The sequence below is a fragment of the Xenopus tropicalis genome, chromosome 4 (genome assembly GCF_000004195.4).
Source record: "Xenopus tropicalis strain Nigerian chromosome 4, UCB_Xtro_10.0, whole genome shotgun sequence".
Taxonomy (NCBI): domain Eukaryota; kingdom Metazoa; phylum Chordata; class Amphibia; order Anura; family Pipidae; genus Xenopus; species Xenopus tropicalis.
The window spans coordinates 136,784,723-136,928,901 of NC_030680.2; the positions used below are offsets into that span (position 1 = coordinate 136,784,723).

At 42.4% G+C, this 144,179-nt stretch overlaps 3 protein-coding genes across 8 annotated transcripts in view; all 3 read right to left on the reverse strand.

The window, feature by feature from the left end:
• Positions 1-686: 686 nt before the first annotated feature.
• On the reverse strand, positions 687-22,597 carry qrich1 (glutamine-rich 1). 4 transcript variants are annotated; one of them, XM_012960927.3, is made up of 11 exons: positions 21,947-22,597; positions 19,137-19,462; positions 18,055-18,168; positions 12,565-13,548; positions 6,365-6,530; positions 5,857-6,011; positions 5,232-5,346; positions 4,953-5,061; positions 4,085-4,239; positions 3,327-3,426; positions 687-1,725 (listed from the first exon to the last, which is right to left on the reverse strand). In XM_012960927.3, the coding sequence occupies exons 2-11, from the start codon at positions 19,437-19,439 to the stop codon at positions 1,533-1,535; spliced, it is 2,394 nt and encodes a 797-aa protein (XP_012816381.1). In that variant the 5' UTR covers positions 19,440-19,462; positions 21,947-22,597; the 3' UTR covers positions 687-1,532.
• A 7,555-nt stretch (positions 22,598-30,152) lies between these two features.
• qars1 (glutaminyl-tRNA synthetase 1) lies at positions 30,153-91,832 on the reverse strand. Its single transcript, XM_004914097.3, has 24 exons — positions 91,646-91,832; positions 81,806-81,953; positions 81,169-81,278; positions 78,615-78,690; positions 75,073-75,137; positions 73,911-73,964; positions 64,044-64,098; positions 49,453-49,524; positions 46,952-47,037; positions 46,754-46,840; positions 45,973-46,072; positions 45,154-45,232; positions 44,620-44,728; positions 43,944-44,074; positions 40,338-40,430; positions 39,262-39,399; positions 39,084-39,171; positions 36,838-36,981; positions 34,300-34,404; positions 33,949-34,041; positions 32,646-32,773; positions 31,593-31,659; positions 30,682-30,807; positions 30,153-30,377 (listed from the first exon to the last, which is right to left on the reverse strand). The coding sequence occupies exons 1-24, from the start codon at positions 91,757-91,759 to the stop codon at positions 30,327-30,329; spliced, it is 2,319 nt and encodes a 772-aa protein (XP_004914154.1). The 5' UTR covers positions 91,760-91,832; the 3' UTR covers positions 30,153-30,326.
• Positions 91,833-138,358: 46,526 nt separating this feature from the next.
• pim1 (Pim-1 proto-oncogene, serine/threonine kinase) overlaps positions 138,359-144,179 on the reverse strand; it is a 10,402-nt gene continuing 4,581 nt past the window's right edge. For 2 of the 3 annotated variants that reach the window (XM_012960962.3, XM_012960961.3), the window contains exons 2-6: positions 142,945-143,045; positions 142,608-142,658; positions 141,940-142,303; positions 141,650-141,826; positions 138,359-141,252 (exon numbers count right to left, since the gene is read on the reverse strand). In XM_012960962.3, the coding sequence (XP_012816416.1) occupies positions 141,074-141,252; positions 141,650-141,826; positions 141,940-142,303; positions 142,608-142,658; positions 142,945-143,045 (872 nt within the window). In that variant the 3' untranslated portion in view covers positions 138,359-141,073. 3 annotated transcript variants of the gene reach the window in all.

A 144,179-nucleotide genomic window follows, 5' to 3' on the forward strand; every position in this document is an offset into this window, starting at 1 on the left:
ATTTTTAGTTACAATGACTAAAATGAAACCTTGCAGTGGAATCTGTTTGTTTTTACATCTAAGCCCCCTGCCAAAGGTGCAGTCAGTGTGCTTTGTTTGCCTCAGAAATAATAAAGGACAGCCTGTAATGCAGGGGGAATCAACCCCAAAAGAATATTTTCATATACGCCCACACTGAATCTAAGGAACAGAATGTGGGAGTAAAGCCAATACAAACTGCTTTCTCCCCTCAAGCCCCTCAAGACCAAGTCAGCAGCTTATTGGTCCCTGTATGGGCGAGTACTGGCCAAGGCCGGAGCTAAGGGTAGGCACGAGAGGCACGTGACTAGGGCACAATGGTGGTGGGGAGCTAGGCATGTATCTCATCACCCATCCCTAGTCCAGGCCCTTGTGACAGCACTTGGAATAATGGGGGTGGGTGCAGGTTGCCTGGCTAGCTAGGCCCGAGCACTGATCCTGCCATCCATACCAGGAGCCAGATATCAAGATGAGGACATTGATGCAGTCTCTGTAGGGCTACAGACTGATCAGATTAGCTCAGTTTGGTCTGAGGGGGTCTCAAGGTCTACAGGCATCTTAAAGACAGAACAAAGTACAGTAACATTTAATTTGAAAAACATGTAAGCCAGAGACTCACTGGGCAGATGAGGCACTTTCTATTGCTGAAAGCATATGCAAAGGTGTGCTTTATATCTGCGTTTATAAATGTAATGTTCACGGCAAGAGGCTTAGTGAATATTTCTCTCAGTTATCAAAATTTCTTGTTTTTGCCAAATATAGTTCCATTCCACGGAAAGTGAGGCTGGGCATTAGGTTCTAAATAAAAAACACACTGGTCAGTGGCATGTTAAAAAGACGTGCTTGTCATTCTTAATAAAACAAAGAGCATAAGAACAATGGAGAAATATGGAGATATCTGCAGCAGATACACAAGATTATATTACAATAAATTTACATAGGCTCATATGCCTGCAGTTTAAGGCCTTGATAATTTGGGCCAGGAAAAAAAAAAAAAAAAAGAAATATATTCAGGTTAATGTGAAATAATCCGACTTTTTCTGAAATATTTTTATATATGTAGTTATATAAAACCAGGGGTCGCTTGGCCCTGCAACTGAAAATACAGAATAAATGTCCATATATGTGGTAGGCAATGGCGTGAGCAGCTGCACAGTCCATCCCATTCAACCTAAGATGCCTTCTTTCTTTTCCCAAATAAAATAAAATATTTCTAGACCATGCTAAAAGGATATGGGGTGGGGGGGAAAAAGGTTTAAAATAACAATAACCGTTTCGCTTTCCAGCCATTTAGGAACGCAGATTTTTTTTTGTCTTTAAATGCACATTTGGGCGCTTTTACTTACACTTTATTTTAAACAGGAGAAGCCTAAAAGGGCTCCATAACTACACCAATAAAAAATAAAATAAAAATAACAGAAAAAGTAGGCATCTTCTCATAGTGTAAAAGTCTGTACAGGTTTCTTTATTTCCTCTCTTCCTTTTACATGACTTCTGTGCCCAGAAAGAATGATTTAGTGCATGTTGCTGGCACTCGCAACCACAATGGCTTCCTGGATCTCTCGGATGAGCAGAATTCGGGTTAGCATCTGTTCCATTTGCTCTCTGCTGATTGGCTGTGTAGAATACCAGATTGGACTGTTGGGTGCTACGACTGGTTCTGGCGTCAAATAGAATGTGTCATTTCGTCCTTTTACACTCTGTGGGCTGTTGAGTGGAGGGACAACAACAAGCCATTAATAATCTTATGCATTTAAATTGAACAATTATAGGTTACAGAGATAGAGACAAGAGAAACCATAACCCCTTCCCCTACAGAGGGCAGACATTGCTGAGTGGGAACATACTTAGTGGAAGCCGATATGGTCTATGCCTCCATCGTGCATGCTCCTGGTCAGTGACGACTTTCAGAAGAAACATGATGTGATGCAGCCACAGATGACAGGCACTAAACCCTCTGCAGTTACACAGCCGGTATAGGGGGCCCTGGGACTTGCAGGCACCAATATGGTTGGAGAAAGAGCAGAGGGTGCCCTCTGCAGAGGGCTATTGGTTAGGGTGAAGACACACAGAGCTACTAATAGCAGCTACTTGTAACAGCTACGAAAACAGACAATGCTGATCATTTACTGATAATTGTCTCCATGTGTGTTTTAGCAGAGGCAATTCTCAGTATTGTCTATGGCAGGGGATTTTCTGGTGTTTAGTAGCCTTGACAAGTTACATAGGGTTGAAAAAAGACCAGAATCCATCAAGTTCAACCCATCCAAGTAAACCAAGCACACACAACCTATACTTACCAGTCTATACACTCACATACATAAACTATATATACAACCACTAATACTAACTGTAGATATTAGTATCACAATAGCCTTGGATATTCCGATTGTTCAAGAACTCATCCAGACCCCTCTTAAAGGCATTAACAGAATCTGCCATTACCACATCACTAGGAAGGGCATTCCCCAACCTCACTGCCCTCACCGTGAGGAACCACCTACGCTGCTTCAAATGGAAGCTCCTTTCCTCTAATCTAAAGGGGTGACCTCTGGTGCGTTGATTGTTTTTATGGGAAAAAAGAACATCCCCCATTACATGCCTATAATCCCCTCTAATGTACCTGTACAGAGTAATCCTGTCCCCTCGCAAGCGCCTCTTTTCCAGAGAAAACAACCCCAACCTCGACAGTCTAACCTCATAGCTTAAATCTTCCATCCCCTTTACCAGTTTAGTTGCAGTCTCTGCACTCTCTCCAGCTCATTAATAGCTGCTACTAAATAGCTCTGTGTGCCTTCACCCTTAAACGGGGGGTTCATTTTCTTCTAATCGTACACACTCAGCAATTTCTTCGGGAGAGCAATACTTGAGACAGGAGTGGGTTTTTAAAAAATGATTTCAGCGATGAGGTACCCGCAGGGGCCTCTATTAGACAGCATTAAATGGGGTAAAACCTTTTCTTTCTCTTTAAACATTGTTATCAGTAATCACTGCCAAAGGCTGGAGCAGCCACCAAGTGACTGCACAGGTTTCCCTAGGGTGGCCAGCCCTACAGTTTGGGAAGCACTGTATTATGGGATAGTGGTTAAACCCTGCCCCAGTTCTCCCTTTTTCATCCAGTTAGTAGCAAGCACATCATCATAAACCACTGTGGTCTGCTGAAAAGTTAGGCTGGGTGAACTTCAACCAATTCCCACCAACACATGTAAGACCTTCAGTAGATTCATAACCAGATGAAGGGTACCAAAGTGGACGAAGTGCTTTAGAGAATATGGATGAGGATTACTAGATCACAAAGATGTACATACCATTTGAAGAGGTAGAAGTCATACAATTTAATGGGACATCGTAATGGATTTTCTGGGTTCTCTGTTTGCTCTGCATACATGTCGTCTGTTATTGAGAAACCTGAGGGAAATAATTTTTGCATCAAAATCATATATAGTGCTTGACATTGTTTCCATGATATCTGCCCTTTGCTAAAGCCACACTAACCCCAAGTAACATCACAACACGTTTTATTCAGGATGCATGGATTCGGCAATTCTGAGTGCCTACAAAGAGTGCTTGAATCAGGCAGTTAGGGTCAGTGTCCTCACATGACAGCTGTTTAAAACCTAAAGCCTGGCAGCTTCCCAACAAGGGCTAACACCCAAATCCCTCAATCACTTAGGATCCAGTAATTTGAGAATCCCTGTGCTCACAGCAACAGAAGCCACCAACCTCCAAAGTGTCAAATGTAACCATGGGTCATGTCAAAACAGCCCTAAGTGAACTTTCCTGGTCTGTTCTGCTGATGTAAATCAGGAGTTTTTAGTTATATATAGTGTCCTTTAGGTCTACTGCACAAAGGAGGAGGTAATTTTATGGAAATTGATATGGCCATAAAAAAAAAATGCACTGATGGGTAATTATCAGGCCTTTTGGTCACTTGGTTCTTTGTCATTCTACATTAAACCTCTTAAGCTTATATTATTCAGCATCGAGGCATTAGCCATCTGAAACATAACTAGCTGGTCCTTACTAGGCTTGGACCTTGATACTGGAATAAAACTATAGTTGTCACCTTTTTGCTGCCCTGCTTGATGGATCCCAAGTGCTTTCAGGTACCGGATGCTCGTGCTCTTATCCTTTGGATTGGAAGGATTTTTCTTCGTTTGCCTTAGGACTTTGGAGAAGGCCAATTTAATGTGCTGGTCAACAGTTTTTAACAGAAAATATCTGTTGGTAGAAAGTGTTATTTGTTACAACAGGCCATTTATAACATGACTATGAATTATAACTATTTCCTAATCCTTTTTATATAGTGCAGACACATTTCCACAGCACTTTACAGTGACTATACATCATTTGCATCAGTTCCTGCCCCAGCAGAGCTTACAATCTAAGCTCCCTATCACATTCCCACACACTATGGGCAATTTAGTGAGAAGCCAAATAACCTGCCTGTATGTTTCTGGAGTGTGGGAGGAAACTGGAGTACATGGACAAAACCCACACAGACATGGGGAGAACATAAAAACTCCTTGAAGACAGTGCCCTAAGCTGCCCTAGCTCATACATCAGCTCGACTACTTACTATGTGATGTTTGCGCACTAAAGGGCAAGCAGATACTAAGAATACTCTATGCCAAGTAGCTAATAGGAGAGAGTTGGCCTATTTGCTACCTTTGTTCACTGAGCAAGCAAAAAGGTTATGGCACAGTTAAAGGCCAACATTTTTTTATTTTTTACAAGATTTATTGTTCAACAAATGTGCCTTAAACGTATGGATTCTACTTTGCTCTATGCAGAAGTGTTGTGTATATTTATTGATATAAGTACCGTAATGCTGCCCTTTGGAAATTAAAATATCCGCTAAGTTAAAGTGTCTAAAGTTTCCATTGGCAAAATCTGCTGACTAATAAGTGGTTTATTATTTTCAGATTACTTACTTTGTGTTAAAAAACATAAGTGTTGTAAGTAGTGTGGCAGGAGAGTGGGCGCCCAGCTGCTTACACTCCCAAAGCATTTCCTCGGTCACATGGCTGGGGATCACATATCCTAAAAAGAATTGAACAAATAAGGAAAGATATCTCCATCTCCAGGTATTTCCATCTTATCACACATTTAACCCAGAAACGAACCCACAAAATTGTGGCCATAACGGAGGTACGAGTGACGCACCTGAAGGACAGTGAGAAACAATATTTAGTGATGTTCAGTGTTCTTACCAATAGGAGTGACTCTGGGCTGATAATTTTTCAGAACCTCATGAAGCCACTCTGTAAACTTGATGTAGTAGTTGTCAGAAAATATGTCGTCTACTCTTCCATTCTCACACAGGTACTGTATGCGAAGAGAAAAATAAGTTAATGCCTGTGTACAATGAGGCATTCTACATGATAGGTTACAAAAGCACACACAACAGTACAGTCTAGGAAGCAACTGGGGGGGGGGGGGGGGGGTAGAGCATAGCCAATCAGGTTATGATTTAAAGGTGAAGACTTTAGAATATAGAATACAGAAGATCACAGAGGATCTTCAACCCTCCAAACCATTTTTCGTATGTGAGGCGCTACAAGAACCCTCAGCCAGCAATATGGTGGTTGCTATTTATGGACAACTGCTTGCCAGCACTGTGTTTTTTTTTTATATAAAAGTATTACACTGTATTTTTGTTGTTGCCACATTTTGTCCTATATGATATGTTGTATGTTGATGGACATGCAATGTAAAGATTGACTTTTATCAACTGTACATCTGCACATCAGGGGTTACAGCATGGGAAGACAAAAGTCAATTCACACACTTGTTTGTAGGGAATGGCAAACTGCTGCCATGAATACACCATCTTACCTTCTGTATACACAGAAAAATGTAGTAGAGAACGTCAGCATCATAGGGTTCACCTTCCATGTTGCGAGCCTCTTTAGTCATTAGACACAGCCCATAATTTAACTCTGCAACTGCCGAGGAAATGAGATCTTCCTGAAACCTTAGGAGCTGACGTCCTGAATGCATAAAGAAAAGTAATATTAGTGATCACAGCCATTAGCTTTCTGGGAAGCGACCCTGGCAAATAGGCAGCCTTTTATGTAGCAAATTGTTTCATTATACAACATTCATTAAAAGGCAACTATAGCTAAAATGAAATGTTACATAAGTGATGGCAAAAAAAAAAACAAACTTGAAAATTACTCCTTCACTTTCCTCCTCTCGCAATCTGTCTCTACATGCATCTTTGTGTTATTTTTTAAGACAGTTTGCTCTAGGGGAGCATAATATGATGTATTTGGCCCATCAATTGAATTCAGACTGTGATCCCCATGCAGTAAAGAAATGCAGAAAGGTACAGAAGACGTACTTCCTATGGGTGCTAATCTGTTTTGGGAGTCCTTTTCAAGCTCTGCATTCTTTGTCTGTGCCCAGTTCTTCCATACTTGAAGCCCTTCCTCTGGTTTCAAGGTACTGGGAAGCAGAAGTTCAGGAGAAGGTTGCTGTTGTGGTTCTACTTCGTTAACAGCTTGTGCCTGTAAGAACGAGGAAACACATACTTGAAGTTATACAGTAACCATTAGCATGAAAGCATGTGTCACATGACACATTTCCACTGAAATCATTTTAATTTAATGCAGAACTACAGTCACCAGATACTTCTTCCCCATCACGTGTACATAAATGCTCTAAGCTGCATTACATGTTTATATGGCCAGCAACATCATGGCAATAAGTTCTGTGCTTAACCTTCCCTTTTGGGATGTAGCCTTATCTTGCCTTAGTTGGAACATAGATTATCAAACACTTTAAAGGAAGAGGAAATCCTCAGTCACTGTTGGTGTCAATTTATTACACACCCCAAGTAATGTGAAATTCCGGAGCGCTTATCCCAGGCTAGCACACTTCTTGTTTGAAGTCAGGGCTGGGGAATACTGTATTATTCCCAGGCCTCCCAGGTATACCCTGCACCTTAGTCAGACTTTCAGGCTTGGTGCAGAGCTTTTTGTGAATAGTCTGGTACTGGGCACGTGCCAAGTCTGATGGGGCTCAGTAGAAAAATGCAGAAAACTACCCAGAGGCTATTTAAAAGTAGAGAAAAGAAGCAATGAGTGTCCCTGGGGGTGAATAATAAATTCCCTCAGCAACAGAGGCATTCCATGCCAAAAGAACATTAGCATTTTCCAGTGTTTGTAACGAGTGACTTTGTTCTGTTTCGCTTTGCCCAAAAATTTGAGAAATAGCAAAAATTTGCAAAACGCATTGAAGTTAATAGGCATCTTTTTACGGCAACTTTTTCTAAACTGCATGACTTTCCTGTTTGAGGCCATGGGCAGTTTTTAAACAGGGAAACATTTTGCTCAAGTTCAATGCTGAATTCTAAGCACCCTACCAATTTTTAAAAAACCTAAAAAGAACAAGCATTGCGTTAAAGGAGAAAGAAAGGTAAAAACTGTAAATACAGACATAAGCACTCACAGAAACACTGCACTGACTTCTCTGAAAAAATATTTCTTGTGTCTGTAATTCCTGTGCCAGAGACACTCAGCTCTCTGCTCTCTCCTGCTCCCCCTCCCTCAAGAATGCTAAGAATTCCCTCCCCCCCCTTAGGAATGTGGATCTGAGCCAATCAGCATAGTCTTACTAACTGAGCATGTTCACTTAGTTTGCGTGTCTGTGCAGGAGTGAGGCATTATGGGAACTTTCTTTAAACAGCTCAGTGTTTTTTCTTTCTGTGTGGGTTCTGATCATCTGAACAGGAGAAATATGGGGAGACTTAAGGGCACTATTGAGAGAACTGAAGGTATGCCTGCAGCTTGAGATTAACTCTTTATTAGCCTTTCCTTCTCCTTTAAATATAATTTACAAATAAATCATTAGGGTTGAGGAGACCGCCTCATACGTGTGCAAATAAAGAAAAGGAATTCTGAGAAATAATAAATTGGCCTTATTGTTCCATGCACCCACTAAGCTAGACTCATGCTGTGATTTGATGGTAGGGATATGCACTGAATCCCAAGTGCCCAGCCAAAATGAATTAGAACCCATACAGTGATACGGACACTAAAAAAAAAAAAAATATTAACGTACATGAAAAGTTCCCTACAGGTCCCATTGACCATTTTCACCAATAGGGCTGCTTTTGTAAGTAATTGTTAGTGGAAGTCCCTAAATCTGACTTCTAATGCACCAATATGGCCTCCTCCTCATAGGGCAACATGGGGAGACATACAGGCAATGTAAAAACATCAGGCAAAATTATAAATAGCTTGCAAAGGTAACGTTATGATAGATGATATAAAGCCACACAAAAAGCTCTGGGCAACTGACCACAAACATTTTTTTGTTCACATTAGATGGCAATTCTGTTTATTTTTCTCACATCTTAATCATGCTAATTAGCATAAAGATTCAGGTCAGTTGAGGGTTTAGAATTCATGCAACAATTATGGATACAGTGCATTCACCTATGAGGTGGAAACCAATCAGGATATGAATATGCCATTACACAGAATGGTCACATGGAATGTTCTAGAAAGCACAAGTTCTTTTGGCAGAACCTTTGGGGACAAATCATAAATAAGTTCAATGTAAAAGGTGGCTGTACACAGGGTAAAGCTGCTGCCTGAGGTCAGCCAATGATTGGCCTGCATACAGGGCCTCCCTGATGGCCTGGGCGACTGTTGGCACACATAATATAATGAAAACAGGAAGAAAAAGAAAACTGACATGTACAAGAGAGAACAAGCGTAATGTACTTATACCTATTTTTTATGTTACTGGCCCTTTAACTGTTATAATGAAGACATCATAGATATTGGATATTCTCAATTTTGGAATCAGGCCAAACCCTTCATGAAAGATTTGGGTAAATACCTAACCAAATCCAAATTCTAATTTGCAGTGAAAAATTTTCGACTTCCGTGTATACATGGAGGAAAGATTTGGATAGGAATGTGAATTTATCTGAATCCTGCTGAAAAAGGCGGACTCTAATATTCTCAGGCAATTTTCAATTGAACTTTTTTCCTATTTATACTTGTTATCCTTTCACTAAGCTGAATACATGCCCCTATATATACACATGCCGTGTGTTCAGGAGTCAGCAAACCCAGAAGTTACAGGTTCCTTGCCTTACAGATGTGAGCACATAAAGAACTGGCAAAGGCCTGCTAACAGCGTATTAAAGGGGTGGTTCACCTTTAAATGGACTTTTAGTATGATGTAGAGAGAGTTTTAAGAGAATCTGCATTTTATTATTTTACTTTTTTGGTCAGCAGCCCTCCAGTTAGGAATTTCAGCAGCTATCTGGTCATATTTATCTTAGCAACCAGGCAGTGGTTTAAATGAGACTGGAATATTAATAGGAAAGGGGCTGAATAGGAGGATAAGTAATAAAAAGTAACAATAATAATAATAAAATTGTAAGCTCACAAGGCAATAGATTTTGGCTGCTGGGGTCAGCTAGATTGAAGGAAAATAATTTTGAAAACTATAAAAAAAAATGAAGACCAATGGCAAAGTTGCTAGGAATAGGATATTGTATAACATACTAAAAGTACTGTAAAGGTGAACCACCCCTTTAATATGCTGTTAGCAGGCCTGTACCAGTTCTTTGTGTGCTCACATCTGTAAGGTAAGAAACCTGCAACGCCTGGGTTTGCTAATTCCTGAATACACGGCATGTATATATAGGGGTATGTACTCAGCTTAGTGGAAGGATAACAAGTATAAATAGGAAAAAAGTTCAACTGAAAATTGCCTGAGAATATTAGATTCAGCCTTTTTCAGGAAGATTCGGATTCAGATATATATATTATCAAAAGTGGTAGTACTGTGGCTTTTGTATAGCAGCTTCTGCTTTTAACTTTAGTTCCCATAGTGCCATCGTTAGGGAAAGGAATGATATAATCTCTTGGGTGGTACCAAATGTTAAGTGCTTATAGTCACTGGGGGACCCAAGGCTGAGCACCACACAGCATTCTTTTCCCTGTTCTTGGTTGCTGTGTGTGACCCCGGGCTAGGGGTGCATGCAGAAGAAAAGCCAGTTTTTTGCTCTCTGTGTACCGTGTATGTGCACCCAAGCCAGGCCGTGTAGAGGATGTAGGAATAAAATGATAATGATGGCAGCATAGCGCTCCTACAGTCCTACCCAAAGCTGCTACTGTGTTCAGTGAACAGGAGCACTGGCCTGGAGTCTCAGGTAAGCCTAACATTTTGGTACCTTCCCAGGGATGATACATTTCCTTCTCCTTTAAAATGGGGGAATAACTGGACAATGTCTCAGATTCAGAGACAAAACTTGTCAGCATATACCAAATTTGCCGTTGGCCATTACTCAAACGGACACTGGCTGCAGACTCTTGGCAGAGTTGGAAACCTATTAGCCTGTTAATGTGCCCACCCTGATTATCAATAGCTGACCAAGGCCTTTCAGAAACTGATCAGACAGAGTGATTTAAGAAAAATAAACAGTTTAAACACTGAAAACTAAAAAGCATGCGCCAATAGTGAGTAGAGTTTCCCCATACCTACACTGAGGCGCAAATGCCATACCACCCACCTAATGCGAAAAACGATGGGAGTTTAGCAATTGTGTTAGCAGGTGGGCAACCTAGTGATTGTGCTTAGGGCAATTTACACTAGGGGGAGCTATAGTATTCTTTATACTTATAGTCCAAAAACCTTAATTTTACATGTTCTTGGTTTTTCTGGTCCCCTAGAAAACATTAGAAATCGGGGTTTGACTGTATAAACAGCCCATACTTTATTTAATAAAAATGAAAAATTTTGTGTAAATTTCTTTACATCAGAATATATTCCTCATCTTAAAAAAGTAGTTCTCAATTAACTTAACTTTCTGTATGTAGACAATTTGCACTTTATTTTATATATTTTCCTTATTATTATTTAGCAGCTCCCGAGTTTAGAATTTTAGCAGCTATCTGGTTGCTAGAGTCCAATTAAGAACCAGGCCGTGGTTTGAACGAGAGACTGGAAAGGAATAGGAGGGCCTAAATAGAAATATAAACAATAAAAGTGAGAATAAAATTGTAGCCTTAGAGAGCAGCTGATTTTCAGCTCTCGTGATCAGTGACCCCCATTTAAAAAGGTAGGAAGAGGTATAACAGAAAAATTGAAGACCAACTAAAAAGTTGCTAAGAATATGCTGTTACATCTCTGGCTAATATCTGCTTTCCTGAACTGCCGTACCCCTGGCCGTTTGGATAACAATGAATCTGTAGCCATAAGGTACCGGTACTCTTGGTGGGCTGGTGTGCTCATAATATGGAAGTGAGGATCACTGTGCAACCAGGGTTGCCTATTTGGCCATTATCTCAGGAATGAATGAACAGCTCCAGAAATTTCATCAAGTGAAGAAATGACTAAACTGGACTAGTGGGTCATGTATGTGGCAAGTCAAAGGCCTAGTGCGTGCTAGAAATTCAAATTCATTCTGGCAGTAATACAACAGAACACAGCTCTATCCAGATAGTGTGTATGCAGTCTCCATGCTTCTCCACATATACATATGGGATGTAATTGTCAATCTTTTAATTAAAAGGGGGTTTATAGATCAGACTGATATACTACAGTCATCTAACATAAATCTCTAAGCTCCACTCTGGTGTATAGGTGTATGCAGCTATGGAGGTATTACTTAAATGCCTGTAGATAAACTGAGGCTTTTTTATCACAGGGAAAATTGAAATCCACCAGTCTTTCTAACTGTGGATATCTGAAAAATTTAAAAATATATGCCACGAATCCCATGGGTTAATTCACCTTAAGCTGGCCATACACGCACCAATAATATCGTACGAAACCTCGTTTCGTACGGTATTCGGTGCGTGTATGGCAAGTCGACCGATATCGCAGGAAGCTGCTGATATCGGTCGACTCGCCGATCGGGCGGGTTAAAAGATTTTGATCGGGCGCCATAGAAGGCGCCTGAGCAAAATCTACCTTCAGGGCTGAATCGGCAGAACGAGGTAGAAATCCTATTGTTTCTACCTCCTTATCTGCCGTCTCAGCCCTGAACGGTTAGTGGCGGATTGAACGATCTTTCGTGTGACCATCGCAAATCGCCACGTGTGTGGCCACCTTTAGATGTTACTTGGCCAGACAGACATTTTTATTCTAGGTTTTATATACCCCTCCTCATATCTCTGCCAGAACATTTCAGCTGATCAGTAAAACAAATGGAGTAACGTACAACAGTAATATATAAAAGAAGCAAGTTTGTCCAGATCTAGTAACCCATAGCAACAAAGCAGATGCTTACTTTCAAACAGGTACCTGCTGATTGATGCTTTTGATGACAAGAACCAAAGCAAACAATGCACCTTTTATAACATTTTAGTACTGTGCAGTATACACATTATATACCCATAGAATTTTAAGACGTAATATGAAACTCTCATCTGTCAGAACCTTAACCACATATAGGCAGTTTAAGTGGGTACCACACCAATGCAGCCCTATCTGATGTATCCCAAAAGTTGACACAAGTATAATCCCTACTCTTGGCAGGGAGAATGTGCTGTACACATCAGTACACTATGTTACCTGCAGCTGATGTTGTTGCTGCTGTTGATGCTGCTGAACTTGCTCATGTAGCGTTGCTTGCTGTTGAGGGTCCCAAATATGTACAGTCTGTGCTGTATTCTGGTATGCCCCTGCCACAGCCTGGACAGCCACTGGAATGTGGATATTCCCATTCATGAACTGAGCTGGAAACAGAGAATTTGCAAGAGTCTGCACCACTTCCTCGTGTGTATTTTTGACCATTTTGTCCTTCTCCTCTTCTAATTTAACAGCCGCCACAGTGGGGGAACCTGTAACGTGGACAGCATTGTAGGCCTCTGGAGGGATGGCTATGTGGGTTATGTTCTGCTGCGGTAGGTCACTGCGGGCATTAGCAGAGTAGACCGGGATGGTCCACGTCTCTCCTGTTGGGCTTGTAATGGTCCCAGTGGCCCCATAGAGATGGGCACTGTCTACTGTTAGTAAGTCTGGCCTCAGAGACACATAACTCTGTTGCTGCCCTTGTGGAATTGCCAAAACAGCTGCAACAGGCTGTCCTGAGATTGCATATGACAAAGTGATTGGCATATCCACTTTGCGCTTCTTTACTGGCTGAAGGACACTCGAAGAGCTGGATCGGCGCTCCACTTCCCGTGGGGAGCCTTGCTGAGTGGGTGGAGGGGAAAGAGCACTGGCTGTTTGCTGTATCTGGATACCGCTGCCCACAGACTGTCCTGCCACTAGCTGTGCTTGGATCTGCTGATGCTGTATATGATCGTCCTGCATATCAGAGGGCTGAATTTGCTGGCCAGCCTGAACATGCTGGACCTGAATCTGGGCCACTTGCATCTGGGAAGGGGTCTGGCTCTGCAGGGACTGATTCTGTATTGTTTGCGCTGTTTGTGACTGTCCTGAACCCTGGATTTGTACTTGCACTTGAATTGGCTGCTCATTTGATGGATGAACATTAAGTTGTGGCGAGAGCTGTTGACCCGTTACCTGCTGCGGTGACTGCTGTACCTGCACCTGTGTAACGAGAGAGATAACAATTAGCAAAATGTGGGTAACAATTAGCAAAATTGCCAAAAAAAGAAATCAAATACATGTATGAAAACCAAGAAATACTGGATATTATAATCTACCAGCTGGGTTTTACTTTTCCTCAACATCCTACCTACTGCTTTATTTATAGGGTGCTTCTGTGAAAAGTGTTCCTAAAGTCAGTAGCAAGTCAAAGTTGCAAGATGTGGGTTGCTGGGCTTAGAACTGTCCATATTTTTTACAACTCAAAAAACATGGACACAATGTCCCATCACTTAAAGGAGTAGTTCACCTTTAAGTTAACGTTTAGTCTGGCAAATTCTAAGCAACTTTTCAATTGGTCTTCATTTTTTAATTTTTTGTAATTTCCGAATTATTTGTCTTCCTCTTCCGACTCTTTCCAGCTTCTAAATGAGTCACTGGCCCAGGCAGCCAAAAAGGCTATTGCTTTTTGAGGTTACAATTTTATTGTTACTTTTTGTTCTTTATCATTCTACTCAGACCCTCTCCTATTCATATTCCAGTTTCTCATTCAAACCTCTGCCTGGTTGCTAGGGTATTTTGGACCCTAGCAACCACATAGCTGCTAAAATTCCAGTCAGGACAGTTGATGAATATAAAGCTAAATAATTCAAATACCACAAATAATAAAAATGAAGACCACTTGCAAATTGTTTCAGAATAGTGCTCTCTACATCATACTAAAAGTTAATTCAAAAGGCAAACAACCCCTTTAACATAAACATTTATGTTGTGTTGGCACTGTTTTTTACACTAGATCCTTACTTCCATTATAGCAGATCCTGACTGGCATTACAGCCATCTAAAAGTGAAATGATACCCTATTTAAATCGTAATAACAAGTAGGAAACCCACAAGTGGGTGTTAATGTGGCGTATGGATGTAGTTTATCATGTATTTACATGGAATGTTCCTTGCATATTTGGAGCCACTGTTCGGAAAGTCACGATGAGCAGGAAGGGTCACACTGCTTGAGTCATTTTTCCATTAGCACCAGAATCCTAAACACCCCAGTGCTATTCTGTAAAAGAATGTTTCCTAATGCACAATGTATGCGCTGTGTGTCTGCAATTATACACAAACATGAGCTAGACTAATGCTCAAACCACACGAGATGTTTATTCGTAGTCCCTCTAAGCACAGAACAATGTTGGGGTACAATTCTAAAACTCTCTTCAACTGAATGGGAACATTTTAATTGAGAATAAGTGTCAGCCACTCATGCCTCGTACCTACACATGCAAATATGGAGAAGGAATGTTCTCCTACCACCATATTTACAGTCTATTGAATGCACAATACATAATAGCAATATGCAGAAAAAACACAAGCTTATAGTAAATAAATAAAACAGTTAGAGCCAAATTTTTCTCAAGTTGGCAATACACTGTCCAACCTCTGGGTTTGGGCCTACAGGGCAAACACATAATGTGCAATGTCACCATACACAGGAACACCCAAATGATCAAATCTAACAGGCAGCTGCAGTCCATCCACAAATGCACTGTGCAACATGTACCATGAAGGTACATCAGCAGAAATCTCCAGCCTTGACTACCCAACATCTGATAGAATAGTAGGATGGGCTGTACAAACTGCCCCCCTGATGTGTTATACATTGCCAGACAGTATGGTTGAAACTGGCTGAAGTGCCCAACCAAATTTGAGCGTGTATGGCCAGCAATAATATAGATTACCCAGTACAAGAAGTGGGATAAAAATAACAGGTAGATTGCACAAATTCTGTAGAGGCCCCATCAAATAATCAGAAGCTTATTGGTACACCTCTGTTGTAAGAGATGGTCCAAGTCAGAGAATGATGAAGACACAGGAAGGTTTAGTCTACCTAAAAAACAACTATATAAATATATTAGAACATGCCAATATTTATATAATATATAGGCCCATTACTAAAGCTGAAGATGCTGTTAGTTACATTTAGCCCTATTCTATGGGACAATCTATATTCAAGGCTTTTTCAGATTACATGACATCATATCATCGTTATTTTTGGTCATGAACATGAGGTTTACTATATCATTGGCCCACTGCTTTATGAAACCTGTTATATTACATAGTCCATCTTTACCCTTTAAACCAAGGATAACAAACTGACAGCCATCTAAATGTTCTAAACTACTACTCCCAGCATCCTCACAGCTGTAAATCAGCATAAAACAAAAAAGTTTGTGAACCCTTTTCTATATTTTTATAAGAATAAGACTTAAAACATCACTTAATTTTCAAGTCCTAGAAGAAAACCTAGCGAAACAATTATTATATTTGATTGAGTATTTATTGAAAAAAAAAAAAAAAAAAGATCCAATAAGATTTGTGTGTGTGGCAAAAGTAAGTGATTAATGCTCTCAGTATAAGGTGTGACCCGCTTGTACAGCAATAACTGTAACTAAACATTTGCAGTAACTGTTGATCAGTTGATCAGTCCTCCACATCGGTGGAATTTCAGCCCATTCCTCCTTCCAGAACAGAATCAGCTCTTGGATGTTGGTGGGTTTCCTTACATGAACCACTCACTTTGGGTTATTCCACAACATTTTGATTGGATTAAAGTCAGGACTTTGCCTTGGCCATTTCAGAACATTCATTTATTCTTCTTTAACCATTCTTTGGTGTGTTTCGGATTATTATCTTGCTGCATAGCCCACTGTCTCATAAGATTCAGTTCACAGACAGATGTGTTGATATTTTCCTTTACAATTCCCTGGTAAAATTAAGAATTTATTGTTCCATCAATCATGGCAGGCCGTCCAGGCCCAGGTGCAGCAAAATAGGCCCAAACCAGAACACTACCACCGCCATGTTTCACAGATGGATAAGGTTCTTTTGCTGAAATGCAGTGTTTTTATTTCTCCAAATGCAACACTCTTCATTTAAGCCATAAAGTTCTATTTCGACTTTTTCTGTCCACAAAACATTCTCCCAGTATCCTTCTGTTTGTCTACATGACCTTCAGCAAACTGTACAGGGTCAGCAATATTTTTGGGGGAGCGCAGTGCCTTTCTCCTTGCTACCCTGCAATACACACTATTGCTGTTTAGTGTTCTCCTGATGGTGGGACTTATGGACATCAATTTGAGACAGGCCTTCGGCTGCTTAGAAATTACTGGGTTCCTTTGTAACCTCTCGGACTATTAGATGCCTTGCAGTTGGAGTTATCTTTGATGCTCGACCACTCCTGGGTAGGGCAACAACGGTCTTGAATTTCCTCCATTTGTACACAAATTTTGTCTGACTGTTGATTGTTGGAATCCAAACTCTTTAGAGAGAGTCTTGTAACCTTCTCCAGCTTTATGGGCATCAACAACTCTTTTTGACACCTTTTTCAGACACCTCCTTTGTTTGAGCCATGATACATATCCACAAATGTAATGTATGTGTGATCAGGCTCTGCTGGAACCTCGTTCTTTAAATAAAACAGGGTCTCTCCCTTCCACCCGATTGTAATTGCACTGACTTTGATTTCACCTACAAATAATATGATAATGCTTAGGGGATGCACTGAATCCAGGATTCGGTTCAGGATTTGGGCAAGATTCAGCCTTTTTCAGCAGGATTCAGATCAGACCGAATCCACATCCTTAAAATCACCTTTTGTCACACTGCGCAGTTCTCTTAAAGCCCTCTGTGGCGTGCTGGTGTATTTGCAAATGGCAATTAGGATTTGGATTTGGCTCGGTATTTGGCCGAATCTTTCACAAAGGTTTCATGGTTTGGCTGGATTCCGAAATAGCGGATTCGGTGCACCCCTAATAATCCTAAGGATTCACTGACTTTTGCCATATGCAGATATGTTTTAGGATCATTTTTTTTTTCAATAAATACATGAACAAATAATCATTTTTGTTGCATTTGTTTAACTAGTTTTTCTTCATCTACTTTCAGAACTTGTTTGAAAATCAGATGTTTCATATAAAAATATAAGTGTTCACAAATTTTCGAGAACCAATGTATATATTACAGTAGAACCCTGATTTTACATCCAAGGATTTTAAGTTTTCCTGGAAGAGATGCAGTTTTTTTTTGCAGTTCCACACAGATAATTTGCATTTTTTTTCTTTCCCAGAATTTAACATTGTTTTAGCACAAAGCCCAAGCACCGGGGTTCTACTTTATAGTGATTATATACAACAATAACTGCACATTCAGATTCTTTCAAAAACATGTGCCACAAGAACAAGTCAGGGAAGCAAACATACCAGCGCATAACATATTCTTTCTATACACATGCACACACGACTGCAGGTTACTGGTTTATTGCCTGCTGCTACAGCATCAGATATATGGTTAATGAAAACTGACACTGTATGGTCTATAGAATTTCAAGTACAGTCTATTAAATAACTGCTCCAGATATTTTTTTTTTCCTGCATCTGTTTTACATTTGTATTGGCAGTTATTCTAGGTACTTTGTATCTTTAGTGTCTGTAGTCTGGCCCATGGGAAACTAACCAACATGTCTTCTGAAATACCAGAATCCTGGGACCCCTCGGGGGAGAGGTTCATTCGATTCAGCTGTGGGGCAGGGTGGAGAAGATTCCAAGGCCTGGTGAGTGCTTCATGAATCTGAAATTAACAATGGAAACTAAGCCACCAACATCTTTGCAATAAATTAAAATATAAAATTGAAAGCCTTCAGGCAATCTATCAATTCTGATACAGAGTTTAAAGGTGATGGCAAGGATTCCTTATAATGTATAGACATGGGTCAAGGAACGCAATGGGGCTCGTTATGCACATAGCCAGGTATTTTTTCCTAAACATATAATTCAATTAATAAAAAAAGTAAAACTTGATTAAATGTGCTCTGCCAGCAAAATAAAGAACCATACAAACGCTACAAACACGGAAACATGTTAATGAAGCACATGTAAAATGCTACTATTATTTAAAAAGTGTTGTTTTGTGGCTTTCTTTAATTCCAGTGAGAGAAGACAGGCTATTTAGGTTGTTTTTCTTTTTAAGACAACTGAATATAAACCATTAAATCCCATTGGGTGCAGCTGATCTGATAAACATCATATAATCCTAGATAGGTTTTGTTTAATTGTTAGTAGAAGGGAACAAGAGTTTTTTTGTGGGGGGGGGGGGATTCAACATCTGCGCGTGTTTACTAGGTATGGTCTGAATTAAAAGGAAACCAGCGCCTAATTATGAAAAGGATGAACCCATCAACAGAGAATAAAAATCAACATTTTCAGAATTGCAGTTGAGCCACTGTTTGTTTTTTTCCTACGACTTTTAGAAACAAAGGGCTAATTTGCAAAAGTACAGTAACAGCTTTGATAATTTTAGAATACCGTAGATGGACTATGGACAGATTTTGCTTGGTTACTGTACTAGTTTCACCTGTCAGCCAAGCCCAATCTGCAACTGCCCAGTTTTTTTTGCTTCGACTCTGGGTCTTGGATTTTGCAGCTCCCAAACTTCTAAAGATACACAGGCTGTACATTTCTGATGTAGGTGGCTTAATTCGCTTTCTAGGGTTACTTAGGCCAAAAAAGAAAATGTAAATAGTTTTCAATCACCTGCACCTGTTGTGCTTGAACTTGTATCTGCTGTTCCTGCTGCACTTGCTGTTGCTGCACACTTGTAACAGGACAAGCCAGTTCAAGTAAGGATCCTGCCACCTCTGTGCTGTCTGTATAGATGCAATTAGCCCCTTGTTGATAGACCATGGTGGTGGTGGGTGGTGGCTGCTGAAATTCCTGTAAGGCTTCAGGTCCCTTTGAGGCCAGTGACTCCAGGAACTCCTTCATCCTGTGCTGTGGAACTGTACGGGCCTTCATGCGGACATATTCTTCAAACGAAATGGTGTTCTCCAAAGAATTATTCATAGCGTACACAACTGAGTCAAATCCTGGACAATGTATAGAAGAAACAAACGCGGTTAGAATTTCTTTCTCTGGAAATGCAACGCAAAAGATATGAGCCCTATAATGACAATATGTAGCATCTCAATATAGCAAAATGACCTTAACAGCTAAGCAAAAGTATCATAGCAGTAGTTATTATGTTTGTCTTACTGTGTGTGTTCTACCACATAGCACTGCATGTGTTACTTGGCTCTATTTATCCCTATGGTTCTTTAATTAAAAGGGATAAAGGTCAAGGCTGAAAGCAGAAAAAAAAATATTTTTTTTCCCCTGAAACCAGCACTAGATACTTTCACCTTGTTGTTACAAACCTATAGGGTGGGACAATACCCATTAACACAAACAGTGGAAAGCAAACTAATAAAAACAGTAATGGGTTACTGCCCTAATACATATAATACTCCTATTTATCCCACAGAATGTTCGGTCTGTTTGCCTAACATATCGGCTCCCGTCCAAGCTCTCAAGCAGGTGGTAAGGATATCCTTGCCTGAGTACATATGGCTTAATCAGTGGATGACATTCGGCAGACACAATGTTTACAGATTAAAACAACTTATGGACAAAGAGCTGCAAACACTTTATATATTCCTTATTTATTGGATGTATACTTTATCATTAATTGGCCAGTTACCTTAAATACATCATGAAGATGAAAGGCTAATGCAACTACAATTAAGGAAACCATGGGGGTGACCTGGAAGCGGTCTGTGGCCTCCTGATGAACCCAGGGCTCAGGATCCCCCCACCAATCTCTCTATCAGGGGATTCCCTTTCTACAGAACTGCATGCACAGGAAAGCGGAGACATTGCGCAGTCGAGCGGAAACAGACAGATCAACACAGTTCTGCAGCTGTTGCTAGAATACCATTAATAGCTAACCCAATGGCATGTTATTACTAATACCAAGTATTTAAAAAATGCCTAAATATTGTGCAGCTGTTGGGCATCCTAACCATCCTATCGTGGCGCCTCAGCATCCAAGCACAGTTAGCCACAATAGGATGGTTAGGATGCCCAAGTCGAGGACTACGCATACATCATACAGGATGTATTTTTCATGTACAAAATATACACATATCTCGGGCAGAACCATGGAACATTGTCTATGTAACAATAAAGATAATACCAGCGCTGCGCTATATAAAACCTATTTGGTTGCCTAAGCGTGTTTTCCTAAATCTGCTACCGACAGCTGAGCTCGGGATTGCTGGGAGTTGTAGCTCAGCTGGGAGACCACACGCGCCATTGGGCAATTCTTTCTATGGCACCTTACCCTTCTTACTCACAGCCCATTGGCCTAGAATCAGTGGTTCCCAGCTGTTAGGGCCCGTGTTCCCCTGCTGTAAGTTCAGCTATTTCTATGTCTATGGTGGAAGCCTGTGAGTGATGGCATTAATATCATTATAGATTTAGTATATTCTGTGTGCAACCCAGAAACCCATACTTGAACATACTATCTCCTCATCGGCAGATGCCTTCGTGCTTAAAGGGGACCTGTCACCTTAAGAATGAATTCCAAATCCTTTATTTTTATTTTTAATGCTTTATTTTAATAGAATTATTACAATTCGTAATATGCAAAAGATCATGGTTGTGGTTCTCATAAAACTACTGATGTAAGTGCATGCATTAACTAAATTGCGCAAATTGTACTGTAATGGTCACAATACATTATCAACATCTAACAAGATAAATACATTACCAAAGGCTAAGGGTGAAGACACACAGAGCTACTAGTAGCAGCTACTTGTTGTGGCTACAGAAACAGACAATGCTGATCACTTACTGATAATTGTCTCTGTGTGTGTTTTAGCAGAAGCAATTCTCAGTATTGTCTATGGCAGGGGATTTTCTAGCTGCTACAAAGTAGCTCCGTGTGACTTGCCCCTGAGTGAGAGTTGAGGCGAATGTGCGCCTGTGAGCGTTCCCCTGGGCATGGAGCCGCGCACACACAAACTAGAGAGACCCCTCAGTAAGGGTCATTATGTTTATTTCTGTGCCTCAGATGCCAAAATGAATGGCAGTGAGCCGCCACAGTGCTGTCACCCCCTTGTCTCCCTTATGCGCGCCCCCGCCGCTGTATATTCCTTTCTTGCCTGTGGCCCCGCCCTCCCAGTCGCTCCCGCCGCACGGTCACGTGAGCGCGCCCCGGAGCCGCAAACAACGAGGCGCGCACCCCCCTTGCGAATAGCCGTGCCCCTCCCGCTCCCGTGTGCGCGCCGGCAGCTCCCGCGCTTTTCCCTCCACCTCCCCCCATCCCTGTCAAGAGTGCGAGAGCGCGCTTGGGGGGTCCCGCGCGTGCACGAGTCGAGCCTCCACAAACCCGGCCGGGATTAGCGCGCACCCCTATGACACGGGTTGTTTATTGCTAGAAGGGGCTGCTGTTCTCTCTCACGGCCCGTCCTAGCAGTTACCGGGGTGCCGCTGAGTAATCAGGCCCCCATGGTCCCTCCCGGATCACTCACCCCAGCTGCTCCGCCCGCTCCTTGTCAGGAGGGAGCTTCACTCCGGCACCGCTTGGCCCTCTCCTCCTCCTCCGGTGCCGCTGCCACACACTTGGCTCCCCGGGCTCTGCTCAGTCCTCCCGCTCCCTCTTCGGGTGATTATTATTCCTTTTTTTCCGATAGATTATTTTCGCCTCACAGCTCCCTGGGCGCCATCTTACATTCAGTGTCCGTCAGCCAATCGCAATGGCCGGCGAGTCTCTCGCGAGATCTCCTGTACGAAACACCGCGATATTTGGGGCGGCCCTAGGGTTCACTTAAAGGGGACACGCAGCGCTGAGGGGATCTCGGCTCACTAAGGCAGTGATGGCTTGGGGTCTGGGTCTCATTAGGTCTCATTACAGAAGCAGCAGCAATGCAGTCTGTGTGTGGCGCGGAAATTAATAGGGAAAATAGTATTGTATTCCCAAATAAGCTTTACTCATTGCACTTAGCAAATGTCTAATAAAGTCAATCAGTGTTTACCCCAAATCTTTTTATTCTCTTTACTGGGCCCTAATGTAGGGGGGCACTCAACTTCAATCTGGGGACCAGCGATTTCACCTTTTGCCTGCTATTGGGGCTGGCTGCTTTGCTAACCCAGACATGCTGAATATACTTTGGCACATTTCATATGGGCTATATTTATCATGCTGTGTAAAGAGTGAAGCATTACCGGTGGTGTTGCCCAGGGCAACCAATCAGCAATTAGATTTCAACAGTTAGAAAATGAAAGCAAAGCATCTGATTGGCTGCTATAAACCGGTGATGTTTTACTCCACTTTTTACCCAGCATGATAAATATACTGTTGGGCAGTGGACTCCACATCTTTGGCAAAGGGTTAAACCTCGATATAAAAAATATACCCTGTTTCCCCAAAAATAGGACATCCTCTGAAAGTAAGGCACCCCCCCCCCGATTTTTCACCCCCTCGGAAAATAAGGCACCCCCCGAAAATAAGACACCCACCTAGGGCTGGGCGATAAATATCGCCCAAACGATGGAATAAATGTGTACTGTATTCTTCTTCATGGAAAAATAAGACATCCCCTGAAAATAAGACCTAGTGCATATTTTGGAGCTTAAAAAATATAAGACAGTGTCTTATTTTCGGGGAAACACGGTATATATAACATAAAACATGTTTTATTCTTTGCTGCAGCAGCTGTGCATTTGTCATTAAAGGGATATGGTCCCCAGTAGGTACATGGTAGGATAAGGTGGGCACAGCATATACCATACACTGTAGGGTTGGCACTTGGCCAGGAAAGATGATGCTTTATGCTGCTGGTATTAATAGGAATTATAGGAAGGCTGGTATTGTATTTTTACAATAACAAAATGTGGAAACCCTGTCCGCTTGGGAGTGCCAAATCCCTCCGACAGCCTTTGGATGCAGGGAGTTGTAGTTCAGAAGTTACTATTAACTGAATCTCTTTCTCCACTGCCACCATCACCCCACATGGTTTCTATTAATATTGTATTTACAGTGCGACAAAATGTTATTGTAATGACTACAATACGGCAGGTCTCTCGCTACCTCCCTGTTCATTTATTGCAGGTCATCCTTGTACAATTCATGCCATATGTCTCTATAGGTTGAACACAGTAGATTTATTGTTGCAGTGGAGATGTGGAATTGTGTGCACAACAGAGACCCTTTTCGCACACCCTGGCTCTCCAAAGTAATAAACGCCCAGTGCACACTGCTGGAGGGATCGGCACCCTCCCAAAACCAACTTGGAAAAAAAGCAAATGGCACACAGAGCTATGAACTAGGGAACAAGCCCTTCAAAGTTTTATTGCGGAGGTGCACCTCCGCAATAAAACTTTGAAGGGCTTGTTCCCTAGTTCATAGCTCTGTGTGCCATTTGCTTCTTTTCCGATGTGGAATTGTGTGCCAGGAAGGTATTCTCACTGCCCATGATTTGTAAATAACAGGTCAGCACTGGCGTACGTGTGAGACCCATATTATACATGGCAATTCAGCTACAGTAACTGGGGGCTATATGTTTATACATCACGCAGCACAGTATTGGTTTGCTTGTTGTATTTATGGGATGCATTCTTCATTTTACAACAAATGCTGATACAATTCACAATTTTATCTGCCCGTGGTAGTTAGAAGCCTGACCTAGCATTGGGAACACTTAATACATTGCAACTTCTGGAATCCCCGAGTTCAGCTGATGGACAGACAAACAGATGGCGGAAAGTTATTATTTACAGGCAAAAGGCAACAATAGACACATTACGGACCCCAGCAGGGGATATTTCACCTAGTAACCTGCAGAGCTCACAGTCATATTTCATATGGCCCAGAGAGACTTAATAAGTTGATGCAGTTTTAGAGGAGAATCAACACTAAGGTTTGACTCCAAATTGGTAATATGGAACCTATACAGGCCTGGATTGGGATTCAAAATAGAGCCAGGCATTTCAAGTACACAGAGGCCCAAACAGCAGCCCCTCTGCCAGAATCCACAGATTGCCCCTCTGGACCTGCCATGGGGGCAAAAATGCCTCTGTCAATCACTCCTGATTGTAGTTAATGCCATTTTATCTAACTTAAGGGGCAGCAAGGGGGAATCGGTTTATAAAAGCCCTGCAGGACCCTAGTTCCTTTGTGCCGCGCCACAGAATAGGTTGGTGCTTTATAAATAGGTTTAATAATAACAGAACCCACAACATCCCTTCCATTCAGTATAAGGGCAGTGCAGGGAGTTGTTAGCTTGCTCTGGGGCAAGCAGACAGAAGCAGTATTAACCACAATTATCCCCCAACAGTAAAAGGACCTGGCAAGGTGCCCCCCAGCTGCCCCGGATCCCAGGCTCCCTGAAGGGACAGGGCAGCTTTAACATATCCATGTGCTCCTCTGACTACCTCCCACTCTACACAGCAACACTTCTCCTTAAGGTGGCACCGAGGCATTGGCAGCACTCTGCATTCAGGAGGCAGGCTTCCCACCTTAAGCAGGAAGGGGGCTAGGACGATTTGCGAGTGAATGAATGTGTGAGCCACATAAGGAGGTTTGCACCCCCGGACACAGAGGGAAGGAGCCAGCGCTGAGAGGCAACAAGCAGTAACTCTCCCGTTCCACCTTAAACCAAGACTAGAGCGCCCGGTAAGTGGCAGATTAGCAGCGTGTTTGTATACAAGGAGAAATGTGCTCCACCTTAAAGCTACAGTGTCGCCTTTTCCCCGTCATTACTCAGACCTGAAGGCAGCAAGGTGCCTGGGCCGGGAGAAGCTTGCATGGCTGTGGGTGTGGGAAGGGTTAATGGGGAAGGATTTAGCGTGTCCGGGCTGCTCATACCTGTGTCACTGGCAGCAATAGGAGCAGTACTTGTCCCTCTGTCTGCAAAGCTGTTGCTACTATATTGCCTTTATTGAGTACTGAAGATATAGATTGTAATGGGCATTCACTCACTTTAATGGTGCTGCTTAAATGGACCTTTTTATATAAATATATGTGTAATACAGTTGTGTTGTACATCCCCCCCATCTCTGTTCCTTTGCCCCCCCCCCCCCCCTTGTGGGGTGTATGCAGTGGCCTAACTACATGTAAATGGGCCCCACAGCAAATTCAATTTAGGGCCCCAAGGTATTGGTAATTAGGCCTAATCTGCCAAATTATATTGAAATTGTGCCTTAATTAGAACCTTACTGCCTTACTAAAGCTTAGTGTTTATTTATGGCGATGCTTCAAAATGATATGGCCGCTTGCCTAGTTGCCCAACACTAAACTGACATTATGAATGAGACCTGTTCCCAAGAATAAAGATAAATAAACACTTTTAGGGCTGGCCATACATGCTCAGAAATTGTTGGGTACTTTGGCTGAATGTTTCCCTACTGCCCGACCATGTGGGAGTGAAATACAAACTGTGTGGCCCTTCTGACTGTCAGTTATCACTCTGCCATTGAAAAGTTTCTATTTCCTGAAAGAAGCAGTTCCCAGGTCTGGACTGGGATTCAAAATAGGCCCTGTTATTGCCAGTACCTAGAGGCCAAACATCATCATGTAAAGGCAGCCATGCACATATATGGCTGGTCGTATATAATCGGTCTATTTGACCTGCTGGCCTAATGGTCAGATACCTACGATGTGTATGGCCATGTTAAGGCATGAGAATAGGGTTGCCATCTTTTCTCCAGGTCCATATTGGCCAATGATGTAAGGGGTGGGAAGTAAAAGTGTGGATCAGGCCCAGACTGGCAATCTGTGGGTTCTGGCAAAACCAGAGGGGTTGCTGTAAGCAGCGCCGGATTTGAACTTCAAGAGCCCCGAGGCTGCCCCCCCCCCCCGCCCGAGCACACATGCGTGAACTTTCAAACTCACATACAGAGCAAATCCGGGCCTAGCTGTAAGATGCCATAAACCAGGGGCGGGCATACTTTTTGGCTCAGGGGCCACATTGACTAACAGACGGGCCGGACCGGGCCGGGCCAGCGTTACGCCCGGGGCTGCCATCAGAAATTATGGGGCCTCTCAGCTCCCCCCAGCTCCACTTTCCAGCATCCTGCAGCTCCACTACCCAGCATCTTGAAGTTCCCCACCCCAGCATCTTCCAGCTTCTCCTCAAAATCCTCCCACCAGCTCCCCCCAGCATCCGCCATGACCCGCTGCTTCCTCCGTCCCCCCCAGTGCATTCTTTTATATGGTTGCGCCCCGTGTGTGCTGACGTTTGAGCATTCTTTTAAGGGGGCCGGATTGAAAGGGCTAACGGGCCGGATGTGGCCCGCGGGCCGTAGTTTGCCCACCCCTGCCATAGACAGTCGCTATATTGGGCTAGTGGGGGGCTCTGTGTATTTGAAATACCAGAGGGGCTGCTGTAAGGTGCCATAGACAGTCACTATTTATTGGGCTGGGGGGGCTGTTTGGGCCTCTGTGTACTTGAATTACCAGGGCCTATAAGTGATGTAACGGAGACGGGGCTCTGGCATAAGTGGGTGAAATTCCAGAGGCATTGGGGAGATATTAGGGAACGTTCCCATTTTACCTGTCACCCCCCCCCCCCCCCCCCCCATTGCAGTGCTAATATTGTATAACCAAATGTTGATTTATGTTCCAGTATTTGCCTGTTGGTGCTGCACTATGAGACACTTCTTATTGTTGGGCCAATTCACACCCTGTCATTGTATTGTGATGGTTATGAGAGCATGAAACCACAGGGCGACATGTATAGTGGTGCCTGGAAGCTGTGCGTAATGTGCGAGAGAATAGGAGCACACACTGGGCTATTCTACATTGTTGAGGCTTTACATTTCCTTCAATTCATACATATAAACACATTTTTGTTTTCATGCAGAGTTATAGCAAGTTATTCTGCTCGCATGGAGCAACAGATACTGGGAGAGATCAGTGTAGGTGCAGGCTCCCTATAATAAAACAATTCCTGCTTGGGCTGCAGCTGTGTGCCACTAATACAGTACAGTGGTGCCAGTCACTTGCTGCCAGTAAGGTTTATATGCTGTGCTCACAGCGCCACCTATTGACAGTATAGGGACATTATAAGTATAGAATGTATCTTTTGAAGTTACTCTGTCCTGTTTGCATATTTCAGACTAGGGCAGCGTTTTTCAACCACTGTTGCCTGGTGTGCCGTAGGCAGGGCACCAATGTACTAGGGGGGCACTGCTCTTGGCACCAATGTACTAGGGGGGCACTGCTGCTGGGCACCAATGTACTAGGGGGCACTGCTCTTGGCACCAATGTACTAGGGGGGCACTGCTGCTGGGCACAGAGTTAAATTTTTTAACATTTTCTAATGGTGGTGTGCCTCGTGATTTTTTTCATGAAACAAGTGTGCCTTTGCCCAAAAAAGGTTGAAAAACACTGGACTAGGGGGTCCCATATTACTGTGTCAGTAGGGCCATCCCACTAGGGTCCCCCAATTATTAACCCAGTGGTTACCTAGGAAGAGGGTGCAGCCATCAAATAAAACATAAAAAACAGCCCCTGGAGCAAATATGTTCTTTATCATCTGGGGCCCTCTCTGCCAATGACCCATGTTTCATTACATCTGTATCTTTGTGATGCCTTTTATTACATTAAACCCTCCTCCATCCCCCTTAGATCATTAGCAGTTAGTAATGAGCAACATTTTTCCCCAAGCTTCACCACAAAAAGACACCCATAGACTCTAATTAGTTAAAGAAAAGAAAAATGCAAAAAAAAAAAAAATCACCCATTGACTTCTATGCATTTTGCAAATTTATGCATTTACATGGGGCAAAAAAGTGTACTTCAGTAAAGTGCTGCTGTATAGGGAAACTTGTACAGCACATCTATGAAATAAGCATTGCTGCCAAAGGTTAGTTCTGGGTGGAATTTTTAACCATTAATAGTTTTGGAGGTCAATGGCGTTTAGGTCCTTTTGTCCTGTGGCAACTGGTTAATGGCTATTAACAAGTTGCCACCTAGTGTGTATGGGGTCAGCACTCTTTCTAACATCATTGTGCAGAATGCAGCATTTAGGCCATATGGGGGCAACTCATACATTGTATTGCTGGCCCATCTGGGAAAATATAAGCAAAGTGTTATATTTGATACTAAAAGCTATTAAAAGTCATTTCACACATTTCAGTTTCATATCTCGAGGCTGAAAAGGGGAATCACAGGCAGGAAATGGAGCAGTAATTGTAACATCTGTAACAGGGCAGCCAAGTGACTCTGCAGTTAGAGGCTGTAGTTAGAGGCTGCAGTTAGAGGCTGCATACAGCATCACATCAACGTCGCCACCCCAGGCGGATCTGTGTGTACAAGGAAAAGGAATGTGCATCAGGGCAATAAGCTTATCCCATGTGCTGCAAGTGCATCTGGGTACATTTGTCAGTAGTAAATACACATGGGGATCTCTACATGGAGACGGAAGCAACTAAAGAGAAAGATTTACATTTCACTTTAGCTAATGATGTGATGTACAGTCCTACAGGGTTTAACAACCATATCTTAACTTTCAGGTAAACCAACACACTTTTGTTATGTTATCGAATGGCCAATTCTTAGCAACCTTTAATGTGGTTGTTTATTTTTTATTTCTTATAGTTTTTGCCTTTCTTCTGACTCTTTCCAGCTTTGAATGGGGGTCACTGACCCCAGCAGCCAAAAAATGCTTGTTTTGTGAGGCTACAATTGTGTTACTGCTACTTTTTATTACTCATCTTTCTGTTCAGCCCCTTTCCTATTCATATTCTAGTTTCTCATCCAAACCACTGCCTGGTTGCTACGCTGGAAATGCTGTATTGTTATTGCTGAAGTTACTGTGCCAGGTTTTGCAGCCCTATAACAAACCAGGTCTTTAAAGTTGCCCAGGGGAGCTCCGCATCTTGTATCCTTTTAGGTTTCTCTTAATGTAGTGCAATATATTATATATATATATATTATTTTTTTTTACTGTGACCTTGTTGGTGATGCCGCCTCTGTATCACTCATTTAGACCAGCCCATAGTCAATCAGTAGCCGTGCATATACATTCATCTCACCATATCATTTGGGGGTAGAAAAATGACACACTGTAAGCACAGATTTTCATTGAGAGCTTCCTTCTATGAGCCTACTGTTCTAGATATCCTGAATTAGTATTCTTAATGGGACTCAGGCAGGGTAGGACTGGGGTGCCAGGGGCCCCAGAGACTTGAATCCACAGCCTTTAAAATTTCCCGCCTTTGTTTACTCACTTGCTATATTCACCTTCTATACACAGTTTTATCCTCCTCCTCCTCTCCATCTTTCTCTCATACAGAAAGTAGGAACGGCCATGGTATGGAAAGCTTACAGAAACACATGGATAATCAAGCAAGAGGGGCCAATGGGAGTATTCCTGGTACCCTGCATACAGGGGTCTTATCATAAGGAGCAAACCAAAGCCACAACACTCACTTATATCCAGTGGTCTCCGTCACACTATGAAACCACCATTCACATTATTAGACCCAATGGGGTTGCCTATGGAGAGGCCTGGGGGAATGCAAGAACTGCTGCTGTAGGTAAAAGCCAAGGCCTCTGTTGCGCACTGGAGGGGAAACGGTTTTGCAACTTGACCAGACAGAAATGGCTCGTCATGGACAACATTATGTATAGTGCCACCATGTCACAAGTGGGGCCCCTGAGTTCCTGGGGAGCCTGACTGCATGCCATTGTTTCCAATAGTTTTAGCGTCTCCCACTGTAATAAAGTGTATGTCCTGTTAAATATGTTCATTTTTATTATTCTGTAGTTGAAAACATTACTAAAAGTCTGCCAAAGAATGAGCCCCATGGGTTGATTTAAATTAAGGCAAGCGGTTGTTCTGGATTCCTGTTCAGCCTCTGTCGCACGTGAAGGTGTTTTTACGTTCCCAGCTCATTGCCACAACATCACAACTTCCCTGGATCTTCCTTTAGGGTAACAGTCCTGTTGAAGATGATCTGTACAGAGAAAAAAGGGCAGATGAGTAATGGGGCCAAAGGAACATATATACGTGCAAATGCCTGCATGAGAGAGACACCTTACTGGGGCAATGCCAAGAGCACCCAGAGAGGCCAAGGTGCTGCCCAAACACAGTATTAATGCCTCGTGCCCATCGAAGCTGGCACAGCCCACAGACACTGTACAAGGGCAGGATTTCAGCTGTTCAGGCACTACAGAACTGTATTGAAACTGAACAACCTAATAATATTACTTTAATCATTCAGTATTGCCTGTTAGTTTAGGGGTGTCCCACACACTGACCTTTTCCGGAGTAGTGTCTGGATCCAACGAGAAATAACCGAGTCTCTCAAACTGGAACTTGTCCAGGGCTTTGGCATTCTTCACGGACTGATCAACTAAAGCGTTGGGGATTGTCGTTAAGGAGTTCTATAAATAAATATAAATGAGATACCAGCATTAGGGTCAGCTCAGTGGTTGAAGTTGGAAAGAAAAAAAAATGGTGAAGGGATGGTCTGCGCAACATAAGCCAAGAACATAAACTCTGCCATCTGTGGCACAAGGCCCTGTGGTGCCCTGACATGCCCATTATAACTCTAAATAGTCTGACCTCAGTATTTCAGAGAACACTGTGGCCCCTGGCATTTCAAGACAGACACAGTGTGTGGCCTCATCATTTCAAAACAGACAGTGTGGCCCCTGGCATTTCAAGGGAGACCCAGTGTGTGGCCCCGGCATTTCGAGAGACACACACAATGTGGCCCCGGCATTTCCTGAAAGACACACAGTGTGGCCCCGGCATTTTGTGAAAGACACAGGCATCCCACCCCACTTCCATCACCTGGTCAGTTACACCCACAGATTAAACAGCGCTTTGCATAGGGTATAAATCCCAGCCCCAGTAAAGCTTACACTCTGAAGTCTCATTCTCACACATATACACACACTATGGCATGTTTAATGAGGAGTATGTTTTTGGTGTGTGGGAGGAAACAGGCACACAGAACATAGAACATTGTTGAGTGCAAATGAACCAAGGACCCCGACACTGCAGTGTAGCAATACTACCCACCATGCCAAGTTTGCATTATCTACTATGCATGACAAAAGGCTTAGATGAATATGTTAAATAATGAAACCAATGCAGAAACTATGAATTAACCCAAGAAAGTACCGAAAGATACAAGCTTGCCAAATCTGATTTTTAAACGTACCGGGTTCAGATCACTTAAGAATCCACCAGGAACTTCAGATGGGTCTTCTGGGCTTTTGTGGAGGAAGCTGAAACAAAGACAACATATATGCACATTAATAAGGCTGCATTGTCTGTATATAAAATGAGCTCTGTAACATCCCTTAGGAAGGCAATGGCTGTCAAAAACACTTGTCACTTCTAAGGCCTTATTAGGCAGCATATTTCTATCTGTTGAGAGAGACCCGTCACCACCCTGCTGCCTGCCCTGCACTCGAGTGGTGGGATTAGTTAATGGCAGGCAGCAGGGCAGGTGAAAGATTTTTATCCACAGGTTTATTAGCTTTAAACATTCACTAGCCAGAGGTATTGTCAACTGAGAGTAGGTGCCCCCCACGTCATGTTACACACAACCCCACCCCTTAAGCACATGGACTGGCCAGCGGGGGTGCAGGCAGGAAAAGGGGTTTGGGTCCTTGGACCCCCCTCTCCCCAGGATGTGCTTATACATAATTACACCACTGAGAAAGAGCAGACGAAAGTACAGAGACATCCAGCCAACAGTGATATCTGCTTGAGGCAGGAACCAATTAAATATTCACCAATGGCAGCTCTACCCTTCCCACACTGGCAGATGTTTCAGCATCCAAGGCGCCTTGGCTCACCCTCACTGACATTGTTTTTTTTTTTTTTTTTTTTAACTTCAAAGCCTTCCAGCAGTTGCTGAACTACAAGTGGCAGTGCTTGCCAAGAGGAAAACAGCAGCAGCGGGGCAGCAGGCTGGGCATCCCAGGTTAATGCCCTCTGCAGCCATTTAGCGATTATGTGTCCAATTGAATAAATATTTTGCACAGCTTTGTACACAGTGGAGGCAACAAACACAAACACATGGGGCCCTAAAGCTTGCCGGCTCCTTGCTGGCACACAGGTGAGCGGTCTTCAGCCTTCCAAGCTAAATACTACTCAGAACTGCCCCCTGCTGGTTACACATGGGTTGCTTAATGCTAAATCAGCAGTTCTGCGTTCATAATATGAATGGGCTTCTACTACAGTAAAGTAATAGGGGGTGACTTACAGCCTGTCGTACAGACGCACTTCACATGGCAGCGGATCAGACACCCAGTGGATGAACGCTTTTGGCTTTTCGGCGACATCTGTCTTCATACAGGTAACTTCCAGCTCAATAACATTGCCACTTTGGTCCTAAGGGAAAACACAACTAATCATAAGAATATCCAGAACCAAGAATAGAATAACAGATCAGGTCTTTCAGATCAGGCTGAAAGACCTGATCTGATTGGCCATCTTTTTATGTTATTTGTTGTGTGTCTTTCTACAGTTTGGAAGAGCTGCTGACAGAATGAGGGGCTAATATCGGAGAAGGAATATATTTCCCTGCTGGCATTGGAAAGACAATGGTAGACAAGCAGCAGTTCAGGATGGTAAGGATGTGCCATGGCACATGTCTGTATGAGGAGTGAAATCGCAGGGGGACACAAGGTCTCCAAGCTTTGGAAGCCTCACTGATTTCTGCTCTGGCATCCCTTCTTGTCCCAGCGACTACAAGAGAAGTGCTGGCGGGTTTCAGGGATGCAAGTCACTACAATTTATTATGAGCGCTAAAGTGTCCAGGGAAATTTTATTTGCGCCCAGTGAATGGCATCTTACAGCAGCCCCTCTGGCATTTGCCAGAACCCACAGGTTTACAGTCTGGGCCTGGGGGCAAGCAGTAATACAGCTCTCACTCATAAGCTAAGACCGCTCTATGTACACAATAAATATGTGCTTACAGTATAAGTAAATGTTAAATTGATGAGAGTGCAATCGACATACATTTTAATTCCAAGATATTAAGGGGTTAAGTACTGTTAATATAAATTAATTTTGTCACAACAGCACCACCTGCTGGTCAGTTTCTGACCATGATCCAGTCTAGGAGACTTGTCAGGAGAAAGAAAGAGGGCTGATATTTTGGTTAAAAATACATAAGAAACTTATCCAAGGTTGCTAATGTTTTTCCTGACCATCAGACCATCAGACCATCAGACCAGCCCTCATTCTGACAACTTCCTCAACTGGATAATGGTTGGAAACTGGCACTTTTGTGGTAAAATGAATTCATACCGATAGTACATAATTCCCTTAATATCTTAAGAATCTAAAATAGCACATTCAGCAACTTTACATACACTTATTTTAAAGGTTTACTTATCCTTTATACTTAAATATAATTGGCAAGAGTAACATGCAAGTGTCATTTACACAAACGTTCATTAAAACAGCAAGAGTGTGGGGCTATTGGGCACGGTTTTCTATTGTTCAGCAGCATCTATAGTTGATGAATTATTTGCACCTATGTTTTATATGTATATACTCACCTTTACAATATTTTGCACAGAGATAACATATCCAGCGTGCCTGAGGCCTACCGGCTGTTCTGGGGTTAGGCGCTTATATCCCTTCTCCATTACCTGAAGGAACACAATTAAAAGATCAGCTAGGCTAATGCATTTTGTAGTCTCTTAATGCCCCTCTAATTAAATACGCTGCGGGTCCTGTTTATCAGTAATGCAACATAAATAGCCTGTGTCTAATCCACAGGCAAATGCAATTACTCTGATAGCTGCAGCGTCTCATCTCAGCGTGCCCTGGGAAGCCATCGTGCTATCACAGCCCTGTCCCAATGTGCCCCTCGTGCAGTCACAGCCCTGTCCCAGTGTGCCCCTTACCTCTCTGAAATCTGACTTTTCGATGTAGACAGTGGAGGAGAAGGGAACAACATGAAAGCCTTTAGATTCATCCGCTGGGAAATTTGGAACAGAGACATCAATGGCCTGCAGGAGAGAGTAATCAATAACTGCATTATGGAAACAAAGCGGAAGAAAACTGCAGTCATGTATAAACTAAGTGTTCATCTCAAATAAAATAGGACATGACATGAATAAGGCTGGAAATAACTGGCTGGTCTCTTGGGTAAACAACAAGGTTCGTGCAGTAATAGAAGTGGAGGACTGGCAGGGGCTTGAGAGGCAAACATAATCCCTTCCACTGTCTGACCATACAGCATGGTATTTGCTTTCTGTTCTAGCAAGTGGTCTCTCTGATCCATATATATGGCAGTTCCAGAACACTGTCCTGACTCTAAAACCAGCTTGGAGATCTAAGCTACAAACCTGGAGCTGACAAACCCACAGCCCTGTCAACTTTATTACCTGTAAGGCGAGAACCTGTGCAAGAGGTGAAATAGTGCAGGGAGACACACTGCCTACACGTTTGAGCTCTCACAGCTTGGCTCTAGCATCTCTTCTTGTCCCAGCACCTACATACCAGGCTACCGGGGGGTTTCAGAGATGCACGTGCTACAAAATTAACTTATTCAAATGCACTTTCATGTTAGGGAAAAATGAATGTGGGGTTGGGCCAGACACTTTATCTCCCACGGTAAAATTTCCTCTCCTACAGGAGATAAAGCGCTCATTTACTGTCACTGCCAGTATGGTAACATCCATGGTGATGAATTCATGGTTATGCATCAGTCCAAGAGAATACCTATTCTGGCATCGTTTTACAGTATATCTATCTACAAGCTATGGAAAATCCTAATGAGATTTCAATTTATAGCTAACCACATCCCATCATCCACCTATTGTATAATAAACCCCTTTGGGCTACTCAGTGGGAGATTTTGATGGTCAGATTTTGTCTGATCTTGTCACGAACACCACGCAACATCTTGAGATTTGTAGGATCCTACAATATATCTTTGTAAGGAATTTATTATATAATATTATTTCTATTATATATCGCAGGAAATAATGTTTATGGTGACCCGGAAAGATGTGGTTGCAAAGGCAAGACTAATGCTGCATTTACACTTCCAGTAGACCAGGGGTTCTCAAACTATAGGCCTGGGGCAGTGTCAGGGACATTCAGCTTGAAGGCTAATTAACGAAGGAACCAATACATAAATATCTTGTGTTCTAGTCAATTGCCATCCACCCCAACACCTTATGCTGATAATGGCTTCCTCCCCCCTTCAATGCACTGATTTGGAGCCAGGGGGCCAGTGCCACAGTTTAGGTACCTCTGCCTTATGATCTGCAGACAGTCAGTTGCATAAAGCTCAGTTGAGCAAGAGACACTTATATTCCAGCTGCATTTTATCTGCACATGAAGAATCTAGGCAAAGACACCCAGCCACAAGCCTCTCCCTGTTTGTGCAATCTTACTAATCTACTTCTCATACACAATGTGTCTCCAACCAAGAGAAACATCTCTCGGCCTCCCCTCTGTGCTCTGTCTGCTCAGCAGGAAGCGTGGGACCGTTTTGTCCAAATAGGCTCTATTATTTCTAGCCCAGCAAATATGATTAAAGCGCTGGGAAGCTGTAGGCAAAAAATAATTCGTACAGAGACTCCACAAAAATAAATTCCTTATTGATATCTTTGTACACACAGCGATCGCAGCTGAATAAATAGCAAGCTGGCCGTATAATAAATCCTAATATTATCTGTACAGACGTCCCTAAAAATACACATCTGAAGTGCCAGAATGGGGCCCAGATGTTGAAGATGTTAGAATAAGAACAACCTGCTCTTATTTAATGATGGGGTACAGATTTTATACCTTAGAATAGTCAAAACCAGGCTTAATACCTTTAAAGCGGACAGTTACTATAATGTGCAGTGTCCAGACTATATAGCTCTATAACTGGAAAGCTCTACCAATGAGCCTGTAGGGTAAAGCTGCTAGGGGGCTTTTATCTAGCCTAGTGCAAGCAAGTAACCAATCAGCTGGTAATATGAACAAAGTATATGAAATCTTATTGATATCAACTGCTTATACTAACTTTGGCATTAGTTACACAATTCATAATCCTGAATGTCTTGTTAAATACCAAAAACATGGCTAAACGACTGAGCTAAATACCATTAGTTTCTCCCCTAGAACTTCTGCAACTGGTTTCCTGAAGATCAGCGGGTCAATTGAAAGGCATGAGAGGTAAGGATAATGTACCTACTGGACATTACTAGCAAATAAATTGCTTTTGCTCTGCTGGTAGTTAATGTGTTTTCTTTTCCAGAAAACAGTGGGGTCCAATATGATTGGGCCAGGGAAGTAGGTGTCGCAACATAGAATTCTTGTTTTTAGAGGTCTGAGGAATAGGGCCCCAGAACCCCTATGTGTTCTCTTCTTTACTTGTGGTTTAAAAAGTTACCTCCTAAAACCCATCAATTACTAAATCAATGTAATTTAGCAATACTCACTTTCTCCGTAGGGAAATTTGTTATGGTTACTTTCAGGGGTTCCAGTATTGCCATTATCCTTGGGGCGGTCTCATTTAGCACATCCCTGACGCACGCCTCCAGCGAGTGCGGCTCCATTGTAGTCTGTGCTACAGTCACCCCCACCTATGAATAAATATCCACAGAACAGAAATTTAAAATGTACCTGTCTGCCCTTTACAATTCTCTGCACAATATTTACACAGCTATTGTTTGCATTTGTAGTACAGGTATGGGATCCCTTACCCGGAAACCCGTTATCCAGAATGCTCCGAATTACGGAAAGTCCATCTCCCATAGACTCCATTATAAGCAAATCATTCTAATTTTTAAAAATGATTTCCTTTTTCTCTGTAATTATAAAACAGAACCTTGTACTTGATCCCAACTAAGATATAATTACCCCTTATTGGGGGCAGAACAGCCCTATTGGGTTTATTTAATGGTTAAATGATTCCCTTTTCTCTGTAATAATAAAACAGTACCTGTACTTGATCCCAACTAAGATATAATTACCCCTTATTGGGGGCAGAACAGCCCTATTGGGTTTATTTAGACTCTAAAACCAGCTTGGAGATGAGTTAACCTGGAGCTGGCAAACCCAGAGCCCTGTCAACTTTATTACCTGTAACACGAGGATCTGTGCAAGAGGTGAAATAGTGCAGGGAGACACACTGCCTACACATTGGAGCTCTCACAGCTTGGCTCTAGCATCTCTTCTTGTCCCAGCACCCACATACCAGGCTACCGGGGGGTTTCAGAGATGCACGTGCTACAAAATTAACTTATTCACATGCACTTTTATGTTAGAGAAAGATGTAATGTGTTTTGCAATGAAAATGAATGTGGGGTTGGGGCAGGCACTTTATCTCCTGTAGGAGAGGAGATTTTACCGTGGGAGATAAAGCCCATTCACTGTCACTGCCATTATGGTAACATCCATGGTGATGAATTCATGGTTATGCATCAGTCAAGAGAATACCTATTCTTGCATCGGTTTAAGGTACAGGTATAGGATCCATTATCCGGAAACCTGTTATCCAGAAAGCTCTGAATTACGGAAAGCCTGTCTCCCATAGACTCTATTTTAATCAAATAATTCAGATTTCCCTTTTCTCTGTAATAATAAAACAGTACCTGTACTTGATCCCAACTAAGATATAATTACCCCTTATTGGGGGCAGAACAGCCCTATTGGGTTTATTTAATGGTTAAATGATTCCCTTTTCTCTGTAATAATAAAACAGTACCTGTACTTGATCCCAACTAAGATATAATTACCCCTTATTGGGGCAGAACAGCCCTATTGGGTTTATTTAATGGTTAAATGATTCCCTTTTCTCTGTAATAATAAAACAGTACCTGTACTTGATCCCAACTAAGATATAATTACCCCTTATTGGAGGCAAAACATGCCTATTGGGTTTATTCAATATTTATATAATTTTTAGAATATTTAAGTTATGGAGATCCAAATTACAGAAAGATCCCTTATCCGGAAAACCCCAGGTCCCGAGCATTCTGGATAACAGGTCCCTATCTGGTTGCAGTTTCCCTTTAAGTGACCCTGGCAGATTTTTAACCCTTGAGTATCCCCTGGAGAGGGTGGGGGATTTCCCCACTATTATTCATATACATATTATCCTTCCTCCAGTCTCAAAGACCCCATAGGCACCAGGATTAAAGGAACAGTAACACCAAAAAATAAAAGAGCTTTAAAGTAATAAAAATATAATGCACTGTTGCCCTGCACTGGTAAAACTGGTGTGTTTGCTACAGTAACACTACTATAATTTATATAATAAGATGCTGTGTAGCCACGGGGGCAGCCATTCAAGCTGGAAAAAAGGAGAAAAGGCACAGGTTACATAGCAGATAACAGATAAGTTTTGTAGAATACAATAGTGTTTTATCTGTTATCTGCTATGTGCCTGTGCCTTTTCTCCTTTGAATGGCTGCCCCCATGGCTACACAGCAGCTTATTTATATAAATTATAGCAGACTTTCTGAAGTAAACACACAACTTTTACCAGTGCAGGGCAGCAGCACATTATATTTTAGTTACTTTTATACACTTTCATTTTTTGGTGTTACTGTTCCTTTAAAACCCTATATCACTTTACAATTTCAATTTAATGAAAATCTAAATGTGATTCAGACGATTTTTTTTTTTTTTAAAAAACACTTGGGGGGGAAGAAAATGAGAAAATGAGCATTTAGATCCATACCCTCGCACAGAAGTTATTAATGGCTTCTGGTGGAAACCCTCTGCGGCGTAAAGCTGTCAGTGTGAAGAGACGAGGGTCATCCCAGTCCCTAAACACAGAATATTCAAGTTCAATTATTTTGCCAGCTTAATTTTGCCTTAAAAATTGCAGGAATAGAAGGCAAGCGCTGCCCCATTACCTGACAGCTCCAGTTTCCACCAGTTTGATGATCTTCCTCTTTGATACGACAGTGTAGTGCAGGTTCAAGCGGCCATATTCCCACTGCACAGGGCAGTAAACATCCAATGCATTACACAGCCAGAAATAAGATGATCGCCTGGGAAAGAATACATCCTTCACAATCACTACAAGCATCTCACTGTGTGTTGTCAACTGATGAATTCCTGATCTGCAGGTACCACTTGGGGGCGGGACAAGTTTCTGATAGGTTGGAAGACAAATGTAAACAGTGCCCAAGCCTATGAGAACATTTCCCCGCCACCACTGAGTAACATAAACCAGGAAGATGCTCAACTTTAAGCTATGCTGGAGACACACGTTGGTAAGGTGTGGGCAAGGGGGCACATACAGTACAAAACAATAGCAGTGCTAAGGTTTATGTAGGCACAGTGACATGTTCCGGCTAAAATTAAAAGCAAGTCCTATCATTTTAAAATGATAATATTTCCAAAAAAAGTCTTTGAATCCCTTGACCAAGCTGGGAAACATAACAAATCCCCTGGAGGACCACATCTGGCCTATGGGCCTACAGTTGGGCACAAGAGAAGGTCTATGTAATGTGAAGACAAGAAAACTATGGATGGAAACAGTGCAGGAATAGGAGAGGCTGTAACACAAGGATCTGTGCAAGAGGTGAAATAGTGCAGGGAGACACACTGCCTACACGTTGGAACTCTCACAGCTTGGCTCTAGCATCTCTTCTTGTCCCAGCACCTACATACCAGGCTACCGGGGGGTTTCAGGGATGCACATAACTAGAAAGGAAAAACTTCCATGACTGCTTCAGGGAATACAGCCTTTGTAACACTAAGCAATGGCTTCATGGCACCTTTGCAGCTCAGAAACTCTAATTTTCTAGTAATACTTTCCCTTTAAATGAATTCATATTTATCAGGAATGATGCCTGTTAGCTGTGTCAGATGGCTACTGTGCACAAAAGGCAGCACAGACCAGGGAATTGCAAAATGACAGTTTAAACCTGCTGTCTAAAGGAAGGACACCTCAGGGTACTATTTAATGCCCCGCGGAACTTACCTAGCCTGAAACTCCTTAGTGCAGAGAGAGTGAGTTATATGTTCAATAGAATCGCAGAGACAGTGAGTGTAGTCATAGGTTGGATATATACACCTGCAAAGAGAATACATTCTGGGTGAAAAATCAAATCAACAGGCTTTGTAGATTTATTTAAAATATAGCGTGCGGCCCTATAGCTACATAGGAAGGATATTTGTTTGGGCAGACTGGCAGCTGGAAATTAAATTTGTTAGAAAAGGAAAGTCTTGTGAAGTAAACGATCAGGGAAGAGTCATGTGATATTTCTCTGATCCAAGCACACCAACTTTTCCTTTTCTCAATTTGCAGGTAAAATGCTCAGCAGGTGGCGCTGTTGCTTCAAATTGATTACATTAGCAGGGTAAAAAGTGCTGATATCTTAAAAACTAGGAAAAATAATACAGGTATGGGACCTGTTATCTGGAAACCTGTTATCCAAAAAGTTCTGAATTACACAAAGGCCATCTCATATAGACTGCATTTTAAGGAAATATTTCACATTTTTAAAAAATATTTCCTTTTTTTCTGTAATAATTAAACAACACTGTATGCTTGATCCCAACTAAGATATAATTAATTCTTATTGGGTTTATTTCATGTTTAAATTATTTTTTAGTAGACTTAAGGTAAGGAGATCCAAATTACGGGAACATCCCTTATCCGGAAAACCCCAGGTCCTGAACATTCTGGATAACAGGTCCCATACCTGTAATAATGCGTAGAAATGCAATCTATGCAAGTGATTTAGAGATGATTGTTTATATTTTAGGGGAAGAAATCCAGGATCTGTGTGAGAGATGAGAAAGGGCAGCCAGAGACACTGGTTCTGCCCTCTGAAACGCTCACTGTTTTCCTCTGGCACCTCTTCTTGTCTCGGGATCTACAGGAAAGACATCCGAGGGGTTTCAGAGATGCTGAATAGATTGTGACTAGCCCACGGAATATTCTGTCTGCTGAAAAACTAAATTTAACCCCATGAAAAGAGCTAAAATAACCCACTTTGCTATGAGCCAGGAATGGCAGCCATAATATGTGTAGTTGGCACTGCCCAACAAGGAGGCCTTAAAAATCCGGCATTGCCTGTATTTGTGCTTAGAGTGTTAACCTTCTAAGGAAAACTGTATTTAAAAAGCACACAGATCGGGTAGGTGAAAACTATTTGATAAAATACAAAATAATTTGTCACATAAGGCAAGTGCAAGCCCTTGGCACAATTAGAGAAGCACCCAATATCCCCTTACACATTGCTATATACCCTGACCCTTTTTACTCTTGTACATGTGTAGAGACTGGGTTTGCACTTGGTGGTACGGTGGGCCTTGGTTGGGTTTTTGGAACTGAAAAGACTGCAGTACACAAAGCTTGTACAGGAGCTGTATACAGTGAGCTTAGTGTTTTAAAAGAGAAGGAAAGGTTACAATCACTTGGAAGTTCCAAATTTTAGGCACCCCCTAGTGATTGTAATCCTTTACCCGATACCCTGGGCCGGTGCCCCTGTCCGCAAAAAAAACCGCACCGGCTCAGGGTACCTGCGCACAAGATGATCCCGTGGCCGACAAATGCACAGTACAATGAAAAAGCCAAAAATCACCTTTTTTGTTAAAGGTCAGCTTTTTACTTTACTGCGCAAGCCACGTGGAGATGTACCTGGGGTATCAGGTAAGTTATTACAATCACTGGGGGGTGCCTAACATTTTGGCCAAATACCGAACCGAATCCTGGATTCGGTGCATCCCCAGTGGCAAAAGTAAGTGAATCCATAGGATTATCATAACTGATGACAATAGGGTGTAATGTGTTTTATTTAAAGAATGGGGATGCAGCAAACTTCTTATTACTCAGTCACATTGTTTGCGGAGGACTTGATTTTAATTGCATCACAGACATATACTGTTAATAAGCAGTGTAGGACTCATGTACAATGAGAGGCCTTAACATGGCACGTGAGCTTACATAATTTGGCCAAAGTGTGGTACAAACACCTAATTTTGTAAAAAAAAACGATTTTTAAAGGCAAACTGAGCGCTGGCAATCTTTCTCTTTCTTTTTCTCTACAAATAATGGCTTTTTATCATTTATTGCAGCCTGGGATAGAACGAGTGTTGGCTATCTTTTTCTGTGTTTCTGGGGATCCAGCAAGGCCTGATCACACACATACATCACACATTTGTGGATATGTATCATGGCTCAAACAAAGGAGGTGTCTGAGGACTTCAGAAAAAGAGTTGTTGATGCCCATAAAGCTGGAGAAGGTTACAAGACTATCTCTAAAGAGTTTGGACTCCACCAATCAACAGTCAGACAGACTGTGTAAAAATGGAGGAAATTCAAGACCGTTGTTGCCCTACCCAGGAGTGGTCGACCATCAAAGATAACTCCAACTACAAGGTCAAAGACACACAGGGCGAGTCATGATGACTAATTTGCATGCTGCAAACGATGCACGAATAGTTGCAGCGACTCGTATATTAATCTATGGCAGCCAAATCAGCACAATTAATCACCGCTACAGAGTTTTTTTAAAGTTGGACACTAATTGCCCCGTTTGTCTTCGCCCTAATAGTCCAAGAGGATTAAAAGGAACCCAGGGTAACTTCTAAGAAACCGAAGGTCTGTCTCACATTGGCGAATGTTGATGTTCATGAGTCCCACCATCAGGAGAAAACTAAACAGCAATGGTGCGTATTGCAGGGTAGCAAGGAGAAAGGCACTGCGCTACCCCAAAAATATTGCTGAATGTGTAGTTTGCTAAAGATCACGTGGACAAACCAGGATACTGGGAGAATGTTTTGTGGACAGATAAAGCCAACAGAACTTTATGGCTTAAATGAGGAGAAAAAAAAACAGCATAAGAACCTTATCCATCTGTAAAAACATGGCGGTGGGAGCATTCAGGGGTTTGGGCCTATTTTGCTGCATTGTTGATGGAACAATGAATTCTGAACTATACCACGGAATTGTAAAGGAAAATGTCAAGGCATCTGTCTGTGAACTGAATCTCAAGAGACGGTGGGCCATTTGGTAGAATGGTCATTCTACCAAAGAATGGTTAAAGAAGAATAAAGTGAATGTTCTGAAATGACCAAGGCAAAGTCCTGACCATAATCCAATTGAAATGTTGTGAAAAGACCTGAAGCGAGTGGTTCATGTGGGGAAACCCACTAACATCCAAGAGATGATTCTGGTCTCTAAGAAGGAATGGGCTAAAATTCCACCGATGTGGAGGACTGATCAACAGTTACTGCAAATGTTTAGTCACAGTTATTGCTGCACAGGGGATGTCACACCTAATACTGAGAGCATTAGTCACTTACTTTTGCCACACACAGATATGATATAGGATCATTTTCTTTTTCAATAAATACATGATCAAATATAATCATTTTTGTTTAATTTGTTTCACTAGGTTTTCTTCATCTACTTGTAGATGATGTTTTTGGTCACATTCATATAAAAATACAGAAGTTTAAAAGGGTTCACAAACTTTCAAGCAACACTGTATGTACACACACACACACACACACACTAATAAATTTGGTTCTCCTTTAACCCAGTTGCTTCTTGTGGTATCTGTGATAAGGCACATACCATTTGTCCCCAGTGCGGTGATGCGGTGTGTACTTGATCCGATATGCAACCGGATCCATTTTCCCATCTTCCATAACAAGCTTCATCCTCAGTGTTACCTCCCCCTCAGCAAATTTTCCCTTTTTCATACCCTAGAAAACACACACAAAGACAGCTAGGGTTATCTGCACAGGCACACACTCATTGAGGGGACCCTGTCTGAGTAGTCATAGTTCAAGCAATTATCAATTATGCATTTTCCAGTGTTAATCGTCTGACCAGTGATCGCACTTGCAGTGTGTCTATGCTGGGTGGCAGCATCTAGTGAACTGTAAGGGCTGTGGCACACAGGGAGATTAGTCGCCTGCCTTGAGAGGAAACTTCCGCAATTTCGGGGAAATTGCGGCACCGCGTATGCCATCCCACCGGCGATTTACATTTTCGCCGATGGGATGGTATTTCGGGGAGATTAGTCGTGGGCAACTAATCTCCCCATGTGCCACAGTCCTAACTGTCAGGATCAAGAGATGATTCTAGGAGTTAAGGTGAGGGCATACGGTGCATATATCCGCTATCTCTCAGACCTGATTTTTTTTTTTTTTTTTATATATGCACAGTATGCCTTTGCACTTATAGTACAACAACATCCACAGAATTTACAGAAGTTGTCCAATAAAAGAGAAGGAAAAACACTCACTTCAAAAAGCAGAAGAGATTCCTCAATTGGACGATCCCTCCATGGGGAAGGCGGGGGGTTGTGACCTTTAATTTCTTCAACTTTTTGATGGCAAACATATGCATGGCCTCTGTGGGGGGAACAAATATATCCTATTTACAGTCAAAAGTATGGGGTATAAACAACATTCCTACCCTGCGCATTTGTTTTTATAGATAAGTGCCCTATTGCTTGTCTCGGTTATGGTATTATCCACAAATTATAACCTGAGGGACACATTTAGTCAGTTCATCATGATCTACAATAAGTTTACTTCCACTTTACCACTGCAGCAATATGGTAGCTTCCACTCACAAACAGAAAATCCATCAGAGCTAGTGCACACTACCATTAATGGGCGAGTCCCCTTGGGATCAAGCACTGCCCAATGCCTTTGGGCCTACTAATATCCTTCTTTAAAGTAAGGACCTAGTGGGGCTAAAGGTAATGGTCCAATGTGTTATCCCTTTAAATTAGTCAGTTAAAAATTAAGAAATAAAATATTTGCCCGTTTACCTTCTAATGAGTTCCACAGCCCACTCATACAGCTGGTCGAAGTTATCGGAGGCGTGCGTAACAGCGTAGGGCTTGTAACCTGAAAGGGCACAAAAAGGTAAGAAAAGTCTAAAGGTGGCCATACACGTTAAGATCAGCTCGCTTGGCGAGGTCGCCAAGCAAGCGGATCCTCTACTGATATCCCCACCTACGGGTACGCGATACCGGGTGAATTTAGGCTAAGTCGATCGAATCAGAACGCTGGTAATAGGCGCAGTCGTTTCGGGGACCGCATCAACAAACCGATGCAGTCCCTGATCCGACTACATTTTTTAACCTGCCCGATCGATATCTGGCCATTTCAGGCCAGATATCGGTTGGGCAGGCCCGTCGTTTGTGCCCCTACACGAGCCAATAAGCTGCCGAATCGGTCTAAGGGACCGATATCTGCAGCTAAAATCGGCCCGTGTATGGCCACCTTAAGCAATCAATTCAGATTCAATCACATAAGATTTTAATTGCCATGTGCAGGCAATTTCAACCCTCAGTTTTTTGGACCCTAAGCAACCACTAAATGAAGAATTTTTCGACTTTTTGGTTTCAGCATTCTCAGAGGGCCTAAATCTGACCAGGTATCATCTTAGCTGATAAAGGAGTTACTGCCCTGAATTCCCAAAGGGTGCTCACCCCACATCTTGGAAATATCCTAAAAAGAGAGAGGTTTTGGGTTGCCAAGAGGGCAGTACATAAAACATGTAACCATATAAAGGATTAAAGACAAAGAAAAACCCCCCATTAAGCAAGAGGAATACATTTATAAATCAGATATCTGTGACATACCAAGCCACTCTACCATATCCTTAATGGCGGTAAAATACTTCTCTTCCTCCTTTTCCGGGTTGGTGTCATCATAACGAAGAAAGCAGATGCCTCCATTTGCCTGGAAAGTTAAAAGCAATCTATTACACTACAGGGTCAGAGAGTTTCTCTGGCTCTCATAAGCACAGTGCTTCTCAGCATTCTCAAAATGAAAGGGACAGGACCATCTTTTAGCCACTTCTACCTTATAGGCTAAATGATGTAAGGAGGAAGGGGTAAAACAAGTTAAAATTTATTTATTTTTTTAGTTTAGGCTGAGTTCTCCATTAGGCTAATGTCCCACAGAGTGATTTATTCGCCTGCAATAGATCTCTTCTACTGCGTTTGACTAATTGCTCCGAAATGCCTTTCCACCGGCAACTATTTCGGAATTTGCACTCAGTTTGTGGCAAACATTTTCTAAATGGGGATGGCATTAATAACTCCTAAAATAAATGAGGACATTAACACCAGAGTTACTTGGTGCAAGCAGTTACTAACACAACTTGCTAAGGCAGTGTTTATGCAAGGAACGTGTATGGGCACAAGTGCCTTTGTAATGGTGTCAATGAGTGCTTAATTTTGCAAAGTTTTTTGCTTAAAGAAAACTGTTTTCATGTTGTGAGAGCAGAACAAAGGACACTGCATATCTGACCAGTGTGGCACTAACTGACAGGGTGGGTATATGCACAACAGCTGCCTCGTGGCACAATAACACACAAATGGACGCTGAACAATATGCTTAGTGCAGATTAGTGTTTACCTTGGCATATCCAAAGTTGAAGTTGATGGCCTTGGCATGACCAATGTGCAAAATGCCATTTGGCTCTGGAGGGAAGCGAGTTCTGACCTGTAAACAGAGAGGGAATGATCGTGTTACAGACCTGCCGGAGTTATGGCATCTTAAAGCAGCTCACATTTGCCAGAATATCCAGGTTGCAGTTCTGAGCCTGATTCCTACCTGTCCTCCTGTGATCTCCAGATGTTTCTTTAGCAGCTCCATTGTTTTCGGTGTTACCACGTACCCCTCAGTCTTGTAATTCTCACCTGGGCCCCAAACAGAAGGTCAGTTAGTACAGATATGCAAGGAGTCATTTGCACATTGTCCATTAAGCCAATGACTACTCTGGATCTCTGGGGTGCAACATGGCATGGCTGTTTGTAAACAAGCTACGGTATCTACCAGAGGGGGATTCCTGCTGCACCCTCATTCTCTCTCTCTTTCATATCATTTCATTTCCATTTAAAGGGAAAGTTCATCTTTAGTTAACATTACAGGGAACAGTGTGTAAGCAAACATCACTGATGATGTTGCCTGTAGTAACCAATCAGATAATGGCTTTTGTTTTCTAACATGTAGGTGACCATTCAAATGTAATTGCTGATTGGTTGCTATGGGCAACATCATTAGTAATATCGGCTTCCACACTATAATAAATATGCCCCTTTGTACGTCTTAAGGGGTGGTTCACCTTTGATTGACCGGTTAGTATGATGTACACAATGATATTTTGAGACAATTTGCAATTAGCATTTTTATTATTTGTTGTTTTTTTCAGTTAATTTACTTTTGGTTCAGGAGCTCTCCAGTTTAGAAATTTCAGCAGCTATCGGGTTGCTAAGGTCTTGTTTACCTTAGCAACCAGGCAGTGCTTTAAATGAGAGACTGGAATATGAATAGGACAGGGCCTGAATAGAAAGATAAGGAATAAGAAAAAATATATAAATAAAATTGTAAGCTCGCAGAGTAATAGATACTTTTATGCAGGGGTTAGTGACCCTTATTTGAAAGCTGGAAAGAGGCAGAAGAGAAGGCAAATAAAAGAAAAAAACTATAAAAATAATATAGACCAAGTGCAAAGTTGCTAGGAATAGGATATTCTATAACATATTGCTGACCCACCCCTTTATGATGTACCCTTTCAAGCTTTCAGTTGGTCTTCATTATTTTGAATTGGTTATAGTATGTGGTTTGTCTGCAACAAATATCAGGGTCAGAGAGCCTGGCAACCTTATTGCTTAATTTCCTTTTGGGATATACCCTTTTACAAGTTGCTTTCTGACTTTCAAGCTGACCTTGGTTGCTGAGGTAATTAAGCCTTATCAACCAGACAGAATGAAGAACTAAAAATAAATAAATAAAAAGTACTAAAAATGATGTCAAATTGAAAATGACCTTAAAAAGTAACGGTCTACATTAAGCTAAAAGTAAAGGTGGACTGCCCCTTTAAACATACAATGACCTTGTGTTTACATTCATTCCTTGTATCACGGGGAGGAAATACAAATTGTGTGAATGATACAAAAATACAGAATACAATAATCTTATTCACATGCTCTTATAAAGGCACATTCTATCGGGACTGCCACCCTCACAAGCCCTGCTACAGCTCAACTGTGTATAATAAAAGGCAAGGGATTGGCAAGCTGCAGCCCCTCCAGATACGCTTGCACTCCAACTCCCAGCAACTAATGCTGTGAGCAGCACTATGGGAGTTATTTTACTCTCCCTTTGGCCAGATAATGCCTATAATACAGGCATGTATATATAATCTGCCACAGCTTATTTAATATTACATACAACACTAATAAATTGGAGAAAATTCAGTGTAGCACACTTTGGGCGGCCCTGGAGGTCACTCACTCTCACTACATTCCTCTATTCTTGTACCCCTTTGCTTGCTCTCATTCTCTCACACCTTCCCATATAACCTCTACAGCTTTACTCCCTCTAGTTTATACACGGGCTTCCTTTGGCTCTCCAGCGGATGATGTACTACAACTCCCAGAAAGCCTTCTTGGAGCTGTCGTTCGGCAACTTGTGGAGACCCAAAGGCTTTCTAGTGCTAGTCTCAAGTCAATGTTTAGTTATGTCTAGCCATCCCACCAGCTAGAATGTGAATCGCGGGTGGGATGGCATATGCCGTACCGCAATTTACGTCGCTCAAAGTTTCCTCTCAAGGCAACTTCGCCAAATTGCGGCGCCGTGTATGCCAACCCACCGGCGATTTACATTCTAGCCGGTGGGATGGTATTGCGGGGAGATTAGTCACCCCCAAAAACGGAGATTTGTATCCCTGCCCTTAGGCTACAGTGAAACGGGGCTGATTCATTCCCTATGCCCCAGTCTTTTAATGCACCTGCACCGGATGCTATGGGTGCAGAAGGGTAAAGACACACAGAGCTACTAGTAGCAGCTACTTGTCGTGGCTACTAAAAAAGACAATGTTGATCATTTTGATAATTGTCTCTGCGTGTGTTTTAGCAGAGCCAATTCTCAGTATTGTCTATGGCAGGGAATTTATGGCATTTAGTAGCCGTGACAAACAGACCAGAGTGGAGGGGGGTGTTTTTTCAGCCTGTGCTTATATGAAGGCCAAGAAAACACCCCACATGCTATCAGTAGTTGCATATAAAGGCAATGGTAGGCTAACTACAATATAGTGGGGGAGGGGGAATTACCGGGTTTGTGGAATTTAAGGGCCTCTCCTCTTAGCTGCTCCATCAGAGATGCCAACTCGATTTTCACTTCACCTACAAAAGAAACAACAGCATTAATTAATTTTCAATATTCCTATGGTAAAATACATCAAAGCAAACTTATATGCCACCCCCTACCTGCCGTTGTATTTAGAAACAATGGGCCCAAATAAAGAGTGATTACAATGTTCATAATGTTTGGACCCCAGCCCCCCCACCCCTGTTGTCCAGGATTGGGCCAGATACCCACAGCCCAAAGGTTATACATCCTGTAGACACTGCTAAATGTCAAATAGACCAACACTGTAAAATAAGAATGGTGGGAATTGTCCTAGGCTTGGACCCACTGGGGCTGCCGTCTACCGGGAGGTCACTGTAGGCCAGTCTAACCCATATATAAATAATCTACAGGTGTATTATTAACTATATTTGTAGATTGCAAGCTCTTTTGGGCAGGGCCCACTTCACCTCTTGTATCAGTTATTGATTGCTTTATATGTTACTCTGTATGTCCAATGTATGAAACCCACCTATTGTACAGCGCTGCAGAATATGTTGGCGCTTTATAAATAAATGTTAATAATAATAATAATATATATCATAGATAGCAACCCTCAGTAATGGACACCAATGATTCTTTGTTCATTAGCCAACATTTTCCTATATTTAAGCAGCAGTAAAATCGCTGGAGACGCACAGCATAACCCGCCCCCTCCCCAGAATTCCAATACAACAACAACTGTAATCCCCCTTATGGGTAACTAGTTCAGAGCTGGTTCCCACCACTAGATGGAGCTCTTCAGCTATAACGGTGAGGCCATTGTCTCTTATTTATCCTATTAAGTAAATTTCCAGGAAAGTGAAACTAATCTAAACTACAGACTTCTAAGAAAATTCCTGGAGTTATGCTGATTCCGTCATCAGCGAGACATTTGGCCCGGCCGATGAGAAGTTTGCATGAGAAGCCCACGTGATCACATCTATTCTTTCAGCAACATAACGGATGCATAGCAAAAAAAAAAAAAAAAACATTAGGGTTTTCTTGCAGCAAAGGCAACATGTATAACAAGCACAATGGCTTGTTGGCTGCCTGCATAAAAACAGAGCTGAAAATGTCACCCTACGGCTGCCCCGGTGCAACGGAGAGGGCCCAGCCGAGCCCTGACTGGAAAGCAAATTCATTATATTTTTTTTTCTAGAAAATCAAGCTTTAAAATGTTTAGAACTTCTGTTAGTAAATGTGCTTTGGTGTATATAGTGTATTGTTTCCAAGGGGCAGTGCTGCTTTATTGCAGTCTCTGGACAGGACTGTATTTGATATTTCCTATGGCAGCTCCTGCAGTTAAACAACTAAACACAGATATACAGACAGAGAGAAGGCTCCCTATGTAGAATAACTCCTTTAAAGGTTTAACTGGACACTTGAAACAAAATACGGAGAAGCTTAACCCTCTGTAAAAATAGAGCATGTTTTCCCTTTGAAATCTGTCGGCGCTCCAAGGATTAGCTCAAAAGCAATTAGCGGGTAAGTGATAATATAGTCACTATCCAGTCACCGCCAATACCCTCTGGGTCCTGTCGCTGATCTCTCATTTTTCCTCGAATTCCTGATCCCTGTCCTATAATCCCCTCTTCATAAAGAGGATTGAGTGACTTAAATAACATATGTAAAAAAGCGTGCTCTCAGGGCAAACCCACGCTGCTGGCGAGTAAACACCAGGGTACATATACACATCTACAACTCCCAGCTACTCCTGGCAGCAGAGTAAAAACAAGCCTCAGCCTGGCTAATACAGATATAAAACATTGGTCTTACCATTCTATCCCACAGTCCCTTCCCAGGGGCTATTATCCCCCCACTGCTACTATAGGCACCATCTCTCCCTACTATACCTGCTATCCCACAGCCCCAGTCCCTTCCCAGAGGCTATTATCCCCCCACTGCTACTATAGGCACCATCTCTCCCTACTATACCTGCTATCCCACAGCCCCAGTCCCTTCCCAGAGGCTATTATCCCCCCACTGCTACTATAGGCACCATCTCTCCCTACTATACCTGCTATCCCACAGCCCCAGTCCCTTCCCAGAGGCTATTATCCCCCCACTGCTACTATAGGCACCATCTCTCCCTACTATACCTGCTATCCCACAGCCACAGTCCCTTCCCAGAGGCTATTATCCCTCCCCACTGCTACTATAGGCACCATCTCTCCCTACTATACCTGCTATCCCACAGCCACAGTCCCTTCCCAGAGGCTATTATCCCCCACTGCTACTATAGGCACCATCTCTCCCTACTATACCTGCTATCCCACAGCCACAGTCCCTTCCCAGAGGCTATTATCCCCCCACTGCTACTATAGGCACCATCTCTCCCTACTATACCTGCTATCCCACAGCCCCAGTCCCTTCCCAGAGGCTATTATCCCCCCCACTGCTACTATAGGTACCATCTCTCCCTACTATACCTGCTATCCCACAGCCCCAGTCCCTTCCCAGAGGCTATTATCCCCCCACTGCTACTATAGGCACCATCTCTCCCTACTATACCTGCTATCCCACAGCCACAGTCCCTTGCCAGAGGCTATTATCCCACTGCTACTATAGGCACCATCTCTCCCTACTATACCTGCTATCCCACAGCCACAGTCCCTTCCCAGAGGCTATTATCCCCCCACTGCTACTATAGGCACCATCTCTCCCTACTATACCTGCTATCCCACAGCCCAGTCCCTTCCCAGAGGCTATTATCCCACTGCTACTATAGGCACCATCTCTCCCTACTATACCTGCTATCCCACAGCCCCAGTCCCTTCCCAGAGGCTATTATCCCCCCACTGCTACTATAGGCACCATCTCTCCCTACTATACCTGCTATCCCACAGCCCCAGTCCCTTCCCAGAGGCTATTATCCCCCCACTGCTACTATAGGCACCATTTTTCCCTACTATACCTGCTATCCTACAGCCCCAGTCCTTTCCCAGATGCTATTATCCCCCCACTGCTACTATAGGCACCATCTCTCCCTACTATACCTGCTATCCCACAGTCACAGTCCCTTCCCAGAGGCTATTATCCCCCCACTGCTACTATAGGCACCATCTCTCCCTACTATACCTGCTATCCCACAGCCCCAGTCCCTTCCCAGAGGCTATTATCCCCCACTGCTACTATAGGCACCATCTCTCCCTACTATACCTGCTATCCCACAGCCCCAGTCCCTTCCCAGAGGCTATTATCCCCCCACTGCTACTATAGGCACCATCTCTCCCTACTATACCTGCTATCCCACAGCCCCAGTCCCTTCCCAGAGGCTATTATCCCCCCACTGCTACTATAGGCACCATCTCTCCCTACTATCCCACAGCCACAGTCCCTTCCCAGAGGCTATTTTCCCACTGCTACTATATTGACAATGTTATCACATGATATTCTCATAGTTTTGCAACTGGTGGGCTGCAGATTTAAGACCCCAAACAGATACAGAAATACTTACAGTTATTGCATCATTAAATAAATCATATACTTTTACTATACAAGATATTTTTTGGCCCAAAGGGCCCCCCTCAAGCCCTGGGACCCATGGCTAATACTCTTGCTGCCCAACAAGACCCGAGTTAGAGCAGAACACAGCACATTTCTCTTCCCTAACTGTTCCTTCTGTTCCTCCCCCCTAAGCAGCATGACCACCAATAGCACAATTAGACAAAAATACAATCCATGGCTTGTGCTCTCCATAGAGGAGCATTCTCTTTCTGGGAAAAAGGCAGGCCCAAGAAAAACCAGAAGGCGCCTGCTTTTCTCGTGCCAGACCCCACTGACATGCTGCGGTGCATCTCCCTGGGCTTCATTTCTAGGAACAGCGCTCACGCATCGAGCCCGTATGACATGGCCGCTGAATGCAACGCTTGTCTACGCAATGATGACAGCACCAAGATGCATATTCCCAGAAATGACCCAGTCTGGGGAAAAATCCTTCATATAATGCTGCGATGTCTCCTTGAACCCACAGGGGAAGGATATACAATGAAAAAATTCAAGGTGACAACTTGCATTAACTGTAATTTGGCCTTTTGTAATAAGCGTGAAGTGAACCAAGCCTTCTCTCCCAATGCAGCATTGTGGTCATGCTTTATGGCAGACACGCTATCATTATAAGTAGGGATGCACCGAACCCAGTTTTTTGGGTTCAGCTGAACCCCCGAATCCATCCCAAGGGATTCGGCCAAATACCGAACTAAAATCCTAATTACGATCTGCTAATTAGGATCCGGAAGGGGTAAAATCGCTGCGCAGACTGAATTTCTTTTTCTCTAACATTTAACCATTCCAAATCCTAATTAGCTAATTATGCTAATGTATGCTAATTAGGATTTGGATTCGGCGTAGCCAGGACCGTGGATTTGGCCGAATCATGCCAAAAAAGGCCCAACCCTGGATTCGGTGCATCCCTAATTATAAGAGAATATTCTGACCACAGTGTTTACCTTGATGCATTTTGGCACCCTCCCATTTGTGGGGTTTGCTCCCCATTATTTATACCACTATTTATGCCCACTAAATGGGCATCAGTTCAAAATGTGATAATTTTTTTTTATTTTTTTTAATTTTCAATTAGTATTGGGCAATTCTCCTTTTCTACAGATTTCCCATTTTTGTATAAACGTTTTTTTTTTAGACCTCCTTATTAATACTTGTCACATGGGAAATGTTTTCATTATTCTGAGGCTCCTTGGGAAAGAAGCAAGCAATTAGCCATTGAAAGCAAGTATCTCATTGGCTGATACAGGTTTACTTACACTGCAACAATGTTGGCCCTATTTTAGAAGGATGGCAGGAGAAGCACCAGTTGAGCCTGGGTCTACATTTTAAAGTGAAATGTTTTTTTCCTCTACTGAAAGTGCACTAATAGAGCCCTTACTGCAGTGATCCCCAACCAGTGGCTCGTGAGCAACATGTTGCTCCCCAACCCCTTGGGTGTTGCTCCCAGTGGCCTCAAATCAGGTAGTTATTTTTGTATCTCTGGTTAGGGAGCAAGTTGTGGTTGCATAAAAACCCAGTGTAATTGCCAAACAGACCCTTGTGTAGGATTCCAGTCAGAATAGGGGCTACCAAATAGCCAATTATAGCTCTTATTGGCACTCCAGGAACTTTTTTCATGCTTGCGTTGCTCCCCAATACTTTTTCCATTTGAATGTGGCTCATGGGTATACCAGGTTGGGGATCCCTGCCTTACTGTAATTCTTGTGAACAGGCCTGAACTGGCAATCTGTGCTTCTGGACAATTGTCTATGGCATCTTACAGCAGTCCCTCTGGCAGTCACTATTTATTGTGCCTGTATCGGAAGCAGTTTGGGCTGCTGTGTACTTGAAATGCCAGGGCCTATTTTAAAGTGCCAGACTGAGCCTGCTTGTGAAGAATCTCTACCCCCCTGTGAGTGGTGCTGGACTGATCAGGGACAGTGCTCCAACAGCGGGCGGCCATGTTGTGCCACACACATGCGCACAATTTGTGAGTGCCCCACTTGCACATTATTCACATGCATGCAATGTAAGTTTCCCAGCCCCTTTCCCTATCATGTAAATAGTCAGCAAGCTGGGGCATTTGCCCATTATGCGCATAGGTTTGCCCAACCGCATTGGGGGGCTCCCTCCTGGTGCAGGTAGCGAAGCACTTGAGGGTGGGGGGAGTTATTTTACAAAAAGCTATTTCAGACCCAGGACATTCTTACAGAACAAAGAAGAGATAAATTAGGAATACTGTCCATTTTTCAAGTTACAGCTTTATATACATTTGACTATATGTATATACAAACATATGAACATGTTGCTACGCTCACGCTACACAATGTAAGCATAAGCAAGGCAACAAAGGATAAAAGGAAAGCCTGCCTGCCTGCCAGCTGGAGGGCCAGGGGTCAATTCCATTTGCCTCCTAAACTCTGGGCCGGGCTCAGAGATGCTGCTCTATACCCACAGTGAATGAGGGCTCCCTATGCAGAAGGTCTGGCTGTGGAACCATAGGGGATTACCCGCTGGGATGCTGATCCTCCTGAAATCCTTAACAGCTTATTGAAATAAAATAGTTTGCAAAAATGCTCATGGAAACCATTCTGCATTATTTTTAATTGATGAGGCATTGCTTCCCCTTTAAAGGGTTCTTAATATTTACCAACATACTGAGAAGGAAATATTACTTGCTGCCATATAATTCACAGAACAGCAGAGGCAGAGTGTCATGAGAATGTTAGACAAGTGCCATGCAAAGCGCTTACGGTTCCGCCTGCGGGGCTTCCCATCATTCCCCAGGGGCAGATATAAGGGGATGGTGGTGAGGAGACGTGGGACAGCCCCGATATCACTCTCGGCCCCTGCAGAGGCAGATAAATGTGAATGTGCAGGAGGCTAGCAGAGTGGTTAACCTCATCCTGTCAGTAAATGTGTGCGCAAAGCCGCCGACATGCTCGGTTACATTCAGTCAAATCTCCGTGACACAGAGCAGCTGGTGACAGCAAAGCTTCAGTTTTCCATTATTTCCACATTAGAATGTCAATGACATCAAACGCGAGTGCGTCAGCCACGTACGTTCCATGACACCGAGGTGCTGCGTTGTGTCTCTTGTGACTGCGTTATAAAATGTAGGAAGGAGATGCTGAATGACATATACGGACAGCAAGCTTGGGAAAACACACCTGAACACCTACACGCTGGAGCATCTCCGCACATTAGGCCGCCCACCTCCAGTGTGTGGGTGTACTACAGTGTTCTAATGTCAGAGGGTGTCAGTCAGCACAGATCAGCATGGAGGCACCAGACTGGAAAAGCAGACACTATAGCCGATATATAAGCTGCCAGTGTATGAGCATTCCTGTAATTCACATACCTACATATACAGGTATGGGATATATTATCCGGAAACCTATTATCCAGAAACTCTGAAACATGAGAACAGAATTTTATTTCAGCTGCCCCCCCAAAAAAACCCTATTTCCCCATATGGCCCCATAGCATTGCTCTCAACTCCCCAATTTACAGTCCCCAGTCTCAGCTATTCAGATAAAGGAAAACTATAGTTCTAAAATGAATACTTAACCAACAGATAGTTTATTATATTATAGGATCAGGTCATGTCATCACTAAGCAAACATTTGGGGGTATAGTCATCATGCAGTGTAAAAAGTAAAGTGAAGCATTATCAGTGATGTTGCCCAGGGCAACCAATCAGCAATTAGATTTTAACAGTTAGAAAACCGAAGCAAAGCATCTGATTGGCTGCTTTGAGCAACATCACCGGTAACGTTTTACTCCACTTTTTACACAGCATGATAAATATACCCCTTAGGGTATATAAAGTTGGTACCTACAATTGTGTCACATGTTGTACAGCTATAACACAGCTGATCACTATAAGCAATTTTTTCACTATAAAGCAGAAATCATCAAATCAAAACATATTATTTATATCCTAATTAGTGACCTATACATCTTATCAAACAGGCATATACATATCACTAAATATTTCTCCCTTACGGATCACCTGAGAGGAAATAATGAAAGTACTTACTATAACAGGAAGTATGATGTGAATAAAAGATTATATAGAATTTATTTAGTATTGCTATATCATCACATTAAAATCAAATTAAAAATCAAATTAAAAATAAATTTAAAAAGTGTGAATAAAAGAGACAGCTCTGACAATTCATTTTCTGAGGCACCCTAGCATGTATGGGTGCCATTGGTTTGCGTATGAGCACAGTGCCTCATAAGAGCCACAGGGATGGTTTATAGTGCTATAAATGGCAGTGTTTTAATATGGGACTATCCAACAGAAAATACTATTATCAAAATGCTTTAAAGAGCACCTATCTCTGAAAAAGTATTTCCACCACTGGATGTACAGGCTTATAGAGCCCGCATTCTAGCTGGGGGAAACAATGTTTTCCACAAAAATTTTGCCTCACTAGGAACTTCGGCAAATCGCGCCGCCGCGTATGCCATCCCACCGGCAATTTATATTCTAGCCAGTGGGATGGTATTTCGGGGAGATTAGTCGCCATCCCCATCTGTCACAGCCCTTAAGGGGGTATAGTTTCTCTTCAATTGAAGCTATTGGCCAGCAAGAGGTGAGGGTGTATGCATCCCCTTCTCCTTACATTACACAGTAATAGGCGCTTGCACTATGATTTGTATATTGTGGCGTCTCCATGCAGACAAGCTACAAACCCGTGGCGTGTGTGTGTGTCCCACGTGGGCCTGTACAAATACAAGCCACATTTAGGGCACAAAGCAAAGCACAATTCCCTGACGGCGAGTGTGGCGAATCCAAGCAATGATATAAACAAAACAGTGCAATAATAAATCACCACAAGCCTTGCCAAGTGCAATCGAAATTGACATCTGCATTAGATTTCCCATTAACCATTCAGCTGCTGCTCGACAAATGCTGTTTGCCTGGCGTGCAGCCACATTATTGTGCATGAAAGAATAGGCAACATGAGGCATGAAAGCGCATTGGCTCTAGAAAATGCCTAGACAGAGCCATGTGTGTCTGCCACCCACTCCAGCGCCTGCAGCTTCTCACAACTGACAGCCTGTTTAGCTTTGGCTGAGGCTTTCCAAGAAAACCAACAGAGCTGCATAGAAACCCCAGCCCTTCTCCTGCGACCACCCCTCCCCAGCCGCTCGGCCCCGCTCAATTATACTCTTTCTTAACTTTCCAAGAAAATGATCAATGGATCGCGATATGAAGTGCTTGCCAGACCCGTGAGCTCACGGGCTATCCCCGGGGGGATACAGCAACGGCTCATTTACCGCCACAGCCACTAATGAGTCAAGACAATGTGCATTGCAGTTGGCGGCTCTCGCTGAAAGGGGTGCCCGGCGTACAGCTGGCGAAAAAAATTCCCAGTAATGGTGGATAGAATGGCACGCAGGGATCTGTAGTTCCCAATTTTTGGGTTACAGTTCTGTGAGTTTTCCAGTTGCTGATTATTACAACAATCATGTTGTTATAATAATGTTACTGATTATTACAACAAAGTCATCATTGTTCCTTTTTACAGAATCTGACCACTAGGACCAATGTTTTATTTGATCTCCTCATCAGAGTAATTAATATGGCAGCAAACATGCAGACAAATTGGCTCTCTGTGCAGGGTACCTAAACCCTGTAGATTTTATACAACACAGACCAATTCAGTAAATAGAAAGCAATACTATGGGTATATTTTCCCTTAAAGAATCTCAGACTATAATGGTATTTTTATATGGGAATATATGATAGAGGGACACAGAACGCAATCTAGTGGGAGTCAAACAATGTCATTTTTATTGTCACTATGCATGGAAAATGGTTACTCTGAATACTTTGCAGATAACACAATGATGGTTTTTCCTTTAAATTAACTTTTATTAGGATGTAGAAAGTGCTATTCTTAGACAATTTGCAGTTGGTCTTCAATTTTTATTAACTTTTTTTTTTTTTTAATATTTTGTTTTTTGTTCAGCAGCTCTCTAGTTTGGAATTTCAGCAGCTATCTGATTGCTAGGGTCCAATTTAACCTAGCAACCAGGTTTGAAAGAGAGACAGGAATATGAGTAGGGAAGGGCCTAAATAGAAAGATAAGTAATAAAAAGTAACAATAAAATTGTAGCCTCACAGAGCAATAATTTTATGGCTGCCGGGGTCAGTGACCCCCATTTGAAAGCTGGAAAGAGTCAGAAGAGAAAGGCAAATAATTCAAAAACTATAAAAAATGAAGACTAGCTGAATAGTTGCTAAAAATAGGCTATTCTATAACATACTAAAAGTTAACCTGAAGATGAACCACCCCTTGAAGACAAAAATATATATTTCTGAATAGACTTTATTTTCCCATACTTCTTAACTACCCCATACAATATATGACCTTTCTGTCTATTTGAGCAATTCAAATGCAAAAAAAAAAAAAAAAAAAGCATAGGGGCCATTGTTGGGGCCCGGTCTCTTATATCACAGGAACCTCAAAGGTTATACTATCACCATTTCACCAGTACTCTAAAAGTTAGCTTATCTGGTGTGGAGCCAAGGGCCCCTTTTAGCCAGCTTCTGAAACGGCCCTGTTGCACTACCTTTGCATGCCTGTTATGTGCATATATAATGTGCAGGTATTAAGGGGTTAACGAACAACGGTCTCTTAATTGGCCCTTGCCCCACCCAGCCCAAGAGTCGAAAAGTGAAATCTAGCAATTCAGCCATATCCCATGCAACTGGTGTGGGGTATGGTTACCTTATGGCTAACGTCACTGCTGATGGCATTTGTTCTACTGGCTACTGGCAGTACTGCCCTTGGTAGCCAGTGATTTCTGGCAGTACTGCCCTTGGTAGCCAGTGATTTCTGGCAGTACTGCCCTTGGTAGCCAGTGATTTCTGGCAGTACTGCCCTTGGTGGTCGGTAATTTCCCCTTCTGTATACCCTGAGCGGCATTAATGCACAGAGCACTGCCGGAGTAAAGCCGCTGCTATGGCACGGTACTAATCAATGACAAACAAACAAGCCTGTACATTAAGAACTGGGCCAAGCAGCTTTAATGAGCTGTAAAACTGCCCCCCCCCCCCCCAAGGGATAGGGTACCACCTATTTAAACAATTGCTCTAAACCAGGGGTAGGGGAACCTATGGCTCGGGAGCCAGATGTGGCTCTTTTGATGGCTGCATCTGGCTCGCTGCCAAATCTTTAATAAAAAAAATAATGGGGGACATGGCCTGCGCTTGGCGGATAGAAGACGTGTTCTAAGGCTTAGAACACGTCTTCTATCCGCCGAGCGCAGGCCTCGCTCTCCTCCGCATCGCATCGGGCGTCCTTGGGACCCACCCTACCTTGCCCCTGCACTAGGCGGATAGAAGATGTGTTCTAAGGCTTAGAACGCGTCTTCTATCCGCCGAGCGCAGGCCACGCCCTCCTCCACATCGCATCCGCATCCTTGGGACCCACCCTACCTTGCCCCACAGCATCCGCGGCCAAACATATTGTATGGCTCTCACAGAATTACATTTTAAAATATGTGGTGTTTATGGCTCTCCAAAAAGGTTCCCGACCCCTGCTCTAAACCCATCAATTGCCTTGCCATTTTGTACCCTGTAGCTTCATGCACAATTAAAAGCTCCTCCGGTAGGAAAGGGGTTAATTCATTTGTATCTTCTGAATGAGAGGGTTTTCAAGTAAAACAGAATGATCCCATACATTTCTATTTTGCAAAACAGAAAGCTGCTCCTGGCATCCAATAACAAGGCAATGCCAACACACAGCAGGGAAGCACTGAATGACGGTGAATGCCAGTGCTGAGAAGGCTACAGTTTCACAGAGCTGTTTAAATGTTGTAAATAGGCATATTTTCTCATTTAAGCTGGCGTCTGCTATTAAATTAGAGAGACATAGGAGGGGGGGGGGGGGGAAGAGAAGGAGTGAAAGTGGTCTTTTTGTGAGCAGGGAAGGATCCCAACTGGCAGAAGCCAGCGATTTAATGTCACCTTGTAGAACCTCAAGAGACAAACTTCAGACTCCGTGCAGCCCACAGAGGCCTCTTGAAAATCTTGTTAACTGGCTGTTCTAATTGCTAGATAAACAATCTCCTTGCCACTGGCGGAGAGGGGGGGGGGGCTGTGGCCCGGAGCCAACTGGAAAAGAGAGTGTGTGTTCTCCCACCTCCCACAGGCAGCCGATGGGTTAAAGATGAAATCTCCTCAGTTTCAGTGAAATCATTACTTTCAAATTAGACTCTTGCACATGGCGGCCCCCAGTAATCTCAAGCAATAACGGCTCAAGGGAGGTGCTGGGAGTTGCTTGCACTTTCTATTTGCCATGGGTCTAAAATTAACCCGAGAATACTACTCTCATCAAAACATCATATACATTCAGACTAAAGGTGGCCATACACGCTACAATTACAATCTTTCCCTATCAAGTCAAGAGCTGATGATTTTGCATTACAGGGATATTTCCCCTTCAAGTTAACTTTTAGTAAGTTATAGAATGGCCAACTCTTAGCAACTTTTCAGTTGGTCTTTATTTTTCTTTTTAATAGTTTTTACATTATTTGCCTTCTTCTGACTCTACTGATTGCTTTAGCAGGCTAAAACATAACTGTTATTGTCACTACTTATCTTTCTATTTAGGGGCTCTTCTATTCATATTCTAGTCCCTCATTCAAACCACTGCCTAGTTGGTAGGGTAATTTTGACCCTAGCAACCAAACAGCTGCTGAAATTCAAAACTGGAGAGCTGTTGAACAAAAAAGCCAAAGAATTCAAAAATCATAAATAAAAAATAAAGGTCAATTGCAAATTGTCTCAAAATATCAACCACATCATACTAAAGGTCTAACAACCCCTACAATGTTTGGCCTCTTCAAAGGCATCTGATCAAAAATTTCAGTCCTGCCCAACTGACAATAATTCCAATTTCTTTTCTATTGTGTTTGTCAAGCAAAATAAACTTCACTTCACTAAATCTGGTTTCCTTCAGACTTGGAAATAGACAATCACAATAAGTAGGCAGCTGCCATTTTGTGGCCACTGTTATAAATACAAGCTTTGTATTACCCCAAAATCTTATGTATGAGCCAGAATGGGGGACCGGATGCCCATGCACAGGCAACACAATTAGATGGTGAGAAGCGAGGGGGGAATGCGAGTGCTGAATGGAAAGTTTAAGTAATTGTCTGCCCCGCCTCTATGCCAAAGGCATAAAGGTGGGGCAGGCAATATATGATTTTTGATGTATGATTTTAAATGCCTTTATAATAGGTTTTAATGTGTTAATATAAAAATGAATTTGCGTTTCTTGTTTAATTCAAAAAGGACTTTTATCATACAACTTTTTATGCTTTTATTATACAGGTATGGGAACCGTTATCCAGAAAGCTCACAATTATGGAAAGCCCGTCTCCCATAGACTCCATTGTAATCAAATAATTTCGATTTTAAAACGGATTTCCTTTCTCTCTGTAATAATAAAACAGTACTTTGTACTTGATACCAACTAAGATATAATTACCCCTTATTGGGGGCAGAACAGCCCTATTGGGTTTATTTAATGGTTAAATGATTCCCTTTTCTCTGTAATAATAAAACAGTATCTGTACTTGATCCCAACTAAGATATAATTACCCCTTATTGGGGGCAGAACAGCCCTATTGGGTTTATTTAATGGTTAAATGATTCCCTTTTCTCTGTAATAATAAAACAGTACCTGTACTTGATCCCAACTAAGATATAATTACCCCTTATTGGGGGCAGAACAGCCCTATTGGGTTTATTTCATGGTTAAATGATTCCCTTTTCTCTGTAATAAAACAGTACCTGTACTTGATCCCAACTAAGATATAATTAATCCTTTTTGGAGGCAAAACAATCCTGTTGGGTTTAATTAATGTTCTATTGATTTTTTAGTAGACTATTAATCCGTGGTATCTAGAACCAGGATAACCCGAATGTTCTGTGCACAAAATGGCAGCTGCTTGCTTATATTGATTGTCTATTTCCAAGTCTGAAGGAAACAAGATTTAGTGAAGTGAAGTTTATTTTGAAGTATGAAGATCCAAATTATGGAAAGACCCCTTATCCAGAATGCCCTTGGTCCTGAGCATTCTGGATAATAGATCCCCTCTTAAACCCCCCCCCCCCCCCAAATAACCCCAAAGCTCCCACATAGAGTAACCTCTGGTTCTTGGAAGAATTCAGGGTAACAGGCTGCCATAAAATAAGCAGGATGTCTATGAGTTTAAACTATCCTAAAGATATTTATCTCAGGGGTGCAGGAGCCACACAGCCAATACTCCCTGCAGGGCACAGAGCACACACTTTTGTAACAGGGACTTATTTAGGTATGAATGATAACGCACAAGACACATGGCGTTGTATCTAGAACCAGGATAACCCTAATGTTCTGTGCACACATCACCATGATGTCAATGCACCTTACCTTGGAAGAGTAAATGAGAGTACCCTATATGTGCCAGGGGCTGTGCCCACAAGCAGCCTGCAAAACAGCAACCCCCCAGGACTTTGTGGGTGTTACATTATGCCCTATTTTGCTATTCCATGGCAACCTGGGAGCCGTACTTAGATGGTCTCCTAGTCTGGCATGTGATGCAATTCAGCAAGAATGTAAACAGACATAAAAAGGGCCCCGTGGCAAATGGAAACAAAGCTATGAATGAGTGTTTTTTTTAACCTCCAAGCTACTTTTAGACACCGCTGCAATGGAAAGATTGTATGACGGGAGAGGACGTTGCAGTTCCGAAGGATTTGAAATCAAATGTGAGCTTATTACCTGGTTAGAGAAGTGCCTCCCCCAGACCTTACATGCTGTTAAACTACAACTCCCAGCATCCACTGAAGAACAGACATCTGCCATCATTCTCTGCCATATTACATAATGTCTTCAATAGCAATACAGATCTGACACTTAGGTACAAGAATGCCAGATATGGAGGCAATAAATGCCAAGTGCCCAGGGGAGAATTCAGTCACTACAACAATAACAAAAGGTACAAACATGAGGAAATATTAAATAAACACAAAACTTACCATTCACGGTGGCATTGCCTTTCTTCTCTGGCTCTGCAGCTTTTGGCTTTGTCACCTGAAGGGCCAAGCAAATAAACAAGCAGGTGTGAGTAAGTTGGGGAGGGATCTATAAGCCATCATTTTTTTTTTTAAAGATTTTATTTTTCAATTTTCCAAACTAAAAAAAAATTGCATTAACATTAACAAGAAGAAAAGAAAGGAAAGAAGAGAATGGGGGACACGAGGGAGGAAAGAAAAAGAATGAGGCAAGGGTAAAAAGCATAGAAGGACTCGGGTACAAGCAAGTATTTTGCAGTAATAAGCCACAGTTGAAGGAAGCAGACTGGTGCATTGTATCCCTTTCCACATACTCCATTGGGTCAGTTTCCAATAGAACTCAAGAATTATTGGTGCAAGTTGGGGTGCAGCATAAAAAATATTGGATGCTGGTGTGATTCAACCCTACTAACTGGCTACAACAGTGGTTCTTAACTCGGCTTCTCAGAGAAAAATGTTAACTTAGTATGATGTAGAGTAATATTCTGAGAAAACCTGGTACAGGTATGGGACCTATTAACCAGAATGCTCGGGACCTGGGGTTTCCGGATTAAGGATCTTTCGGTAATTTGGATCGCCATAATTTAAGTCTGCTAAATTGCATTTAAATTTTGTATAAACCCAATAGGCTTATTTTGCCTCCAATAAGGATCATTTATATCTTAGTTGGGATCAAGTACAGGTACAGTTTTATTATTACAGAGAAAAGGGAATCATTTAACCATTAAATAAACCCAATAGGGCTGTTCTGCCCCCAATAAGGGGCAATTATATCTTAGTTCGGATCAAGTACAGGTACTGTTTTATTATTACAGAGAAAAGGGAATCATTTAACCATTAAATAAACCCAATAGGACTGTTCTGCCCCCAATAAGGGGTAACTATATCTTAGTTGGGATCAAGTACAGGTACTGTTTTATTATTACAGAGAAAAGGGGATCATTTAACCATTAAATAAACCCAATAGGGCTGTTCTGCCCCCAATAAGGGGTAATTATATCTTAGTTGGGATCAAGTACAGGTACTGTTTTATTATTACAGAGAAAAGGGAATCATTTAACCATTAAATAAACCCAATAGGATTGTTCTGCCCCCAATAAGGGGTAATTATATCTTAGTTGGGATCAAGTACAGGTACCGTTTTATTATTACAGAGAAAAAGGATATCATTTTTAAAAATTAGAATTATTTGCTTATAATGGAGTCTATGGGAGAAAGCCTTTCCGTAATTTGGAACTTTCTGGATAAGGGGTTTCCGGATAAGGGATCCCATACCTGTATTGGGCTTTATTTTTTATGATTTGTCATTTTTAAATTATTTCACTTTTTGTTCAGCAACTCCAGTTTGGAATTTCAGCAGTTATCTGGTTGCTAGGGTTCAAATTACCTTGGCAACCAGGTAGTGGTTTACATGAGAGACTGGTATATGAATAGGAGAGGACTAGAATAGAAACATAAGTAATAAAAAGTAACAATAACAATAAAATTGTAGCCTCAGGGCAATAGTTTTTGGCTGCCGGGGTCAGTAACCTTTATTTGAAACTTGAAAAGAATCTTCAAACTTGAAAAGAAGGAGAAGGCAAATGATTAAACCCCTTTAACTCAAGGCATAAGCATTATGACCCTCAAACTGGTTTAGAACCAGTTTTGCACCTTGTTTTAATTACTATATCCAATTGGAGGAAGAACGTTTGGGTCTTGGCCCATATATTGAGTCCCTGGGATACAGCAATGACTCTGCTGGCAGCATTGGTCTCCCCGGAACTGCATTGTCCCATGTTCTTGGTCCTTTATAAAAAAATAAAAAAACTGCACTCTCCCTAGAAGTCAGACTATGGGGCTGATTTACTAAGACACGATTTCGAATCCGAATTGGAAAAATTCCGATTGGAAACGAACATTTTGCGACTTTTTCGGTAATTTTGCGATTTTTTCGGCGTCTTTACGATTTTTGCGTAAAAACGCGAGTTTTTCGTAGCCATTGCGAAAGTTGCGCAAAGTCGCAATTTTTCCGTAGCGTTAACACTTGCGCGCAAAGTCGCGCCTTTTTCGTAGCGTTAAAACTTAAAAGGCGTGACGTTTCGCACAAAAAAATCGCGACTTTGCGCAACTTTCGTAATGGCTACGAAAAACTCGCGTTTTTATGCAAAAATTGTAAAGACGCCGAAAAAATCGCAAAAGATACGAAAAAATCGCAAAAGATACGAAAAATCGCAAAAGATACGATAAAATCGCAAAAGATACGATAAAATCGCAAAATTACCAATCATTACGAAAAAACCGCAATCGGACGCATTCGGCCCGTTCGTGGGTTAGTAAATGTGCCCCTATGTGTATTAATATAATATAATATACAATATATCTATATTTTAATACAAAACAATTGGAACAAGATCAAAGATGTCCAACATGTGGCCACAACTCCCAGCATCCTACATTAGCCTTTATGAAATACTTGCTAACCACTAATGGAGCTGCATGAAGACCAAGCCAAAAGCAAATATGAATATAAAATAAGCATGGCTATATAACCAACACAGCAGCAGGATAGAGTTTGTATTAGTAGGGCAGCCTTGGTTGGGCCAGGGGGATCCTGGATATTTTATTTTTGTGGGGAAGGACTGAAGCTTAATCCCAATAACCCCCAGGGTCTCCGGTTTAAGCCAGCCATACACGTTCAGATTTTAGTCTTCTTCTGATGAACATTCGGATATCAGTCATGCGTTTAAAAGCAACATTCATTGCAGGATAAAGCCATAAAAATAACAAATTGGAGGACGTTTTGTACATGAAATAGTTGGCAGCACCAATCATAGTGAAGAAACGTCCCAGAAATGCACTGTAGGCCCCCCAAGGATATCATCAGATACACAATACATGCGCAGATTTTATTGTTATCCGACCCAAATTATTTAGTCGACCTGATCGACCAAATCGCCATGGTATGACAACTGTCGGGACGATAATTTGGAGTTCACACACGGTCCGAAAACCATACAAAACTACGTTTCATATGATTATATCGGTACGTATACGGCCAGCTTTAGTCTATAAAACCCCTACTGAACATATTTTTGTTCTCAAACTGAAAACAGGAAAAAGCCCAATTCTGGGTTTAAGTGATAACAGAGATAGGAGGAGCCGGCTCAGCAATAAAGGTTAACGCTTAAACCCAAACATCCATTTTCCCCCTCTCCTGAGTGAGTCATGTGGTACGAGCCAGTGCTGCAAGTGATTAGAAGCCCGCACCACTGAGGATGTGCCGGTGGGAAGCTTTCTCGTTATGCTAATTGCTCACTTCCCAGGAAGACATGTACCCATCACATTGGCTGCATAGCTGGATGCACGCAACAGATGGAAGGGAAGTTACATTTTCCAGCAGGGAATACCTATGTTGATCTCTCCTTGTCACTACTCTGGGCTGAACATAACTGGACTCGGTATCTGTCTGTCCCTCTATATTTTCTGCCCTGGCAGGATCTGACTGTTGAAACAATGTAGCAGAAGCCAGCTGATTCGCAGGCCTGTGAAGGAGCATGCAAGACTGACTTCAGCTAAACAGTTTCAACAGTCAGAACCAGAGAACAAATACAGGTATCAGATCCGTTATCCGGAAACCCGTTATCCAGAGAGCTCCGAATTACGGAAAGCCTGTCTCCCATAGACTCCATTTTAATCTAATAACTCTTTTAAATCAATATCCTTTTTCTCTGTCATAATAAAACAGTACCTGTACTTGATCCCAACTAAGATATAATTACCCCTTATTGGGGGCAGAACAGCCCTATTGGGTTTATTTAATGGTTAAATGATTCCCTTTTCTCTGTAATAATAAAACAGTACCTGTACTTGATCCCAACTAAGATATAATTACCCCTTATTGGGGCAGAACAGCCCTATTGGGTTTATTTTAAGGTTAAATTATTCCCTTTTCTCTGTAATAATAAAACAGTACCTGTACTTGATCCCAACTAAGATATAATTACCCCTTATTGGGGGCAGAACAGCCCTATTGGGTTTATTTAATGCTTAAATGATTCCCTTTTCTCTGTAATAATAAAACAGTACCTGTACTTGATCCCAACTAAGATATAATTACCCCTTATTGGGGCAGAACAGCCCTATTGGGTTTATTTAATGCTTAAATGATTCCCTTTTCTCTGTAATAATAAAACAGTACCTGTACTTGATCCCAAATATGGTATAATTTATCCTTATTGGAGGCAAAACAATCCTATTGGGTTTATTAATGTTTTACTGATTTTTTTTAGTAGACTTAAGGTATGGAGATCAAAAATACAGAAAGACCCCTCATTCGGAATACCCTTGATCCCGAGCATTCTGGATAACGGGTCCTATACCTGTACTGCTTTTCAACTGCATGCACAAATAACCTATAACACGTATAATAAATGTATAGTGGAAGGTTTATAGAATCCCATTTTCTTTCATTAGGCAACACTTTTATTTTTGGGTTTGTACCCCCTGTAAATGTATTTAGTGCCAGAAGGAAGCACAAGCCATTGAGAGAGCTGTGTAGCCCGCTGTGCCTGTCTCTTCCCACATTCTCCGCACTTACTAAGTCTTTTAATAGTCTCCCGTTTCCACTCGGAGTCACGTTTTACTGGCACGTTCTGTTTAATCCTCCTTCTGTGGGATGCTGTGCCCCAATCCATTATTCCATCTATAATGCAGAGTTTCCTCACATTTCCCAGGGCTCAGTCTGCAGCCACAAACCATAAGCTACGCCGAATAAGCTCTTAGGAAAACAGCTCCCTAATGGGTTTAATACATGTGCTACTGTGTAGGTGTGCGGCTGGGGGGCTTTATTTCCCCCCGTTCACATTAGCAACAAGCTCAAATAACACCTGCATTTGAATAACAGAAAACCAACTTGCTGTTTTTTTGTTTTTAATTGCATGTGACAGGGATTCCCACACTAATAATGTTATTTATTTATATTAATAATTTGTAATTATCTCCTTGCAACTCTGCCAAGTACAGGTATGAGATCCGTTATCTGAAAACCTGTTATGCAGAAGGCATAACATATCCCATAGACTCCTTTTTAATAAAATAATTCCCATTTCCCTTTATCTCTGTAATAATAAAACAGTACAGGTATAGGACCCATTATCCAAAATGCTCGGGACCAAGGCTATTCCATACCTTAAGTCTACTAAATAAAACATTAATAAAACTCAATAGGGTGGTTTTACACCCAAAAATTAAGATTAATTATATCTTAGTTGGGATCAATTATCAATTATGTTATTAATACAGAGAAAAAGCAAATCAGTTTAAAAATTCTAAACCATTTGATCAAAATGGAGTCTATGGGAGACGGCTTTCCATAAAGGAAAACGGGTTTCCGGATAACGGATCCCATACCTGTACCTTGTACTTGATCCCAACTAAGATATAATTAATCCTTATTGGAGGCAAAACAATCCTTTTCAGTTTATTTAATGTATAATTTATTTTTAGTATAGTTGGAGATCCAAATTAGTCTCTTTTGGGGATAATATCAGCAGGATTTATTTTCCATTTATATGGCATTATACTAAGTATAGGGATATTATGTTCCCAGAACGTTCTTTACCTAGGGGCTCACAGACTAGATGTTTTATGAACCCTGAGAAGTTACAGATAGTTCTTCCTGTGATAGACTTTTACCATAACTCAACCCCCAATAATTAGGTTTATTAATACAGATAGCACTGCTTTCCGTTATGATTAACTGCACAGACACAAGGGAGGTGCCATATTGCTCATCAAATCCTTTCCCACAGACTGTAATACAATAAACAAAAACAAAACAAAAACAGCACTCCTAGTGGTCAAAAAAAATAATAATGCTATTTATCTATGGAAATGGAAATGGAAAATCCAACCGATAAATATAGCAGACAAATCACAGAGAGGAGTACAAATATGAGGGCCATCATACCAAAGTTGACAATTTAAATCTAATGCAGTGCTGCCCAACTTGTGGTGGGCGAATTACTCCCCATAGTATGATGTAGAGAGTGATATTTCTTATACAAATTGCAATTGGTCTTTTTAGCTTGGAATTTCAGCAGTGATCTTGTTGCTAGTAACCCTAGCAACCAGGCATTGGTTTAAATTAGAGATTATAATATGAATAGGAGGAGGCCTGAATAGAAAGCTAAGTAATAAAAAGTAACAGTAACAATAATATTGGAGCCTTACGGAGCAATTTTTTTTTTCTGCTTCGGTGGTCAGTGACCCCTGTTTGGAGTGAGGAAGAAAAGCAGGGAATTCACTTAAAAAACAAAATAACAATTGATTTAGCTTTTCTATAACATACTAAAAGTTAGACTGCCCCTTTAAGTTCAGGTAAAGAGAGGAGTGGAGTCTTCTCTGTGGGTATTTTGGTTTGATTTCCTCCTACCCAGACTGACACAGCATCTGTATTCATTTAACTCTCCCACAATGGCTTTCCTGCCTGCCAGACATGTCAGGGCTACGGAGGGAGAATTAGACCAAGCATCTGACTCAGATTTTCCCAGGCACGGAGGTAAGGTAATGCTACACAGTCTGCTGCTCACTGGGCCACAATAATCACCAGCGCACACAGGTACTTGCCACAGTACTATATATCTCTATCTTCTGCTGTTTATAATGGGCATATCAATAATATATTTTATATATTATATATATATATATATATATATATATATATATACACACATATATATATATATACACACACACACACACACACACACATACACATAGAGATGTGCGTGTGTTAGTGTGCAAGTTTTAGAAAGTCATGTGACAGAAAAGACATCGCTAGATTGTAAGCTCTACAGGGCAGGGACCTCCTTCCTACTGTGTCTCATACCACATGGCACTTATATATATATTTATTGTATTTATTTATTATATCACTTGTCCTCCCTGTGTGTAATTTTGTATTCTGTAAGATTGTACAGCGCTGCGTACCCTTGTGGCGCTTTATAAATAAAGTTATACATACATACATCGCTAAGCACTGATTATAACTGATTACATCACTAAGCACCGTTTATAAGGTTATCATTTACAGGATATTCATAGCTTTTGTGTATTAAATAAATATATAGACATATACACATTAAGTGTACAGAAACCTAAGAGGGTTTGGGTGTTCTCCACATATATGCCATGTGTGTGGCTAGGCTCTGTTGCTTTGCTTGCCTTAGCTGACCAATCCTCCATAAACTGACTAGCACCATCAATTTATGACCCCTATGGATAATGACAAACAGGAAACACATGACAATGCAAGTACTGGCTCTTTTCAGCCCAAAAATGCTTGTGTGAGCACTGGGTGAAGTCAGGCTTTTCCAATTCAAATTAATGTTAGGCGGCAAGGGGTGATTTTGGATGTATTGTTTAAAGCGGGGTTTCACCTTTAAGTGCTGGAATTAGGGGTAGGTAGAAGAGGCACCTGCATAGGGCGTAACAAGATGGAGGAGGGGGCGCTAGGCAGGTACCTCTTCTGCCTACCCCTAGTCCACAGCCCTCTGCCCCCACCGCCACTTCTCATTGCAAGTGTGATGTGGTTGGCCAGGTTGCCTAGGGCGCCTGTCAGCTTGGCCCGCCCCTGTATTTGCCGCCTTCTTCTGACTCTATAGAGCTTTCAAATGGGGGTGACAGACCCCAGCAGACAAAAATTATTGCTCTGTGAGGCTACAATGTTATTGTTGTTGTTTCTCTTTATTACTTATTTTTCTATTCTGGTCTTCTCCTATTCATATACCAGTCTCTCATTCAGACCATTCCCTGGTTGCTAAGGTAATTTGAACCCAAGCAAACAGATTGCTGCTGAAATTCCAAACTGGAGAGTTTCTGAACTAAAAGTGAAACAATTAAACAACCACACAATAATAATAATAAAAAAAAAAAAATAATAATAATAATAATAATAATAATAAAAAGACCAATTGCAGTCTTAGAATAATACTCTCTACAACATACTATAAGTGAACTCAAAGGAGAACAACCCCTTTAAGCAGGGTCAAAACCACCCTGCTTTACCTTGATCTACAGGGACTAGTCGTGGTTAATTCCAAATTACCAGTCAACAAGCCTAAATCCTTAAAGGAAGATTATCAATAGAATACAGAGTACATTTCAATTAGAAAACATAACCACCAAAGGAACATGCAGCACTAACACTAGGTGGCACTGTAGTCCCCCGAAATGAGAAAGGTTACATTACAGAGGGAACGAAGAATGTGAGATTCTGGTGGCAGCAAGTGATTCAAAGAGAAAGTATTACCCTAGCAAGGGGAGTTATAGAAATGCTCCCCAAACAAAGTAGAGTTTATCCATTGTCCCAGCAGATTTATGAGTTTAATAAAATATAAAACGATGGTGGAATAAAGAGGGAGCACAGGATTTTCTAGATTTATCTTACACAAAATCATGTGTGTCTTTCTACCAGTATAACATTAAAGGGACAGTATACCTCCATAAGTACAATGAATAGGGCTTGTGCTGAACCTAGCTTTTGTGTAATCTTGAGGCTAATGGGGAAATTGAAGCTACTCTATGTTTGGTCCTTGCACGGCAGATAATTAGATTACCACCTAACATCACTCTCCTCTTACCCTTTGTTGTGACTGTTTTGTTAGTAGAGGTTATTATGCAGTGCGATTATCTGTGCACTGATTGTCTATCAACCTAGCAAGAACCAAGGCTAGCCCACGGCAGGGTCAAAGCCAGTGGTGTAACAATGCGCCGGGCCCCCTGCAAAAATAACCCCGGAGGGGCCCGGTGTGCACCTACCCAACCCTCCCTACACCCGCTCTCCTGCCCGTGCCCCTGTTCCACAGCCGCTCACATAGAGAAATGGTGAGCACCACCTCCCCTCCCCCACAACTGTTTGACCACACTCCTAACCTGCCCAAAGCCTGCCCGATTCTCCCGGCACCATCTACAACCATCAGGGACCCCTGCCTCACTGCTGGGCAAGAGAAGCTTTCAGGTGGCACATGAGCAGATTCTTGCTCTGTGCAGGTTTCCCCACTCACAATATGGATTTCAAAGGTCTTAATCCCCTTTGGCCCCTGCCTTCTTATAACCAGTTGTTTTGGGGTTTACAAGCCCCTAAAAAAATGTTGCTCAATTTTCCAATATACATTCATTCGAAATTCTCAGTGGCCTTTAAGTTATTTGCAAAAGTCACTGCTATTGAAAGCACTTATCAGTCTGTCCCTCTGTATTCTCTGCCATAGTGGTTCTGATTGTAAAACAATGTAGCAGAAGCCGTCAGATTAACAGGTCGGTGAAGAAGCATGCAAGTCTGACTTATGCTACATTGTTTCAAGAGACAGAAGCAGCAGTGCAGAACGAAACAGACAGAAACAGCTTTCAATAGTGATTATAGTCACAAATATCTTTAAAAAAACAACTGGAAATGTTAATAAAAGTAAGTCGGAAAATGACATTTTCATTTATCAGGCAGAATGTTACCGTTGAGTTTCCATACGCTTAAAAACAAAGTCTGGGGACTAAAGCACACTTAGACCTGTGAAGGCATGAAATCCCTGAGTATTATAGAAAACAAAGGGCAGAGATTACAACCTGCATTTGACAAATGGCGAGGTTTTGTCTGTGTCGGAGCCCAGAGAGCGCTCGCTGTCACAGAACACCGAATGGAAAAATGGGCAGACTGGACGTCTCCCAGCAGGAATGCACCAGGACTAGATCAGCAGATTCAGCAGCATCGCTGCAGACTAAAGTGCATCAGTGTGACCTTGCGCAGAGGTCAGCAGTGGGTTTCATTCACAGTCAGAATAGTTGTGCAGCAAATACCTTTGGTTTCTTTTCTAGATCGGCTTCGGTCTTTGGGCCAAGTAAGTGCAAAACCTGCGTAAGCAAAAGGTCAGAGGTTACAGGTCAGATCATTAGACATGATATACTGAGCAACAAAGTTAGGCTGGCCATACACAGCCACATACACTTGTTTGCGCATTGTTAGCCTTAGGCCCACCTACTGGACCACAACCCCCCGCCAACACCTTGGCAGGCTTGCAGGGTGACTCCAGCAGGGGCAGAAAAATGGTGACTTTGGTTGGCCCTACTGTGGGGGCGCTGCTCCCCTGGTAGTTATTATGGCACTGGCCAGATGTGCTCCACAGAAAGGCCTGATGATGGGCCCCATACAGGGACTAATAAGTTGCTGACACGGTGCCCTTTTTTTTTAAGCAAATAAATTGCCTGACTTGTCACCACACTAACAGGGTCAGGGTGACTGACTTGAGGACCATAAGATTCATATCCCAGGCCACCCAAGAGGTTCTAGCGAACAGTTGCAAGTTTGCCCTCACTATTGGGCAAGAGCCATAAATGAGGGTAAAATATAGGCCCACATTAAGGGGAGAGCTTGCCCTCTCTTGGGCTATGACACACAGCGCTACTTGTAGCCAGTTAATTGTTGCAGCTAAAAAACACCAGAAAATACCCTGCCATGGACAATTGTCTCCGCTGAAACACAATTAGAACCAGTTATAAGGGTGAAGACACACAGAGCTACTAGTAGCAGCTACAGAAATAAGACAACGCTGATAATTTACTAATAATTGTCTCTATGTGTGTCTATGGCAGGGTATAATATGGTGTTTAGTAGCCGTGACTAGTATCTGCTACTAAAGGCCCCCATACACGGGCCGATAGGAGCTGCCGATATCGGTCCCTTGGACCGAGTCGGCAGCTTATCAGCCCGTGTAGGGGCAGAAACGAGGGGCCTGGCCGACCGATATCTTGCCTGAAATTGGGCAGATATCGATCGGCCAGGTTAGAAAATCCAGTCGGATCGGGGACTGCATGGGTTCGTTGATGCGGTCCCCTAACCGACTGCCCCAGGGCCAAACGATCGAATTCGCCTACATGCCTCCCCGATATCGCCACCCGTGTATGGCCAGCTTAAGTAACTCCGTGTGTCATTGCCCTATAGAGTGGATACAGTATCACTTACCTGCATATCCACCTCATTCTTGATAATCTTCCCATCTGCCCATTTCAGTTGGTTCCTGGCTTCCCCTACAAAATGGACACACACAATATAAGAAAACAATCAGGAGGAAGGAAATATTTGCATTTCCTACAGAAGCAGTGAAAAACAGAGAAGGGGGAAATTCCCCTCCCCCCCTTTCTCAAATCTGAAACTTAATTTGCATATTCAACTTTTTTTTTTGTAACATCCAAAAAATACCCGCTATTATGGCAAATAAATTGTCATATTCAGTTGTATGCATGCTTTAGAATGTGGTGCAAAGGTTCCCAAATGTCTGGCAGTAGAAAAGCTATTAAGTAATGGTTACCATACAGCCCACCTAGGGGGCCTAGAGGAGGTCCTGGGGTGACCAGTTATAGAAAGTATTTAAAAGCAATGCCGATTTCCTCTTCTAGATACTGATTTGCTGCCCTAGATGTTCTTGTACCGACTGCCTGAATGACTAATATACCCTTGTTTTCGTATTTGTAACCTTAGTTTTAACACTAAGGGGGAAGCCCGACCATATGCTCAAAGCTTTTGGGTTCAATTATATGGGGGGGTTTTTTGCCAGAGAGGAAGTAAATACCGTCACATGAGTAACAGGAAATAAACTCCCCCCTTTCAGGAATAAGGTCATTTTTTTCTCCAAACTGCTGCACTTCTATAGACAATATTACACATTGTATTCAGGTGCAATGGAACACTATCCGGGCAACAGTAGCCCTTTTATTTGGAGAATGCACACTTTATTAGGACCTTGCACCACTTTGTCTCAGCACCAACACTGGCACCAGTCTATGTTGGCTCATCTACTCGCTCTAGGGTACTATAGAATATGAGGTGAAAGGGATTTGCTATCTTGTTGTTGGGGGTCAGTGACCTTGGTACCCTAAAAACAAACAGATCGACTGTAAGGGCAATTTCATGCTATTAAAAGGAGAAGGAATTGTTAAATCACTGGGGAGTGTCAAACGTTAGGCACTTATAATTACTTACCCGGTAGCCCAGGCAAGTGCTTCTATTAGCAGGAAACGGCACCGGCCTGGGGTACTTCTGAGCAAGTGCCGCACCCAATTTTTTCTCGTAGTAACGTGAAGTCTGAACAGAAAAGATGATCACTCTGTGGAGCTCACTCAGAAGTACCCTGGGCCAGTGTAGTTTTCTGCCAATAGAAACACTGGCCCAGGGTATCAAGTAAGTGATTCAAATCACCTAGGGGTGCCTAACATTTGACACCCTCACTGATTTAACCTTCTTCTCCTTAAGAGTAAAAAAAACCACAAGTTAGTCGCCTGTGATTATTTTTCAATTCAGGTCCTCTACTATTCATATACCAGTCTAATTCAAACCACTCCCTGGTTGCTAAAGCAATTAGGACCCTAGCAACCAGATAGCTGCTGAAACAACTGGAGAGAAAAAGTGAATTAATAAAAAAACTTGAAATAATGAAAAAAAAATGAACCCCAATTGCAAACTCTGTTAGAATATCACTCTCTACATCATACTAAAAACAATTTTTAAGAAAAGTTGGAGGTCTTAATTTACAAAAGAATACAGCCTGTTAGGCTGCCTTAGGCCCTTGAAACACCAAGGAACCCTCTTCATGATATCATAGTACAGGTTAAAAACAGTATCTGGACACTGGGAGCTGTTGTGTCCAAAGCAGTGGTTCCCAAAATGTGGGGCCCGAAGCAGTGAAAGAAAAAGCTTAAAAAGTGAGAGTCACGTGTAAAGGATGAACACAAGCAGAGGGTTGCACTACCGAGATGACATAGGATTATGTATATGTGAATATTGTATAGGGTCTATGTGCGAGAATGCTTAAGGTGAACATGTTGATTTTTAATTAATAAAGAGGGAAGGGGTGGGGGAGAGAGAACTGAGCACAAGAGAAGGAAACTGTACGTGAGCCATAGGAGCAAAATTTTAAATAGAAATTTGAGTGGAGGGTGCGACAATGTAATAAATGTCATGGTTGAATTACGGTTGAATCATTAGATCCACATGACAAATGAAAGCAATAGCTTTTAAGGGCAACTAAATTCCATGAAAACATACAATTACTGTTCTGGTGAGAGCCAACAGCAGTGCTAATCAGATTTAGTTATGCCACACCCAACCACCCCCAAAAAGGCAAACCACTGTACTGTGCCTACAGAATCCTCACCTGTCAGTACTGTGCGTTGACACTGAAATGAAATTTACTATGCTACTGACGAACCTAATAAGATATTTTTAATTGGCCTTCCTTTATCATTTTAAATTTTTATTAGCTTTCCAAATGCTTTAATTCACAAAATTGTATTTTTTTTTGTTTATGATGTAGGGCAGAGTTACCTTTCAACTTTATTTTAATTGTTTAATGTTACTGGCTTTTTAAAGTAAAAGCAATAAAAATAGTGAGTTGAGCTTGAAGGGGACGTTTACCAGTAAACAGACTTAATATGTCATCAATGGATCAACATTTCAACTGGTCTTTATTTTTATTTTGAGCTTAACTATTCCGACTCTTTCCAGCCAAAAACTGAAAATGTTATCAGCTTGCCAGAAAATTGAGCAAGCCCATTCATTATCTTAAGACAGAAAGCAATATTCAACCCTGTATTGGTTAAGTGACCTTCTGGCTTTCTAAATACATCACTAATGCAAAAGGGAGGATTAAACCCAGGCTTAACTAAGTAATAAATCAGTGTCTTTAGAATGTTATGTACAGGTTTGGAAATTCATTTCAATAGCTCTCTATTAGAGACTTTAGGTACTACTTTAAAAAACTTTTTTTCTTTATACAAAATTTAGAGTAGAGGAGTTCCTTGGGCAACAAAAACATACTGCCTACAGCAGAAGTGGTGATAATAGCCTCTGGAAAGGGACTATGGCTGTGGGATAGCAGGTATAGTAGGGAGAGATGGTGCCTATAGTAGCAGTGGGGGGATAATAGCCTCTGGAAAGGGACTATGGCTGTGGGATAGCAGGTATAGTAGGGAGAGATGGTGCCTATAGTAGCAGTGGGGGGATAATAGCCTCTGGAAAGGGACTATGGCTGTGGGATAGCAGGTATAGTAGGGAGAGATGGTGCCTATAGTAGCAGTGGGGGGATAATAGCCTCTGAGAAGGGACTAGGGCTGTGGGATAGCAGGTATAGAAAGGAGAGATGGTGCCTATAGTAGCAGTGGGGGGATAATAGCCACTGAGAAGGGACAGGGGCTGTGGGATAGCAGGTATAGTAGGGAGAGATGGTACCTGTAGTAGCAGTGGGGGGGATAATAGCCTCTGAGAAGGGACTGGGGCTGTGGGATAGCAGGTATAGTAGGGAGAGATGGTGCCTATAGTAGCAGTGGGGGGATAATAGCCTCTGGGAAGGGACTGGGGCTGTGGGATAGCAGGTATAGTAGGGAGAGATGGTGCCTATAGTAGAAGTGGGTGTAAAAGCCTCTTTCAAAAACAAAGCAAGAGCAAAAACCACCTTTAATTTTGCAGTTCATCTATTGCTGAACTACAATGTACAGTGCTGTGTGTCTCACCCATTAACAAGCCCATGTTAAAGCGATAGCGTTCTGCCTGCAACGGTGCTTTGAATTTCTGAATCACAGCTTCCACCTGGGAGGGGAGAGACAGATATATAAATACATTTGTATAAATAAAAGAATTATTACAAGTACTAGAACTAAAATAATCCCATAAATGAGTAGAATTTAGCAATCAAAGCACTATTAGACTAGCAACTGCCCAAGTGGAGAGTTAGAACACACACTTCTGTGCTGCAGCGACAGTACAGACTCAGCAGAACCCTGACATGGCATGCACTGGGCATTCTAGGCAGTTCCGTGCCCAAAGTAAGGCTTCAGGCAAGGTTGTAGCTGCACCCCTAAATAAACAGTTAAGAGCACAGACTGACCTTGTCATTAAAGACAATGAAGCGGATATATACAAACACAGAGGCTAATATGGATCTAATCAAAACCAATTGCTGATTGGTTCCTACAGGCAAAAGCACTGGTGCATCTTAGCTGCTATTTTATTTAATCAGTCTGGGGTTTTGAGATTGCAGCTGCTGATACCGACACACACCAGTACAAAGTGTAACCTTATGGCACAGGTACCACACTCTCCACCTGTGGTTTTTAGCCTGTAATTTCTGTAATAGTCTGTAATTTCCTTTAATGGAAACCCCCTACAAAGCAAGTGGCAGGTTGCATGCTTGTGTTCAGGTGCTTCTCCATTGGCTGAAAACCACTGACAGAATACTTTACATGTGCCTTAAGCCTATTTGAGTTTTGCCTTTGTATTGGATTGATGAGAAAGCAGAGAAGAAGGGACAGATTAGCCTACCAGAGTACAACAAAACCTCCCCAGTGGGCCCCAGTGTAGGAGAATTCCCATAACCATGGGCCTATATAAAAACCTATTGATATTTAAATGTTGTGACAGTGGGCTCAGGGTATCTGTTGGATGCTAAGAGACCCAGTCTGACACTTTTGAGAGACATAGGTTTAAGTACATTTCTTATGTTTTTCCTTCTCAAGCATTAATTAAGGTAAAACTGTATCAATCTGCAGTTTTAGCTTGCCTGACCAGTCTTGCCACATCCTTCCTGATCCCCTCCATAGCTCTCCTATTGTATTATAATCCCCTATCAAGAAGCAATATAGGGACGTCATCTTGTGGTCCAAGCTGTCATGAAGGTGGATGCTTTGCCTGGCTAAATGGGCTATAAATCAAACTCTCCATGGCAGGGTTGACTCCTCGGGTTTTCTCGTACACTGCAGAAAGATAACATAAATCTGATCTCTTGTGTAAGGATCTGTAATTCCCTGAGCTAAGCACAATTCTGCAGGGAATTTGGAAGCTGTTGTGGTTCCTTAAAGGGCCAGTACAAAGATGGGAAAAACAAAAAAGGCTTCAGATATACTAGGGAACAGTAAAGCCTGGATTGGCAATCTGCAGATTAAGCTGCTGTAAGATGCCATAGACAGTCAATGGGCCTGTGAAGGCCTGTTTGGGTCTTGCTTTGCTTAAAATTCCAGGGCCTTTTAGTCCAGACATGGTTTCCGTTAAGTTAGCAGGTATAGAATATTGAAAGTATCTCACAGTAAACCAGGCTGCTAAAGGGTGTTGGGGGGCATGCTGTAATTCAGCAACATCAGCAAGGCCAGAGGTTTCCTGACCCTAACAGAAAGACTTTCCCTTGCAATGGCGGCAGGGCTGTATAATGATCATGTGGTGCTGTTCCGCTGTATAAGCACTAAAAGCTTTGACTCACAAGAGCGATTATATCGTTTTGTATAAAAGCATTCACTTTTACAACCGTGCTTCCCATAATGGGTTTTTATAGCTCCTATATAGTTATTGCTGTTATGTGATGCAGAGGCTGAGCACCGCTCCGAGCCGTGGACCATCCATGCTTTCCTGAGACCCATTTCAATACCTTCCGTCTTGTGTACGGAGGAATAAATTGTGACAGATCTTCCTTTCTGTAGAAGTAAGACTTACAATAAAAGCCATTCACCTTCTCCATCTCCTACAATAAAAATGTTCCAGGATGCTAAAATATGCATTCCATTCTTGCCTTACAGAGAAAACAAGCTATTTATGAGCAGGTTGGCTATTTTCACCTAAAACGGACAGGAGAGAGCTACTGATTATTATGTGCACACTCCATCTCAGCAGATTTGCATTTACAGCAATGCTGCAAACTGCTGCCATTGCAAGAGTTATTCTAATAAAAGGCATCTGCTAAGCAGAGATGCAATATGAACAGCACCCCTATAGTTTTGAAGTGGTTGATCTTCAATCTTCAATACTGAGCCAATTTATGAGCCTTCATGAATAAAAACTATTCAACTGGCATGATCTGCTTTTCTCCACATGCCTTTTGTACTCAGGCAGAGAAAAGCGGACGCACTCCTACCCACACCTTCATGTAACTCCACTGGCAGGCTCAATGTCAGCCTGTGTGCAGCTATGCTGAGTGGACTTCAGGCTGGCAATGCTTAAGTATGAATTTTTGGCCCAAAATCTTAAGCATTTAGGTATATTAATATTATTCATTGTTTTGCAGTGCTTTACAATACTCACAGCTTCTTCTATCTGCTCTGGCGTAACAGTCACCCCCACACCACACTCCTTCTCAAAATGACTGGTGTTAATGGGATCCAATGGGTGAGCTTTGACATAGTCCAGGGCAGCTGTAAAAGGCACAAAAACACAAGTTAAAGGAGAACATAAGTCTAAAAATGATTATTTTATATACTGAATTTACTGCAAGAGTCGTAACTAAAGCTGGCCACACACAGAAAGATATGCTCATTCGGCAAGGTTGCCAAACAAGTGGATCTTTTCCCGATATGCCCACCCTAAAGAGGGCCATAATGGATCACACTGATGGCATACAGGATGGCAACAGTGTAATGCACCAACAAGCCAATGTACTTCTCACCCAATGGGATTTTTAAACCTGCTAGATATCACCCAGGCAGGCCCATCTATGGGACCCCCACACAGACTGTCAGCGGCTTTTATTGGCCTTAACATAGTAGCCGATGGTGAAAAAAAGAGACACAGGACAGTAAAGGAATTAATAAAGAAAACCCTGCAGTTAGCAGTAAGTTGTGTGAACATGGAATAGACATCGGCCTTTAGTGCTTTCTTCTTATGCAAGCTGGAGCATTATATGGTGGGCCATGAAATGTATTAAACCCCTATAAGCACACACCATTTAACTGCAGATCTGTAGTAATCTTCTTGCTGGCTATGTATTCAACCAGAAAGCCCAAACGCTTTGTATCCTTAAGGCGAGTAGCCACATTGTACAGAAGAGTTCCTGTCACCTTGTCAACAGATGGACCCAATGTTTTCTGGGCCTGGAAAAGAACAGAGAGTGTATTAATTGCTGCAAAATTACAAGAACAGTCACACAAACATAACTATGGAGCCCTCGGTAGGTCTGCAGCCATAAAAAAATCCTGTGGGATGGGGGGGGCACCTGTCCTAGTGGTAAGAGACATTGGTTGAAATGGCTTCCCACTTCAGTTATAAGAATATTCCTTTCATTAGTCTAATGGCGGCAGTCTGATCCTTCCACAGCACCCATAATCTGAATGAAAGATGCAATGATTTTCCTACGGTACAAAAATGGGTCACATAGTACCTACAAATAGTACTTGGGATCCTTAGCACGTCTAATTTAGCTATAACTGTAAATTTATATATATATTTATATATATATGTGAGTGTGTGTAGCTATAATTGGATGAGAGAGCCCACAGGCATGCATAATCCTGTTTGGAAGGTGCTGCTTACTCTTCGGAGGTGATATATCACAACAGAAGCTGGCAAGGTGGAAGCAGGGTAAGAACAGGTTAGCGTAGCACTGGGAGATGCACGTAAGCTTTATTTAAAGGACAACATATCGCCACAATCGCACACCCTGTATAAGCGCATCCCCGGCCAGCTCACCGCTCGCATTAGGCCACTAATCTGACCAAATTGCCCTTTTGACACTTGTGCTGACAATTTCAAATCTCTTCTACCTCCCCCATCCTCATCAGCGATTTCACCAACCACCCCCATCCCAAACCACCGATTAGTGATTTAGCCCCCTCCCCCCCCCATTAATTATCTCACCTCTCCCTGTCCCACCCCCCCCCCACACACACGTCGACCTTACAAATAAAGAATAGAAATGAGCATTCACACGTGCACAAAAATAACAATCAGATAAAGGAGGTATTAACTGGGGGCTTAAATAACCTTATAAACATAATGCAGATCTGCCCCGCCCCCCTCCGCCAGTTATCAGAAGGTTAAGTCAGTCCCGTGAGCATTCCCTAGACTCAGCTCTATTGATAGGAGCCTTAAATAGATTGGGAACAGAACAAATATGGAATCTTGTGACTGCAGTGACAGGGGGGGGGGAGTATAGGGGGAGGGTAATGTATAAACACTCCAAAAATTATTCTTTGTAGCATAAATTCAGCATCATCAGAATAATGTTGTTGCTGCACTACAACTCCCAGAATCCCTCCAAACACCCTTTGGCTTTGTGAGGACTGGGAGCTGTAGTGCAGCATCTGGAAGACTGAAAGTCTGCAACATATTTTATATTGCCAAAAGGAACTAGATGCAATGACCATATGCAGCTAGCCAAATGCTTTCAGGGCTAAGCCAGCTATCAATGATAATGCTATGGAAATGATTTAGGGGCTTCCCTTGCCTTAATATTTATTGGCCTCTCAGGATTTCCCAAGGGGCCTGCTGTGGGTTAACATGGGAAGGATGACTTGAGCGTGTAACCAGAGCTCCACTCTCATGACAAGTTATGAATAGTTTGCCATTTGCTACTGACGTCACTGTAAATCTCTGGCTAGGTGTTGGTGATTGAATTAACCAGCCGGGTGAGGCCAATGGCCTTGCAACAAGAAGCCCTAAATTAAGCCCTGACTGACGACAGAAGAATAACTCCCGGACAGTAAGACAGTTTCCAGTTTATCCATCAGGGAAATACTCTGAGCCACAGCAAAACAAACCCCTCCCCAGCTCCATTTAAAGTTGTACTCCCTACATGGAGCCCAAAGTTTCCTCTTGCCACAGCTGAAGATGCGATATCATCTGGCAAGAATACATCTTGAGCTTGAGTTATTCCTAATAAACAGCATGTACCATGGCACTGGGCAACAGCACTGACTGCAAGGTCCACTGAATTTGGGCACAAACAGAACCTGGCAGATCAACTCTAGTGCAACCGTAGAAATGGCCCATCACACAGACCAATAAAACAGTAGGTAAAGCTGTCATATGGTCTACCGCAGCAGTCTATAGAGAATGGCTCATTTAGAGAGGTAAGAAGTATGGCAATATGGGCCCAGTGAGGCCAGAAACGTTGCCTTTCTGATGTCTACTTGCATTAAGCCAATAAAGTCACTATGAGGCAATACAACAAGTTCTACAGTATGCAGCAGATTCTTGGACTACTTGTGCATTTAGACCCATGGCTGGTTGGGTTCTTAAAACTGCTAGGCACCTGTTCCAAAATGATTAAACGGGTAGAGCACTTCAACATTAAGCAGAGAATATAGAGAAACAGAGAGTAAATCCTAATTTGTTGTGGGCCAACAAGACTTATGGTTATGGCACATAGGGGCATATTCTCTGCCAGTATATCTCAGCTGAGAGCACTATACTGCCCCAACTGCCTCTGACTGACTTCAGTGGGAACCACCTGACACTACTACTAGAGTCTGTTCTGAAAATGCTCTAATGCACATTTATGGGACCAGGGCCGCCAGTACTGGGGGTTTCCCATTAAAGACAAAGACATGGTGGGGCGTTTCAGGCATCATTTGCCATCAGCCTAAAGCTGGACATACACTCTGACCTTTTTAGCCTTATACATGGGCAAATGTCCAGTTCTGAATAGCCAATATAATCTGTAATGTTGGCCTATGATGGCCACCTTAAAGGAGTTATTTACTTTTGAGTTAAGTAAAATGTAGAGAGCGATATTCTGACACAGTTTGCAATTGGTGTGTCATTTTTTGTGTTTTTCTTTTAATTATTTTACTTTTTGTTCACCAACTCTCATATGGATTTCTAGCAGTTATGCGACTGCCCCATAAGCTCAAATGTAATCCGATCGTTTGGCCCCAGGGCCAAACGATCGGATTATTTTTTTTTTTAAGTCCCTTGCTACCCCATATCGCCCACCCGTAAGTGGGGATATCAGGTGAAGATCCGCTCGCTTGGCGACATCGCCAAGCGAGCGGATCTTATAGTGTATGGGCACCTTTACTTCTAGGCAGTCTAAACAAGTGATCTGTTCCTCTTCACATCTGAACTGTGAGTTTGCTGTCTATTAATCATGCTGTTTGCCTGTGCGACCTGCGTCGTCTCCCCCGCACCGGCATACTTTCATGCCGGACACAGCCCAGAACAATGTCCTGCACGCTGCTCTGAGAAACCACTGCCTCTAACTCTTTGCTGTAAGAGGTCAATTTTGCGACCTGCTGTAGATATTTGACAGAAAAAAGTCTTGCTTTAAACACCAACCGACTTTTGCAGCACAAACATGGCGGCGCCCTCAGGCAGTTAAATAGGGGATAGTACAGGAAAAATAAGTGTAATAGCCAAGTAGTTTTACACTGAAATGAGAAAGCTAATACAATAATATAGCAATGAGAGGTTTAAAAAGCATTATGATCAAGTACAGGTACTGTTTTATTATTACAGAGAAAAGGGAATCATTTAACCATTAAATAAACCCAATAGGGCTGTTCTGCCCCCAATAAGGGGTAATTATATCTTAGTTGGGATCAAGTACAGGTACTGTTTTATTATTACAGAGAAAAGGGAATCATTTAACCATTAAATAAACCCAATAGGGCTGTTCTTCCCCCAATAAGGGGTAATTATATCTTAGTTGGGATCAAGTACAGGTACTGTTTTATTATTACAGAGAAAAGGGAATCATTTAACCATTAAATAAACCCAATAGGACTGTTCTGCCCCCAATAAGGGGTAATTATATCTTAGTTGGGATCAAGTACAGGTACTGTTTTATTATTACAGAGAAAAGGGAATCATTTAACCATTAAATAAACCCAATAGGGCTGTTCTGCCCCCAATAAGGGGTAATTATATCTTAGTTGGGATCAAGTACAAGATACTGTTTTAATATTACAGAGAAAAAGGAAATCATTCTTAAATAACTGAATTATTTGATTAAAATGGAGTCTATGGGAGACAGGCATTCCGTAATTTGGAGCTTTCTGGATAATGGGTTTCCGGATCAGGGATACCATACCTGTATATTTGCCCCCATAAACTAGACATGCATGTGTACCCATAGGTCCTTCAGCCCTGTGAAACACAACTGATATTGTTATGTTAATAAAAACACAAACAACCTAGTAGCAAAGGGGGTCAGAAAGTTCCATACCGGTATTATGAAAAAACTTCCGCCTACGAATGACACAATAGTAGATTCTGCACGTAGTCAAGGGCGTACATTAAACAGATTTCCATAATCAAAACCTGTTCTACAAAAAGAAAAAAAAAAAAAAAAAAAGGTGCTTCTCTCTATTTGCCATTGGAAACTTGCAGAGACTACCAAGCACCCTGGCAGCAATGCGCTCCTCTAATGTAATTAAAATATTTATACGGAGCCATTACGACCTGTGGCCGTCGGTCTGAGTGAAAACGGAAAGCCTTTATACAGATCTATAGCTCAACGCAGAAATATATAATAAACTGGCAGGGCCCCTCTCGGAGTCCTCGTTTGACCAGCCTGCTCGTGGCATAAATATTGATCATTACAGGATGCTGCTAGCGCCGTCATAAAACAGAGATTTAAACTGTACCAGGGAGCTATTATCTGTGCAGGGAATAGGGAGTGGGTCAGGAGAGGTTACGGATCAAACAGTACCCGGAATTTGCACAATACTGTAGGTGGTATTTTTATAGGCAGTGCTTCCTTGGCACGGTGCCCTCAGAACAAGTTTCTGTTATCGCTGTGTAAAGTAGTCATTATTCAAATGAGGGGCCTGAATGCTTCAAACAACCTACTGCAAAAAAAAGAAGGGAGGATTGATAGTGTTATCTTTTCCATATGCAAGCCAAAGCAAATACAGGTATGGCACCTACTATCCAGAAAGCTCCAAGTTAGGGGAGGGCCATCTATCTCCCATAGACCCCCATTGTGAGCAAATACAGTGGCTTGCAAAAGTATTCGGCCCCCTTCAACTTTTCCACATTTTGTCACATTATAGCCACAAACATGAATCAATTTTATTGGAATTCCACGTGAAAGACCAATACAAAGTGGGGTACACGTGAGAAGTGGAACGAAAATCATACATGATTCCAAACATTTTTTACAAATAAATAACTGCAAAGTGGGGTGTGCGTAATTATTCAGCCCCCTTTGGTCTGAGTGCAGTCAGTTGCCCATAGACATTGCCTGATGAGTGCTAATGACTAAATAGAGTGCCCCTGTGTGTAATCTAATGTCAGTACAAATACAGCTGCTCTGTGACAGCCTCAGAGGTTGTCTAAGAGAATATTGGGAGCAACAACACCATGAAGTCCAAAGAACACACCAGATAGGTCAGGGATAAAGTTATTGAGAAATTTAAAGCAGGCTTAGGCTACAAAAAGATTTCCAAAGCCTTGAACATCCCACGGAGCACTGTTCCACCGATCATTCAGAAATGGAAGGAGTATGGCACAACTGTAAACCTACCAAGACAAGGCCGTCCACCTAAACTCACAGGCCGAACAAGGAGAGCGCTGATCAGAAATGCAGCCAAGAGGCCCATGGTGACTCTGGGGAAGCTGCAGAGATCTACAGCTCAGGTGGGGGAATCTGTCCATAGGACAACTATTAGTCGTGCACTGCACAAAGTTGGCCTTTATGGAAGAGTGGCAAGAAGAAAGCCATTGTTAACAGAAAACCATAAGAAGTCCCGTTTGCAGTTGGCCACAAGCCATGTGGGGGACACGGCAAACATGTGGAAGAAGGTGCTCTGGTCAGATGAGACCAAAATGGCCAAAATGCAAAACGCTATGTGTGGCGGAAAAATAACACTGCACATCACTCTGAACCCACCATCCCCACTGTCACATATGGGGGGGCAGCATCATGCTCTGGGGGTGCTTCTCTTCAGCAGGGACAGGGAAGCTGGTCAGAGTTGATGGGAAGATGGATGGAGCCAAATACAGGGCAATCTTGGAAGAAAACCTCTTGGAGTCTGCAAAAGACTTGAGACTGGGGCGGAGGTTCACCTTCCAGCAGGACAACGACCCTAAACATAAAGCCAGGGCAACAATGGAATGGTTTAAAACAAAACATATCCATGTGTTAGAATGGCCCAGTCACAGTCCAGATCTAAATCCAATCAAGAATCTGTGGCAAGATCTGAAAACTGCTGTTCACAAACGCTGTCCATCTAATCTGACTGAGCTGGAGCTGTTTTGCAAAGAAGAATAGGCAAGGATTTCAGTCTCTAGATGGGCAAAGCTGGTAGAGACAGACCCTAAAAGACTGGCAGCTGTAATTGCAGCAAAAGGTGGTTCTACAAAGTATTGATTCAGGGGGCTGAATAATTACGCACACCCCACTTTGCAGTTATTTATTTGTAAAAAATGTTTGGAATCATGTATGATTTTCGTTCCACTTCTCACGTGTACACCACTTTGTATTGGTCTTTCACGTAGAATTCCAATAAAATTGATTCATGTTTGTGGCTGTAATGTGACAAAATGTGGAAAAGTTCAAGGGGGCCGAATACTTTTGCAAGCCACTGTAATTCTCATCAATAATAAAACAGTACCTTGTACTTGATCCCAACTAAGATATAATTACCCCTTATTGGGGGCAGAACAGTCCTATTGGGTTTATTTCATGGTTAAATGATTCCCTTTTCTCTGTAATAATAAAACAGTACCTGTACTTGATCCCAACTAAGATATAATTACCCCTTATTGGGGGCAGAACAGCCCTATTGGGTTTATTTAATGGTTAAATGATTCCCTTTTCTCTGTAATAATAAAACAGTACCTGTACTTGATCCCAACTAAGATATAATTACCCCTTATTGGGGCAGAACAGCCCTATTGGGTTTATTTAATGGTTAAATGATTCCCTTTTCTCTGTAATAATAAAACAGTACCTGTACTTGATCCCAACTAAGATATAATTACCCCTTATTGGGGGCAGAACAGTCCTATTGGGTTTATTTCATGGTTAAATGATTCCCTTTTCTCTGTAATAATAAAACAGTACCTGTACTTGATCCCAACTAAGATATAAGCAATCCCTATTGGGGACAAAACAATCCAGTTAGGTTTATTTAGCATTTAAAGGAGAAGGAAAGGTAAAAACTAAGTAAGCTTTATCAGAAAGGTCTATGTAAATACAGCCATAAGCACTGTCAAATCCTGTCAAAAGAAACAGGATTTCTTGTCTCTTTGTTTTCCTGTGCCAGAGTCTGCACAGCTCTCTCCTCCCTCCCCCCCTCCCTTAGGAATGTGTGATCTAAACCAATCAGCAGGAAGCTTCCTCATAGACTTACTAACTGTGCATGTACACCGGTCTCGGTGCAGGAGGGAGGCATTATGGGAGTTTTCTTTAGAGAGCTCAGCGTTTTTTTTCCTATGAGGCTTCTGATCATCTGAACAGAAGGAATATAGGGAGACTTAAGGGCACTATTGAGAGAACTGAAGGTATGCCTGCAGCTTGAGATTAACTCTTTATTAGCCTTTCCTTTAAATTATTTTTTTATAGACTAAATAATAGAAAGACCCAGGTCCTGAGCATTCTGTACAACAGGTCCCATACCTGTACAAAGTAATGTCAAAGTCTACCTCAAAATGGACAGGGTGGGGGAGAAAAGGGACGCACCCTATACAGAACTATGAGCAAATGTGCTTGAGGTGCTGTTCATTTTTATCAGAATAAAGTATTTAAAATAGACAGTTTTGTGGTCCTCCTTTCTGAGCACTACAATCGCAGTGGCAAAATATGTAGGGGTCTTCTTTGTATGCAGGTGTTCCATAAGTCACAACCAATTAGGGAGATGGTTGAACTCCCGCTCATTACATATCACTGCTGAGTACCCGCTGCTGCACCTTTGTCACCTACTTTAAGCCACACAAGGGCAACTTGGCCACCAGATTCTGCCCTTTAGCAGCTCAACACTTTGGTTAAAAGCAAGTGAATGCAGTGGCAGATGAAGACGGCTGACTACTTTTTTGACGGCAATAACAGCCTTTGGTTTGGGGCCAGGAAATGATGTCACAGGGTGGAGAAATGGGCAGGCTGGACTCTGTTTTAAAGGGGTGATTGGCAATGGCAAGGGTCAGGGAGGGATTTATAGGTAGGGTTGCCACCCTTACAAATTACCTGTAAGTGCATTGCTGTTAAATTTTTAATGCTGGCACCAGCCCTAGCCAGTGATTTGTTGGCCAGGCTGGTCAAATATTTCATCAGTAGAGTTGTCACCCGACTGGTATGTTACACATGACCTTTTGGTGGCCATACATGGGCTATCCTATATGGGCAGTGATGCAGACTTTTTATAGATGTGTTAGGACCCCAGCTTCCCCCTCTGGTGATGTCAGAGACTGGGCAAGGTAAACATTAGTACATCACCAGAAGGGGTGGGGCATAGCACCATAAAGGTATGATTTGCACACTCCTGTGACTATCACTTCTGTACAGTACCTGATTGATGAGCTCACAAGCCCAATGGACAGATACCCTACAAGGGGGCAAAATCGTCCATCAAGAGATTAGATTTTCTTACCTGCCCCAAGGACAAGCTGACCCCCATCCATGACAGATTCTGGTAGATATCGTAGGGCCATTATATACTCATATAAAAGGCATCCAAAACAGAATGTACCAGTATGTGTTAAGTCGGCCATGCACGCACTAATAATATCGTACAAAACCACGTTGTGTGTATGGCTGCTCGACGAAGTGGCCGATATTGCAAAAGGCTGCAGATATTGGTTGTCTCATCGGTAGGCCAGGTCAAAAGATTTTGATCAGGCGCCATTGGAGGCGCCCGAGCAAAATCTACATTCAGAGATGAATCGGCAGAAGGCGGTAGAAATCCTATTGTTTCTACCTCCCTATCTGACGATTCAGCCCTGAATGTCAATGGAGGGTAGGAACAATCTTTTCGCACAAAAGATTGAAATTGCTACATGTATGGCCTCCTTTATTCCTACAAGGCAGTGATCCCCAACTAGTGGTTTGTGAGCAACATGTTTCTCACCAACCCCTTGGGATGTTGCTCCCTGTGGCCTCAAAGTAGGTGCATATTGTTTAATTTCTGGCTTGGTTGCAAGTTTTGGTTGCATAAAACCCAATGTAAAGCCAAAAAGAGCCTTCTATAGGCTGCCAGTCAACATAGGGGCTACCAAATAGCCAATTATAGCTTTTATTTGCTCCCCCAGGAACCTTTTCCATGCTTGTGTTGCTCCCCAACACTTTTTCCATTTGAATGTGGCTCATGGTTATAAATGTTTGGGGATCCCTGCTATAAGGGGAAGAATGTATATAGCAGAGAAGGCCTCCCATAGAGCCAGAAGAACAAGTGGAACTAGTTTCCTCCTGTGTGGCCCACACTTGGTATATACACCTTTCTGTCGTACAGCACTGCTGTCTACATTAATAAAACATTGTATAGGGCACTGCTGAAATCTCAGACCTACAGTTCAATATATTTCATTGGCCCCACCCCTAAAGCAGAGATCAGGAAGGGACACGCCTACTGTGGGGTCACAAAGCTCACAGCAATACCACATGCTTATAATATGGGGGCGTGTTAAAAGATGCCAATAGGATGTGCTAAACCAATAACCTGGCAGCTATGTCTGTACAATTCCTAGCATCTCTTGAGAACTACGGCAATAGAAAAGCAGACAGGTTTCCCACAAGGAAGGCAGCCAGTGTAAAGGCAAAGCATATAGGAAAGCTCTCACACTGCTCAATTCTCACTTTCACCGTCTCCCATCAGCTCTGCACAGTGCCAGCACCCCGGGTCAGTACCTGTACGATCGCGTCCCGTAGCACCAAGCTAAGTGCCTCATTCTTTAGGGTCTCCCGAGCCTTCTGCTCACTAAGACCGATGGCTGTGAAGAGGGACAGCGACTCGGCAGCCATCTTAGAACCGGGAAAAGGGGGAAGAGGCAGAGCAACCAATGGCAAGTCAGAGTCAGTCGCGGAAAAAAATCGAGTAGCCAATCAGATTAAAAAGCAATGAAAAGTATATTTCCCAGCACACCTAGCGGCGGCTACTTCCAGACACATCAAAGAGGAAGTGGGCGGGAACTTTCTCTTGCATCAGGCATGGAACGTTTAAAGGGCCCATGGGCGAACACATGGCAAGCTACACGGCGTGGTATTGTAGGGTGCGACCATGTGATGGGAGACACGTGTAATGGGAAAACTTTATATATACTTTTATATATATATATATATATATATATATATATATATATAGGTGTATGACCCATTATCCAGAATGCTCGGGACCAAGGGTATTCCGGATAAGGGGTCTTTCCATAATTTAGATCTCCACACCTTAAGTCTACTAAAAAATTAATAAAACATTAATTAAACCCAATAGGATTGTTTTGCATCCAATAAGGATTATTTATATCTTAGTTGTGATCAAGTACAGGTACTGTTTTATTATTACAGAGAAAAGGGAATCATTTAACCATTAAATAAACCCAATAGGGCTGTTCTGTCCCCAATAAGGGGTAATTATATCTTAGTTGGGATCAAGTACAGGTACTGTTTTATTATTACAGAGAAAAGGGAATCATTTAACCATGAAATAAACCCAATAGGGCTGTTCTGCCCCCAATAAGGGGTAATTATATCTTAGTTGGGATCAAGTACAGGTACTGTTTTATTATTACAGAGAAAAGGGAATCATTTAACCATGAAATAAACCCAATAGGGCTGTTCTGCCCCCAATAAGGGGTAATTATATCTTAGTTGGGATCAAGTACAGGTACTGTTTTATTATTACAGAGAAAAGGGAATCATTTAACCATTAAATAAACCCAATAGGGCTGTTCTGCCCCCAATAAGGGGTAATTATATCTTAGTTGGGATCAAGTACAGGTACTGTTTTATTATTACAGAGAAAAGGGAATCATTTAACCATTAAATAAACCCAATAGGGCTGTTCTGCCCCCAATAAGGATTATTTATATCTTAGTTGGGATCAATTACAAGGTTCTGTTTTATTTCTACATAAAAAAAGGAAATCAGTTTTAAAATTCTGAATTATTTGCTTATAATGGAGTCTATGGGAGACGGGCTTTCCGTAATTCGGAGCTTTCTGGATAACGGGTTTCCGGATAAGGGGTCCGATACCTGTATACATATATATATATACACACGTACGTACGTACGTACGTACGTACATATATATATATATATATATATATACACGTACATACATATATATATATACAGGTCCTTTTAAAAAAATTAGCATATTGTGATAAAGTTCATTATTTTCTGTAATGTACTGATAAACATTAGACTTTCATATATTTTAGATTCATTACACACAACTGAAGTAGTTCAAGCCTTTTCTTGTTTTAATATTGATGATTGTGGCATACAGCTCATGAAAACCCAAAATTCCTATCTCAAAAAATTAGCATATCATGAAAAGGTTCTCTAAACGAGCTATTAACCTAATCATCTGAATCAACAAATTAACTCTAAAAACCTGCAAAAGATTCCTGAGGCTTTTAAAAACTCCCAGCCTGGTTCATTACTCAAAACCGCAATCATGGGTAAGACTGCCGACCTGACTGCTGTCCAGAAGGCCATCATTGACACCCTCAAGCAAGAGGGTAAGACACAGAAAGAAATTTCTGAACAAATAGGCTGTTCCCAGAGTGCTGTATCAAGGCACCTCAGTGGGAAGTCTGTGGGAAGGAAAAAGTGTGGCAGAAAACGCTGCACAAAGAGAAGAGGTGACTGGGCCCTGAGGAAGATTGTGGAGAAGGACCGATTCCTGACCTTGGGGGACCTGCGGAAGCAGTGGACTGAGTCTGGAGTAGAAACATCCAGAGCCACCGTGTACAGGCGTGTGCAGGAAATGGGCTACAGGTGCTGCATTCCCCAGGTCAAGCCACTTTTGAACCAGAAACAGTGGCAGAAGCGCCTGACCTGGGCTACAGAGAAGCAGCACTGGACTGTTGCTCAGTGGTCCAAAGTATGTCATTCGGAAATCAAGGTGCCAGAGTCTGGAGGAAGACTGGGGAGAGGGAAATGCCAAAATGCCTGAAGTCCAGTGTCAAGTACCCACAGTCAGTGATGGTCTGGGGTGCCATGTCAGCTGCTGGTGTTGGTCCACTGTGTTTTATCAAGGGCAGGGTCAATGCAGCTAGCTATCAGGAGATTTTGGAGCACTTCATGCTTCCATCTGCTGAAAAGCTTTATGGAGATGAAGATTTCATTTTTCAGCACGACCTGGCACCTGCTCACAGTGCCAAAACCACTGGTAAATGGTTTACTGACCATGGTATTACTGTGCTCAATTGGCCTGCCAACTCTCCTGACCTGAACCCCATAGAGAATCTGTGGGATATTGTGAAGAGAAAGTTGAGAGACACAAGACCCAACACTCTGGATGAGCTTAAGGCCGCTATTGAAGCATCCTGGGCCTCCATAACACCTGAGCAGTGCCACAGGCTGATTGCCTCCATGCCACGCCACATTGAAGCAGTCATTTCTGCAAAAGGATTCCCGACCAAGTATTGAGTGCATAACTGAACATAATTATTTGAAGGTTGACTTTTTTTGTATTAAAAACACTTTTCTTTTATTGGGCGGATGAAATATGCTAATTTTTTGAGATAGGAATTTTGGGTTTTCATGAGCTGTATGCCACAATCATCAATATTAAAACAAGAAAAGGCTTGAACTACTTCAGTTGTGTGTAATGAATCTAAAATATATGAAAGTCTAATGTTTATCAGTACATTACAGAAAATAATGAACTTTATCACAATATGCTAATTTTTTGAAAAGAACCTGTATATATAGTGCAAGTATGTTGCAAGAAGACAGGCACTCACATATAAGTAGGTCCAAGGGAGCCTGGGTGCAGTCCCAAAATAATAGATGGAGTAGCTGTAGAGAGAGTCCGCACTCACAGGTCTTAAGAAAATATAGAAGTTTTATTCAAATCAACATCTAACGTTTCGGCTGCATCCACAGCCTTTCTCAAAGACAATGTGAAACAAACAATGGTGCACTGAAAAAAAGGAATTTGGCGCCAAACAATGACGTCATAGGTGTGAATACATTAGCATACAGTGTGAAAAGTGTGTTTTGAGAGCGTTTTTTTATATATATATATATATATATATACACACACACACACACATATACATATACATACACAGACAGTGAGCCGCACACACAGGGACAAGTCTTGGACTTGTTTTTTTCTCATTAAAAGTGTGATTTTTTTGCAAAGTCCCTGTGTGTGCGGCTCACTGTATAGCAATTTTTTTGCCAGCACCCTGGGCGGTTGAATTTCTATAGGGTGTGCTCCATTTGTTCTTGTATGTATATATATATATATATACACACACACACACTTTAATATATATATATACACAAAATCATAAAGCTATTTAAATAGCAGAGGTAAGAAAAATAATAATCATTGTTGATGACAAGCAGATCAGACAACATTTACATTGTGGGCTGGAAGTTTTGTTAATTTTAAGGTGAATTAAACCTTTAATGCCAAGTTTACCAATGAGGAATTTGTTGCATTTAGGAGGGTTTTTTCCCATCTTTCTCAGTTTATATACAGGAATATAACCAGGTCATTTCAGTTACCTTTTCATAACTGTGCAGTGTAGGGTGATGATATTGCTTAAAGGGGAGCTCTGGCTTCTAAACTAAAATATCTTAAAGAGCCCCACACAACACAGAACCCCCTACTACACCTATTACAGGTATGGGATCCCTTATCCAGATACCTTTTATCCAGAAAGTTCAGAATTACGGAAAGCCCATCTCTCATAGACTCCAATATAAGCAAATAGTTCTAATTTTTAAAAGTGATTCCCTTTTCTCTGTAATAATAAAACAGTACCTGTACTTGATCCCAACTAAGATATAATTACCCCTTATTGGGGGCAGAACAGCCCTATTGGGTTTATTTAATGGTTAAATGATTCCCTTTTCTCTGTAATAATAAAACAGTACCTGTACTTGATCCCAACTAAGATATAATTACCCCTTATTGGGGGCAGAACAGTCCTATTGGGTTTATTTAATGGTTAAATGATTCCCTTTTCTCTGTAATAATAAAACAGTACCTGTACTTGATCCCAACTAAGATATAATTACCCCTTATTGGGGGCAGAACAGCCCTATTGGGTTTATTTAATGGTTAAATGATTCCCTTTTCTCTGTAATAACAAAACTGTACCTGTACTTGATCCCAACTAAGATATAATTACCCCTTATTGGGGGCAGAACAGCCCTATTGGGTTTATTTAATGGTTAAATGATTCCCTTTTCTCTGTAATAATAAAACTGTGCCTGTACTTGATCCCAACTAAGATATAATTACCCCTTATTGGGGGCAGAACAGCCCTATTGGGTTTATTTAATAGTTAAATGATTCCCTTTTCTCTGTAATAATAAAACAGTACCTGTACTTGATCCCAACTAAGATATAATTACCCCTTATTGGGGGCAGAACAGCCCTATTGGGTTTATTTCATGGTTAAATGATTCCCTTTTCTCTGTAATAATAAAACAGTACCTGTACTTGATCCCAACTAAGATATAATTACCCCTTATTGTGAGCAGAACAGCCCTATTGGGTTTATTCAATATTTAAATGATTTTTAGTACACTTAAGTTATGGGGTTCCAACTTACAGAAAGATCCCTTATCCGGAAAACCCCAGGTCCCAAACATTCTGGATAACAGGTCCCATACCTGTACTATTATCTGATCCTTTAAAAATTATAAAATAAATGCTATTTTTATATGCTAAAATCCAGCTGCAAAATTGGTATTCTTTTTCTGCATTGACATTATATGTGCAGGGGATTGGGGGACACGGGTTGGGGGCAGGCGGCTACTGTTACATTTTTTTTGAGTCTCAAAGTAGCCAGCCAGATCAGCAGGGGAACAGGGGGCGGGGCTTAGGGAACAGTTCATACTGTACATAAAAAGGCTGCATATTATTTAAATTCATGTATATTGCAGAGTTGCTTGAAATTAGTGCTGGGCGGTATACCGCCATATACCGAATACCGTTTTTTTTTTTTTAAAAGCTGATATTAGTTTTTCAAATACCCCCATACCGGTGTAGATTGGGGTTGCGGTTGAGGCAGGCCCTTTTATAAAGTTGCGCCCGTGCGTACTGATGTCACGTACGCACGGGGCGCCCGCGTGTACGGACGTCACGTACGCACGGGTGCCCCGTGCGTACGTGATGTCAGTACACACGGGCGCAACTTTATAAAAGGGCCTATCGCCGCTTGTCTTTGGGCAGAAGGGGAAGAAATGAGCGCACAGGTGACACGTCAGCAGTGAGGGGGAGAGAGCGGCTGCGACTGCTGCTAGACTAATGTAGAAGCACACTCCTAGGAAAGTAGAGAAATCCATTTACCAAACCATGACATTTAAGAAGAGAACACAAATAGTGGATTTTTACCATTACTCATCATATTAGCCCTGCTACATTCCACCTGTGACCCTAGTTTTATGAGGGCAGTGCTCTTTTAGACAATTTTGTATCTTTAATAAAGGTCCACTTTAAAATTGCCTAAGAACATTAAAAAAACATAATCAGCAGCATAACCAAGCTCATTATTCTTGATAATGCGTTGCAAAGCAGATTTCTTTGACGAAAGGTCTCATAAACCTGCATCTAAGTAAATGACCAGAAGGAAAGAATATTTCCCTTATTATGAATACCCAGTCAATGTTCCCAAAGGGATGGAGAACATCTCTTTGTGAACAGCTGCATACCTAAAAAAAAATACCGTCAAATACCGTGACACCGATATAATTTTGAAAAATACAGTGATATAAATTTTTGGTCATACCGCCCAGCTCTACTTGAAATTATGTTTGCTTTCAAAAAGCTGAAGTTGTGTTTGGGTGGAGTTCCCCTTTACAGTTTCCTTTCATGCTGTGGTTGCCACCTGCTTTATAAAACTGAACAGTAACATTGATGTTCATTTTTTCATGGGTCTGCACAGGCCTGCATTGTGATCCAGTCATGTGTGGGAGAAATACTCGACCCGCACCCAACCCTAACCCACCCGCTTCCAACCCTATCCGACCCGGCTTTTCCCCTTTATTTATAGACCCGCATTCGCCCCGCCATGACATCACAAAAGGGGGTGTCGGACGTGCGCCTATAAATTCCCAAGGTGGAACTGGAAAGCCGGCAGTGTTAGGTCTCGGGTGAGGAGGGTCCCGCGGGTATTGGGGTGGCCCGCACATCACTAATGTCTTGCCTTATGTGGCCCAGCATGTCAGAGGCCAACTCAGGGAAAGATCTGCTTGTTTGGCAGCCTCGAGAAATCTGCTAAACAATTCACTTAACAGAATAGAAACCAGTGCATTCTGCATCACAATACAGGTATGGGATCCCTTATCCAGAAACCCCAGAAAGCTCCAAATTACGGAAACCCGTCTCCCATAGACTCCATTTTAATCAAATAATTCAGAATTTTAAAACTGATTTCCTCTTTCTCTGTAGTAATAAAACAGTACCTTGTAATTGATCCCAACTAAGATATAAATAATCCTTATTGGATGCAAAACAATCCTATTGGGTTTAATTCATGTTTTATTGATTTTTTAGTAGACTTAAGGTATGGAGATCCAAATTACAGAAAGACCCCTTATCCGGAATACCATTGGTCCCGAGCATTCTGGATAACGGGTCCTATACCTGTACTAATGTTTTGCTGATTTCAGATGATCTATAAACTTAGCTTCTCAACAGCAGCCCAGTGTATGTGCAGTGCCGCTGGCACACAAAAGATGGCCTAAGGAGATCAAAGGATGGGGAGCTGACAACTTTGAATGCTTGGAGCATTAAGGCAGTAACACACCGAAGTTTCCTCTCAAGGCAATTTCAGCGACTTCAGCAAATCGCGGCGCCATGTATGCCATCCCACTGGCGATTTACATTCTAGCCGGTGGGATGGCATTGCTGGGAGATTAGTCGCCCGCGACAACGGAGATTTGTTACGGTACGACTAATCTCCCCGTGTGTCACGGCCATTACTGTTGAACCTGTGGGCTTATACAGTAAGTTATGTATATAACATACAGCATTTGTAGCCATGTTATTAGTTCTCTGTGACTGATATAAAAGTGGGAGTGAGACTGATATAACAATGAGGAATAATAAAAAGAAGAATCATACTCTATGAAATCTGAATGACTACTTCCCCTGAGGCTTATGTAAGTAATGACATGGGTAATATAGAATAGCTAATAAAAGTAGGTGATTGTGAAAGTTCATTATTGAGTTCCACACATGAAATCTATAGTCATCAATATGAGCAGGATATGCTGTAGTGTTTATCTCTGCATCATAAGGCCAGTCATTGGATCAGTTAAAAGGATACAGTGCCGTCAGAATGCAAAAAGGAGTTATTTACTTATGCCTCCTACGCAAGTTCTAAAGCGATAAGGTGTGTAAAATTAGATCCCATTAAAACTCATTTACCCAGGAACTGCATGCGGGACACGGCTGTGCTCCACACCTTAAAGAGATACTGACACCAGAAATGAAACATTTTTTACATCTGTCATAACATTGTCTTTGCATGTTGTTTATAATTTTGCATTGATGCCTAAATTTGCCAGATGCTTTTACATTGTCTGTCTGATCCCCCATGTTCCCCTATGAGGGGGCAGCCATCTTTGTGCAGCAGTAGTCTGTTACCATTTGAAGCTATAACTGTGGGAGGTGAACCTGGCAGGAGTTTATTCTGGGAGTTTGTTAGCATTTGGAAATAGTCATTATATGGTCATTAAGGTGTGTAATTATATGCTAGGGGTTGCTGTGCTATCCAGAGGGAAGGAGGAGGCATATGGATTTAAGGGTAGGTCTTTATATTACATAATATAATTCTGCCACATATTAAAGAAGAAGTAAAGGTGAAAACTTTATCAAAAAAGGTCTATGTAAATACAGCCATAAGCACTCACAGAAAAGTCCTCTTTCAAAACAAACACAGGATTTCTTGTCTCCTTTTTTGTAAACATGTTCTTAGGGTTTCTGACTTCCTCTGTCAGAAGAAAACTTCATTCCAGGGGCCAGAGTCTGCACAGCTCTCTCCTTCTCCCCCCACCTATTAGAATTCATAAAACTCACCCCCTTAGAAATGTGTTGTCTGAGCTACAATAGCTAGAGCTGCAACAGGAACCTATAAAGACCAAGCTAAAATGGCAGCTGCTATCTTAAACGGAGAAAGCTTCTAGTGCTCTTTACTCAGGTATGGTACTGCTTTCTGCAGAATAAATATAGCGTTCTAGGTGGCACTAATGTGGCGAATCTATTGCCAGTAAAATGCCAAAATGACTTTCCTTCTCCTTTAATGAAGGGTGATATCCCCTGATGTGAGCACTAACCATGTGGGATTTTGCTCCTCTACCACTAGACCATCCCCCATGTGGGGATGGTCTTAAAAGCTCTTGTGATAACATGGGTGCGGTTTAAAAAGGAGGAGTGGTCAAAACTGGCTTCCATGACTGCCCTCCACCTTCTAGGCCAGAAAAATTCTGGTCGTCAGTACCACAGAAGTTGGACAGCACTGCCATAGATGGGCTATTGGAGCCTCTGTTTATTTGAAATGCCAGGGCCTATTCTGCATCTTTGTCCGGAGCTGCCCATAATGCAGCATTTTAGCTCAAGAATACCAGTTTTATGTGTGACCATTAAGTAGCATGTGCTTTGCCAATGCAGCTGCACTGATACAACTCCTCAATTGCACTTTCTGCTCTACCTGCTTCTAAGGATATTGGGTGTCACCCAGGGCCATATTTATATATGCCACTCCTATTACTTTTAGTTGGGACAGGGAAGTGAAATTAGGGTGCAAATTATAAATTCTTGCAAATGGAAAAATCGACTTGCCATATGAAATGGATTGTATATAAATGTTTTTTTAATACATATATTCTTTATTTTATTTTCAAAATGAACAGAGAGGGATACAGAAAACAATAAGGGGGGGGAGGGTATTAGTAAACATATAACATGCATCACCGAGATAGTATACAAGTCATAACAACAAGTTTTTACTATTAATTATACAATGAACATCAATAAACAAATCTGATCACTACTTTTCATCGTTAAAAATCATACGGGGTTGAGCATGTATTCTACACATTAGTTAAGGGGCTCCTACTAAAAGGGAGACTTTATTGACTTAATATTTATTTGCCTTTCAAGTAATTAAGCCAGAGTTCCAATTTCCTTGAATATTCTGTACTTCTATTATGTATTAAATAAGTTATCTCCTCTAATTTCCTTATCTCTGATTGTATATAAATTCTTAGGAACACAGCCACTCTCCCACGGGACTAAGCAGGATATATTACCCTTAATCTTCAAAACTCATTAATATTTACTCAATAGTGGATGTAACCCATGATAGGTAATCTATTTGAATTGATCATTCTGAGGGTCCTACATTGCCTAACATGCTAGTTTTTACCCACTCGTAAGCTGGCCAGCTGTGTGTTTGCTTTCAAAAGTCTTATATATGTTATGTAAGCTAGTTTTCTAGCCATAGGACCTGTCATTCAGGAGCACTATAGGGCTCATATAGCCAGAGCCAGGCCAACACAAGGGCTCCCATGGTAGAGTGGCCACATGTTCTGCAGTCCTGTTTTTTTTTTTAAATTCAATACATTTTTTATTGATTTTTGCATTAAGAGGTCCATCTATACACATGGTTGGCACAGGTAAACAGCTAATATTCCAGAAGCATGTCAAAAACAATATTATGGCGATGTAATAAAGTCAATCTGGTGGTTTTGCACAATCAATGAGGTGTGTAGCGTAGTGGGTTATTTAAAATACAAAGAACACGAAAGGTACATACTTGGGATCGGAGGTCCACCCGGGGCCCACGCCTAGCTCAAGGATGGATGTACTTTCAAGCTATGAGGCGTGAAGCATTGTTTAATGAAAATCTTACACGAGACAAAGCCGCCTGTAGGAATCTGAGTTTGCAAATTCTCTCCAGTGGAACCATTTAGTGATGAATTTCTGTGAGTCTGCTGCAGAGTTTCTATATGCTTTAATTGGGGTGGGAGTATCGTGAAAGAGGATCGGTAGTGGTGCATCCGTAACTTCGATATCCGTAATTGTTTTGATGGTGTCCTGTATTATGGACCAATATGGAGTGAGGACTGGGCAGCTCCAGAATATGTGTATAAGAGTGCCTGGGTGGTTTCCGCATCTCCAACAATTTGGGGATACGGCACTGTATATTTTGTTGAGTTTTGTGGGGTATCTGTACCATTTGGCTGCAGTCCTGTTTTTGAGCACTTTCGACCTGGACAACCTAATTAATTTGTCATTTTTGGGGTGGGGCCTGTCTGTAAAGAATTATATGAGTTCCTTAAATTTAAACTGAAGGCCACAATAATCACTGGCGTATTTTATTGCAATTATATGTAGTTGTTGTTGGCAACAAAGTGTGATATTTGACAAATAAATAATTTTCCTAAGTATTTGTATATTTTCTACAACTTATCATAAAACATTTTAGATTTAGGTTAAATCGTCTGCCTTAAGACTTAATCAGTTTAAGTACTATAATTTGGTACTTTGTTTATTTTGGTTATTATTATAAAATACACTCACACATGCTTCACAAAGGGGTCACTTTGCCCCGAAACGTTGCATTTCTGCAATAAAGATTTCTAAAGGGCTAGTCCCGTTTGCAGCTCCTGAGTGCCAGTGTTTTAGTTTCTACTTGGAATTTTGGGAGGGTGCCGATCCCTCCAACATTGTGCACCGAGCGCTAAAGTATCTTGGAGAGCAAAGGGTGTGCGAGAGGTCTTCTGTTCGTTTACTGTCTTAAAGAGAGCCATGTATCAATGTTGCTTGAAGTTACCCAATGATCCCATGCCCAACTGATACATGGATTTTTAATTCTTGTATTAGTTATTGTTTTTTTTGTATGTAAATCTGTGTGTTCAATGTATACACCCATTTATTATACAGCACTGCAGAATATGTTGTTCCTTTACAAATACGTTTTAATAATAATAACATGGTGGCATGTGCTCTATAAGAAAGTACCCAACTGATTTTTTTTATGGAAGACACCAGCCTAGGGCAAAAGGTTAATTATCTGACTCCCTGGGGATGCCTAGCCTAATGGCACCCCAATAATTTAATCTTCTTCTTTCTTAGGTGTGAAATATCATTCATGGCTCTACACATTGCAGCAGCTGGACAAAGTCTCAATCGCCATTGGATAAGCACAAGAGCAAGCATGCTAAGGCTAATGTCCCACTGAGAAATTAGAAGCTGCCGATATATCTCTGATACTGCAGGCGACTCTCCGTAATGCATTTCCACCGGCAACAAAGTGACTCACTGGTGGAAAGGCATACATGTTGCTTCTTTTTTCTTGAAGTTGTGCAAAGTTGTCTGCAGGAGGAAACTTTGTGTGACTTTGGAAAAACGAAGCAACGTGTATGCCACTGGCGATTCAGTTTATTGTCGGTGAAAAGGCATTTTGGAAATGTTAGTCGCCCCTGGTAGCAGAGATTTGTTGCAGGCAGCTAATCTCTCTCAACACATCATATATTTGGCACTGGGGGGACAAAGGAATGGTCAGGGTGTAACCGGGCATAGCTAGGGTGTCGTTAGGGATTGGGCCTGAATTGAATTCAACAGAAACTGTTGAGAATAGGCCAAATCTGAATTCAACAGAAACTGTTGATAATAGGCCAAATCTGAATTCAACAGAAACTGTTGAGAATAGGCCAAATCTGAATTCAACAGAAACTGTTGATAATAGGCCAAATCTGAATTCAACAGAAACTGTTGAGAATAGGCCAAATCTGAATTAAACAGAAACTGTTGAGAATAGGCCAAATCTGAATTCAACAGAAACTGTTGAGAATAGGCCAAATCTGAATTCAACAGAAACTGTTGAGAATAGGCCAAATCTGAATTTACGGAAACAGTTAAGAATAGGACTAATCTAAATTTACATAAACTTGAGAAAAGGCCAAATCTAAATTTACAGAAACTCCTGAGAAAAGGCCAAAACTAAATTTACAGAAACTGTTGAGAATAGGCCAAATCTAAATTTACAGAAACTGTTGAGAATAGGCCAAATCTAAATTTACAGAAACTGTTGAGAATAGGCCAAATCTGAATTTAAGGAAACTGTTGGGAATAAGTTAAATCCCAAATTGAATTCAGAATTTGAAACATCTCTAGCAATTGGTACAAGCAGAGTAGGTAGGTAGCAGAGTCCCGGTTAAATTAATTTGGGTCTGGGGGTCGGGCAGAACAGTCTTTCCTTTTTTGATAAAGCACTTTCCCTTAAATTTTTGTCTCCACTCTGCCCCTCTTAATACATCTCCTTGTTTCAGAGTTGCCGTAGGATTGCAGGCTAAAGGTGGCCATACACGCACCGATATTATCGTACGAAACCTCGTTTCGTACGATAATCGGTGCATGTATGGCATGTCGGCGAGTCGACCGATATCGCAGGAAGCTGCCGATATCGGACGACTCGCCGATCGGACAAGTTTGAAAATTTTGATCGGGCGCCATAGAAGGCGCCTGACCAAAATTCTCCCTTCAGAGCTGAATCGGCAGAAGGAGGTAGAAATCCTATTGTTTCTACCTCCTTACCTGCCGATTCAGCCCTGAATGGTGTGTGGCGGATCTTACGATGTTTCGTGCGACCGATGGTCGTACGAAACATCGTCAGATCGCCACGTGTATGGCCACCTTAAGGTCAAGGAAAATCAGTCACGGCTAAAAGGCAGGCATTGGTCCAACAAGTCAGTTGGATGTTTGTCCTGCAAATCAGACCAGTGTAGGTTTCATTCAAGTGTAGCCAACTGTAGCCTGCCCATCCTTAGCTTCAGGTGCCATTTTTGCTGTCCCAGGATAAATAAAGCTATCCTGGGACAGGCTTGGCAAATAATACCTACCTACCTGGCATATACACGTCTATACAGTATAAATGATATATACTCTACTAATGCAAGCACCAACCAGAATAAAAGAGCAAAGAGGACCTACCAATCTATCTTTCATACTGTACACAAGTAAAAAACTGTGGATTCATCACCTAAGCTTTGAATATCAATAATTAACCAGAAAACAACAATTCTTAGAATGAGAACGAGCAGGAACACATCTCCTGGACACCTGCATCAGTGTTCAAAACAAGATCAAGATGGAAAATATCCGCTGCAAAGTGCTGAACCCCTCTATTCATTTCGGCATGTTTCACTTTCATCTCTGGTTACGCCAGTGCAGGCAGCTGTGAGGGAGGGGGATGGCCCTCTTTAATGGAGGGATATTATGCTGAAAATAGTCTCTATTTAGTGTGTGATTTATGTGATACTCAGGATCCCCTAAAGGAGAGCTAAAACTTAACAAAGAAATAGATTAGAAATGCTGTACCTTATGGTAACCCAATGAGACCACAGCCCTTTAGCAGGGAAGATCTGTGCCCCCAAAGATGCCCCAGTAGCCCCCCATCTTCTTTTCTGCTGATTCCCTGCACATACTCTGTGCTGCTGTCACTTACCTGAGCTTAGGGACTGATGCACAATATACTGTATATACATCAATATACATGATAATTTTAATTTAATCCAGCCCTCTGACATGTTTTTGCTATATAATTGGCCCACTACACGCAAAAAGTTGGACAGCAGCGTTCTAAGGCAATGAAACTTATTAACCTGTATAGTATTGTACTAGTTTGGCACTGATCACTAAACAGCCTCTGATAAAGTGATACATTTCCATTTTCTCTCTGTTATCAGTATGACTTTGCTCTGAGCAGCATGAAGAACACGATGAGGATCACGATGGCAGAGAGATTAAAGGTATTGATCTCAGCGAGACAGAAAGAACAGCCTGTAAGGAAATATCCAAGCATGGGAACACAGTGCTGATTTCTCCGTGCGCAAGAGAACATAAAGAAATATTGGGCATGACAGTTTCAGCATATTCCAGAAGTATAATTAGCAAAACTTCATTTCTGCTGGAGAGGGGAAATAAAAAAAAGTCATATGTATGGTCAGGAATTCTTGTTAACCGTTTCAGGCGGAAAACTTGGGGCTAGATGTAGAGAAGCAAGAGCAGGGAATGTCTATGGAAGGAAACATTTGTCAAATTAAAACTCCCAGGATTCTACCAGTAGCAAAAGGGTGTAGGTAACCAAGCAGGTGAGTGCTCACAATTTGAACTAACTGTATTAACCAGGCATGTCTCAGCTTACTTGTATAACCTGCTGTGTCTGTGCTTTCCTGTATATCCTTGCATGGCAGCAGTCACCTGTATTGCTCTTACCTGTATACCATTGCACGTCTGGGCTCTCTTGTATTACTAAGATACCTGCTGTTACCCTAGGCCAGTGATCCCCAACCAGTGGCTCGCGAACAACATGTTGCTCACCAACCCATTGAATGTTGCTCCCAGTGGCCCCAAAGCAGGTGCTTATTTTTACATTCCTGGCTTGGAGGCAAGTTTTGGTTGCATAAAAAACATGTGTACTGGCAAACAGAGCCCCCTGAAGGCTGCTAGTCCATATATGAGCTACCAGTAGCCAATAACTGTCTCTATTGGTTGCTCTCATATCCTTGTGTTGTTCTCCAACTTGTTTTATGTTTATACTGTATGTGGCTCACAGGTAAAAAAGCACTTTTCCACCAACAAATTCAGAAAAATAACTCAAATTACACTTGTGTCCTATAAAGTACGTTTAACCATCCGTGACAGGTGATTTTTGGCCTTAAAATGCTAATACGTACGTTGTTGGCCCAAGTGCTGTCACTAGTGGGAAAAGGCAGTGTCCATTCATGTCAGTGAGAGTAGATATTGCAAGGATATGTTGGCTGGCCTGGACTGGCAATCTGGGATTCGGACAAATGCCATATGCCCAATCCCATAGACAGTCACTATTTATTTAGCTGGTGGGGGCTGTTTGGGCCTCTTGTATACTTGGAATGCCAGGGCCTATATTGGATCCCAGTCACGACCTGTCTCTTGGGGACAAATTTGCTAAAACGCTAACATTTCTCATATTTGTTTATTTTAAAATTCCAATAATCTTTACTAATAAAAATTCTGACTTGTTGCATGAAAGCTGCAACTTTGTTGAACTGTCACACAAAAAGCCAGCAAAAAAACTCTGAAACCTCTAAAGTTTCAAAGCAAAAGAAAGCTCCTCCAGGGAAGGGAATGGACATCTGCCATTGACAGCCATTTTGATGTCTAGTAAATCTCAGAAAAGGTACTTTTTTTACTGCAAATTTTAGTGCTAAAAATCCAAGTTGGAAAAAAAAAATCCAATGTTTAGTAAACATGTACCATGACAGTATATACTTGCATTTAAGGGGGCCTTATATGCAAGTATATACTGTAATGTTACATGTTTCATTCATTTTTACATTCATAGGGCTTGTTTATTAATTAAAAAATGGATGCATGGTTTTTTGCAGCTTGCCCCGCACATAGCACCACTGCATTAATGAGAGGTGGGCTTGGGGAGACCCACTTACCGTCACTTACAGCAAGGCCCTGGAAGGAGTGCTTAGTGAATAAGCATGTTAGTGCTCTAGCACTTATGTCTGGGTCCATTGTAATTGACCACCCCCTTATATTTTAAAATTGGGGTTACTTTACACCAGTGATCCCCAACCAGTGACTTGAGAGCAACATGTTGCTCACCAACCCCTTGGATGTTGCTCCCAGTGGCCTTAAATCAGGTAGTTATTTTTGAATTCCTTGCTTAAAGGCAAGTTTTGGTTGCATAAAAAAACAGATATACTGCTAAGCAGAGACTTCTGTAGGCTGCCAGTCAACATAGGGGCTACAAAACAGCCAATCACAGCTCCTATTTGGAACTTTTTTTCATGCTTGTGTTGCTCCCCAACTCTTTTTACATTTGATTGTGGCTCACTGGTAAAAAAAAGGTTGGGGACCCCTGCATTACACCATTAATCCACTAGTAAATGTAATCTGTGGTTTGCTTGCATGTAAAGACACACAGAGCTACTAGTAGCAGCTACAAAAATAGACAATGCTGATCATTTACTGATAAGCTAGAACAGGCAATTCTATGTCTATGGCAGGGGATTTTCTGTTTAATAACCGTGACAAGTAGCTGCTACTATGTAGATCCCTGTGTCTTTGCCCTAAAGTTGTCCATACACAAAGGAAATACACAAAGGAAATATTGTTCATATCCTCCACTAACGTACAGAGCTGAATTGTCAGATATGCAGGTAGAAACAAATAAAACTTCAAAGGCACCTGATGAAAATTTTCTGTCCCACCCAATCCACGAGGCGATATCCAAGGCTTGGTGTGTGTGTGTGGCCACTTTTAGACAACAGGAAGAATTAATGTCCATTAGCTGGCATCTAACGGGGGAGGTAGAATTAATAGTAGGAGTTGGTGGGGGAGGAAGGGAATATTCTGATGGGGGGTTGGTTGGGTGATTGAAAGGTGATATCAAATCCCTGTTTGTATTTGCATGTCTGCACACAGAATATATAGAATATATACATACTTATTTAAAGAACATTGTATAGTTTAATAAATCTACAGTGTTTATGCCACCTATTTTGTGACCAGGTGGCTGTGGATCTCATTATCTTGTAATGAAAAAGATAAATATCATCAGATGACCCCTATCTCAAAGACAAGTCACGTCTCGGTTCCGTTATCTGCGAGGCCCCTCCCTGCAGTCAGCTGTGGCCGAGAGATGGAGGAGCAGACAGATGGCCTGTGAGAGGGACAGACATGAAAAGGAAATATCAGCAAGACAAAAGATCCATTAAGATCAATAATGCATCTTCAGACTCCATTTCCTGTGAGCCCCAGCTGGAGACATCCCCGGGGAACCAAGAACATAAAAATAATCTCTCAGTACTAGAAAACAGAACTGACTGTAAGGATGACAGGAGCACGTGAGGGGAGGATGGGGGATATATGCCATTATGGGATGGATGGGAGTAACACACACTGTATATTCATTAGCAATGTCCTTGCTTATTTAACAGCACCAACATACTGGGCAGACCTGTGTATGAAATATGTAGTAGATGGATGGCAGCACTGTAAGTTGTTGGAGCTTTTGCCTCTGACTTTACCTCCTCAGATCTTAGGTCTCTATCTACATCCCATATAACTACCAAGGCTATTGTGATACTAATATCTACAGTTAGTATTAGTGGTTGTATATATAGTTCATGTGAGTGTATAGATTGGTAGGTGTGGGTTGTGTGTGCTGGGTTTACTTGGATGGGTTGAACTTGATGGACTCTGGTCTTTTTTCAACCCTATGTAACTATGTACCTACAAGAACTCCATTTGCATGACCCATGACCTCGTAGGGGTGAGAAGTGAAAACCTCTGCCACTCGCAGTAGGAGCTTCCACTATTGTTGCACTAATGGCTCTACTGGTGTCTAATATCACACAATGTGCTGTCACCGCAACTTTTTTCTGGAAACGTAGCTGCAGCAAAATGTAAAGAACTTCCTGTTATGGACAATGATGGGGGACAACCTCCACATTTTGTCTAAGGTCCTGAGCATCACTTCAACATTTACATTGACTGTACATAGGTCAGTTTAACTGGTTATCTGATTGATCATCCTGAAGCCCAAAAGATGGGGAATGGATACTGTGCAATATGTAACAGGATTTTTCCACATGTTCCCCATTCTCCTTTTTTGGTTCTGTACAGTTTGACTATTTATGGGCAGAAATAACACGTCACCTCAACATAATTTTTCAGAAGTCACCCTGATTTAAGGTGGCCATACACTGGCCGATACTAGCTGCCGATATCAGTCCCTAAAGCTGGCCATACATGCACCGATAATATCGTACAAAAACCTCGCAGGAGGCAGCTGATATCTGTCAACTCGCCGATCGGCCAGGTTAAAAGATTTTGATCGGGCGCCATAGAAGGCGCCTGAGCAAAATCTGCCTTCAGGGCTGAATCGGCAGAAGGAGGTAGAAATCCTATTGTTTCTACCTCCTTATCTGCCGTTTCAGCTCTGAACGTTAGTGGCTGATTGAACGATCGCAAATCGCCACTTGTGTGGCCACCTTTAGACTGATTTGGCAGCTTATCGGCCCGTGTATGGGCACTAACGGTGGGCTTGCCTGACCGACATCTGGTCTGAAATCGCTCACATATTGATTAGGCAGGATTGATTCTTAGTCGGATGGGGGGCCGCATCGGCTCAATGATACGGTCCCCAAACCAACGGATGCCTATACCCATCGTTCTAATTCCACTGTTTGGCCCCAGGGCCAAATGACTGAATTAGCCTGATGTCGCCCACACGTTGGTGGGGATATCAGGAGAAGATCCGCTTGCTTGGCGACCTCACCAAGCCAGCGGATCTTAGTGTGTATGGCCACCTTTAGGCTCCATACCTGGTCAACCTTGCAACAGATCACCCACTGTCAGTAATTTGCATCCAAAATTTTACCTGCTTTATTGAAATATATAGAGCCATTACCGGAAATCCCCCGGCATCCATCCAAAGCAGGGAACACAGTAGGGGTCCAAGGCGGGGCAGGTGTGGCCAAGATGCACGCAAATCTCTTTGGATTGAGCTTTCACTTCAGCATTTGGCAAAACCGCATCTGCCCACCTATAATGGCCATTGGCAGATAACATTTTTATGTTTGGACAGAAAGATTGCAATCTCAGAGGAAATTGCCCTAAAGGCCCCCATACACGGGCCGATAGAAGCTGCCGATATGGGTCCCTTGGACCGACTCGGCAGCTTATCTGCCCGTGTAGGGGCAGAAACGAGCTGGCTGGCCGACCGATATCTGGCCTGAAATTGGCCAGATATGGATCGGCCAGGTTAGAAAATCCAGTCAGATCAGGGACCGCATCGGCTCGTTGATGCAGTCCCCGAGCCGACTGCCTCATTGCCGCCTACATATTTTTTTTTTTAACTTCAAGCTCCCCGATATCGCCCACCCGTAGGTGGGGATATCGGGGGAAGATCCGTGTATGGGGACCTTAACCCCAAGGTGCCATATCCTCCTCCCATTCTGGCAGTATAGTTGAAAACCCCCTTTAAGCCACCGGCACACTTTTGTTTTCTCTGCCAGCGGAGAAAGCCTGTCACCACCCATGGTGCTTGTCACAGCATTGAATGGCAATAACCTGTCACCAGTGAGAGATTTCGGCTGGAAAGCTAACAGACTGCTGACAGCAGGTCACCATTCAAGTAGATGGCAGTATGAAAGCAAAAACATAAAGGGAAACTAGGGAAACTATACTGAACAGTATGAGCCTCTCTAAAAATATATCACATAAAACAGCCCATATGTTTCTATCTATGGCAATTTGGGAAGATTATTTAAAGGACATGTAAACCCCCTCCCACACACAAAACTGTAATCAGCAGCAAAAAGCCGCTCCTGGTAATGTTAAGAGCTGAGTTTCCAGTTTTTAAAATGGAAATTTGGCTCTGATACTGCAGAGAGTGCAATTGCGCTCTCTGCACTAGTGATGCGGCAACCCCCGGACCCCCTCCAGCACAAGAGAAGGTAATCGCTGGAGGATGAGGGGGTGGCATCAGAAATGCCCCTGAGTAAAGGCTCCCATACACGGGCCGATAGAAGCTGCCAATATCGGTCCTTTGGACCGATTCGGCAGCTAATTGGCCCGTGTATGGGCAGAAACGAGTGGCCTGGCCGACCGATATCTGGCCTTAAATTGGCCAGATATCGATCGGCCAGGTTAGAAAATCCAGTCGGATCGGGGACCGCATCGGCTCGTTGATGCGGTCCCCGAACCGACTGCCCCATGGCTGCAAATGTAATCCGATCGTTTGGCCCCAGGGCCAAATGATTGGATTATTTTTTTTTAAAGCCACTTGCTACCCAATATCGCCCACCCGTAGGTGGGGATATCGGGTGAAGATCCGCTCGCTTGGCGACATCGCCAAGCGAGCGGATCTTATAGTGTATGGGGACCTTAAGGCTGCCACGTCCCCTTAATCACTTAGGATTCTTTCTCCTCCTCTAACCACTGAACACCCCTCCCTCTGGAATTTACTTTGGCTGTTGGCTACTGAGCATGCTCAGTTCTTCTCAGCTTGGATTACTTAACACCCTCCAGTCTAGCAGCCAATGAAGAGATGGCATCGTTGCTTCCTACAGAAACTCTTCTCTAGCTCTCTGCTCCTATTTTTTCTCCTAACCTTCTCTTCTGAGCTCAGCTTAACCATTACAGTGCTCAGTCCAAGCAGGACTTTTTATCAAAGTAAGTTCTGCCTGTGTAAGCCTGCATTCTTGATTGTATAAACTTTACAGCACACCTGTTTGCAGATGTAAATGTCATTGGTGATGTGTCAGAGGGAAAATTATTAAGGAAAATGTGATGGCAAATGGAGGGGGTATATGCAGTACAAATTATGCCATTTGGATGGGAGAGATGTGACCAACTTATATACATGGTAGGAAAATGTTGCCTTTACATGTGCTTTAATAGGATAGATTATTTAATAAGTAGCATATTCTTATATCTGTATTTATTCTGTGGGTATTGTTTTCTTTTAGGATGAGGACATACCAAATACGTGTTATGGGGTCACATATAAAACACTCATGTAAAAACAAAGCAATATAAATAGCAAGTGCCTGTTAAGTTAAATGTACCAAGTAATATCAAAGGCATAATTCATGCCTAAAGGTATTTGTGTCTGTAAGTAAAAGATCCAAAAAAACCTCTCGTTTATGTAAAATATTAAGTATATCACCTCCTCTCCTCCACCTGTTCAATTGCCTGTACAGGTATGGGACCTGTTATCCAGAATGCTCAGGACCTGGGGTTTTCTGGATAAGGGATCTTTCCATAATTTGGATCTCCATAACTTAAGTCTGCTAAAAATCATTTAAATATTTAAAACCCAATAGGATTGTTCTGCCCCCAATAAGGGGTAATTATATCTTAGTTGGGATCAAGTACAGGTACTGTTTTATTATTACAGAGAAAAGGGAATCATTTAACCATTAAATAAACCCAATAGGGCTGTTCTGCCCCCAATAAGGGGTAATTATATCTTAGTTGGGATCAAGTACAGGTACTGTTTTATTATTACAGAGAAAAGGGAATCATTTAACCATTAAATAAACCCAATAGGGCTGTTCTGCCCCCAATAAGGGGTAATTATATCTTAGTTGGGATCAAGTACAGGTACTGTTTTATTATTACAGAGAAAAGGGAATCATTTAACCATTAAATAAACCCAATAGGGCTGTTCTGCCCCCAATAAGGGGTAATTATATCTTAGTTGGGATCAAGTACAGGTACTGTTTTATTATTACAGAGAAAAGGGAATCATTTAACCATTAAATAAACCCAATAGGGCTGTTCTGCCCCAATAAGGGGTAATTATATCTTAGTTGGAATCAAGTACAGGTACTGTTTTATTATTACAGAGAAAAGTGAATCATTTAACCATTAAATAAACCCAATAGGGCTGTTCTGCCTCCAATAAGGATTAATTATATCTTAGTTGGGATCAAGTACAGGTACTGTTTTATTATTACAGAGAAAAGGGAATCATTTAACCATTAAATAAACCCAATAGGGCTGTTCTGCCCCAATAAGGGGTAATTATATCTTAGTTGGGATCAAGTACAGGTACTGTTTTATTATTACAGAGAAAAGGGAATCATTTAACCATTAAATAAACCCAATAGGATTGTATTGCCTTTATTAAGGATTAATTATATCTTAGTTGGGATCAAGTACATGTACTGTTTTATTATTACAGAGAAAAGGGAATCATTTAACCATTAAATAAACCCAATAGGGCTGTTCTGCCCCCAATAAGGATTAATTATATCTTAGTTGGGATCAAGTACAGGTACTGTTTTATTATTACAGAGAAAAGGGAATCATTTAACCATGAAATAAACCCAATAGGGCTGTTCTGCCCCCAATAAGGGGTAATTATATCTTAGTTGGGATCAAGTACAGGTACTGTTTTATTATTACAGAGAAAAAGGAAATCATTTTAAAAAATTAGAATTATTTGCTTATAATGGAGTCTATGGGAGATGGCCTTTCTGTAATTCGGAACTTTCTGGATAACGGGTTTCCAGATAAGGGATCCCATACCTGTAGTGACAGAAATTTTGTATTACTATTATTGCACTCTGCAAAATGTCTTGTAACATTGGTTTTGTTAGAGTATTTATTACTTGAAATCTGATTACGGTTATATGCTCCCTGATCTTTCAGAGCCCGTACTGTACAACCTACATACTGTTAAGAGCATTTCTGACAGGTTAATAAATATATCACTGCCAAGCTATGACAATTGATACACTGCTTAATTCTGTATATCTTATTTGTGACTGTAGATGGAAACTTTTTTGAAACCTTTAGGTATGTACACGTGACACAGTGTCGGTTCCCACTTATAAAACAACACAATATTCCGGGGGGCAAGATTTATTTTGAATTTGCCGCTAATTTGCAGGGTTTATGATGGTGATGACGTGGGCTCTGACCATATTGCATGCAGTTTTCCATATGATTATCTCTGGGGTACCGCACCAAGAGAGTCGGTATGAGGGTACAGTAGAGGAGGGAGGGCTGCTTGCCCTTGGGCGGAACCAATGCATTGGCTCACTGACTGGCCATGATGCAGATGGGATGATGCTGTCTGCTCGGCTCAAAGCTTGCTCATCGTTCACACATTAAAAAAAAAACTACAAATATTATAATAGATGTGTCAACTCCTACTGACTCATGTTTCTCATCAAGGATGAGCAACATCTTTCCATCCCTCCCATTCCTTGTATATCCTGTTAGGGATCTTAAGCTATCAGCTCCGGTAATCTCTTTATGCCTCAGATATAAGGACAGAAAGAGAGAGAAAGATAAAGAAGGATCTAAACCCTTCCCCCACCCAGAGCAGCTGAATTAACAGTTTAATTTGACACAGGGGTTAAAGCTAACCCTTTCAGCCCTATGCTCGGTGCTGACTCCTGCCATCGTGTTACAATGCTCAGCTGCGATGATTCACATTACTAAAAGTGCACTGATAACGCACAACGACCGGGTCTTTATTAAGATACAGACATCTATATGAGTCAACATGTGTCATTTAACGTCATAGCACATTATTTTCATTTTATATAGTGCCAGCGTGTGATATGATGCTGGAACTAAGAGAAATTTTACTCTTTTGCCTATAACAACACACAAGGGCACTTGCAGTCCTCACCCATATCACCCTGCAGGAGGAGTAAGCTGCCTCGGGTGCCATGACAGCCAAAACAGTCCCTGTCTATACTCATGTGTCTCCGGAGAAATCCTGGGTCAGCTGTCATTTTTTACTAGGACTCAACTCTACAAAGCCCCAAAAGTCCAGAGATGGAGTTGGATATTGTCCCCATGCAGCAGGGATCCCCAACCGTTTTTACTTTTGAGCCACACGCCAATGTAAAAAGTGTTGGTGAGCCATACAACCATAAAAAAAGCTTTTCAGGGATGCAAAATAAGGACTGTGATTGGCTATTTGGTAGCCCCATGTGGACTGCTGGCCTGCAGGAGGCTCTGCTTGGGGTAAAACTGTGTCTCTGGGCTGCCAAAACTTGTCTCCAAGCCAGAAATGTTAAAATGGGCACCTAGTTTGTGGCCACTGGGGGCAACATCAAAGGGGGTGATGAGCAACATGTTCCCAAGCCACTGGTTGGGGATTACTACAATGCAGTTTCAAAGTTCATGGTCCTGTTTTACATTATTACTACAGGTTTGTTTCTGAAAGACAAGACTAATTTAAAAACTTGTGCAGGTTCATTCTCTTTGCAGCCTACAAATATCACTGCAATGGTGATCAGAATTTTAATAGTTCAAGAACCTTTTGTGGTTCAAAATATCTAGCACTCCAAATCGAATAGGAAGACATTCAGTAGGAAAGGCATGCACTCCGGAAATCCAAAATGGTAAAGTAGAAGCTCAAAATTAAAGTAAAATCAAAAATACTTTATTTTAATAATACACATACATTCTATATAGAAGCCTTATGCGTTTCGTACCAATTGGGGTACTTAGTCATAGGCTGGATGGTATCCTATAAACACTCAGTATTTAAAGCTATACTGACCAATCACGGGGTGGCAATGCTGACCAATTATAAGATCAGAATTGGTCATCATTGCCACCCCGTGATTGGTCAGTATAGCTTTAAATACTGAGTGTTTATAGGATACCATCCAGCCATTGAGCCCTATGGGAGACTTTCCTTGGGCCAGGTTGGAGCTGCAGAGTGCCATTGAGCCCTATGGGAGACTTTCCTTGGGCCGGGTTGGAGCTGCAGAGTGCCATTGAGCCCTATGGGAGACTTTCCTTGGGCCAGGTTGGAGCTGCAGAGTGCCATTGAGCCCTATGGGAGGCTTTCCTTGGGCCAGATTGGAGCTGCAGAGTGCCATTGAGCCCTATGGGAGACTTTCCTTGGGCCGGGTTGGAGCTGCAGAGTGCCATTGAGCCCTATGGGAGACTTTCCTTGGGCCGGGTTGGAGCTGCAGAGTGCCATTGAACCCTATGGGAGACTTTCCTTGGGCCGGGTTGGAGCTGCAAAGTGCCATTGAGCCCTATGGGAGACTTTCCTTGGGCCAGGTTGGAGCTGCAGAGTGCCATTGAGCCCTATGGGAGAGTTTCCTTGGGCCGGGTTGGAGCTGCAGAGTGCCATTGAGCTCTATGGGAGACTTTCCTTGGGTCGGTTGGAGCTGCAGAGTGCCATTGAGCTCTATGGGAGACTTTCCTTGGGCCGGGTTGGAGCTGCAGAGTGCCATTGAGCTCTATGGGAGACTTCCCTTGGGCCGGGTTGGAGCTGGAGAGTGCCATTGAGCCCTATGGGAGACTTTCCTTGGGTCGGTTGGAGCTGCAGAGTGCCATTGAGCTCTATGGGAGACTTCCCTTGGGCCGGGTTGGAGCTGGAGAGTGCCATTGAGCCCTATGGGAGGCTTTCCTTGGGCCGGGTTGGAGCTGCAGAGTGCCATTGAGCCCTATGGGAGACTTTCCTTGGGCCAGGTTGGAGCTGCAGAGTGCCATTGAGCCCTATGGGAGACTTTCCTTGGGCCGGGTTGGAGCTGCAGAGTGCCATTGAGCCCTATAGGAGACTTTCCTTAGGCCAGGTTGGAGCTGCAGAGTGCCATTGAGCCCTATGGGAGACTTTCCTTGGGTCGGGTTGGAGCTGCAGAGTGCAATTGAGCCCTATGGGAGGCTTTCCTTGGGTCGGGTTGGAGCTGCAGAGTGCCATTGACCCTATGGGAGGCTTTCCTTGGGTCGGGTTGGAGCTGCAGAGTGCCATTGAGCCCTATGGGAGGCTTTCCTTGGGTCGGGTTGGAGCTGCAGAGTGCCTTTGAGCCCTATGGGAGACTTTCCTTGGGCCGGGTTGGAGCTGCAGAGTGCCATTGAGCCGTATGGGAGACTTTCCTTGGGCCGGGTTGGAGCTGCAGAGTGCCATTGAGCCCTATGGGAGACTTTCCTTGGGACGGGTTGGAGCTGCAGAGTGCCATTGAGCCCTATGGGAGAATTTCCTTGGGCCGGGTTGGAGCTGCAGAGTGCCATTGAGCCCTATGGGAGACTTTCCTTGGGCCGGGTTGGAGCTGCAGAGTGCCATTGAGCCCTATGGGAGACTTTCCTTGGGCCGGGTTGGAGCTGCAGAGTGCCATTGAGCCCTATGGGAGACTTTCCTTGGGCCGGGTTGGAGCTGCAGAGTGCCATTGAGCCCTATGGGAGACTTTCCTTGGGCCGGGTTGGAGCTGCAGAGTGCCATTGAGCCCTATGGGAGACTTTCCTTGGGACGGGTTGGAGCTGCATTGAGTGCCATTGAGCCCTATGGGAGAATTTCCTTGGGCCGGGTTGGAGTTGCAGAGTGCCATTGAGCCCTATGGGAGACTTTCCTTGGGCCGGGTTGGAGCTGCAGAGTGCCATTGAGCCCTATGGAAGACTTTCCTTGGGCCGGGTTGGAGCTGCAGAGTGCCATTGAGCCCTATGGGAGACTTTCCTTGGGCCAGGTTAGAGCTGCAGAGTGCCATTGAGCCCTATGGGAGACTTTCCTTGGGCCGGGTTGGAGCTGCAGAGTGCCATTGAGCCCTATGGGAGACTTTCCTTGGGCCGGGTTGGAGCTGCAGAGTGCCATTGAGCCCTATGGGAGACTTTCCTTGGGCCGGGTTGGAGCTGCAGAGTGCCATTGAGCCCTATGGGAGACTTTCCTTGGGCCGGGTTGGAGCTGCAGAGTGCCATTGAGCCCTATGGGAGGCTTTCCTTGGGCCGGGTTGGAGCTGGAGAGTGCCATTGAGCCCTAGGGGAGACTTTCCTTGGGCCGGGTTGGAGCTGCAGAGTGCCATTGAGCCCTATGGGAGGCTTTCCTTGGGCCAGGTTGGAGTTGCAGAGTGCCATTGAGCCCTATGGGAGACTTTCCTTGGGCCGGGTTGGAGCTGCAGAGTGCCATTGAGCCCTATGGAAGACTTTCCTTGGGCCAGGTTGGAGCTGCAGAGTGCCATTGAGCCCTATGGGAGACTTTCCTTGGGCCAGGTTAGAGCTGCAGAGTGCCATTGAGCCCTATGGGAGACTTTCCTTGGGCCGGGTTGGAGCTGCAGAGTGCCATTGAGCCCTAGGGGAGACTTTCCTTGGGCCGGGTTGGAGCTGCAGAGTGCCATTGAGCCCTAGGGGAGACTTTCCTTGGGCCGGGTTGGAGCTGCAGAGTGCCATTGAGCCCTATGGGAGACTTTCCTTGGGCCGGGTTGGAGCTGCAGAGTGCCATTGAGCCCTAAGGGAGGCTTTCCTTGGGCCAGGTTGGAGCTGGAGAGTGCCATTGAGCCCTAGGGGAGACTTTCCTTGGGCCGGGTTGGAGCTGCAGAGTGCCATTGAGCCCTATGGGAGACTTTCCTTGGGCCAGGTTAGAGCTGCAGAGTGCCATTGAGCCCTATGGGAGACTTTCCTTGGGCCGGGTTGGAGCTGCAGAGTGCCATTGAGCCCTATGGGAGGCTTTCCTTGGGCCGGGTTGGAGCTGCAGAGTGCCATTGAGCCCTATGGGAGACTTTCCTTGGGCCGGGTTGGAGCTGCAGAGTGCCATTGAGCCCTATGGGAGACTTTCTTTGGGCCGGGTTGGAGCTGCAGAGTGCCATTGAGCCTTATGGGAGACTTTCCTTGGGCCGGGTTGGAGCTGCAGAGTGCCATTGAGCCCTATGGGAGACTTTCCTTGGGCCGGGTTGGAGCTGCAGAGTGCCACTGAGCCCTATGGGAGACTTACCTTGGGCCGGGTTGGAGCTGCAGAGTGCCACTGAGCCCTATGGGAGACTTTCCTTGGGCCGGGTTGGAGCTGCAGAGTGCCATTGAGCCCTATGGGAGACTTTCCTTGGGCCGGGTTGGAGCTGCAGAGTGCCATTGAGCCCTATGGGAGACTTTCCTTGGGCCGGGTTGGAGCTGCAGAGTGCCATTGAGCCCTATGGGAGACTTTCCTTGGGCCGGGTTGGAGCTGCAGAGTGCCATTGAGCCCTATGGGAGACTTTCCTTGGGCCAGGTTGGAGCTGCAGGGTGCCATTGAGCCCTATGGGAGACTTTCCTTGGGCCAGGTTGGAGCTGCAGAGTGCCATTGAGCCCTATGGGAGGCTTCCAAAATCATGCACTGAAGGTTCAAAGTCAGAAAGGTTTTCACGCAGTTTACGATCATTCGGATATGAAAATTTCAGAACTTTCAGATCGTGCCACAATATTTTAATATGACCACAATGTGAATTTTTGTGCAATTAACACATATCAGAAATTTTCGCATTTCATCCAATTTTTCCCAATTTTTGTCCCAATTCGGACTTTGATAAATCAGCTCCTAAAGGTCCCCATACACGGCCGATTCTAGATGCCGATATCGGTCCCTTAGACCGGTTCGGCAGCTAATCGGCCCGTGTATAGGCACTACCAACGGGCTTGCCCGACCAATATCTGGCCTGAAATCAGCCAGATCTCAATCGGGCAGGTTAGAAAATCTAGTCGGATCGGGGACCGCATAGGCTCGTTGATGCGGTCCCCGGACCGACTTTTCCTATACCCATCCTTATAATTCGATCATTTGGCCCCAGGAACAAACAATCGAATTAGCCTGGATTCTCCTGATATCGCCCACCCAAAGTATTGATCAAAGTGGAGGGTTGAAGTTGGTGAATATTTAGGACAGGGGTGGCCAATACGTCGATCACGGTCCACCAGTCAATCCCCCGTGGATTTCTGGTGGACCACGATGAAGCCGGGGATGTGTACGTACGCATTCACGCCACACTTACACATTCCCCGGTCATCAGTTGATTGCGGAGGAAAAAAGTCTGGCCACACCTGATTTAGGAAGCATAAAAACCTGTCTAGGGAATATGAGGGTCATAGCAGCTACCAAACTTTGGCTCCCTGCTGCTGCTGATCAAGAGACCAGAAGAAATGCCAACTCAACACTAGCCTAGACCTATGCCAAACAGTTTAATTAACTCTTTTGTGTTTACCCTCTGACATGACATGAGTTAAGTGCAAAGTTTTCCAGCCTATGTAAGTTGGAAGTGATCCATGGATGGTAGTGACCACCAGTAGAGCGAATCTGTCCCATTTCGCCATAAAATTAGCGAAATGGCAAGAAAATTCGCGAAACGTAGTTGTCACCCGTGTTTTTTTGTCACCATCATCTATTTTTTTATGCGACTGCGCCCAATTTTGACGCGACTGCGCCTTTTTTGACCCGACCGTGCCCTTTTTTGGCGCCCAAATTGATGCGACCGTGCCCAATTCGATGCGCAAATTTTCACAGAAGTTTCACGAAACAATTTGCCAATGGCGAAATGCGGAAATTCGCTGCGAATCCATGCCTGGCGAAAAAATTTGCTCATCACTAACCACCATCAGTGGGTGAGTCGCTAATTTTTGGAAATCTTTTTTTCCTCACATGGGGGCCACCAATCTTCTGCATTGCCAGGGGCCCTATAATGTTAAAGTGTTGAGTTTCAGACTCTTATAGGAAGAAATGAATTGGTATAAAAACAATAAGTTATTTTTCTTGAGATCCTTATTCCAGCAGAAAACAAAAAGTCTTCCTTTACAAAATGGTTACCTTGTAATGAAAACCCAAAAGCCCCTGCTCCCCCTGCCCTCCTCCTCTTTCAGTCGGTAAAAGGTTATTGGAAGGAGCAGAGCCTGGGACTGAACACAGAAAGGAAATGTTAGCTGTACGCATGGCTGCCATTGTTTGTTTTTGTTCGTTTGCTGAGCGTGTATGTGGCCCTTGCTTATGTGTGTGCGTATTGTTTTGTAAGCGGATGATGACGTTCCGCAGCACATTACAGCTTTGTAAGTGATTGCTAAGTGATTACTTTCTACTGTTCTTTGTTCAGGCTGCCTATCAAGACACATCACACTTTTCTTTTTAAAGGGTAACTAACACAATATCTTGGTCACAACCTTCTGTATCCATGCTGTCCAACTTATTACATGTAATGGGACGATTATTTCTTAGCATATTCAAGAGCCAGATTTATTTTAATTATAATGTCATACAGTTAAGTCTATGGAGCCTTTGAGCAGACTGGGGTCCATAAAAATCCTCTGCATGGCCTAATCTGGCCCGCAGGCCTCCAGTTGAACAGCTGTGCTCTATATGATCACCGTTGTTTATTTATGAAGCACCAAACAGGTTTTGCTGTTTATATTTTCATTTTATTGCTGTTTACATACAGTACAGGTATGGGATCCCTTATCCGGAAACCCGTTATCCAAAAAGTTACAGGAAGGCCATCTCGCATAGACTCCATTTAAAAAAATAATTCTTATTTTTAGAAATTATTTCCTTTTTCTCTGTATTAATAAAACAGTACCTGTACTTGATCCCAACTAAGATATAATTACCCCTTATTGGGGGCAGAACAGCCCTATTGGGTTTATTTAATGGTTAAATGATTCCCTTTTCTCTGTAATAATAAAACAGTACCTGTACTTGATCCCAACTAAGATATAATTACCCCTTATTGGGGGCAGAACAGCCCTATTGGGTTTATTTAATGGTTAAATGATTCCCTTTTCTCTGTAATAATAAAACAGTACCTGTACTTGATCCCAACTAAGATATAATTACCCCTTATTGGGGACAGAACAGTCCTATTGGGTTTATTTAATGGTTAAATGATTCCCTTTTCTCTGTAATAATAAAACAGTACCTGTACTTGATCCCAACTAAGATATAATTACCCCTTATTGGGGGCAGAACAGCCCTATTGGGTTTATTTAATGGTTAAATGATTCCCTTTTCTCTGTAATAATAAAACAGTACCTGTACTTGATCCCAACTAAGATATAATTACCCCTTATTGGGGGCAGAACAGCCCTATTGGGTTTATTTAATGGTTAAATGATTCCCTTTTCTCTGTAATAATAAAACAGTACCTGTACTTGATCCCAACTAAGATATAATTAATCCTTATTGGGGGCAGAACCGCCCTATTGGGTTTATTTAATGGTTAAATTATTTTTTAATAGACTTAAGGCATGGAGATCCAAATTACGGAAAGATCCCTTATCCAGAAGATCCCAGGTTCTGGATACCTGTACCTGTATATGAATATACTGTAAAATATATCCTTATAAATGGTACTTAGTGATGTCACCAGTTATAATCGGTGCTTAGTGATGTCTGTGTATTATAATAAATAAAGTAGCCCCTGTTGTAAAATATGAGGATATTAAAAGTCACCTCTGAGTTTAATGACCTTTTAAAAGCAAATTGCTGACACATCTCTGTAACCGCTCCCTAAGACTTCTCGGGTTCTTTCTATTTATCAACAGGCTGCAGAACATCACTTGGCTTCCAGACTCCAAAGACGCCTTTATAAACAACATTTGCCAGCCAAGGCAATGCTGCCAAAGTGCTTTCCCATGGGGCCTAATGATGTGGGAGAACATGCAGCCTTGATGCCTTATTCCGATACAGAACTCCTTTTAGACCCTTTCCAGGTCTACTGAATTTGCTGCTAGGTTGCCCCTACTTGTGTTCTTATAGTGAGTGAATAATATATTATTGTCACCGGTATCAAACTCACCTACCAGGAACATTTCTTGTAAGCCAACTTATTAATTAACCATTTAAACCAGTTAAATCAAATCAGTTTCCCCCCACTGCTTGGGGTTCAGTAATTCTTCAGTGCTGTTTTCAAATCTTTCTATATAGCGAGCCAGTTATCACCGTATTTTTTATTTAAGAGCCAGATTATTATTATTAACATTTATTTATAAAGCGCCAACATATTCCGCAGCGCTGTACAATTAGTGGGTTTCATACATTGGACATACAGAGTAACATATAAAGCAATCAATAACCGATACAAGAGGTGAAGAGAGCCCTGCCCAAAAGAGCTTACAATCTACAAGGAGAAAGGGTTGAGACACAAGGTTATAATATAATGGTCTCATCCATAGAGGTTGACGGATCTCTTGAGGAATTTGGGAGCCATAAACATACCTTGGAGGGGCATACCTGGCTTCCATTTGAATAGCCCATCTTTAGGACATGCTCTCATCTAAGATAGAGCGAAAGGAAAGGTTATCCAACAGACTCATATAGATTAACGCACACCTATTACAGCTGGAGGTGACTCAACACAGGGGTTCCTAAGAAGTTTCAAGTTTATTGTCATATACAAATAATACTGAAGCATCATTACTGTAATGAAATTTATTTTTGACCCGTGTTCCTCCCAACTTTACATTTAAAAAAAAAAAAAAATACAAATATTAAATATAATAAAAGTGTGCAATAAAGGTACAAGTATTTACAATAATAAAATGCAATGCAATATTTGAAATTGTGCAGTGAGGATTTAAAGTGGCTTTGCTTAAAGTGACACTGGGAAGAGTCCAGTAGTTATGGGGAGTGAGTGTTGGGCAGAATGTCAGCAGTTCAGAAGCCTGATGGCTTGTGGGTAGAAACTGTCTCTGTATCTGCTGGTGCGGGTCTGGATGCTCCTGTACCGCCTGCCTGATGGTAGGAGCGTGAAAAGACTGTGGCTGGGGTCAGAGAGGATCCGCTGCATCTTCCTCCTACAGCGCTGTCTGTACAGGTCCTGCATGGCCGGCAGTTGATGCTGGTGATGCGGGGTGTGATCTTCACCAGTTGCCTGGCCATTTAGCCTGTCATTCAGTTCAGTGGAAATATGGCCGGTAAGGATGACAACTGTATACATAAGACTAGCTACTTTATATAATTGTCCGTACAAATATACACCTTTCAACAAGCTCAAAGTATTGGATCTTTGTGCAGGAAACACAAACAAATCTAAATTGTTCTATGGTATCAGCGTGCAAACCTGTGCCTTTTGGTGAATAAAGACATAACACTTCCCTGTAAGGAAGCAGGATGGTTGTTATCATCTCCTGAAAGGAAACAGCTATTATCTTGTTCCAAAGTATGTGCAAACCAGAGTAAAAAATGTGGCTGCCGCCTTTAGAACTTTCCTTGCATACTTTTTATGTGCTGTGTCAACTACTCTATGCAAATACCTAGAACTGGCCACTCTGCTATCGCTTTTATCTTCAGCAACAGATCACAAATTCCAGAGAGATATTCAGAAGGCTAATTGTTTTATTTTTTGGCAAAAACGCCCCCTGAGCTAAACAGAGGAGAAAAAAATCTCTTGCCACAAGTGCAAAATCGTACCCCATAGTGCACATTCTCAGATCACTTGCTGCAGGGTCATATCTATGTTCTGACTTTTACGCCAGATTAAAAAATCTGCCATAAAGTGTAGAGCAGTGATCCCCAACCAGTGGCTCGGGGACAACATGTTGCTCCCCAACCCCTTGGGTGTTGCTCTCAGTGCCCCCAAACCAGGGAGTTATTTTTGAATTCCTGACTTGGGAGCAAGTTTTGGTTGGATAAAAACAAGATTTCCTACCAAATAAAGCCCCCTGTAAGCTGATAGTGTGCATAGAGGCTACCTAATAGCCAATCACAGCCCTTATTTGGCACCTCCATGAACTTTTATTACGCTTGTGTTGCTCCCCAAGTCTTTTTGCACTTGACGATTGACTGTGGCTCACGAGTAAGAAAGGTTGGGGACCCCTGGTGTAGAGCAAAGTGAGGGTGGGTGCAATGTAACCCTTTTACAACTTACTGTCTGCCAAAGGGCACAAGTCTCTGCACTCCATTTTGCACTACAGAGACCAGAGGCCAAGTGCAGGGCAAGGCGCAAGTGTGCAAAAAACATAAAAAGGTGCACCTTGCCTTGCACTTGGTAAATTAACCCTAATATGTAATAATTTCTGAACCATAAGCTTTTAGAGCATTATAATTATATATATGCACCACTAATTCATTTTGACTGACAGCAAATTCAATGGGGAGCATGAAAGGAACGCAAGCAATTCTCTGCATTTGGCGTCTGAGCATTCCACTCATTTCTCACATTCTACACTAATAGATAATACTTGTTTTCTTGTGATTTTTAACAATCTGCCTTCCAGACAGGGGACAGGGAAGTGTTACAGATAATTTTGTAAGTCATAAGTACATTCCAGGTCATGTTTCTCACACATTTTTACTTCAATTTCTATTACAGTTAGTTCTGATGAATTTTGTGTAAAAAAAAGGTTCTGTGGAATGAATGTGCTGATTGACTATAGATTGGTCTAGCCTTTTGCACATTCTAATTCTTTGACTGGCTACTGTTGCCAATCAGCACATTTATTCCACAGACCCAACTGCAATAGGAACTGAAGTAAAAATGTGTCAGAAACATGACCTGGAATGTACTTACGACATACAAAATTATCTGTAACACTTCCCTGTCCTTTTTAAAGGAAAAGGTGGCACCCAGGCCACCTTTTAACAAGATGAGTTTTTCTTGACTGAGCGATTGGGTTACCTTGTCTGCCTTTATACCTCACACAACAAACCCAGGGTTTCTACAACTGACTGGTTACAGTTTATTAGTTATTTTCCTACCTTTCTTGGTGAACTTTGTTAATTTAACTATAGGTCGTTCATGAAATGTGTACAGATATAGGAAAATATTTTTGTATTGGTAGCCATAGTTTCAAGAATTGTTCTAGGATAGCAGGTACATGCTGACCCCAAATCTGACCATATCTAACCTTCAGGTGTATTTAGGACAGAAAATAGCCATTCTCCCAAATTCTCACCCTACGTGGCCTGATGTCCCCCGCCACTCCTTCAAGCCACCCAGGCGGGTCAGCACCACAGTGTGGAAATCACTGTATTGATGTGATTGGAACTAATCAACTTGCTGTTTACCAGTGATCAAAAACATGTGTAAGCCCCGGAGACATTGCTATGTCCAGATAATGGATGAACTAAGCCCTGCCCAGGGCAGCAAAAAAAAGATAAAGGCCTTTTTCCTGACAACCTGGAGAACAGGATGAAGAAAGTGCTGATGGTAACTGTGTCAAGTATGTTTTTTGTTGGCGTATTTGCTATGTAGTATAAATGTAACTTCATGCCAGGAACCCAGTGCTGGAAATATCTCTATAATTTTGGTGTTTTATCCATACAAACGTCACATTTAACCCATTTCTCAGTATTATGTGCATGTCATTAAACAGCAATGCAAACCTAGGAATCATGCAGGGAAGCAGGGATCAGCACACCCTTAAGATTCAACTGTCCTTTTTTGGCTCTGGGTCCTTTTTCTAGTGCTCATACTACTTGCTTACTACTTACCTTACTGAATAAGGTTTCCTAAGCATTCACAAGAGCAGGTAATGATACTGAATATAGGTAACTAAAAGGGTTGCAGTAAAAGTAGGTCTAAGGTGGAATAATGCTGAATCAGGAAGATTAAAATGAACAAGCGCCACTGGAAAAATCCAAGAAAATGGTTGAGAGAACAGGCCAAGGTCAAAAGTGGGCAGAGACCAACTAGAGAAGCCTGACTAAGGGTCAATAGCCTGACAGTCATTCCAACAGACAGGCAGCAGGACACACAGAACACACAAGTACAGGTAAAAGGACAAGGAGGGGGGTAGAAGATGACTACGGACAGAACAAGAGTTCAGTGCAACAGAAACAGAACTCAAGGCAATACTGAACAAAAACAGGGACCAGAAATTAGATGCACATGACACAAATGACACACAAATCATGTCCAGAGACCTATAATTGGCAACAGTGTAGTCTTTAAACCCCAAGGTTTATACAGGCAGTTACCACTGACAGGTGCAAGTACAGCCCTGCTAGATATTTAATATTGTGTAGTATCTGGCCCTTAATGGAAACAGGTAGAAAGAAGGAGAGGAATCTCAAGTGGGTGCACAAGAGAAAAAGGAAGGGGTTAAAAGGGAAGAGAAAAAAGAAGTGTTGAACAAAAGAGAAAAAAAGAAGAAAGCAGACAATGAATAAGAAGAGAAAGAAAGAAAGAAAGAAAGAAAGAAAGAAAGAAAGAAAGAAAGAAAGAAAGAAAGAAAGAAAGAAAGAAAGAAAGAAAGAAAGAAAGAAAAGGTGAAACTCATAAAAAAAGGAAGAATGAGTTTGGGGCTGTGAATTTAATACACCCTTTGTAGGAGGGAAGAGGGGGATTGGAAAGGGAGGAGGAGTGTGTCTGTATATAAAGCCAGAATTAAATTCTTGCGCTTGAGAAATTACAGCAATGGGAGGACGTGGAATCCCTTTGGGTAGGGATTTCAGGGCTTAATGTCACAAAGAAAATGATCATTGGTGTATGCTATAAACCACCCCGTATAGGTGAGGAGGATGAAGCCCAGCTACTATTGCAAATGGAAGAGGCCTCACAGCTAGGTCAAGTTGTTATTATGGGGGGACATCAGTTATCCAGACATTGACTGGAGTAATGGGGTGGCCAAGTTAGAAAAAGCTAGTAGGTTTGTAAATATTCTAAATGACAACTTTTTATTTCAGGCGGTTCAAGAACCTACTAGGAATGATTGTATTTTGGACCTGGTGATATCTAATAATACTGAGCTCATCTCTAACATTTGTGTGGGTGAGCATTTAGGGAATAGTGATCATAACATGGTCTCCTTTGAGATAATGCTGCAGAGACAGCGCTATAAGGGAGTAACTAAAACATTCAGTTTAGATGTGCAAACTATGCCAGTATAAGGGCATCTCTGCCATTTATCAGCTGGAAAGAGGCTTAAACACAGAATGAAAATGGAATGTCTTTAAAATGCTGCTTAACAAGTATATGTGGCAGTATATTCCCCTTGTACGCAAGGAATGAGAGACAATGCTGAGATCAATAACTGGGTAGCAAGAATGCAAATATAGGTGTCCTGCTTAGTATAAATATGGGGTCTGAGGGGGATATCTGTGGGATCTACACTCTACATATAAATAAAATGACTGTATTACCTAAAATTACCAATATTTATGAGGGCATCCCCATTTATCTAGGTTCTATCTATCTATCATCTATCATCTATCTATCTATCTATCATCATCATCATCATCATCTATCTCTCTATCTATCATCTATCTATCTATCTATCTATCTATCTATCTATCTATCTCTCTATCATCTATCTATCTATCTATCTATCTCTCTATCTCTCTATCATCTATCTATCTATCTATCTATCTATCTATCTATCTATCTATCATCATCATCATCTATCTCTCTATCTATCATCTATCTATCTATCTATCTATCTATCTATCTATCTATCTCTCTATCATCTATCTATCTATCTATCTATCTATCTATCTCTCTATCATCTATCTCTCTATCATCTATCTATCTATCTATCTATCTATCTATCTATCTATCATCATCATCTATCTATCTTGCTGTGGTTTGGTTGAAAACCACAGCAAGCTAGGTTTGAATAAAGGGGGCATTGACGTCTGAGAGTGCCCTGATGCATTATTTAGGAGACAGCAGAGTATTACTGAACTGTATTAAGGGCTAAAATTGCTGAGTCAATGTAATGCTATGTCTCTATGCCAACTGAGCGGTGTGACTGCAAAGAAACAGGGCCAAAGTTGCAGTGTCATTACACTGTGTGACTCAGCAATGTCTGTATCTCTGCTGCTACTCCTACCATTGAGCTATCAGCTGCACACTCATGCATATCACTACCCATCATCCCCAGCTGCAGGATAATAAATGATTGTGTGCTATGGCTAACAGCCAGCGTGCCAATACCATAATTACTGAAACCTGATATATTGAAAAATAATAGAAGACTACCCAGCACTAATTAATCAAGTAGTGCATAAAGTTCATAGCAAAAAATGATTCAGCTGCCCTCATCGTCTCATCTACAGCTTTTGATGGGATTCTGGGAATTGTAGTACAACAAGATCAAATCGGCAAAACCTGTGATGACCCCCATTCCCACATTCTGTTTGCCAGTCCACCTTTGACCTTAAAGTTTGATTGCCACACTTATCTGGGCATATTGGACAAGATCCACTGGTTTGGTGAGGTTGGCCAACGGGATTTTCTAACCTGCCCTATATATATATATATAGCACCACACTCCAAAAGTTGCTACGATGTAGCTGCCCCTGTGCACGGAATACCAAATAGATACCAAATCAAACACAACCAACACCAAGGGTCTTGTGGTTCAAACAAATATTAGTGTATTATAATTGCATGTCCAACCGACATTTCGGTCCCTTTTGGGAAAAAGGTCCCAAAAGGGACCGAAATGTCGGTTGGACATGCAATTATAATACGCTAATATTTGTTTGAACCACAAGACCCTTGGTGCTGGTTGTGTTTGATTTGGTATATATATATATATTTATATATATATATATATATATATATATATATATATATATATATCATTTGTTCAGCATCAGGAAGGCCCCATACAAAGGCCAATAAGCTGTCAACATGGTCTGGAGAGGCCAAGTTGGCAGCTTTTATTGGCTTCTGGGTGGCCACCTTTATTGTGAAGCTTGCTAGGGATTGAGGCCCAGTTACCTGCTGGTTACCTGTATATAGTCCCCCGTCCATATGGTGCTCATGCAACAGCCAGACACCCCAAAGACCTGACCCAATCTGGATCAGAACCAGCCTGCCTACTTGTGGCTCTCTGGCACTTTCTGCTCTAAACCTCCCAACACCAACCCCTCCCTGAGCCCAGGCCTATCTATAAGTAAAGGCGTTCCTTTCAGGCACTCTGCTTGCGCCTTTGACTTATCTTTCTTAGAAATCACCTTCTGACGCGCATTCAGTTTCACAGAACTACAATGACTCTTTGGTTGTTCATATAGGAAATAACTGAAACGCTCCATTTGTATGTGTGCAAAAGAATCCTTGTCACCGTATTGCCCTTATGGAACAAGTACTGAACCTGTCTCTCCTTACTATACACACAGAATTCCAGCCCCTTCTATCAGAATCTTGTCTTACTATACGCACAATCCCACAGTTACCCATAATACAGAGATACATTAAACAAGCAAAACAGGGATTATTTATCTTGCCTTTATATACAGGAATGGGACCCCTTTTCCGGAAACCCATAATCCAGAAAGTTCCAAATTACAGAAACATAGACTTCATTTTAATCAAATTATTCAGAATTTTAAAACTGATTTCCTTTTTCTCTGTAATAATAAAACAGGACCTTGTACTTGATCCCAACTAAGATATAATTACCCCTTATTGGGGGCAGAACAGCCCTATTGGGTTTATTTCATGGTTAAATGATTCCTTTTTCTCTGTAATAATAAAACATTACCTGTACTTGATCCCAACTAAGATATAATTACCCCTTATTGGGGGCAGAACAGCCCTATTGGGTTTATTTAATGGTTAAATGATTCCCTTTTCTCTGTAATAATAAAACAGTACCTGTACTTGATCCCAACTAAGATATAATTACCCCTTATTGGGGCAGAACAGCCCTATTGGGTTTATTTAATGGTTAAATGATTCCCTTTTCTCTGTAATAATAAAACAGTACCTGCACTTGATCCCAACTAAGATATAATTACCCCTTATTGGGGGCAGAACAGCCCTATTGGGTTTATTTCATGGTTAAATGATTCCCTTTTCTCTGTAATAATAAAACAGTACCTGTACTTGATCCCAACTAAGATATAATTACCCCTTATTGGGGGCAGAACAGCCCTATTGGGTTTATTTAATGGTTAAATGATTCCCTTTTCTCTGTAATAATAAAACAGTACCTTGTAATTGATTGCAACTAAGATATAATTAATCGTTATTGGATGTAAAACAATTTTATTTCGTTTAATTAATGTTTTATTGAGTTTTTAGTAGACTTAAGGTATGAAGATCCAAATTATGGAAAGACCCCTTATCCGGAATACCCTTGGTCATGAGCATTCTGGATAATGGGTTCTATACCTGTACTGTACAAAACAGGGATTATTTATCTTGCCTTTATATACTGTACATAAATGTTGTTCTGTGTGGCCCCAAACTATAGGACCCAGGATGGTTGCACCCCACATAAAGACAACACCCCTGGCAAAGTTTCCCCCAAAAGTCTGAAGCTCACAATGCAGGATTCAGGCCAAGCTCCTCCTCAAGCCACTCTCCCCAGGCAATTTGTTTTTCTCTTTCGGCTGCTCAGGAAGTGTTGACTAATTTCAGCTGAATTATTGATTTGCTTCCCTCCTGGACCACTTAGCACAGGCTGTTCTCTCTAAAGGTTGCAGGATGTGTCAGCTTTCCATGCACCGAGAAACGAAAGAGACACACACACATATCTGCAGGCTCAGGGTATAGATTTCTATATAATACATGATACATAATCCATCTCTTATAGGGATATTGGGACCTAGCCTTTAGTATAGGAAATTAGCATTTTCCACACAGACCTGTAAGGCTAATGGCACAATGGGGGAATAGTCCATGCATACAAACAGTGGATAATAGCATAGAAAACACAAAAGCATAATTTTTTTGTGCCAATATTCACTCTGTGTAGCTGCACTCAAGCCAACGCCATGCCTGACAGTGGAGCTAAACACAGTAGAGAACAGGAGCAGATGCGCTTCTCTTGGCCTGCTTACAATACGCAGGTGTGTTCCCTAAAAAGTTACCATAGGAGGTACATGAGGGATATTTAGAGTTCCCTGTATAACTTGGCCTTGTGCCTTTATATGGTTACAGAACCCCTCAGTGACTTCTAATATCCTTATCATTTACAGTAGGGGGTACATTATCCCTTATAATACATGAGTGATACTCAGAGTTCCCTGTATAACTCAGCCTGCAGCCTTGTGCCTTTATATGGGCACAGAACCCCTCAGTGACTGCTAATATCCTTATCATTTACAGTAGGGGGTACATTATCCCTTATAATACATGAGTGATACTCAGAGTTCCCTGTATAACTCAGCCTGCAGCCTTGTGCCTTTATATGTGCACAGAACCCCTCAGTGACTTCTAATATCCTTATCATTTACAGTAGGGGGTACATTATCCCTTATAATACATGAGTGATACTCAGAGTCCCCTGTATAACTCAGCCTGCAGCCTTGTGCCTTTATATGGTCACAGAACCCCTCAGTGACTGCTAATATCCTTATCATTTACAGTAGGGGGTACATTATCCCTTATAATACATGAGTGATACTCAGAGTTCCCTGTATAACTCAGCCTGCAGCCTTGTGCCTTTATATGGGCACAGAACTCCTCAGTGACTGCTAATATCCTTATCATTTACAGTAGGGGGTACATTATCCCTTATAATACATGAGTGATACTCAGAGTTCCCTGTATAACTCAGCCTGCAGCCTTGTGCCTTTATATGGGCACAGAACTCCTCAGTGACTGCTAATATCCTTATCATTTACAGTAGGGGGTACATTATCCCTTATAATACATGAGTGATACTCAGAGTTCCCTGTATAACTCAGCCTGCAGCCTTGTGCCTTTATATGGGCACAGAACCCCTCAGTGACTGCTAATATCCTTATCATTTACAGTAGGGGGTACATTATCCCTTATAATACATGAGTGATACTCAGAGTTCCCTGTATAACTCAGCCTGCAGCCCTGTGCCTTTATATGGTCACAGAACCCCTCAGTGACTGCTAATATCCTTATTATTTACAGTAGGGGGTACATTATCCCTTATAATACATGAGTGATACTCAGAGTTCCCTGTATAACCTTATGCAGGGCTGTTTTTAGGATAAGGCAGATAGTGCATTTCTCCTGAAGTACATATTTTATGGTTGAGCACGCTAAAGATATTTTTTAAGCTGAAGAGGGTGGACGGTGAGCATCCCCATCCCCAAGTGAAAGCCAGTGTTTATACTCTCAGCTCTGTCCTTTCTAATCCATCTGACTGCCTCTAAGTAACAGTAATTATTTCCTTGAAATGTGCAGGAACACCAGGTCCTTGGATTGTGCTCTGTTAATTGCTTAGGTTGGAAGAGGCCGTCCCTGTGCGTGTGAAACCGTGCCACATGAGATAACTGGGGAAAGGCAATTCGGCAAGGGAGATAGGGAGCGTGAGCGTGTTACGCACAGATAAATGGCAGCCGAGGGACAGAGAGGCAGCGTGCAAGGGACAGGAGATGGGTCAGTGCTGCACTTTGTTTTACTCGGGCCCCTGTGGAAAGGGATTGGCCATGGGGGAATAGCCAGAAATTGTCATGACTGCTCAAATTGTTGTTCTTATAGCTGACAGCTAAATACAATAATACCAAAAACTGCTCTAAGCCACCCAGCACATCAAGCTCAATTTGCATTCGCTCACCTCTTCACAAAGTTGGTCCAGGTGCCTTTTTTCATGATTAAATTATTATTTCTTTATTAAAATATCACGTAAATCACAGTTTTTTCATGGACACTCACCCCACTGATCCAGTGGTCCGGGTGCAGCGCCCCAGACCCGTAGCAAAGGGAGACCCAGCAGTCACAAGCACAATTTGTCGTTGGGTACACACTCCAGACACGGGTGAAGGTGGTTAAGAAATAGGTTTATTCACATTAATCCTGTCTTTCTAAACGTAGTCATAGGTCATAGGACACGAAACACGTCAGGATTAATGTGAATAAACCTATTTCTTAACCACCTTCACCCGTGTCTGGAGTGCGTACCCATCGAGAAATTGTGCTTATAGCTGACAGTCAATTATCAAATGATTTTTAATGAATTTGTATAGCATATACTGGACCTCCACTCATAGGCAATGTATCACTACTTTACTCTTGTACTGAGAATACAATTAGAGCCCTATTTTAGAGCTGAAGTTCTACCAACTTATGTGGCCTCACTTGCTGGTTTGTGGGCAGCCCTACAATCTTTGCTTTGCTGAGTGTAGAGGCCTGGAACCAGGGTTATTATCACCAATTGTTGGGCCCCATACTGTTAAGCAGGGCCACTCCTGCCATGAAGCAAGGTCAGAGCTTTGCAGTGAGTGGCTAGTTACCAGGGGTGGCAAAAAAAAAGCCTCTGGTAACTTTAAAAGCCTTAATTTTAAAACGCCACAAAATGGGTAACCTACCCACATCCAACTGCCTACGCTGCAACACCCCAGAAGCAGATCTAGAACACTGCCTTTGGACATGTCCAAAAATACAAAACTTCTGGACAGAAATTAGCAACTATAGGTCTAGCCTAACAAATAAAACTTTACACCCCTCCTTAGAATGGGCACTCTTAAGCAAATTAAAACAATCAACCCCACTCACAAAATCTGAAAGAGTCCTCACAGAATACCTCGCCGCTGCCGCACGCAAAACAATCCTACACCTATGGCTAACTCCAGAACAACCAACAATAGAACTGACCAAACAAAAACTGCATTATATCTTCTACATGGATTGGCTGGAAACAATGATATATAAAGAACAAAATACAACCACATTTTTCACACACTGGGAAAACTACATAACATCCCTTCCAGAGCACGCCAAACACCTAACTATATACTCCCTACAGAACACGACATGGTATGAAACAGAACTTATAAGAAACAACCAACTATTACTAGAAACCCAGACATACATACAAACAACTACAAATGATGAGAGATCACAACGATTGGAGCCTCCCAGGAGTCATAGAACTGCTAAGATATTATCAATGAGAACAAACATCTCCTAAGAAAAAGAAATAAATAGACTGAGCTTGAAGGTGGGTCACCAGGTTTATACTTTATTGGTTTATTGAAAAAATTAAGTTAAATGAGATGCATATAGAAGATAAAGTTACAATATCAGTATCTAAACCGTGAAATGTCATAGATGAAACATGCTGACAAACAAATAAATATTTTTGTCAAAAGATACAGAAACGACATAGAAAACACGAACTGTAAATGTAACCTTTATGTAAAAACTCAATAAAAACATTTAAAAAAAAAGCCTTAATTTTAGTTTTAAAATTGAAATTCGGCTCTGCTAGTGCAGAGAGTACCCCCTCTTAACCGGTCACCCTAGGGTTCCCACCTTTGCTAAATTATAAACCTGGATAAAGGGGCGTGCGTGATGTCACACATCATTCTAAGGGGCCCAGCATTTAGCCACCTGGGCCCCCTGGAAAGTGGGCCCTGCCAACAAGTAAATTAGGCACCCAACAAAAAAGGCAGCTCCCTTATATTGACAAACTCTGTCCACACGTCCTGTCCCTTTTGTGACCGGTGAATAATGTTTTTCCATCATGGCCCCCCCTCTAATATAGGGCTTCTGACTGCAGTACCCCCCGTGCCTGTCCTGTCTGGAACTGTGAAATCTATGTGTGTCTAACAGACTGGATGTTGAATGGCTCGATAAAATAAGCCAGAATCTTGCAGCTCCAGCTAAAGGATCAAGGCATAGTTGTAGATCCCAGAAGATCCAAATCCAATGTGATTAAAGCTGACTGTAAATTGCTCCTGACATTATTGGAATAATATGCACCATAACATAAGCCTATAGCCCAGCGTTGGACTGGGCCAGGGGGGCACCAGGAAAAACCTGGTGGGCTCCCGCCAACCCAGGACTGGGGTGAGTGGATTCACGGTGGGGCAGCAGAATGGTGGGAGGATTTGTGATAAGGGTAGGAGGGGTTTGTGATGGGGGTAGGGGGTTCTTCGTGGCTGGGGTGGTAGGGCCTTGAGGACCCCATGAGCCCAGAGTACCCAGTCCTACACTGCTATAGCTTCTCTTGCTCTGCATTTCCTACATTCAATTCTGTTATATGAGAATAGGATTAAAATTTAAATTGTGCTTGTAGCCAGCGCCAAACCAGTCTCCTTTTTACTGGATACACGTCCCACTGTGTTCACCTCACAGGACAAACGATCCTCAAATTATGAACAGGACTCCATATTCCAATCTTCTTATAATAAAACTCTTTTATTCACCTAATTGGTACAGACCGGTTCCACTACTATTTACTATAGAACTATTTGAATCTGCCATTTTGTGTGCTCTTACCTAACCAGCACGTAAATTCCTCTTTATTGTGCATTATTGCCTAGTAAATTCCAGCCCATCATCAGGCTCCTGTCTCCTGGGGAAACTTGTAGCTATGTATGATTTATACTACATACTCTATTGATCGCCATATTTTGTACTAATTGCCATTTGCAACTGCCCTATACTTATATCACAAATATGTCCGAAAGGGTTCCCGTGATTAAGGCAAAAATTGTGCTGTGTCAATTTCTGTCACACCAAATGTTGCTCCATGTTGTTCCCTCCCTGTCTGCTCCATAATGGCCAAAGCTGCATCAGTGTATAAAGTAATATTGCATTTCTGTAATTATCTGAATTATTATTGATTTGTATGTGGATATTGCAACTTTGCCCAGCGGCAGGATCTCTGAAATATCTTTCATTGCCATGGCCACAAATAGCAGTTTTTAACCTGCCCCTGTGGGACCCCATCCTGACTTGCAGATGAAGGAGAGTATACACTTTAGTTAATATTGACTGGGAGTTGATGGTTTTTTACAGGCCAAGAAAAGTCATTTAATAAATTGACAGCGGTTTATAAGGCTCTTAGCACCATCGCACTTGATTCATTCCTTCCGTTTGTAATGTGCAACGCTACTAATTGACCCAACCACTCAGGATCTCCATATCCCCTTCTAACCCATGTGCTTCTCCCAATCAGGAGCTGCCTCAGGGATTAAAGTGTACGAAAAAGGGAAACTACCAGAGCAGCACCTAAAAGAATGTAATGGTCCCAAATACTGTGTGAATGATTGAATAAAACAGGTTAAAGGGCCACTGTATATTTGTCTGATGGATATATAGGAACAACTGTACCCCTTCCAGTAAAATATAAAGCTATAAGAGTTTCATGATCATATAAAGGCACAAGGCTGCAGGCTGAGTTATACAGGGAACTCTGAGTATCACTCGTGTATTATAAGGGATAATGTACCCCCTACTGTAAATGATAAGGATATTAGCAGTCACTGAGGGGTTCTGTGACCATATAAAGGCACAAGGCTGCAGGCTGAGTTATACAGGGAACTCTAAGTTACAGTGTCAACTTTGTAGACTTCGAGAAAGCATTTTGTAGCATTGAGCATCTGCGACGGGAGATTATCTGCAAAGCGTTGCCTACTATGTCCAGTGTCGGACTGGCCCACCAGAATACCAGGAAAACTCCCGGTGGGCCCAGGTGTCAGTGGGGCCTCTTGCTTCTAACTATTTGGCCAATAGCATGGCCATTCCCTATTTCTGTATGGTGAAAAGAGATGGAAGGATAGAGAAAAGAGACTTGGATAATATAGAGGGTTCAGGAGGAGAGGAGGAATAATAGTTTAGAAAGTGGGCCTGTGGTCCAAGGTTTCTCTGGTGGGCCCCTGGCATCTCAGTCTGACACTGACTACGTCACAACTACACAAAGAGTGAAAGCGTCTATGGCTACTAGGCAGCTTGTGGCACAGTGGGTAGCATTGCAGCACTGGGGTCCAGGGTTTGATTCTTGCCAGGGCAAGGTCATGTATGTTCTGTCTGTGCTTATATGGGTTTCCTCTGGGTACCCTGGTTTCCTCTCACAGTCCAAAAACCATACGGGCACATTATCTTGTCCCTGAAAAAACTGACCTTCTGTGCGTTTGACTTAGATTGTAAGCTCCACTGCACTGGAAAGGGACTGGTGTGTATAATGTTTTTCCTCTGTAGAGCACTGTGGGAGATGTTGGTGCTATATAAATAAAGCAAACTAAAAGGCTTTGACAAATTTACTGATGTTGAATACATTTTCTAACATTTTTCTTTACGTTTATTAACCTATTTGGGGTGTTGAAAATGCCCACTCTATGTTGCCCTACTCTAGAACTGGATCTTGTATCCTATTATTTAGACTTGGTCAAAAGAATTGCATTTTTCATATCACCAGTCCAATCATTTTCAGTTTATCAACACTGACTGCAAATAAGCAGCTGCTCAAAACCCCTGGGATGTAATAATTCTGAGTTTGGAACTTGAAATAAACAGATTTGATTTGTGTCCCGCTCAAATAATGCGCTCACAACAGCCAAGTACTTGGTAAAAAAAAATTTTATTAAAAGAAATAGATAAAATTAACACTTAAATAAAACTGACCAAAGGCAAAAAAATCTGATCTCCAGAATAACAAAATTTGTCTTTTTTTTTTTTATAAATACCGTTCAGTTCATAATTCAAATGGAAACCCAAAAAAGGTCTCTATCATAAATAAAGTTTTTCTCGAACAAAATAGATACTAATGAAAGGCATGAGTTTACACAGATTAAATTAAATAAATTAGGACATAACCAGTGAACACTGCATAAAAGGTACAGGATATACCCCAAATACCCCCCACAAATCTCTTAACCCTTTCGCCAGGTGGACCTTTGCAGTTCGTGTCTTTGGACAGCAAAGGGTTATTTTTTTACTTTTCTTAGCGGACATGGGAATGATTTATTAGGAAAGGCTTAACCCTTTCATAACTACAGGAATCTGCATTGCCAACCAGGTCACGCAGGTATGCAAGCATTTTTTTTTGTGTTTTGGCCAGGAAGACCCCATTAGTAAATAAAGTCAATAATACGGATAGGGATCCTTCAAGCCCTCAGCTGTTCTGCTCCCCCCAAGCCCCAGATATCCTGAAGCTGTGGTTGCAAAGCAGCTGCAGCACTGAAGATTACGTCCCTGGTCTATGGTACCGTCCGGTCAGTGGAAGATACTGACGGACGATACCTTCATCTGTCCAAACAGATCATTTGACAGATCCCCTTCCCCACCCTGAGATCTCACAATGTAAACCAGGAGTGGGGGGGAGCCAGAAGCCCTTCAGATGTAGCTGAACTACAACATGTTCCCATTGTGGGATGCCCAGTTCAGCTGCATCTGCCCACCCCTGATGTAAACGAGACCGCTTTTCAGGATTTATTTCCCCCCCCCCCCCCAGATCTCTGCAAATGCTGCAGAAAACAAAAGCAGCAAATAAAATTACATCGAAGAATGCACTTAAATAAATTTGACATTTTTCATTGCTTTTTTAAGTTTGGCCGGACTGGATTGGCCAAATGTCTGCATTGGGGTGTGACGTGCATAATCAGGAAGAAGCATGGCTGTGCTTTAACATCATATTGATCAATTTCATTCCTTGCTGTGCAGAGAGCCCATCTCTACTAGCACAAAGCAATCCCCTGCCCATTAAGTTGGGTAGATAGCAGATCTGCCCTACTGCTTCACCCCCCCAGTTCTATTGCACTGAATATTGGAATAAGGAGTGCTCAGACATTCCTGTTACAGGAATTCTCTCATATCACACATTCAATGCTTGTCATGGTACAAGGATGTACTGGTACTGATCCATACAAACAAAATAGAAAGGCATTGGACTTGCAGGACCAAAAAAAAAAAAATGTAAAGGCTGACCCAGGTAGGTCACCTCTGTCCCAAACTGATTCAACATAAGAGGGACAGATATACTCAATGCAACAGAAAAAAGAAAAATTCATGGCCAATTTAAAACGAATGTTTTTGACAGATGGAAAAATCTAAGGCAATGGGAGGGAGAAGCCCAGTAAGGTTGGAGAAAGTGAAGTCTCTAGCACTGTTTCAATTGAAAAAAATGGCTTTTTTGTTTTTGAAGCACTAAATAAATTACAGACATTCTCACTCAAGGCGTGGAATAGATATATATATTTTTTGCGGAAGAGTCATTGATTCCCTGACAGACTAGGAAAAGTCAGGTTCAGCCAGTAAAACCTGTCTGGCATTCGATTCCCTGAGGAAGATTTAAAATTAACCCTCACCAGCAGCAATGCTGCACACAGAGAGTTAATACACAAAAAAAACAAGAAAAAAAAAAATTGTAACTCCACAACGAGATTGTGTTTAGCGTTGTACGTTTCACTGCTTGTTAAGACATTTCCAGCCCAGGAGAACTGGTGCAGATGAGTCTCTCCATTCTGCACAATGGATAAAAATAAAAAAAATATTGAAACACAAGTTCTTCGCACTCACAGCCAATGACTGCTCTCATTCCCTCTTATTAGAACCTGCGCTAAATCTACAGAGGGCAACGGCAGTGCAAAACCTGCAATTTTCCACATCAAGCCTTAGTATTTATCAAAGCAGCATTTTGAAAGGTGCATTCAATGTAACCAAAGCCTTGGCAATGTATATGGCTGCCACCACAACCGGCGCTCCGTGCAAGCGGGAAGTACCAAAATATCAATATGGAACATTTCTATTATCTATTGGTTTTTCTTGGTGGTCTTACTAGAGGATAGCATATGCCAGAGAATATATTAACTCCCCCCCTGATGTATATTGGAGGTGAACGCACATTCAAAATGAGCAAATACTTAGGGATGGTAAAAAAATATGAAAAAAGAAAACCCGTGCCGTCGGCAGATTAAGAACCCATGATGTTACAGGGATAAGTAGTTAAGCAAAATGCATTGTATAATTGCTCTTTCAACCCCAACAAGGGCCACTTAGGCCCCAAACCCTTCTCATCTCCTCACACCTTCAGAGTCCATCTATTAGAAAGGAGGAGGAGCCTCTAAGGAAAGTATCACAGTCTGAGGTCACCACATGTCTAGGCAGAAGTCCCTTTCTGGGATCCCATGAGGTATCTCGCTCTGGTGGGACAGCTCCTTCTGTCCCCCTGGGAATCCCAGCTTGCAGACTGGGTGCACAGGTCCACGCCAGCCCATCCTTTCAGGGACTGCATCTCAGATCCATCCCATTTCACTCAGGGAGTGTCTCTTTAGGTGATCAGAGGCTGTCCTTGCTTGTGGTGGTGGCCTCTTGGTCAAGCTTTCGTGACACTTTGCCATTGTCCTTTTTGTCAAGGAAGTTATCCTGGGACATCCAGGGATGGGCCAGGATTTGCTCCAAAGATGGTCTGTCTGAGGGTCTCTTGGATAAACACCACTCAATCAGATGTTGACACTCTGCAAAAAAGAAGATATAATATAAACATTCCAATTCTTTACGTGTGCAAAAAAGTCTAGGATTTACATCAAAGAATTCTGCTCTGCACATATACAGCTGACTTTAGTCTGAAGGCAAATGGCCAGACTGCATGGAATATCTTGTACTTAATATGCTCTCTTGGGTCAAGAAGCTCCTCTCCTTATCTGCAGTTTTCCTGAAGGACAAGGTCAATGCTAGCCTTAAGGAGACTGCAGGGAAATGCACTTTTCTAACCACCTCAGCAATATGCTCAGAGTGATAACCAGGAAGCACCTTGCAGGAACTAGGGACAAGCTAAGCGACGCTTCTTTTACACTGCAGTTCTGCCCCACCCAAGAATCAATTACACCACCACTAAGGGATCATCAGTCTTACCTCTGGACACCCTGCAGCGATACTGGATCTTGCCCTTCAGGATTTCATCGTCATGTTCAAAGGGTATGTCTCCGCAGACCATGTCATACAGCAAGATCCCCAGGGACCACACTGTGGCAGACCTTCCGTGGTATTTGTGGAACCGGATCCACTCTGGAGGGCTGTATACTCGTGTACCTGAAGGAAGAATGCAAGATTAGGAGTTAGATACCACTTTTTCCCTAAATACATAGTAAGACTGACTTGGTAGCCTTAAGTAATTTAGGTGCCTCTCCTTGTCCTTAACTTACCGTCAAAGTCTGTGTACACAGCATCCCGGAGAAGGGCGCCGGACCCAAAGTCTATCAGCTTCAGCTCTGCTGTCCTGAGATCAACCAAAATATTCTCGTCTTTGATGTCACGGTGGACAACATCACAGGAATGGCAGTGGCGAACCGCTTCCACCACTTGCCGGAAGAAATTTGTGGCCAGCTCTTCTCCCAAGGCTCCCCTTTCTGTGATGAAGTCAAACAAGTCCTGTACAGGCTCCGGCCGTTCCATGATGATGATGAAGCCATCTGGTCTCTCGTACCAGTCCAGCAGCCGGATGACACCCCGACAGCCATTTGACACTTTTTTGAGAAGATATATTTCAAGGGGAACCAGTGTTCCATTCTGTAAATTAAAAAAGGAGCGGTTAGAAATACATCTATGTATATCAGCTAGACGCCAGCGCCAAGGCTATCTCCTCCTCTTTGATGACCATTATTTAAGGCCTCCAGATGCTGCTGGCCAACAACCTCAGGTTGCTCTTGCCTGTTCTACATGCTACTCCATTTACAATGTCTGTAGCTTCTGAGCTGGGTAAGAACTCTTAAGTATAAAAGCCTCGTCACCCACCTCTATAGGTTATCTAGCCTCTAGGTACAGTGCTTGCTATATTAATCTTAGCAGTTTAGAAAGCAGTGACTGTACTTACCATGTGCTTCATCTCTCCAATCCGATCTCTAGAAACATGCTTGATAGCAACCTGAGAAAAAAAAAGCAAAAGTCTCATTTACTTTCCCAGTCATCTATACATTACTATATGACAAGTACCCCATGCAACGGTCTACTTCACCACTATTTAAAGACCTGATCTATACAATAATCTACCAGACCCGGCTGTTTTACCATGACATTAATAATATGAAAAAATTCCAGATGCTGAACTAGAACTGTCCAATGCTGTTGGGCTTTGTAGCTGAATAACCTCAAGTTTGGACCCCCCCTCCCTCCCTGCATCAAGTAAAAGGGCTGAAGTTTTGTTTACTTACAGGTAGTTTATCGGAGATCCGGACACCAGAGTAGACTGTACCAAATCCGCCGGTACCAATGACAGGACCCACTTGGTAGCAGTTCTCAAATGGTTCTTTCACTGAAAAAAAAAAAAATTAAATGGATAAGTCAGTTGCTCTTTATATGGGCAGAAAACACAATACAGCTGAGATTACAATACCTGCAATACTGTGATTACTAAGAACTGGGAAACAAAGCAGATCCATGTTTACAGCACCAGTGCAATGACTCAATGTGTGAGGTCCGAGCAGACCCCCATCCTGTTATTTCTGAGACGAACTGATGATCTCAGAAGAGTATTACTCATCCGCTCGCTTTTACCAATTGAGCTGAATTTGTGACTCATGATGCAGGGGAAAAAAGTGAATAAATAAAAAAACCCCGTGACTCTCATCCCCTGCAAAGTGCTGAATGCCACAAAATGGGCTGAAATGCAGCATGGGGAGGGGGGGCGGGATGGTTACGATTGCCACCTGTTCTGGGAATAAAGACAGTGACCGCCCTATACCTGTTGCCTGTACTAGTGACTAGCATTAGGTACCCGGGCCGGAAAAATACCAGTTAGGAGACTCCCAGCGAAAAGGAGGAAAGTCCTATTTCCAAGCAGGCAGCCCTCCCTAACACAGCTATGCGGGCATCCCAGGGAAACCCCTCCCTCAGGAGGAGACCACCCCATCACTTAGCACCACCTCCCTACCACAATCAATGCTGCAGCCTACTACTCATCTGCAAAGCGCTGCACCCTGTCTGTGTAAATCAATGGCTGCATCCTCCCTGCAGCAGGTACAACACATACAGCAGCGACTCCCAGCACGCTTACAGCCACAGAGCCAAAAGCCCAATATAGAGCTCCATACACAATATATTAAAGCTGAATAGAAGGACAATACAATACCCTAGTGAGCAGCAGGTGGATAATGCATACATAAGCACACACCTACACACTATACACATCTCAACTAGTGATCAATGGGGATCCCCACCCAGAGAATGTTGTTGTTAACCCTTTGGGTTCCCTGGTTCTGACTCCTGACACAATGTAGCAGAATTCAAGTCTGGCTTCTGCCACTCTGAAGTCACAACCAGCAGTGCGGAGACTATAAAAAGCTGCTTTTAATGACAATTCATTTGTCATTAAATGGTTAAATACGTTGATATTGCCAAGCCATGCTTTTTCATGATGCAGTCATTCATTCAAAAAAATATTATTTAA

Excerpts from the sequence above, each read along its gene's own strand:
- qars1 (XM_004914097.3), bottom strand. The coding sequence starts at position 91,759 with ATGGCTGCCGAGTCGCTGTCCCTCTTCACAGCCATCGGTCTTAGTGAG. Across the intron at positions 46,073-46,753 it reads TCAACTTTGGATATGCCAAG|GCAAATGGAGGCATCTGCTT; the intron begins GTAAACACTAAT and ends TTAACTTTCCAG. Across the intron at positions 30,378-30,681 it reads CAGACACTACTCCGGAAAAG|ATCATCTTCAACAGGACTGT; the intron begins GTCAGTGTGTGG and ends TTCTCTGTACAG.
- qrich1 (XM_012960927.3), bottom strand. The coding sequence starts at position 19,439 with ATGAATAATTCTTTGGAGAACACCATTTCGTTTGAAGAATATGTCCGC. Across the intron at positions 4,240-4,952 it reads CTTATGTTTTTTAACACAAA|ATATTTTCTGTTAAAAACTG; the intron begins GTAAGTAATCTG and ends TTCTACCAACAG. Across the intron at positions 3,427-4,084 it reads TCAAGCAGGGCAGCAAAAAG|GTTTCTCAATAACAGACGAC; the intron begins GTGACAACTATA and ends TATTTCCCTCAG.